This window comes from Anser cygnoides, chromosome 1 (genome assembly GCF_040182565.1).
Source record: "Anser cygnoides isolate HZ-2024a breed goose chromosome 1, Taihu_goose_T2T_genome, whole genome shotgun sequence".
NCBI lineage: Eukaryota > Metazoa > Chordata > Aves > Anseriformes > Anatidae > Anser > Anser cygnoides.
The window spans coordinates 7745473-7888583 of record NC_089873.1 but is presented as its reverse complement, the minus strand read 5'-3'; the positions used below and the strand labels follow the sequence as shown (position 1 = coordinate 7888583).

Below are 143111 nucleotides of genomic sequence, written 5' to 3'. Positions count from 1 at the left end.
TAGAGGTGGTTATGGTTACTTTCAAGCCTTGACTGTGTAGCTATGTCTATTTTTCCCCTGTGCCTTTCTGTTGCTTAGGTAAGTTGTTTGCTAGAGAATCTAGAGAGTGGATCCGACCCAATGAGTCTTGTTTTCAAGTCTTTGGAAGTGAACAGAGAGGTTGATGCAATATTGACTTACATTGAGTAAATTTTGGATCAGAACTGATCCGAGTGGCAAGATAATGATAACAGACTCCCAAATTCACAGACACAATTGCAGCTGTCTAGGAAATTGAAAAGAAATCTCATGAATATACCTTCACGTTTAGAAGAAGATAAATTTCTGTTATCATCCCCATTTTGTTCTGTGGATCTTCCTCTGGCCAATTTTGAGCTTTGGTTTATGCCTAAGAGGATCAAGTAATGTAGTGCATTGAGGATTCAGGAGCCTGAGGGTCCAACTGCTGAAGGGTGCATTTCAAGTGCACTCCCAAATTTTGTGAGTGGTTAAGTGCTTTGATGACTAGTTAGCAGCTAAAGATTAGCAGGAAATGAGCAGCAGTAGTTGGTGATCAGCGACTAGTTGATGCTATTTCCTTTGCTTACTTCTGTGAAGGCTTCCTTCCACCCTCCAGCAGAGAAGCATTACAGTCATTTTATCATGGGAGTTGCATGTGGACAGCCTTTTCTCCATTACAACAAGCAAAAACTCTACCTTTATTTGCTCCAAACTTGCTCTGGTGCAAATTTCCCCCAATTTAAGCAAATTAAATGCCGAGGGTGAATCCCATCCCTTTAAAGTGCTCAGTCTGGGCTCTCGGCTATGCACTCTGCTTGCCAGAGAAATGTTAACACCCTTGACTTCTCCAGTAGCTTAGCACCTCAAAAATGTTGCTATTTTTTTAAATGATGTTTATATTTTAACACTTTGGCAAATTCAGCTGGGAGTTTATGATCTTGGTTAGTTGGGCAGAGCTTCCATGGAACCTGAAAGAGTCCTTGGATAGGATTCAGTTTTTGTGACGCCGCTTTTTTGTGCTTTACCACCAAAACTTCTCTTAGCAGCACAGGCTACTGTAAAGTTTTCCCTGCATCTCTTCCTCTTAATCTTTATTCTTTAGCTGTGTGTGTGGGCTGGGAGGTCTTGACTCTGTATATAAACAACACCTAAATGAAACCAGACCTTCTCATTACAGTTCTGCTTTGCTTTCCACTCCCACATAAATACAGAGGTAATGGCACTGCACGGCACAGAGCCTTTCATCCTGACCAACGCACAACTCGATTACTTCCGTGGCCTGCACATAGACAAAACCCATCCTGCTAATAGAAGAAGCAAGTTCTGATCAAAGGGACCCTGGGCTGGTGTGCAGCAGTGCTGCTAGCACTTGGCTGGTACATCTCTGCACTGCCACCCCTCTCCTGCCCGCAGGATTCCCCATCCAGCCATCTCCCCTTTCATCTTTCGCATGAAATTGCTTTAGTTGATCCATAACTACTCCAGCTGTGACCCTGACCAAAATGGTGCCGTCTTCGATATGACAAGAAACTCTCTCCCTCTCTCTTTATTTCTTTCTCTACACCCAGCTCCTACCCCCTCGTTTCGCAGCTCCCATCAGCTGAGTTATTTTTGCAGAGGGGTCAGGCAGCTTTCAGCTGCTGTTCTGTGGCAGCTCCTGCACACCCGAGCGATGAGGGACAGCCCGAGAGCTTCTTTCATGCCCCCTCTCACCCTGAAACCTGTTCCAGCAGCTCTGGGTAGTAATGAGCCTCCCGTGTGCCAACAATAATAATAGAAATAGTAAAGCTTTCAGGGAGTTCTTGGAACTCATGAGAGCCTCATTTAAAGGGGATTAAGGAGGAGAATTTGTAAAGTTTCATGAAAACTGCTTCTGAAAACAAGGTAATGCAACATGAGCTCTTTGAAACCTCCATGTGGAAATTGGAGACCACGTGAAACTTGACAGGTTTTGGTTTTCATCACCGGCACAGAATAACCCAGGGTCACTGAAGGGTTCATACACCTTCTACTCTTCGGGTGAGCACGAGGGTCTTGGGATTCTGCGATGGGAGTAAATACTGGCATCCCATTAGCATCGTTTTTGCTTTTGCAGAGTTTAGCACCTGCAAAATTGGTGTTGTTCAGCCTTCGTAGGCTTTCATGCCCCACTTTCGTGTGCTCCATAGCCTTGCTGCGCACGCATCATGGATGTCATGTCAGCATTCTCTTTCTTCCTGCCTCTCGGTAAATGAAAGGGTATTAGCGGCTCTCGGAGGGGAGATAAGATGCAGTTTGAATCAACAGAGTAATTACAGAAGAATATGATACTAATGGAGCCGATTTGAATGCGTATCTAAGGATGAATGCCGTGGCTCTGTGCCCAGGTGGCGCACCCTTTCCTCACGATGAGTTATTTATGACTTGACACATCGTTGCTCGGCAGTTTTGTGGCTCAGCTCATGTCACTGATAAAGCAAACTCTGTCAATATTGTGCTTTTTTACTGATTCAGGCTTGGCTGCTGAGCAGCCTTCCCAACTGGTACGGCCACGGCCACCCCCTTCCTAGCAGCAAGAGATAAAGAGAAGGGCTGACGCTTTGGGGGGCACCTTTCCTTAATAAAGAAGAAGGGCTGAGCTCAGGATACCTAAAAGGACAGATGGCTTCCCAGGGACCTTCAGAGAGCTTGGGAATGTGCAAGTCTTGACTACTCTCCCAGCCAGAGACCTCAGGAAAGACAAACCCAGCCAGGGAAACTAGTGACATCCTTGACTTGCACAGGAGTCTGGGGGTCTAGCTCCAACTACAGGGCTCTTTTCTCCCTATCAGCTGTGTCTCCAGGTTCTTACAGCAGCTGAGCACAAGAAGATGATCAAGATCCTGGCTCCGTTTTGATTTTCTCTTGGGACTGATGTTTCCACTAAGGCTCTTCTGTGCTGTGTTGTTTTTGGGTTAGTTTCAGGAGCCAAAGAGGAGTTCTGCCCCTAAAGAGCCTGATCCAGCACCAAACTGATCATCAGCCCGTCAGGAAATCACTTTCCAGCCTGTAGGACCTCGGGAACTTTGCCTACGAACCAAGACCAAGCCTTCTATGAACACGGGTGTATAGCGCCTAGAGACACAGACCTCAACTAATTAATAGATTAATAGAGCATGTATTTATCTACTATGTGTATCATTAAAGATATGTCACTATATCCAGATGTAGTAGACTGTAATGTAGCCATTATGGACCCTTCAGAGACCATTCCCTGTGGCATCACACGCCTCTGGCATGAGTGTTTGCTTTCACTTCTGCTTTTCTTATTCATCCCATAGCCATAGGTTGCGGAATATAGTACTGAGAGATATTCCAATACTTAATACACTGGGGCTAAGTGGTAACAAAAACAGCTATCTGAAGGGCAGTAGCTTGACAGCAGCCCAGCTGTATGGAGATGCAAGCATTTGGCCTCTTCCCAACCAGCGTGCCTACACAGTGATGTTTAGAAAAGTCATGTCCTAAACCATAAGAAGAAAGTTCAGATTTCTTGATTGCTTTTAATGGAAGCACTGAAACCACAAAATAAGTGTGCCAACAGTGGCAAAAATAAAAATAAAAATCATCTGAGCCACTAGTTCCCCTAATGAAACAACTGGGCACAGCCAGACCTAAGTGTTTGATGTGGCGGGTCCTTCCCAAGAGGCATGATCATTGATTTCAGTGCCTGAGCAGCAGACACAAAATGCTGTTGTTTGAGCTTTGCAGGCCTCAGAAAGCCTCAGAATGTGCACAGGGAGCTTTATTTTGGGTAAGGATTATACCCAGAGACCAAAACCCCTCCAGGAATAATGGTAGGCTCCTGTAATTTGGGACCAACCATACATTTTGAATGTAGTCCTCCTTTGTCACCTTCCTTTCCATATGCTGGTGGTCACGGCTCTCCAGCTGCTCTGTTTAAACCAGTGCTTTTTTGTAGCTCTTTAATTAAGCACGAGAATGTCACAGCAATAGCAGAAGGGACCCTTAGCTTTGCTGCCCTGACACAAAGCAGACGTACCCTGGCTAACAAGACAATGCCTTCTCGGGGCACAAGATAGTCTTTTCACCTCTACACATTCATAGCTGCCTCTAGTCCTGCTGTTGTTCCAGCTCTGAGAAGAGAAGCTAAGCAAAGGTGTGTAGCAGACCCTACAAATAATTCAGAGGATAAAAGTTGTTGAATAATATTTAGACCCACATATCATAAAACACATGTTCCTTGCTCTTCAGTTTCAAATAATAATGGTGGGAATGGGTAAGAAGGGTCTCTTTCTTCTGACTGACCTGTTTGATCATGGAATTTGTGTCTGTCCTTTGGCATATTATGAAGAAATGTAATTGGATGCCAAAATATTCATTTTTAGATACCTAAACTGCAACTTGGACAGATTTTTATTGCTGTTGAGGAACGTTAGACCTACACTCAACATCTGTAGGAAGCAACACCAGGTAATCAAAATTGGCCATCCAAAACTAGTCATAGTAAAGGACCTTGTTGGCTGTTAACTTAACTCTTCTAAATTCTAATACAGAAATTAAGAATAAATAAAATACAAAATACAAAAATACGGAATTCAAGTTTACTTCTTCCTGTCTCTTCCATGGCTGAGAAGAGTGATTTAGATACTTCTAGGGAATAAACAAAAATAGTTGAATGCAGTGTGACTCTGCTGTCCAGGCTTCAGCTCAATGAGATTTCAAGCTGCTCCAATACAATTTCTTGCTGCCTGGTGTCTTCCCTGGGAAGAGCAATTGCTGAAGCACAGACTCAGACAGGCATTGGCACCCACATGGGATGAGGCCCATCTCCCACCACAGAGGGGTATTTTTCAGGCCAGAATTTACTTGTGTGAGCACAAACTTGCCCTCTTCCCCATCAGCAGTGAGCACAGCCATGCGTGCACCTGCATAACCCAGGGCTGGCAGTCGGAAGTATTCAGCTTTTCTGGCTGACTTTTTTTTCTTTCTTTCTTTTTCCTGTTCCAGTGACAAGCCCAACTTTTTCTCTGCTTCCACAAACCTGTCTGCATGCTCTTCTGACTGCTGCCAACTTCCCCTGTGCACCTGCGTCCCTTTATATGTCAAAACTTCTTGGTACCAGCTACCTCTTCTGTGGAGTTAGGTGGCCTCGAAAAAGTTAAAATCAATCAAAAGTCCTGTACCGAAAAAAAAAATAATCAATTCTGCTGCTCTCTACACAACTTCAAAACCTGAGTGTACTTCAGTCCCTCATGTTGCCTTTTCCTCCACTCTCTGGAGTACGTACGTAAGATTTTTTTCTTTTCCAATTTGTCTGCAATTATTCAATCAGATATGATCCACAGACATATGTCGTCTTTGACAGAAGCTTCTAATATTCATTATACTGTTACCACAGAGTTCCTCTTATTTACAGCCTCCACCCTTTGCAGCTTCTCTCAATCATGGCATTTGTAGATGAATAATTAAAAACACAATAAACCAACCAACCACCACCAACAAAACCAGCAACAACAACAAGACACACCAAGCAAAATGAAGAGATTTTTTTTTGTTTCAGGCAAATATGGTCATATGGAATGTCGCAATCTCACAGTTTTCAAGACAAGGCTGTTTCCATTGCACAAGAATTCTGCAGTCTGTCATCTGGTTTGTTCAGCAGAAAGGCGTATGAAATCAGCTCCTAAATCTTGAAATCCTCTGGTCTAAAATCATGTAAATTTCAGAAAGGAAACAGTGGCAGTCCCGTCTCTCGGGAAAGTCGAACAATAAGCTCAAGCTGTAAGTGAAAATTATTTATACTGAGCCGTCATCTACTGGCAGAAGATTAACGGTAGTTTCACGTGTAGGATTTGGGTCTTTTTGCATGTAACTCAGAATAGTGAGTGTTTAAAGTCCAAAAATGGTCACAGGGTGATACATGATGCATAGGTAAGGTAGGAGGGCAGGAGAAGAACATTTATGTATCCACAAAATCTGCTCTTAAAGCCATGATAAGTGCCGACATACATCTTGACATGACTCTTCCTTGCTGGAGATGGGTATTTCCGGGCATCTTTCTTTACCTTAGAGATGGTGTCACAAAACTGAGCAGTTTCACCTTGGAAGTCTTCTCCTGCCCTTGGTTCTCACCCTGCCAAGCTTTTGCTGGCCCAAACTCAACAGCAGAAGTCATCCAGCATCACAACATGTTGGGGCGTTTCTCAGACTCTTTTCAAATACAGCTGTGGCCTTTCTTGTCTCCCCGCTCAAATCAGATTGTTCCAGCTCACAGGAGCATGTTCTGAGTCCCCACGGATGCTGAGAAAAGCAGGAGCACCCCAGAGACACAGAAAGCAAATAAAATTAACGTTGTTTTAGTATGAAAGCAAATATTATTCTGAGCATGCCTGGCTTTTGATTTGAGCATCCCTGGAGTCGAGCACACGTGCACGCATGCAGAGAGCAGTGTTTGGAGGCCTCCTGGGAAGAGAACCCAGGTTGCATTTTGCCATCCTCAGCCTCTCAAGAAAGGGAGAGAAAACCCCCAGAGAGTGAAGGTGCCTGCTGTCCTGTTCCTAATGCTTCTCCAGGGACAGCATGGGCCAGACTCAGCTTTCCAGGCTCTGGCTGAAACTCATGGCCTTCAGCAACTGCCCACCAAGAGCCTGCTTTTATACATTTATTTTTTAGTGGGCTTTCCAGTTTCCAGAGGGATTTGTCTTCTCCACAGGAGGATTTTCCCAGTGGGCTTTGCTTGTACGTGTAGGAAGAAAAATGACACAAGCAGATTTTAATTAAACCATGCTTGCAGCTCCCCGGGCTAGCGTAATTTAATGTTTTCTCAGAGATAATATTAACACTTGCGTCATTTTTCATCATCACTAGTTCTGCTTGTGGAGTTGCACTGGAGAGAAACCCCCTGGATGCAAGCACTGGTTGAATCCCATTGTTTCGGTTTGTTTTCAGCCATTATTCCCCAGCCTGAGAACAAATGTTACCAGCAACAGGGAGGAGCTTGATTTTCCGACAGAATCAGCAGAATCACACATACACAGCACGGGCATAATTTCTCAGTAAGATCTGCCTGGTTAGGTCTTAAACCCCAGGAGGGAGAAATGCACGAATTCAGATGTAAAGGAGCATCTGGAGCCCAGCTTGCTTTAACGCTGATCCTAGGAGACTTACTCTGGGTGCTAGACGAAGCCATGTAGTTCCTACTGACGTTATGAAGCCGTGCCTCGCTCTGCCCATAGGGGTGTGTAACCAAAGGGGCTGTGCTGGAGCTCCTCTGTGTTACAGAAGGAAATTTGGGGGGGTTGGGGACGGCCCTGGGCTCACATTCCCCCTTCACACCCTTCCTGGAGAGGCTGGGGCAGCAGGAGCAGCTTGGATCCTTGTGTTTGGTTTCCATCTCCTCACCCTAAACTTATACCCTAAATTTCCTGATCGTGCCCCAACCTGCACCTGCCCTTGCTCCGCTGCAGCTGGGAGGGAGATATTTCAGACCAGGCAGTTTTAGCTCATCCTGAACACTCTCTGTAACCTGCAGGACCCGTGGAAATAATGCAGACTATTTAAAGAAATGAGGCAGTTTCCCTGGGCCGGCTGCTCAAGGTGGCCCTGCTTGAGCAGGGGGCTTGGAGCAGATGACCTCCAGCAGTCCCTTCCAACCTCAGTCATTCTGTGACTGTGGTTCTGGGATGCACCAGATTAAAAGAAAGAAGTCTATACAACCCAATATAATGAATTTCTTTTCTAATCTATAGCGTCACTAATTTAATTCTGCCTCTGCTCTCTTATCTCTTGCAGTAGGTGGATCTGGCCCCTTGGTGCTTTCCCACACGCCTTGCCTTCCCCTCCTCTGAGCCTGCCTTTCATCATTTATTTCTTCATGTTTCGCCCTTAAGCACACTTGTTTCACAAGTCATAAACCCTAACCTGGCAAAGCAGTGTAATATCCAACAAGAAATGCTGAGCAGGGTGTCTGGAGGGCTGGGACTCCTGGCGTGCTGGAAGCCTCCAGCTCTTCAGGGTGCAGCTCCTTGGGCTGCCACCAGCCCTGCTCATCCCCTCCAGAAGAGACCAAAAAAAAAAGTAGGTTTGGGGCTGATGAGCTCCAGGAGCTGCTTTTGCTCACAGCTTTAGAGCCAGTGGAGTTGGATCAAGCACAAGGGTGGAGGGTTTAGGTAGGAAGGGAAGGGCTGAGAGGTGAATGCAGGGGGGTGCGAGCTTCTTAAATCAGTGGTTAGGCAGAGATGGGAGGGAAAGAGAAACTCCCTTAGTGCTGAAACCTGGAAATGAGGCATGGTTTGGGAGGTTACCGAAACCGGTCCTAATCCTGCTTTCCCTCCTGTTCCTCCCAAAGACAACGTGGTTTGGGCAGGAGCAGCACGCAGACCTGAATATGGACTTTGCAGTTTCAGTTCTTTATTCATTTCCCCAAAGCACAAGCATACATCATGTCTGAAATGATTTCTGGTTTGAATAAAGAATTTCTTGTTTGCTTGTTCTTTTTGGCAAACAAAACCAAACAAAAAGCCAAGATGGAAAACTTCGATCAGCTCTGATAGGATTATTAATATTCACCATAGCAGGTACATCCAAACCCTCTAATTTCATAATACAGCTTCAAAAAGTATTGGTGTCTGAAACCAGCATGAATATTTCATCTCCCTTCCTACATTTCTTGGTTGTATCATAAAATGCAATGTGGCACCTGCTAACCTCGAGAAATACCCAACTGCAACGATGCTGGTGATTTTCTGTAAATGATTGGTTCAAAAGCTTTTAATGTGTTTTGGACCTCAGTCATTATGGATTTCTGGAGGTGGCAAAGGGTAAGAAGATAATGGATATGTATTTTCTGCTGCTGTGCTTTACTCGTAGTGCCAGCCTGCTCTGTGCAGGTGGAAATGGAGGGCACGTACCCAAAGCAGTTGTGTTCCACATCGGGTTTGTAAGTGGTATAATGAGGAGAGGCTTAGCAGAGCTACTGAACTGATGCAGGAATTTGGCATCACGGAGGCTTTCTTACCTAAGCAGAGTGTGGTGGTGTACATGTGCAACTGATGTTCTGGATCTTTCTGGAGATATGGGTAATTTAATATGGCATTTACATTTATTTTTTTCAGGAATAAGTTAGAGATGAGCTACTCTGCTTTCCTTTTTTATTTGTCATTGTCCCTCAGCTGGCTTGAAAACAGGCAGGGGATGTTTGGGAAGGAATCCCCCAGGTAAGCAGGATGCTGGGATTTATGAGGCTCTACAACCTCATGCGCTTCCAGGGCTGGCTTAGGAGCACTGGAAGTTTAGCTGTGATTTCAGAGGGAGATATTTAGCAAATAACCCTTTGCAGGCTGGCACAGGAACATGGAGGCGAGGCATCTCTCCGTGGAGGGACTGACAGTTTTCTCACCCTGCTCCTGAGCCCTCGGGTACAGAGTGAGCACCAATTTCTCCCCCATCTTTGGCCTGCAGATGGACACATGGCTCAATCTTGCACCTGTCTGCTCTGTCCTCTCGTCTGTTCTGCTCCCCGTGCCCCAGATTTCCTGGCACAGCATGGGACCGAGAAGGTCTGGGGCAGGTTTTGGTGAGGCAGGTCATGTCTTACTGCAGTAGTCCATAACCAGTTGTTGCTGGCATTGCAACAGAGCTCTGCTCCACCCTGTGCAAACACTGGGGTCACTGTGGTCATCGGTAGCTGCTATGAAATGCTACAGAAATAACAATATGCTACAGAAATAACAATTTGCTGTAGAAACAACATTAAGAAGATGCCCTAAAGCAACGTGGGGGCAAATGGCTTCCCTACCGAGTGGCATTATATTACTGGTGCAATAGGGATGAATCCCACCCACCTGGGAGGACTGGCCCATCATTTTATTTCTGCCTTCCCGCCTTAATCCAGGATATGCAGGTCCCGCAGATGGTCTCCAGACTCGGATGATCCTGTTGGCCTCAGTCCACAGCTCGCATAAACTCTGCCAGGAAGTCTGTCAATAATAAATCGCCAAGTAATGAATCTGTAGCGAGTCCCTTTGATCTCTCATAAGATACCTGAAATCAGAGCGCTGTTGGCTGTTAAAGGTTTGTCCACTTCATGTTCTTGGGAAAAGAACTGCCTTCCTTTACATCTTGCGTATCAGGAGCCCCTGATGTATGGCAATCCCGCATCCTTGTGGGGTAAAATTGCTCATTTCTGCTGGTGTGGCCACGTGAAATCCTCTGCAGAATTAGAAATCACTGCCTCTCTTTGGAATCTTGATGTAATAAATAGAGGCACTCTAAAAGAAATCCATATGACGAAGTGAATAGCCTTTAAGGGCAAAAGGAATCTTTACGCTCATCTAATCTAATCTCTCAAAGAGCAAAGCCATTGACAATTGCATAGTGATAACCCTACAAAGATCAACAAGAATATTCAGCACCATTTCAGCTTGGTTTTGAAAGAGATGTCCATTTTATTCTATTGGTTTTGAAAGGGGCATTGCTTAAAGCTAAGGATTTGATTCTGGTCTGGAAAAAAAAAAAAAAAAAGGAAGAAAGCAGAGGCAGCCTTCTTCTCACTGCTGATGACTTGAGTTTGCTTTTCTTCCTTATCCAAATTTTTCATTTTTTAGCCTCCTGTAGGCATTTTTGCTTGGTTAACTCCCAGGAATTGGTTCCTCGGTAATGACAGATATTTTTTTAGCAGCATCTTAACCAACACATTCCTGATGGGACTTTGAACTCATGGGAAGGTAACACCTTCATTTTCTGGAAAGCAATTCCCTTGAACTGCAAGGAGTTGAAGGTTATTTGTGTTTGGAAAGTAGAATACATTTGACAGGAATGCAACTGCTTGTTCCCAGCCAAAAATTGCACCTGTAAGCCTTTGATTCAGGGAATCCTATTGTGATGAAAAAGGATTTGTAAAATAGAAGCGCGGTCTCCCCCTGTGAAATAAAAGATTAAATCTTGATCACCCTGCTGTTGACTCAACTGTTAGCAGCTGAAATATTATTTGCTCAACACACTTAACTGGGTTATGATCTGCAGAAAGATGCTGTGGTTAGAGAGCCTCCAAAACACAATGAAGCCTCACAGCTTCCCCATTAAAAGAGAATTATTCATCTTTACCAAAGGGCAAAATTAAAAGCAGGTTTTCACGAGTAGTTCAAGCCAATCCAAGTCTGCCTGGCTGCCAAAAGGGGCGGTCCTGCTTCCCCTGCCCCATCCCACCCCACCCCACCCCTGGCTGTGCATTCCTGTCACCACCCCGTCCATGACACCACCCGGTGAGGCAGGTCAGCCCATTAATCTGCCTGAAAAATGACCCACCGAGCTGATCCGACTTGCTGCGTAGCTGCACGGCACAAGGGAGCGTTGTGTTGACACAAGGGAGCGGCCAGGAAGAGGTGGCCAGGACAAGGAGTAGGCAGGAGCACACCTTTTGGTGACAACGTGGCCTTAGGTTGACTTAAACTGGCTGTGAACTGGTGTAGCTGAGGGGACATACAGGTTTCGGTCCTGGTTCAGGACAGTGAGGTCCTGTCTTGCTCAGAGGGTTCATAAGCAGAGACCGAAACATCTCTTGACCAAGGTCATGAGAAGGGACAGTGTTGACTCCAACCATGGAGAACATGGGCTGAGCGTGGTGGGACCCAAACCCCGCAGCCTGGCCAACACCCCAGTGCAGGAGCACGTCACCAGCTCTGCACTGCCAAGGCTTGTCGTGGCCAGGAGCTGCTCGATAAAGCCCCGACCCTTTGCACTGACGTGGCCGTAAAGTTGTAAATCCCCTTGACAGAGGTGTTGGGGTCTCTCTCCCAGTGGTGTATGTGCAAGAAGGAACATGGGGAGTCCCCATCCCCTTTCTTCTCACGAACTGCCTGTATTTCTGCACGCAGACACCGAAGGTTGGGTTTCCTGGGGAAATAAATGAGGTGGCAACCCCTCTCCCCGTTACTACTACCCAGCATAACACGCATTTAATGAGTCGTGCAATGCTAATGACTCCGTTCCCGTTGCAGCTGTGTCCTCCCCCACCAAGCACACTACAGGGGCTGTTCCTGGCTCCCAGGCTTTAACACACCCTCAGCGTGGGGATGCCTTTCTCCAGATATCATTTCTGTGGTCTGCATTTTTGCACGCTCCGTGCTGTAACGCGTGCTGTGCTCAGCCCCCAGCTCTGTGGCTGGCGTACCGCAGCTCAGCACCCCACGTGCCACCTGCACAGGAGGGGGCTGGAGCAAAATGGGAACGAATTGCTGAGAACGAACGTGCCTGCAAACGGGGGACGTGACAAAGCCCGGCGCTAAGATGCCGTGAGGCTGTGCATGTTGTTTGCATCTTTTTGGATGGTATTTCTACCAACACATCTGACGATTAAAGATGAAGGAGTTTTTCAAGGACGTTTCCCTTGTGCACATGCCCTCAGGTTGTTCCCAAACCACCACTGGGGCTTTTCCACTGGGCAAATCCCAGCTGGAAGTATGGGAGCCCCCATTCTGGGCCATTCGGAGATGCAGGGACAGAGCCACAACGAAGCAAGGGAGCAGGCAGAGTGCTTGAGGCCAAGAAGCCATCCTTGAAGGCTCCCACCAGCATCAGGTCAAGATCGAATTTACTGTTGTAAATGGCACCAGGAGGGGCAGTCCATGCCCTCTCCACCTCTGTCTCCCCTTCATATCCCAACATTGTCTTTGTGCTGGGATGAAGTCAGTTGCATTTACACAGCGACCAGGAGCAGGGAACTCTTTTCTGGCACCGTCAGAGGGTTGCAAGGCTGCAAACAACAGCAGCAAGAGAAACCTTTCACTCTAACCCGATTCGCTCCCCTGAAGCTCATCCTGTGGCTTTTAGTACGGGAGGAAAAGAGCGCACCCATCCACCCTGAGCCTTCCCAGGCCCTCCCTGTTCCCCCCCAGGCTGTGTGATCGCTGCCCTGTGGTTCCCGATCCCCACGTGTGGGTCACGCAGGACCCAGATGTTGCCCGTGCCTCCTGCTGCGCTGCCTGGCCAGCGCTGGCACTGCTCTTGGCACGCCGCAGCAGCCCTGCTGAGAGGCCCGGCCACATTCACCACGCAGCCCTGGCTGCTCACGGGGATGAGCCGCAGTCTGAACAGCAGGCACACCGCCGCGGCCGGCTTCGGTGCTTTTATGCCGAAGGCTGCTTTGAAGGCTCCGCTTTTCCGCAGTGAAATTGCAGCAGCCCAAGTTCCTAGAAAGCAGGTTGAGACTTCTCCCACACCTCTTTTGGTATTGGTCTGAATCCAACCCCAAACTCCTCGTCAGCTTTCCCCTGTCCTATTCAGAAAGCTCGACTGTAAGCTCCCCATAGGATTTTTCTGCTAGACAATGCATTTACTGTTAGAAGCCTTAAAGCTGCTCTGCTGATAAAGATCTCACCCCTCCTCCCCGTGGAAGCTCTGCCAAGCTCCCACAGACACAAGAGCACCAAGACTGCTGCCATTTCGCTCCTGGCTGGCCCATCCCATGGTATGTAGTTGCAGAGGGTGGCTGGGGTGATGCCTTCATGGCTCAGGAGGGTCCTTCCAGCTGGGCACCACCACGTGCAGGGACTTGGTCCCTCTGCAGCCCACCTCTGATCAAGTGCACAAGATCACTGGCCTGCTCCTTCCAGCCTGGGGGAAGAAGTTCCTGCGGGGCTGACATCTCACCGCCCTTTCCATGACCGAGGCTGGGTCAGGCTCTGCAGAACCAGACCATCCTACCAAATGGAAAGAAGAGAAAACCTTGTTGCAGAAAGTACTCCGCAACATTAAAAACAAGTGCATCAAACCCTGGCTTCTCATCGCCATTTTCTTCTGGTAGCCTCCAGGAGCTCCCCCTGCCCAGGAGCCCTGGCCCATGTGTTTAGGCTCTGCTACCCACGGACCTCAGTCCATCTTCTGCACTTTGTCAGCAGCGGAGTGTGGGGACACTTACTGAAGAGTTTTTGGTTCGGTAGTGGCCCAACCTTCACAAGGAGAGAAGAGCAGATCAGAGAAGTTCCTATGCAGAAAACCATAACAGATTTAAAGCAAGTCATCCAGGGGACAAAATCACAGGGACCTCTACCTCGGTGACTAATTAAAAGCAAAGAACTTGTTTTACTAATTAATTTATTAACAGCTAAGTACCACTCATGGAAGAAAAATATTTGCCTTTCACCGACACGTACCCAAATCCTTTAAAGCTGAATGACTAATTTGCACTTTCGAGCAGACCAAATTGGACATTAATCCCGGCCCAGTTTATGGCACGCAGCACTTTTTCCACGGTGCGGTTCAACCCCAGTTTTTCAGCACTGTTAGACATTTATGATTGCAGGAGTGAAGTTGAAAAATAACCAGAGACTGCAGAACGCTCTTTACCCTGAGAGTTTGGTGACTTGTGCAGGCCAGACAGATTTATGTATTTCCCCTAGTGGAGGTCACGTATTTTTAGCCTACAGATGATTTGTGAGATGGAAAGGACCTGAATCCCTCGACTCTGAGACAAAAGTAACCGGAGACTTTTTAAGGTTGACTCTGGTGGCTACGGCTCTTGCTCTGTTTTCTTAATTATTCTCAGAGTAACACATCACTGGATGCATACCTTGCCTCTAGACCTTGAACACAAAAACAACGCAGCGTGGGCAAGGGCAAGCATTTCAGGAACTTGGCAGTGTGGTGATGGGAAGGCACATGCAGGGATCCCTTGCAGCTCATCTTTGGACCTTGGGAAGGTTCAAATGCATCTGACCCAACACAAAGCACCTGGAGATGCCCCCTTTGCCCTGGTCCATGGGCTGATGTCTCTGCCTGCCAGGCAAGGGGTAGTTGGGATTCGAGGTGTGTGCCACTTCTGGGGGTCTCCTCTCTTTCTAGGTCTTCTGGGGCATATGAAAATGACCCCGTTCCAAGAAGCCATTAGGAAAAAATGAGTCTGCCTCTTTTTATCTCCAAAAATACCTCCACTTAATACGCTGCGATGCCTTTTTCTTCAAATATGTTGGGCCGTGCGTGGTGGAGGGCATCAAGGCAGTAAGAGCCAAAGGGGAGAACAGTGGGGCCAAGAGAGCTGGAGGGCAGTGGGGAGGAGGAACACCTCGATGCCAGGGCATGTAGGTAGAGAAACCTGTTGAGGAATACATAGAAGAGACCCAGCGTGTCTCCAGGGCCAAAGGGGAGGTGTCTGCTGGGTGAAGGTTTGTTCTGGAGAAGGAGCCATTGAAAAAAGATAAGAGGAGAGGGAGGCAAAGATGACTGTGTTTTGAGTTTTATGGCCGATAACCCAGATGCTAACGCAGCACAGGTGGCGTGTGACTGCCACACTCACATCCAAATGTGTAATTATGGCTGGTTTGGACGAGCCTTTGGGCTCCTCTGATTTCCCTGGGGGCTGCAGTGACTTCTCACGAGCCATGGGCAATGCTGCCTGCACCTTCCCTCCGCGTGGACCCATGTCACTGGGGGACAGGACACGAGGGCACACTGCACCCAGCGGGACGTTAATCCCCCCTCCTGGCCCACCCTGGCGTGGAGGCTTCCCAGGCAAAGGGGCAGGTGAGGCTGGGCTGGTGCAGAGACCCAAATGCCCCAAGCCTCTCTGCCCCCCTGTGGCTCAGCTCACGGGACACACGCACGTATTCTCCTCTGCTATCCCCGAGCAGAGTTTCCACCGCTGTCACCTGATGGAGATCAGCTGAGTGTTACAAAGGGAAAAATGCAAAGAAAATCTCTCAGCTCTTCTCCCGATGCACAGGAGCACAATAACAACTGCAAACGGGTTTAGCTCCGACCTTCTGGAAAAGGGCTTAATGGGAAATGGTAAACATCCCCCCACATTTATAAAGCCGTCAGGAGGCAGTTAGGGGGAAGGGCAGTGCTGCAGACTTCAAGTTTTGTTTTTATAAACTGATTACCTGTGGGGTTTTGCTAGGAAAGAGAGCCAAAGCGCAGGACCTGCACGCCCTTGGCTAAGTCAGCCACCTCCACACCTTCATGCGGCCACTTGTCTTTGGGTGAGCTGCGGTCAGGAGGTCCTGTAAGATCTTAATTCCTGGATATGGGAAAGCAACTGGCTTGATTTATCTACCAAAAAAACATTTTTTGAAACAGTTCCCCTGCACTCACCTGTAAACCTCTGAAACCTCCAAGTCTTCCACCAAAAGGAGAAGTGAAACATTGCTCCCCCTCCACCCATTTCCTCCCCTTTTATAGCAACATGAAGGGCAGGAAGGAGAAGGGAGCCATTCGTTTGTTCTTAAAATAAACTCTAATTAAGAAATAAGAGAGAGAACTGCAGCTTTCTCACCACCTCTTCCCCAGAAACCCCCCACGCTTCCTGCATTGATTGATAAGCATGGGAGCATCGTGGTCGGACACAGAACCCATACCTCTCTTTTTCTCCACCTTTCATTTTCCTCTGCTTCTTCGGTGTGCCTAAAATGCTGGAATCTCTGTTTTGCAGCTAGTATGGGATCTGAGAACCTTGATTTTGCCTCTTGCAAAAGGGTATCAGCAAAAGGGGCTTTGTAGGGAAACCAGAGGTGGGACTGGGTCTGGGGTGGCCCCGAAGATCCGCAGGGCAGGGGGAAGCTCCCCAAAGGAGGGTAGATCTCTGCAAATTTGGAGAAGCTGTGCCAGGGTGTTAGAAGCCTGAAATTAGGCAGGTACAGCCCTGATGTTGGACCTTTTCTAGTCCTGGGTGTCGGGCAGTTGGGTTTAGCTACAGGAACCAGAAATTTCTACTTTCTCGATCTTTATTGCGAAGTCCTTTGCAGGATTGCACAACTTGGCCTCGCGGCTCAGTCATCTGGCAGCGTTGCTGCATGAAGTGCAGATATATAAAAGAGGATTTGATGAGGGTTTCCTTTCTTTCCCTCCTCTTCTTCTTCCCCTTTTGCTCTCAGCCCTGTCACTCGCTTTAAGCCAACTCGCTTGCCTGCCTTTGGTAGCTGTGGGAAATAGCGGTGTCCTTTAACACTGATACAGCCACAACCTGTCCTCCTTTACCATGATCTTCTGCTGTGATCGAGGCTGGATTTCATTTTGTGTTGGTGCCTAATTAAAGCACCAAATTAAAGCATTTCTGGAAGCTGCTTCTTGCCTGGAGCTCTCCCGACATGGTCAGTGTCCAAGTATCTGCAGCAAATCCAGATCCACGGGTGATATAAATCTTGGCACGAGCAGGACGCCAGTGCGGGAACAATTCCTTGTGCCTTGGCCCTTCCAGTGGAGATTACCTCAGCTACAAATATGTGAAGGATACAAACAGGGGGAGGCATCCAGCAGCATCTTCCCTGAGCACTGAGGCCGCATTCACACACAGCGAGGGTGAGAAGATGCAGGAAAATGTTTATTTGAGCAAATTATATTTGAGGATGTGCACCTTAAATGTCAAATCTCTCAAATAAAGGCACACATCGGTGGGATCACCAGAAGTGATGCGGGATGCAACAGAAGTTGAAGGAGACTATCCCCAAAAAACAAACATTGCAGGAAGATTTGGAGAGAAATTTGCTGAATCTTGATTCTGGGACACAAATAGAGAATAATGCAAGACAAAGGTTGTATAGAGCAGATAGATGTACTTACAAAATGCAACAGAAAACAAATAAACAAAAAATTACCCTCAATATTTTAGATTTTGCATTCTGAGAGTCGAAGAAATGCTATCAGGGAGCCAGCCCGCAGCAATCATTCATCATTCTCCAGAGATTAAAGATCTTCACCCAGCACAGGTAGGGAGCACCTTGGCCTTCGGGAAGCAGAGAGCACGACCTTCCTCTGCTGTCTGCTTCCTAAAGCAGCACCAACACCCATGCGGCAAGCAGCTGGGCCAGCTTCGCTATCTCATGGCCAAACACTGGTTAAACCACACCGGGCTGTTATCACTGAACAGTTTATTGCTTCCAAGATTTCTTGCCGAGGAGCACTTCCCTCGGTCTACGTCCTGTGACACCTTTTCTTGCTAATTTTGGCTCGTGCCTGAGGTAGGCTGTGGAGGCTCATCAAGTCCAACAAAGGTTCAGCAGAAGGAACATCCTGGGGTGCTCCTTTAGCACAGATGGGGACAAGATAATGTTTTCGAATTGGTCATTCATGTTCAAATGCTTCCCAATGCCCCCTGCTGTGTTACCTAAAAAGATTAATTTATGTTTCTAGCTTGAAATGGTGTTACGCTTCTGAGCTTGGAAGTGGGAAGAAGATCTGTGAGCTTTCTCCCCTCTTTCTGATTTGGGGACAATTCATTGCGGTGCTGTAAATGGCTTAGAAAAGGGATGCAAAGGGATTTCTCTTTTGCACAAAAATTAAGCAAGATTTTCTGTCGTAGCCTCCTGTCCCCTTAACTTCCCACATTAACAACACACAGCTTTAATCTCTCCAATTCCTTCTGCTCTCTTCACGGCTTTGGCCACTCAATCACTGTGAACAATTCGGCTCTTCCAGGCGGCTGTCAGTGAATTCTGTCCTTGGGGAACAGGATCGGCCCTCAGCCAGTTGTTTGTGTGTGTCTTTTTGCAAGCACTGAAGTAAATATTGCAGGAAAGGCGGAAACTATGAGAGTAAAAACCACAGAAATCAACGAGCTAAACCAGGGAATGTGCCATGTTGTAGCAGTGAGTTCATTGTAGGTGAGCTGTCTGAGAATCACAGCATTTCTAGTGGGTATTTTTTCCTCGAAAAACAGAAATAACCAAGAATTTGCTCCAAACTGGTCCAAAAGGAACAGCTCTCAAAATTTTCCATGAATGTCTTGACAGAAGCCAGTAATATTCCAGGTTCCCAGGAAAGTTTGGCTTTGGGGTAAGAAAAAAAGTGCATCTGGCATGAAATGGTGGATCCAGCCACCCCTCTGTGGTCGCCTTGGACCCCATTGAGGTGGTCGTGGATCCACTGCCCATGGGGCAGGGCTGCCAGCCAAGCCCCAGCAGGCTCCGTGGGGTGCCCAGGAGCTGAAGAGGGCTGGAGTTGAGGGCCAGGGCTGCTGTGGTTGTCCCTGGAGGTTTGGTGATAAGAAAAAGGGTTTGGAGGCTGCCCCAGGACCTGCTGGAAAACCCAGACTCCCCATTCCCATCCATGGCAGCTCCAGCTGGAGCGATGCCGTGTGAATCTGCCAAATCCTCCTCAAGGTACCCTGCTCCAACCCTTCAGCTTTAACAAATACCTCCTTACGAGCAATTCCCATGAGGTTACATCACACCTTTTTTAGGCACAAAAGTGGTGCAACTCTTAGGTACTGGCCCGAGGTCAACCTCAGAAGCTCACGGACTCGGGGTTCAGTTGCAGGAAACAACAACCCCGTGCCCAGCGTGCGTGTATTTGGTGGGGCACAGTGGGAAGGGGGGGACAAGAAAGTGCCCGTGTCTCCCACTTGGGACACTTCTGACTTCTCCCTGAAAGCAGCTCAGCTGCGTGTCTCCATCTTCCCACCACTTCTCTGCTTGTATGAGGACTACCAAGTCCGCTCCGTAGAGGTGCTGGTCGGTTCTGCTTCCGGATATATAAATATATTCCTCCATTCATTATAAAACCAGACATCTTTCCCCCTTCATTCAGTTTATATCTACAAACCCCTTCTCAATATAGAAATACCCCAAAATTGCAGACTCTGCCTACTCCCAAGGCCACCTTTGAGACCCGAAGGGTGGAAAACCAGGATTTACTCTTTGAATGTCTGCTCTGACGCAAAGGATGGAGACTGGAATATGATCCCAAGCTGAGACATTAGTGCTAAGTGTTTGAGAAGCCTTTTTTATCTTGAGGTGGAATTAAAATTTGTTGATGCATTCAGTGCATTTTAATACAATCAAGAGGCTTAGAGGCAGCCAAAGTGAGGCTTTTATTTCAACGGGAAAGTGGTTTCTGCCCAAAGAAATTGTGAGAAAATGCGTCTGTAAGGAGACAAAGAGGTTTTCCAGGCAGAAAGTACAAAAGCTGTTTATACGGGCTTGAGCATTTGATCACAAAGCCCAGGGCAAGGCTGGGGAGAGTGACAAAGCATTCTTGCTTGAGGAAAACCAGCGAGGGAGCAAACTGCAGGAAGAGATCAGGCAAATCCAGCCTGACCAGCCCTAACCCCCCTGAAAATGCCTTCCCTCTTTATAAAAAACCTTTCTATCATAAAGATGACACTTTACAATGCTGGCATTCCCGCTGACCTCGTAACTCTGCCAGCCAAAAAAATAAATGAGGTGAGGAGTGAACCCTCTCAGAATCAAAAAGCTTCCCCCACGTATAATTTTGAGATACATTGGATGTTTATATACGTGCATATGTATATTAAAAAGAAAGAGAAGTAAGCAAGAGGCCAGGAAATTCCCCAGTGACTTGCAATCAATTTTATGCAGAAAGAGCTCAGATCCCATAGCAGTGGGCAGCGTATGTACAACCCGTAACACATCTGGAAGCTTCTTCTGGAGCTGAAAACCCCAAGCCAAGAACAACCTCTGGCTTCCACATGCTTTGGGCTGTGTGACTTGCATTGTTTAAAGAAAAATGTGCCTTAGACCCGCACCCTAAATTAAACACAAGGGGAATCTCTGCTTCTCAAGGACCTCTGACCTGGGAGAGAGATGGATGGCTGTGTGGCCTAGGAACTGGCTTCTGATCTTGAGGTGAGGATGGGACTTTGGAAAGGACAGCAGGCGGGAGACAACACTGGTGGCAGACCACATCCATAACGCCTTCAGAACAGTTTGTCCCACCACGAGACTGCAGGGCTGGCAGTGTACAAAGGCTGAGCGCAAGGATCCAGATGGCCACGTGGGTTCCAGATGAAGGGGAAGAGCGTCCCTTAAAACCAGAGGTGTAAGGAGATGTCCACGCTGGCACCAACTGCTGCCGCAGCAAAGGTGAGGTCAGGCAATGCTTTGGTCCTTCTGCCACTTCGCAATGGATCGGAGACCTCCGAGAGGAGGAGGTGGGTGATGGTGTAGACCACCGCTCATTCTTGCTTAAACAGCTGCTGGCACTGGTGGTCCCTGACGGCTATCATGACAAATCAGGGTAAAGACCATTATTAATTACAGCAGGTTGCTTTTCGGATAGTTTTCAGCCTAGTCTCCCTTTTCTCCATAGGGGTGCAAAACCCTGCAAAGGTGCCTAATGTATAAGTGTACAGATGCTGTTAGCTTCTTACAAGCTAACAGGCAAAGTGACAGTCATGATGTCTCTCCTCTTAACTTTTGCCTCCCTCATTTCTACATGTCTTAGGTTTTTGTCAAACTCACTGGTCAAAGCTCATTGGTTTTCCTGATAAGAGGCCAAAGTGGAGAGCATTTCCTTAAAAAAAAAAAAATCAAGACTTTTATATTAAGGGAAAGAGATTTTTTTTTTTCCCCAGTTTATATCAAGTTTTAAATATGTAGAAATAAACTCAGTTATAACTAGATCAGTAAATCCAACTGCATTGCTCATCAGGCTGTGGACAGAGGTTATTGTGCACTGACGCCCATAACATACAGATGAAAATTCAGCTCTGATATGAGCTGGGCATGTCGTGTGGTTATGATGATATGCAGAGTAAATGTGTTAATAACCTTTCCTCAAAATGAACTGGACGTCTGATTTAGCCACCCTCAAGCCTACAAAGGCCAGTGTCTGGTCAACCAAACACAGCTCTATCGGGCACAGTCTGACTGTTCCTACACCTTTTAATAATCTGCAGCACGCCGAGCAGCACATTCGGAAAGGTTTATGGGCATTTCTTATTAGATGAGTAGGTTAAGCCCTTTTTGATGCTGGCCATTAAGAGCCTGAAGCCCAGCTATGGTGATACCAACTAGCAGTGAACTCCAGTGGGGCATTTTGGTGATCCGGTGGTTCCAGCAGTTCTGTTGCTGTCATGAAACCCAGCTCCAGACACACTGCTGAGCATTCACTACAGCATTCTCCAGGCTCTGAGTGATGCAGAGAATCCAGAAAGAAGCTGGATCTGGTTAGGTTGTCTCCCTGTCCATCTCTTCATCTTTGAATCTCTCATTCTCTGCGGAGAACTCTTCAGCCGCTGTGGCTGGTGCTGTGCCCCACCTCCTGGGTTAGGGAGCTCAGCTTGGCTTTTGACACCTTTTTCATTGTTCTTTTGGGGAAAATTCAAGCTTGCATAAGCAACTCACAGGCTATTCTGAATTATTTGGAGGTCAGCATGGTGAGGGTCCATGCTGTAAATAAGAATCCCCATTGCAGTGGCATCTTCCTGCCCCACCAAGGAGAGAAGCCATGAAGGGGACATGCAGAACACGTGTTGTCTTCAGGGGTTTTGGTCAGGATGAGCCAGAAAGTCCTTTCTCCCTAGCAGGAGTAATTATGGCAGCTCTCGGAGGAGGATGTGGACGTTTTGAGGGCAGCTACTAATCTCCAGGCGTTTGTGTGAAAAGGGCAGTGTGGTTCCTGGCTGGGATTTGCAAGAGCCTGGGAGCGGAAGCTGGGAAGTGTGGGTGGGTGTGATATCCCCTCGATGTCCCTTGTGGCCTGCCCAGGCTGAAGGAAACCAGCTGTCAGAGCAAGTGCTCCCTGCTGGCCTGGTGGGCAGTTAAAAGGAATGACAGCATGTATCTGAACAGCCATCCTCCAGCCTTTTTGTGCTTCCCAGTATCAACGAGTTTTTCAGGATGCCGCAGGTTTCTGCAAACTTTACTTCTATCCCTGAAGGCATGGTGGGTTTTGCATGTCAGCAACCAAAGAGTCTGTGTCAGAGAGAAAAGAAGGCAGATTTTACCAAGGGGATGCTGCTGTGGCCTGTCTCTGAGCAGTAGGAGCACCTCAGAAGGAGACGGGGATAGAAGCTGGAAGTCCAGTCAGAGCCGCAGTCCTCATATCCTCATACCCTCTCTCTGCTTCCCCTTGACCTGGGCTTGGAGAAGTGAATTAGGAAGCGTTAGGGATCATTCGTTCGAGCTCTGTGGATGGTTACTGATCTGCCACTTGACACATCCTCATGCTCCCTTCTCAATGTGTGTGACCGAGGTGTCCCTTGCTGTGCTGGACCACATCTCAAGACCACATACAGGATGGAGTCCTATGTCCATGGGCCACAAAGCAAAGGTGTGTGAGGAGCCCCTCTTTCCCTGTATTCAGGACAAGAGTAAAACATGCTGCTTTTGGGTCTCCCAGAGCGTGTAGCATCCCTGCCATCCATCTGTCCCAGCCTCCAGCCTGGCCCTGGGTGCTGCTCTCAGGTGACAAAAACCAGAGGTGCTTCCCCAGGGGGTTCCTGACCAGGAGCCACAGGCAAAGGAGAGGTGAAAGAACACCTGAAGCCACGCTGGGAATGGTCTGGCGTGGTTAAGAGAAAACCTAGAAATGCTGAAAATTCTGGTCTGGACATATGGTTCTGGCAGAGACTTGGGGGGTCTCTTGTATCCTACTGCATCCACATTGGGACTTCTCCATGAACAGCTGAAAGGGAGAAGGGAAGAAAGAGAGACTGTGGGGGAAGGTGCTGATGAAGGAAAAATCATTTGGGTTGGGGTTGTCTGCTTTGACCTCTAGGATAGGCCTAGGGCTTTAAAAAACAAACAAACAATTAAAATATCACTGCTCATTGTGCCTTAAAGGGTCTAGCACCTGTCCAGTGGGCCCTGCCAAGGACTAATTTCCTCCCAGGCAGGGCATGAGGTGTGATTGCGAGGCTGAATTTATCCAACCCCATCTTCCAGCCTCTGAATCTTATCAGGTCTTTGTCCTTGAAATTACACACCCAAACCTGAGCTGAGGAGAGGGGCGCAGCCCTCATCCAACTGGAGGAAGGGTGGACACTGTGATCACATCCCACGGGGCCATGAAGCTGCCCAAGGGAGCAGGGAATGACTCTGGGAAGGGAGATAAACCCCTCTCATCCTCCCCAGCCACTAAACCCTGTTCCCATGCATTTTCCTCTCTACCCTGTCTCCTCTCCTCCTTTATGTTTGGTTTTGTGGGGGTAATCTTATCCCAGTTTTGCACAGGCTCCAGCAGGTCTGAAATAGGAAAACCGAGGGAAGAATTATTTACCCTACAGCCTCGTACAGCTCCATGTACACACAGATACAATATACCCATCCTAATACACAGGGAAGAGGTCACCTAGCTCATGGCTGAGGCTCAAGTCTCAGATGAACTGTTGACAGCGAGGGAAAGGAAGCCCTGTGCCCATGTGTGATCCTGGGCATGGCACTGGAAGGTCTCCCTTGACTGTAGGTTTGGGTTTAAGCCACGGTTATGAGAGGCAGATGAAGATGCTTCCCCAGGCAGAGCACTTTTAGGCTCTGGCTCTCTGTGGGATCAGCTGGTGGGGGGGCAGAGGGCTCTGCTCCCAGGGGCTCTTGCCTTGCTTCAAATCTCTGCCCAAATTCCCAATGAGTCGCAGCTGCGGGATGGAGACGATGACTGCCTTTTGGATAGATCCCCAAATAACTCTCCTATGAGGAGGGTGCCACTGATGCGAGCTGGATTTAAACCCGGGCTGGTGGTGGGAAACCAGAGGTGATTTACCAGGGGAGGTGGGTCAGGAGAGGGCCTGGATGGACAAGTCCTGCTGTGACAGACGTGTGTCCTACTGCCGGAGCTGGGATCCAGCCCCATCCACGCAGTGCACAGGGAGGATGATCTCTCAGGGGGGTGGTACAGCTCGGCGAGCAGCAGGACCAGAGGATCAGCTGTAATTGTTACAGCCCACGTTACACAATGGAATAAGCTGATGGTGGAGCTTGTCTCTATGTCATAGTTGGCATGCAAACCAAATACATGCATTTCTAAGGCTTACGGGCCAGAAATGTAGCTATTATAAATCCTCTTATCTATCCCAGAAGGCCTATAAGAAAACCTTTTCTTTTTATCTCCGAAGTGCTGAAATATGTATGAAACATTCCCTGCCCCGTGCACCCATAAATATGGCTCTTGCCTATCACCACGCTTTCACTCAAGACATTATTTCATCCCCTTGGCATGTCATTAACTGTGTTGTCCCCTCCTTATCAGCCCTCTCCTGGCCGGGAGGAGCAGCCACGTTGTCTTTGTCTGACTTCATTTTCTGATCCGTTTGGGTAGTGGACATGTCCCCAGCCTCTCGCATCGGGGCAGAGGCAGGCGTGCATCCCACGGTCCTGCCACGCAGAGGGGCAGAGCCCAGCAGCTCCTGACTGGTGAGGCTGGGAAATCCGGGCTGCTCAGTCCCAGGGAGGCTTCACAGTATCTGTCTGGTTTCAGATACCGAGATGTGCACGAGGAAGGATTCATTCTTCTAGATGCTAAAGCTACACCTTTATGTATGTACAAAGGAAAGCACAGAGAGGCATTTCTTGCCTCACTTGCAAGTAACTTTTCTGGAGGATGGGATGAGCTGGAGGAGGTTTCTGACTATTCAGAAACCCTTGGCTGACTTCTCTCCTGGGTACTTGTCCAGCTGCCCCATTTGAGGCCACCCACCCTTTACGTCCTTCCAACTGCCCCTCTCTGAACATTTTCCAGTCCTGTTATAAATATATAACACAGAAATGTTCTTCAGTTCCCTCACAAAAAGGAAACGTTCCTTCAGATGAAGTCTGATTAAACTTTGCCAGGAGAAGGTGGTAAGCCTATTTAGTGGTAAGCCACGTTTTTCCAGATGCCTTGACATTGCACCTACCTCTGATACAAAATGTCACATCTTAGAACAACGAGAAATGCCTCCCTTACCAAAATGCTTGTATTTTGGTGTGCTACAGAGAAGATTCATGGAATATAGTTCCCTTATTTCTGATCCCACTGTGTCTTCCAGGATACCTGGAGTCTTTCACCCAGGGTGCTTCTCAGCCTGAAATTTTCACAGGCACTTCCAGCAGAAGATAAATGGTTTTGGAGATGGCGTGTAGCTTAGAGAGGAGAACAGAGCATTTATAGCATAACCCCCTCATTTATAAGCTCAAACCCAAACTAAACACCCATGAGGCATAGTGGCAACATTTCCAGATGAATACTGTTTATTTTTTTTTTAATTTTCACCAAACATTAAGGGTTTTCCATCAAAGATCTTTCCACGGGGAAAGTTCAAATTGCAGCAAGTTAATGGTGGTGTTATTGGGGTGGCCAGGCAGCAATCAGGCAGGGGATGAAAGAGGGGGTGGGTGACCCAGGGGGATGTGCGCTGGGTGCAAGACCTTTCTTTGCCTGCAGATTGCATGACTCCCTGCTTGTCATTGCACTGGACACCATCAGCTTTAGGCTATTAATGTCACCGTGGCCAAGAAATGTTGCACCAGGTGAAATACCAGTATGCTGGTATTTCAGTATGCAGATACAACAGTGGAAAGCCAGGGAGATACTGGAGAAAAGGTTTTCCTGGAGCTAAGCCTTCACCCAGTGTGTCCCAGCTGCGTCGCCGACTCTTCCTCTCTGTCATCGCTTTGGGCTTCTCCTCCCATTCACCCCCGCAATTTCCTCTCTCACGTCTCTCCCCTTCTTACTCTGCCTCACTAAACTGGGTTTCCCAAGAAAATGCGGGGCTTCTTTCTCATTCACAGCCATAATTCCCCACCGTGAGATGATAACCAAACCTCCAAGCAGACATGAATGCTCCTTCCTGGCCCCGTACACAGCTCCTTTGTGCAATTTCTGTCAAAACAGTGCTGAATAACAGCAAACTGTTCCCTGACTTGTCACTCGAGAGGTTGTCGTTGTCAACAGGTTCTCCGTAAGCACCTCATCCATCCTCCTGCTCCACTCGGTGGCTCGAGTGTGTGACAGGTTGACAATCCACGCTGCATTTTTCATAAGCCTCTCATGGATGTCAGAGGAGCCATTCTGAAAGCGAAGCTCAGCCCCTCTGACCCCTCTTCTCTCTTATATTTAATCTGGAAATACTACTCTGGAAGCTGAATATGATCTCCTGCTTGCTTTATGCTCTGGCAGCTCCTGCATGGTGTCGTTGCCGGGGCAGAGCCCTCACGGCTGGATCACTCACATTCGTGGCCAGCTCACCACCAAATATCCCACTGGAGGTGTAGACAGGGCTTACAGGCTGGCGTTATTTGCTTGTGGGTGGAAAACCGAGGCAGGGAGAGATGAAGTGGTTTGGCCTGGTGTCACGCAGGAAGCGTGTGAGGAAGAGGGGGGGAAACCCGGCCTGCAGGCTGACCGCTGGGCCACGCTGCGGTTTTGATGCTTGAGGTCAACTTGTCTGCGCCACGGGCTGTAATGAGGCAAAATAAAGCAAAAAATGTACTTATTTTAAATACAAGAAGGTGATTTACACCAGGGAAGGGCTGCAGGCTGCGTTGCCAAAGCTCCTCCGAGTTCCCCAGGGCAACATTCATCGGCAGAGGGGCACTAGGGAACCTGAAGCCTCCATCCAGATCTCTCGAATGTACACCTTCTTTCCCCCTATTAAATCACACGGACACTTCTGGCAGGGACCAAAGAGACTTGAAAGACCCAAAGAGACTTGAAAGTGAGGAGAGAGAAATCTCGATTTCTGCTAGCCTTCACTTGCACTTCGCTGAGGGAATTGCAAGCCGCATCGGCCTGCAGCCTTCAGGAGCTGCAAAGCTCCATCCACGCAGCACCCGCTGGGGGTTCGACACAGATTTATCTCATGGTGGAGAGCAGGGATCGCTGGCTGTGTCACCAAAGGCATCTGACAACTTTGCCTGGCCGATGACAGCCTCTGCTGTTCGTCTCAAACCACCTCCAGACTCACCCCACCCAGCGGAGGCCATCAGGTTACCCCACGGCTGACGTTTACCTGTTTATGGGAATTATGGGGTTCCTTCTCTCACCTAAGCTTTGGGACGTGTCAGAAGTTTAGCTGTGACCAGATTTTTCTTCTGAATGTGGCCGACAGTCACTCCCCAAGGGACAAAGTCTCAGAAGTAAAACACAATTGTTGCTTTTGCTTTGTTCTGCATTTGGCATCAATGAGTTTTTCAGATGACTGGAGTAAGTATTTAATAAGGAAAAGTTGAATAACTCTAGTAAAATTTTATTTCTTTTTCCGAAACGGACAGAGAAGCTTAATGTCTTCAGCTGGAGCACGAGACAGGCAATGTGGGGTTTTAATGTCAAGATTAAGTCTTGGATTTTCATCTCCAGCCAACATCCATTCAAATTCTGGGTGGGTTTTACAAAGTTTCACATGATTTCTGGGATTCAGACCCTCCATCTGCATTAGTGGCATCACGGAGAAGTGAAGTCTGCCATGGCTTGCTTTCATGTTAGTCACGAATTACAAAACTGTTTTGATGTAAGATGTTTTTGATGTAATTCATGTTTCCATTTGTTATTAGTACCATTCAAAGTTGTCTGTCTCTTTTTGACAAATGGTTTAATAACGTTTTTTTTTTCTTCTCTCCTTTTTTTCTGCTTTCTCTTGGGAAATGCAACCTAAAAGGAAGAAGAAGAGGAAGAGGAGGAGACGCAGAAGGAGCTGGATATGCCAGTCTTGGAGAATGAGCCCTTACCAGGTACATGTGATTTGTGGAGCTCTCCTGTCTGTGGTGCAAATTTAAACCTGTCTTTTTGTAAATTGAACCGAGCCACGTTGATAATGTGATGACATTCAGATCATGGCAAACAAAGTAGAGATATATCTGTGATAACAGCCCAGGGACTCGTTACATATCTATTATAGCCTGTCTAGGATGTTAGGATTTTTTTTCAGCTTGTTAACACAGTGGATCTGTGCCTGGATAACAACAAGACAGGCACTTGCAGCTCTCCTTGACCTCATCCCTTGCAAAAAGACAGTGACTATGGGCATGTGCAGTATTTGTTCTCTCCTGCAATCCTTGTACTGCAGAGGCATGTCCTTGCACGGGGAATGGGGAGGAATTTGTCCATCTCTGCCTTTAAAAACTTCATTCTCTGTTTTCTAATGAGAAACGATGGGCCACGAAATTTCTCTATAAAGTTTTGCATGTGAGTCACAGCCAGGCTGAAGGTTGTTCGCTCTGGCTTGGCAGAGCTGGCTGCGAAAATCATTGGCAGCTCCCAAAACGCCTGTTAAAAAGGTATCCAGCAGTGTCAGTTCCCTGCCACACCTTGCTTGTTTTGGTGGGGAGCTCCTCCTTTTCCTACCCTGGCCTGACCAGGCTTGTTTCTGGGAGTTGTGTGCACCTCCTGCTCCAGACATGCACTGCGGGCAGTGGACAAGAGATATTCCCTAAAAAAGAGACCTCGGGCCTTATAAGAGAGCATCCATCATAAACGTCAGCATCACTCATCAGGTCTGACTGCTGCTTCGTAGATTTGAAAAGCAGAGAGGTGATCGCTCCTGTCCTGTGAGTGATATGTGAGGCTGCATGTAACTTTGGGGTGGTTTGGTAAAACTGTATGAACTCTGTTAGTCAAGCTTGATGTAACAGCTCACCGAGTGGAAGGAAGTCCTCATCAAATGTGCTCATCCTTGGAGACGCAGACCCCATTTTTCAACAGCAAGAGGGATGAGATCCTACATAAAGGTGATCCCAGGTAAATATGGGTCTGAACGGATATTATTCTTGCACGGACACGTATAATTACAGCTTTCCATAATCTATACAAGTGCTGGGCACACGTTGCTGGCAGGGGAGCTCTGTCTGTGAGGTTGGACCCCAGAGAAACCCTTACAGCTTTCTAGAGAAGGCAGAACAAGAGGCCAGCACGTTTCAGCTGTGCATTGTTCCCTTCTCCTTTCCCTCCATGGTTTGCTATGAGTTTAGCACCAAAATAAGAAGTCCTCAGCAGCACCGGCTGAGCTGCTGCAAGGCATCCCAGGGCTGCCCATGGCTTGTCATTGCCGTGCAGCAGGGCAAAGCTGCAAAGGGAAGGCATTCGTGCTGATGCAGCAGTGGAAAAAGAGCAGGGGAAAAAGGCTATTTCTGTCTTCCCCACTCATGTCAGAGCTGAGTCTGCCCGGTTTGGACAGAAAGGGCTTCGTGTGCGGTGTCTGTACCATGTCCTGGAGGCAGCGTTGCAAGGCAGCGGTGATGAAATGAAATGTTTCTCCAATGTAATTTTTGCCTTTCATCGGTTAGAATCAGTCTCAAGGTCGCTTTAATTTTTTGTGGCAGACAAATGAAAGCAAACCTCCCGGGTCTCGCGTTTGCAATCTAACAGGCAAATTAATGAGCAGGGATGCTCTGAGAAGCACACGGCTCTGGGACTGGTGTGTGGAGGGTCAGCTGGAGATCAATACCGAGCTGAAGAGTTGCCCCCTGGACTGGGATTTGTCGAGATTTCACTGGAAAGAGAACCTAGGCAAAACTTAGTTAATTTTCTGGGCAGAAGAATAGCAAATCTTTTCCATCTGAAGTCTGAAAAGATCAGAAAATACATATATATATTTTGATGTTGCTGACAGGGATGTGTTGTTTTTGTAAAATGAAAATCTGCATATTTTCCTGCCTTAAAATCAGGATGGTGCCAAAAGACGTGAAATGAAAGCGGCCATCCTCATCTGCCTGCAGGTGGGTGCAGGGCAGAACAGCCTTTCCCCACCCAGATGTTGATGTGAATCTGGGGGGAGATGTGCTGGGCGGCTGCGTACATGTATATTGCCGTGGACCCTGCTGGTAATTCTTCTTCTTCTGTCCTCCCACCTTGCTGGAGGGCTGCTCCACCATCACCTGTGGGGTTAAAGCAGGCTGCCCACAGCTCCCCATCCTGCCCTCATTCACTCCGAGCCTCTGCTTAAAGGTCTGTGGCGTGGGGATCGGTGCCAATGGCTTTGGGATAAGCCCGTGTGATGCAAAGAGCAAGTTGCAGCAGCCTTCTCTGCCCTACTTTGCGATTGCATCTCCTTCACCGACCCCATTGCAACCCCTCCGGGCCCCGAGAGCGGGAGCAATGCCAAGCCATGCTGTCGGTGCCATGGGAAAGATAAACTCCACGGACCAGCCTCAAACCACCCATCCCGCCTCCGCGAAGCCTGAGAGCAGAGCCGGAGTAGGAAACTGAGGGAGAGGGAGAAAAAACAACGTGCTGGCTTCTTGCTAAAGAAAACCCACAGGGTGGCTCCTCTCTTCTTGCCGCCGTGGTGTGGCTGTGCGCTGCACCACAAGTGAGCTGGCTGCCCTCCAGGCAAAACAGAAAGCACGTTTCGGAGCTGAGATCAGAGTTCACAGGTAACTCACAGTGGACGTAGCTGCAGTGGTTTAAAATATTGCGTGGTCCAACTGGCCTGTCTGCACTGGGGTTGGAGAATGAGGATGCTTAAGTTAATTTTATCACTGTAGGTAGTGATAAAGAGGACAGGAATGCCAGCACTGTACGGGGAACTGGCCAGTAGGACGTGGGCATGTGGTTGTTTCTGCTGCCTTTTGGGCCAGTCTGCTGCTGGCAGCGCAGAAACAAACACACCACCGTGCCTTATAAAATAAAACTGAATGCCTGCACCATGCACGTTCCTAAGCGTTTCACAATGATTTTCCTTTAAATGCCTTCCTGATGTGCAGGATCGGGCCACAGGTATTTTAAACAAGTAATTTATATCCACACTGCTGTTTTCCTGGCGGCCACGGTTCGGCGTGTCTGTCTGTCTGTCTGTCCGTCCTCAGCTCACGGCTTGCAGGACTTCTCCATTAAGCCACAACTTCCTTCTTCAGCTACCGGGGAATGAAACATTTTGCCATCTGGGACTCCTTCCTTTTCTGAGGTAGCAGCTTACTGAAGGAGAGCCTGAACTGGCCAAGATGTTTATGTGCTTGGCAAAGAAAGAGCTGCTGTAGCAGAAGTGGAGCAGCAGGCTAACAAACGACACATGGAGCAGGGCCTCAGAGAGTATTTTGCCGAAGGAACCCACTGGTGCCAAACAGAGTTCAACCAGAGATGGATTTGGGTTGTGCAAACCAGAAGGTACTGCGTGGTTCAGATTTACCTCCCTTCTGCTTCCACCAAGCGCGTGTGAGGTTTTCTTTGTGTGTGCGAGGGGACGGTGAGAGCAGTGCAGCACCCACACCTTGTGTGTTTCTGCCTGCAACGCCGTGTACAGATTGAAAGCCGAAAATCACAAGAAGTGCTGGAAATCAAGGCAGACACAGGGCGCAGGGTGCAGGGATGTTTTATTAAAAGGAACTCCCTCAACATGGCTTACCACCCAGTAAGAAAATTTGAGTATTTTTTGCTCAAAGCACCACCATTGTCACAGATATGCTTCCAAACTATGACCCATGTGTTTATGTTGAGATAAAAATAAGAACCTCAGAGACCCTTCTTCTGCAGTGTATGCAAGCACACATTGCCCACCTTGAATGCTATTTAAAACAAACCACCATGATCCGAAATACAAATGCCATATAACGTGCCAGGGCTCATAAAGCAGATCCTTCCATATGATTTGCTAACTCCTATCCTGGCCATCCCGAGAGCACAAGCCTTTCCAATTGCTCATCTATTAGAAGGTGAATGGGCAGAGGAAGGGGTTTCCATGGTCCTTTGGGACCACTCCACCAACACAAGTGCTGCTGAGGAGCTGGGGACACCTCCTTTGTGGGGTTCCTTCTTCATCCATAGGTGTCATGGGGAGGGTGCAGGGCACAAAGTCACTGTCCAGCGCAAGAGGGAACTGCACTGGGTATCGCTTTTCAAGCAGTTTCCCTTCGGTGTGGCTGACAAGCAAGCAGATGTTGGGGGATTTATCAGTATTTCTTGAAAGGAACAAGTGGAGCTGGGAATCTTGAGGGATTTCTGGTATTTCCTACTTCCAGTCAGGCTAAATATACTCCAGGATGACCTTTATCTCAATATCTTAACCCTACCTCTTCTAATCGTGGTGTGAAAAACAAAGCAAAGAGATTACTGGAAATGGAAGTTAAAAAAAGAAAAGAAAAAGGTGCTGGTCCATCTTTTTTCCATCTCTGGAAAGGGAACGTGGTCATTAAGAGGTCTGGCAGTTCAGCCTGGTTATTATTTTATTCCATATAAATCCAGAGCTCTTTCATTGTGCTCAGCGAGGCTTTCTTCACCTCCTGCTTTTTTATAGAAAGTGGAGTAAATCACTTCTTTTAAAACTCCTCTTGGACCACCACAGATCCCTAGACATCAAAAACATCTTGCTGGAGAATCTGACACTCTCAGTTAAAACACCAGTATCCATGAAACCAAGTCGGCAAAACTTCTGACCATTTAAAAACTTTTGCTTTAATCTTAAAAGACATTTTCCAAGGCAAATTCCAGGGGAACAATCTGTTGTCAACATGGCCTTTAGGTAGCCTTGAACCTTTGGCAGACCTACTAGGAATCCTCTTCTGGAAGCTCCTCCAAGGAGTCTTCCTCCAGCCTTTCCTACCGCACAGATCTGTCCTCTCCAGAACTAGGTCTTCCTCTGTGCCCAGTGGGGAAATTGAACATTTTGCCCCTAAGGACTTTGTTGATCCAGTGTTTTATTTCTTCCCCTAGCAATCTGCTTTCTTTTAACACAAGACCATGAAGTACTATATAGTGAGGAGCTGAGGTTCATACAACATTCAGAGATCTCGAATTCTTGAGTCTTTAGTCCCTATTTTATTGGGAGATCAGGGCTTTTATGAAGCCATTTAGGGCAGAAGAGCCGTAAAAAGACCCAACTGAAGTATTTAAAGTTATCAGCACTTCTGGAAGAGAAATATAATCCTCATGGCTGAAGGTACATGCTTATCTGCTCGTGAAGTCACTTGTTTTGGCCTTAGTGGAGACTGGATACTGAGCTAACTGGACTTCAGATCAGATCAGATCAGATCAAGTTCAGTGATTCTCATGTTCCTTTTCTTTCCATTTGCATACCACTGGCTCTACGGGTAAACTTCCTGATGAGTCAGGTTTGTGCTTTCATCAGGTCTCGCACAGTGTCTCTGGTTTTAAAATTTTGGTCTTTAAATCATGTGTGTATGCAGCAGAATATATATCTAAATACTCTACGGAGGATGGGCTTTGCCATGTCCCTTTGGTGACCGAGGGTTCAAAGTCAAAGCCATTGCTCCTACAGCAAAGCCTCAGGCCCAGCTGGGGCTTCAGGGTGCTGCTGGAAAGCAAATTGCAATTACAAGGAGCTGTGTGCAAGACGTCCAAGGATTTGGCAGCTGTTCTCACCCAAATCAGGAGAAAAGAACATCGTTGCCTTCCAAACTTCGAATATTGCTTTTCCAGCTTAGTGGCGCTGTGTTTACCAGGCAGTGCTGGCGTTATTTGTGAAAGGGGAGCTGCAAACAAAGCTCCAGCCATCGCCTTTGGGAGGGAGGAAGGCTGGATTTCCTGCAGGGAGGAAACGGGGCAGGTGGTGAAAACCTTGTGGAAAGATTTGTTTTGCCAGCTGTGGTGCAGTGGGATACATCCCAAACACCCCACACCTCCCGCGCCTGCTGCTTGTCATGCAGCAAGAACAAACCCCAAAGCCTCTGCGGGTCTGCTCGGACTGGAAAACAGCTTCTTAGTGCCAAAAAGATCAGCGGAGTATTTCCTGCATCCACCCTGCAGAAAGTGTGGTGCTGCAGAGCGGCAGCACCCCTCTTCCCAGGGCCAAGAGGAGATGGAGAAAAACTCTGAGAAGTTGCAAAGGGGTCGGAGCAGGCAGGACCTCCGCGTGCAGGACTGCTGCCCTCGGGGGTTAGCTTGGCCAGGTTAAACAGAGATGTAAAAATGTTAAAAATGTTCATTTTTTTCCCCAACCTTCTGTCCAACTTCAGTGAGAGGATGGGAGTGATGCTGAGAGGTACCTGCATGTCACCAAACAGCACTGATGGAAGAGTAAGTAAAGAAGTAGGTGAACTTAGGTGCTCAGGCAGTGAATTACTATTTTTTTTTCTATTCTTTTTTTTCCCTTGACTGTCTACTGGAGAAAGGGCATTTCTTGCTGACATCTGGACCTGCATGAAGCCTCCCAGCCCCAGGTCCTGCCTGGAGTGGGGTAAATGAGATGCTCTGCAACATGCGGTCAGGTTTCAGGATCATATTGGCTAAATGTGCTTCTGAGGCAGCCGGGTCTTCTCCACGCTAGACTTTGCTGATGCGTTTAAAACAGCTCCTACGTTTCAGCAAAAGCTGCTTCCTGCTGTCGCTGAGGCCCCTCCAAGCTGTCTGAGGAGGGAGAAGCCTTCTCCCTGGAGTGGCATGTGAAATAAATCCTGGCTCTGCACTGATTTCCTTGGGAATACTGCTACACCTGGCAGTAACGCCCTAGACCAGTGGAAGCAAAGAGCTACGGCTGGGAGCATGGTCTGGGGATTAGAAGAGCCCCAAATCGGGTTTTGGTGTGCCACGGGCTCTCTGTACGAACCCAGAGGATCAAAAGGGCACGTGCAGAGGGACAGCAGCTTTTGTGCCCAAAAGATGTCCAAGCTTGGTGTTTGCAAAGCACCAGGCCATACACAGAAGGCAGATGGAGGTGAAGCCCAGCTTACCTGAGCCTCACCACCCCGTTCATGTCTCAGTGGCCCAGTGTTAAGATGAAAACACGCTGCTTCCAGTGCTTGCGAAGCAACACTGCCTCTCGCTAACTTCTGCTCGGGAAGCTCATGCGGAAGAAAGGTGTGATGTGATCTCTGAGTACCTCACTGTGGCCTTGCTCTGCTATGGCTATTAACTTGTACCTGGAGTACTGTGTCCAGTTCTGGGCTCCCCGGCACAAAAAAGACAGGGATCTCTTGGAAAGAGTCCAGCGGAGGGCCACAAAGATGATACGGGGCCTGGATCATCTCCCCTGTGAGGAAAGGCTGAGAGACCTGGGTCTGTTCAGCCTGGAGAAGAGAAGACTGAGAGGGGATCTCATCAATGTTTACAAATACCTGAGGTGTGGGAGACAGAGGGATTTGGCCAACCTCTTTTCAGTAGTCTCTGGGGACAGGACAAGGGGCAATGGCCACAAAATGGAGCCCAGGAAGTTCCGCACCAACATGCGAAAGAACTTCTTCACGGTGAGGGTGACGGAGCCCTGGGACAGGCTGCCCAGGGAGGTTGTGGAGTCTCCTTCTCTGGAGACATTCAAGGCCCGTCTGGACGCCTACCTGGGCAGCCTGCTCTAGGGAACCTGCTTTGGCAGGGAGGTTGGACCCGATGATCTCTGGAGGTCCCTTCCAACCCCTACAATTCTGTGATTCGATGATCTCTTGCACCTGCTTGCCTCATACCACAGCCACTTTTGGACATATCTGCCAGCACCACTGCCCAGAAGCAGGCATCTGCCCACGCTGTGTCTGCAGAAGGACACAGCACTGCCAAGAAGGCCTCAGAGGTCTCTCTGTATTCCTGAGCATCTTCAGGGCTGCCTTTGGCTCCTTTCTGGGTGCCGTCCAACACCACTTTCTTATTTTCTGCTTCAGGAAGCAGAAGTCTTTCAAAATTACCACCTCTTTCCCCTTTTGTCTCCTACCTCTTGCTGATGAGGGCAGTCGGCCTTCAGGAGGGACCCCAAAAGTCGTGCTGGGAGGCCGAAGCTGAAGAGCTGACCTCCGAAGTGACACCCCGACCTCCCTGAGATCAGCACTCTACAAGGTGCTACATAACAGGCAAGTTTTGTTTCGGGGCAGAGGAAACCTCGCTGGTCTTTTTGGCTCAACACAGGCTATTTTTAACCGAGTCTCAAGGGCTCAGCAGCATGCAAGTTTCAAGTTTTGGAAAGTGAAAATGAGCTGAAAGAAATCAGGAAGACAACTTATCTGGGTTTAGAGTAAGGGGAGGGGACGGATGCCTAGAGGTCAGTGGGGAAGGAGGTTTTAAGTGACAAGTGTTTGTCTTCGTTGCTCATAAGTGTTCCTTGTGAGGAGGGGATGGGTGAGGAATAACAACTTGTTTTTATACCCTCTGAAGCCTCGAAAAGAGAGAGACACCTTGTTACAGCAAATAAACGTGCAAGACTTGACAGCCATGTGCAGTGAGGAAGGATGGAGCTTTTTTCTTCTTTTTTCTTTTTCCTTTTTTTTTTTTTTTTTCATTTTCCTTTTTTCTTTCTTTTCTTTTTTCCTTTTTTTTTTTTACATTTTTCTTTTTTTTTCTTTTTTCTTTTTTTTTCTTTTTTCTTTTTTCTTTTTTCTTCCTTTCCTTTTTTCTTTCTTTTTCCCCTTTTTCCGTACTATACCCCAAGCAAACACCCTCTCCGCTCAGGCTCCTGCCCCGACGCAGCACGTTGGGCTGTTTCAATAGCAATCCGTGTTTTCAAAGCTGCAGAAGATGAAGTGCGAAGGACTTCCAGGCGTGCTCGCAGGCTGGCGCCCCGAAGGTTTGCGGCTGCTGTGCAGAGCGATGCTCTTCCTGCTCCACGGCTGCGAACACGGGACGAAAGGAGGAAACAGATGTGGAAATCCCCCCCAGACCAATACTCAAAAGCAGCCAAAAGCAGGTTCAGGCTCTTTTTCAATGTGGTGGCAGTGGCTGCTTCGTTTTGAGAACGGAAAAGGGCTGCAGATCCCGATAGTGGGGTTATCATGTAGCCACGCAAGCAAACAACGGAGGAGGAAAACGAATTTTGCTTTGTTCTCCTGCTGCTTGTGGCTTTCCATCAGTCAGGTGAAACGTTCACAGGGCACCTGGGTGGGTTTGTGAGGTGCAGTCAGTGAAGCGCTGCTCTCTGGTGCCACTGACAGTGGCTGGGATTTGCCTCCTGGCACCTTGTAATGCCAGAGCATGCGGTGGGGCTCAGCCAGCTGACGTGGGCAGGAGCTGGGTTTATCTCCAAGGGCAGTCAGCTCGCACTGTCAGCACCTCCGCTCACCAGAAGGGAACAAAGGCACCACTCCCGGGCACAGCCTGGGCACACCAATCCCGAAACACTCATTGAGGTTTCCTCTGAAAATGACGTTCGACAAGCTTCTTGCAAATGTTTTCTCTAAAGGAAGGGGTTGCATTCTGCACAGCTCTGAGCAGAGGTTTGCGCATGCTGTTCCTCTCGTCCTAACGTGTAACATTAGAGAAAAGCCATGATGGAAATACCTGGAATTATTAGCTATTCTCTTATAGCTAGTTGTGGTTTGTATTGGAGCGGGAGGAGAAGTCTGATAAGGTTTTGGGAAAGGGATTTACTTTCATCAAAGTATTTTATGAAGAGTATAAAGACATGAGGGGGTATATACAGATTTTTTGTTTGATATATTAGAAGGATGGTGGTGAAAATTACAGACACTCCTAAAGGGCTAGCCAGGATCCAAGCTCTGCTGTAGAGAAACCAACTGGGAGACGAGCCTGAAGATCCCACTGTCTAGTGAAAGGGAAGATCAACCAGCCCATTCCCCAATGGCAAATCTGGCTACAGAGAGACACTCAGGAACTGTAGCATTTCTTCCTGCAATGCCTGTAAGATACAAGAGCACCCTATATCTAAGGGAATAGGACCTGCAGCCTGGGCCAGCTGCTTTGCACAGCCACAAAAGTCCTTTTGAGGTAGCCAGGATCAATTTGGCCAAAAATTTCATTGGCCAAAAGCCTTGACATGTAGAAAAGTCTTCTGTGAGTCTCTAGGTTAAATATCTCTGCGTGATCCCGAAGCACTTGTGTAGCTCCTGCTTTTGGTGAATTTCCCCCAAAATCCCCGTTAGCTGGTGTAATCCTGCCCAAACACCTGGAACCCTAGAGTGCTCCCAGCGCAGCCACCTTCAATCCGAAAAATAATTGCAAAACTAAGTAAGCTCTGCTGTAGCCATCAAAACCACTGGAAATTTTATCTCTAGTGTCGCAGGAAGCTGGATGGGCCCCTTAATCTTCCTTATGCGGGGAGGAGTCGGGCTGGGAAAATACAGCTTTCGTTAAGGAAGAAAAAAAATGCTGCAGATAATATGTAGGGCTTTTGTCAGGTCCTTAATTGTAGTTGCCAAGGAAATGTATCCTCCTGGGTCAGGGGAGTGTAACGACAAAATGCAAACAGCTTGATTCATGTTTATAGAGGGACAGAGCCAAATTCATCCCTGGTGCAGCTCGGCCAAAACGTAGAGCTGGATTTGGCTTGTTATTTAGCTAGCAGTTCTGTATTAGTGTGCTCTCCCAGGCTATTTTACAAACAACACCTAATTTATTAAAAAGGAAAGTTTAGGAAATGTTATTTTCATGATTTATTGCTACTTGCCTGCCAGTTGTTCGAACAAGGACTCCGCCAGTCTGTTCTTTGCATTTTTATATGCTAAAACAAATGCTCTAGCTTTGGGATTTTGAATCTGCCTCAGAAAGCTTTTAAATCAACAGCAGTAATCCTTTCAGCCTTGATTATCACTTATTTCTACATATTTTTTTACAAGACAACATTTCTAAAGTAATCAACAAGTTATTAAGCTCCCATTTGCCATATTGCACTGGCTGTCTCAAGATAAGTAAATACTTTTACTACAAATTTACTAAGTATAAATTATCACTGTAGACCATGGCTATGTTTTTAAAGCAAGGGAGTGTAATTAAAATACTTATAAAGCTTTGTTGTGTATTAAGTCTTTTCTCAGTCCCACTCTTTCAGGCCCTCATCCTACATAATGAAGATCCACGTGAGCTGTGCTATGCATGTAGGATCACATGCACCCATCATGAAATAAGCTCCAGGTCTCTGGGTCTGCACAGGATCCTCTTTGACCTCAGTGCAGCCCCGGGCATGATTCAATCCTTGTTTTGTAATTTCTCTCTGCGCTCAATTCCTCTTCCTTTGCTACACGAAGAGGGAGAACAGGAGCACCCAGCTTGTAGGCACAAAGAGTTTGGGGATGCTCGGCTATTTGGCTTTCAGCAGAATTGAAGAGAAAAGGTGGGCTTGTCCAAAACCAAAATGTGTTTTTAGGGGAAATAGATTTTCCAAGAAACCTCTGATGTAAACGTCATTAAAAAATGAAAATGCTTCTAGGTTTGCAACACAAAGCTGAAACAGGTCAGATTGTCAACAGAAATGTTTTGATTCTTTGGGTTTACAGGGAGCCCCCAAAGATGCCTGTAGAGGAAACATTTAATGAACAGACTGGATTCTTGCAACCCATACTGAGTATTGATATGGAAAGTTCTGGGGAGACAAAACCTTTCTCTAAAATGCCAAAGATGAAGCAAGCTGAGAAAGAAGTCAGGGAGAGGTAGAAACAGATCATTCTTAATGAAGAGCTTTTAGCTGTGAAATGAGCTTGCAGTCCAGTTAGTGGGGAGCCTCCTGCTATCTTTAGAAACCAGGAAGCAGAGAAGATTAATCTTAATGTTCCAAAATGCCTTGCTAGCTCAGCAGAAAATGATAGAAACTGCTGCAAACTTGACATTCTTCACTCTAATTGCCACCAAAAGTGCCCACAATGTTCTTCTGAAAGGTACAACTGGAAACAAAACTACAAAAGTCTGGAAAATTAGTCAATGCATTATACAAAAAGAAGCTAAAAACTGTGAGAAGTTTGGTGAGGACTTCTACATCTGCTTTATATTTCACATGGAAGATGCCCACGTAGCACAGAATCTGATGGCAGGTGGAAATCATGAAAGACGGTGCAAGCACCACCAGCTCACCGAGGGCATCTGGGAGGGCAGCACAGGTGCTGTTTTACACAGTTTAAGGACGTGGAACATCACCATAACCTTTCTTACAGACGAAGGGTATTTATAAGCGAGGTGGAGATTTGCTGCTGACCTGTCCTTTGTAGATCTGCCCTTCATTTATTCTGCAAATTGCCTGTATAACTCTGGCGGTGTGTTTGTGTAAGCTGTTGTTCAGTTATCTGCTACACAAGAACACCGGGCAAACGTAATTCCAAGCACTTTGCAGTTTTCAGTAATTTGGATGCTCTGGAGAGATCTTATTTTAGTGGTTTTGTTTTCAGTTTCAAGATGACGTTACATTTTATAGACACATAATACCACATTTAAAAAAAAAAAAGACTGAGGGTCATATTAGGCTGGCCATGGGCAAACCTAACCAATTTTTTCTATTTTCTGTCAGACACACGGACTGTTCGATGCAGGAATTTGTGCTTTTCAGTCCATGTTTAATTTCATTTGCTGTCTGATTTCTATTTATAATGCACAGAGCAATATTATTTGCCAGTAATACTTTAAACAATGCCAGCAATACACTGCAACGTGAGCGGCACAGGAAAGAGGAGAAGGCATTCCTAAATAAGTTAACCAACTACATTTCTGTCTCGTTTGGATGCTCAGGGAACCACAGGAATGAATTAGAAGTATTCAGGGTTCACAGAGGAGCCTGATAATTCTGCATTGACAAGGGGCTGGGGAATAAAGATTCTGTGCATCACATGGTGGTGGGGGATGCCCCTTAAAAAGGGACCGTGTTCTCCTCAGTTTTTAATATTCCCATTGTCTGGGACTTTCATTAATTCTGTGCACAAATTTGAATTACAAACTGGGCTCAAACCAACCTCAGTCACAGTGTTTTTTATTTTTTTTTCTTCTTCTTTTTCCAGCCTACTGGCATCGCTATCTATTACTACACCTCTGCACACGTGCCTTCTCCAGACCTTTTCAAGACCACTCATTTTCCCTCTCTCAGCGTTGGTTTCCTCTCCTCTTGCAGTACATCCCTCTACCTTCTTTCATGTTTCTCCTCATTGTTTGAGCATCCAAACCTTTGTTGAGTGCTTCAGGTAAAAGCAGAGTTCCTGGACCACTGAGCTTACGACTGAACGTCCATGTCTTCAGCTGATTTCATCTCAGGCAGACCCTTCGAACACATCGGTGCTTTCCCCAAGGGGAGTCCAGCTTCGGGTTTGATGGCCAGCAGTCAGAGCTAATCAAGAAAAGGGACAGTTGGATCTCTGAGTCTGGTCTCAGGAATATAATTCTGTCAATTCAATTATGCTACAATCTGTGCTTAAAAGAAGAAAATCACCTAAATAATGTTTTAAGGTGTAGTAAGTGACAAACAGCACATACAAAACAAATGAAAGAAGAGAGCTCTTCACGCAAAGTTTGGTCAAGTAGTGGGACGTTTGTGCTGCCAGTGGTTTACGTGAGTTCATTAATGGACAAATTCATAAAAATCACTGAAATCACTAAAAGTTACTAAAATACAAAGACATCATCTGTGGCTCAGCACGTGCCATAACTTATTGAGGACTGGGGAAGCATTGCAGATTTGCTCTGCTCCTACAGTCTTCTGCATACCTTCACTGTTGGCTCTTGTTGGAGACATGCACTAGAAAACAACCATAATGAGACCAGTCTCATCTTTATGTGACACTTAAATGACAACTAAACACAAACTGCATAAAACAAAAAATGCTGCATGTTCCATACCCTCAGAAACGTGAGGTTAAACCAGCGGTGTCTTACGCAGGATGACCGTCCCTCTTCGGCTTTGCCGTGCCTTTAGGCCTGCTGTTCAATAACGTTATGGTAATTCGGAGCAGAGACGCTCACAGGCCAAAGCAATTAGCTCTGAGTCAGGAAGTTCCCCCCGTGTCACGAGCATAAATCTCCCAGCCCACGCAGAGCTTTGCATTCCTGGAGCACATGGGGCCCATTAACGCTCCCTGCAGCCCTTAGGAATGGCAGTGCCGGAGCAGCTCTGCTCCGGTGTCTTTCAGCTGCTGCTCCTGCCCTGCGTGCCCCTGCTCCCTTTGGGGCTACCTCTGATTTGGTTAGTGCACCAGATGCTGCCACGATGGCAGACTCCTCAGTAAAGCTCAGTAGATTTTCTGCTCTGACCCTGAGCCACTGCCACATGCTGCAGGAGGGGCTGGCAGCTCTCCTGCTCTGCTGGCTTTGAGGATGGTCCCGGTGGTGAATTGCTGAGCGGTGCCAGCAAACCCCATGATTTTGCCTCATTATGTTCTAATGAAGCAGGGCGTGATGGAGCTCCGATTCAGTGCTGTTCTTTTTCAGCAAGGCTGGTGGAGAAATGTCGTATTTTGCTAAGGGGTGGAGCTCAGAGGACGCAGCAGTGTCTGAACTTAGATTCATCCTGATCAGATTAGTTCTTTAGATGAAAACAGCTCTCACCATAAAGTCCCAGGATGGCTGAGGTGGGAAGGGACCTCTGGGTCCATCTGGTCCCACCCCTGCTCCAGCAGTGCCACCCCGAGCAGGGTGCCCAGCACCACGTCCAGGTGGGTCCACAATCTCCAAGGAGACCCCACAGCCTCTCTGGGCAGCCTGTGCCACTGCTCCGTCACCCCCACAGCACAGAAGTGCTGCCTGGTGGTCAGATGGATCCTCTTGTGTTCCAGTTTGTGCCCATTGCCTCTTGTCCTGGCACTCGGCACCACTGAAGAGAGCCTGGCTCTGTCCCCTTTGCATCATTCCTTCAGGTATTTATAGACATTGAGGCTCGATCCTCTGAGCCCCCTCTTCTCCTGGCTGAACAGTCCCAGCTCCCTCAGCCTCTCCTCATAGCAAGGTGCTCCAGTCCCTTGATCATTTTGTGGCTCTTCATTGGACTCTCTCCAGCATGTCCAGGTTCCTCTTGTACTGGGGAGCCCACTGGAACTGGACGCAGCACTCCAGGTGTGGCCTCACCAGTGCTGAGCAGACGAAGGATCACCTCTCTCAACCTCGAATCTAAGATAGAACCCTCACGGTCAAGAACCTGCATCAGCAAAACTGTATGGGAGCCATTGACCTACCTCATCCTCATCTTCACCCCTCAGCTGTGTTGCAGCACGGAAAAGGAACCCAAAACACCTGGGCAGGTGAAGGAGGGGCAGACACCTCTTCATATGGCTTTGCAGCCAGGGGCTTCCTTCAGCTCCAGCTGGCCAGGGCTGTCTGCTGGAGCCTCGAGCAGCTGGTTTCTTCTCACGTGGTTACGGTCTTCTAGGAAGAGGGAACTGGGCTGTAGAATATATTCACTGTTTTCTGACATGAAGAAAAATGCGTGCATATGTATCTTGCTACTGGAAAAAAGCAGGCAGGTATGGCCCACAGCACACCCATGGAGTACCTAGACCCACCTGGACTAAGACTGCCTGAATTTCAAAGTTATATGTGTTTACTGACAGGCGTTGAAGGAGCCAACACTAGCAAAGCTTTCTTTTGCTCTGCATCAAGAAGGTGGGATGCATGGGGTGATGCATAATGTGTTCAGTGCTTTTGAAGTTTTATACCATTTTCGTTTGAAGAATTTGCTCTGAAGTTGTGTATCTGGGCTTTGCCTGAAGATAATATATTTTTAGGCAAGTTCCCAAGCTGTAAAGCATATCGGGAGCTTCTTTGCTCAGTGTGAACCCCCCCAAAAGCCCTAAGCCAACTGTTGGAGGGAGGCAAGGACCTGGAAGCTCAACTCCATCATTTATGGCTTGTCAGAAAGGTTTGCACATGCACCATACAGGGTTTCACCCAGTCTAAATGAAGATCCAGAAGACCCTCAATCTTACAGACTATATATTATAAGATTTTATTATAAGATTTATATTATAAGACTATATTATAAGACTCAACGAGTCTTGTGTGTACTACGGTGGAGTCAGTCGGACTTTCTAGATTTGACCCATTATTTTAGATGAGACAATTTCAAAGACATTGGGAAAGAACCACGTAGAGCTTTGAAGGCAGAGCATGCACTGGAGATGTGAGACCTCAGAGTCAACTACTTGTTCTGAATTAGGCAAAGCCAGATTTTGTGTTGGCACCCACATCTTCCACAAAGACTGTTTGCCCAGAGGGGTTGTGGATGTTCAAGGCCAGGCTGGATGGGGCTTTGGACAACCTGCTCTAGTGGGAGGTGTCCCTGCCCATGGCAGGGGGGTTGGAACTGGGTGATCTTCAAGGTCCTTTCCAACCCAAACCATTCTATTATTCTATGATCTTAAGCAAATGCTCTAAATTCTAAGTTCTTGATATTCTGAGCTTTGAAAAGCTGATCACTGTGCTGTGTTTTCCCCAGAAATGCTGAAATGGGTGTGGACATTCCCTCAAAAAAACTCAGCTCAGGTACATCAGTTTTGTTGCCTTTGTTTCCCAGCAAAATGCAATCTCACTGGAAAATTCCCAATCTTGTCTAAGCATTATCCTTATAGTTTTCACCCACATATACATAATTGCAGGTGTGTTTTGTTCTCCAGAACTGGGCACAAAAGAAGCTATGCCTGCAGTTTTGTTAAGCCCTCCGAGAGGCACAAATTATACTCCTGTATAACTGATGACAGCAAATCACGCCCACAACCACTTGCAGGTGCAAAAAATAAAGATTTTTTTTAAAAGAGGAAGAAAGTCAATTTGAAACACCTTTGAAATTTAGGATCTCAGTGGTCCGACACACTGATTCGTCTCTGATTTCCACCAAGTCTGTTTTCCGCGAGGTGTCAATGTGCACAACGACTGGCCGCTTGGACCTGAGCTGTGGAGCATCAGCTCTGCTCAAACTGAAGCGTGAAGTCCTCTTCCCCAGGCCTTTATCAGCCTCTTCTACAAGGCCAATGTTTGTTTTGGCACATCGTGCCACTGCTGTACGGCAGGGCCAGCGCCTCGTGTCTTCCCACCATGCGTGCTCCCAGCTGAAGTTGCTGGGGCGTGGACCTGTGTCTGCCCGGTGTTCGGGGTGTGAAAGGGCACGGGGGAGTGAAAGACGAAGATGTGGGTGGGAAAGACAAGTAGCTTCGTCAGTATCATGAGGAATTTAATGGCATGACAGGAAAACAGAAAAACAGGAAAGCAAGCTGAGAAGATAAAACAGTGCGGGAGGCCGCATGCTGATTAATGAACTTCTTGTCCTTGACGTCTGCCACTGACCAAAAGACAGTCACAAGAACGTCCCGTAGCTGAGCATCTGTGCAAACAGCTGTTCAGTGTCTTTGTGAGTTTCTTTCACTCCACTAAAATTTCCATCCCTTTTAACTCCTAACATTTGTGACTTTGGGAAGCCCAGCTCCTGCTCGACTAGCAATGAATGCATGCTGTAGTCCAGGTAGGTGAGCAAGGGTGTGGGGTCTGACCTGACCTCTTCAGACCAAAATCAAGGTGGGGAGACCCATGATGGTGTCATTCACACATTCTTCCACACCTGTGCAAGTTTAAACAACTAGGACTCATTTTCTTTTCAGGTTAGTTACCCTGCGTGCAGGGCACCTCGCTCCAAATGGACTGAGGATGCAAGAAACGCCTGAATGCTCAGATTAATGGTTCACGTGCAGGTCTTCCTCCACCACCTTCTCCTGGTGGACAAGTGAATAACTTTGTCTTTGGACCTTACCCATGAGCCTTGAGAGGCTGCAAACCCTAGTCATGTCCCTCCTCAGCTGCCTTTTATCCAACCTGAAGAGTTATGACTGCCGCACAATCCTGCTTAGTACAATTTGGGTGCCGCGAATTATTTCTAATTCATAACGTAAACCAATTATTCCAATAATGAATAAATGTTTCCTTGTTTGTTTGTTTGCTTTAATTTTGCAATCTGTTCACGAACAGTTTGTGGACTTAATTTGTAAAAAAATCCATGGAAGAAAATATATCCTTGAAGTTGTTTTCTCAGCTTTATGTTGGTTGTGAGTTTCCTGCCCTTGTTTTAGCTGAGTTCTCATTGTAATTTCTTGAGTGTTTCTTGTTTTTAATTGCAGCCTTGTGAGAATCCCCTGGAAAGACCTTGCTTGCCCATTTCTAGCAAATAGATCATCTTGCAGCTGGGTTTCAGTAGAGTTGATGAGAAAAGCATTTCATTGTTTCAGTCTAACTACCCCCTTCTCTTTGTTTCCTTCCACTGTGAATCCTCTAGTTAGCAAAAGAGAGAGCCACGAGGCCTTTGGTAAGGCTCCAGCTGTGCTAGGGAAGCTGTTTTGCTGATGGACCCAAAGCTTCCAGCTCCACCTTTTTCCTCTGCCCTTTCTTCCAATCCCTTCAGCACGTTCCCGTGATCCCCAGGACCCAAGTGGATTTGCAGACCTAAGCCCTGTATCCTGTAGCGCGACAGAGCCATGCCAAGGGACTTCTGTTTCCATCAATCTCTTTAGGTGCTGGTTTATTAAGGAAGTTGGAACTATTGCATCACATCCGAAATATGCCAGCCTCCGAACCCGTAGGAGCAATTTATTCGGGATGGCTGAGATGAAAGAAAATGAAGTGACAATACGGATATTCATGCTCTGGAGGTCTGAATGATCTAAAATGTCAGAAGCATTGAAATTTAGTCTGCTTCTGTAGATCTAATAGCTCAGGATTGTTTTAATTGGGTTATGTATTTAGTTTAAATGAGCATGAGATGGCTCTAAGCAGTCATTGAATAACAAGATTAACAAAGGAGATGGATGGAAACCAGAACCATTTATCTAACTCTTCCCAGTCAGGGAGCTTTAATTACGTCCCAGTCATTCCCACTTTGGATTTTGCAAAATAAAACTCATCTGGCATAGATTGTCGTATGCAAACAGTGCTTCAGATGCAGTGCTTGGGCTGGTAAAACCACATTTGGAGGCAAGACTTGGCCTGGGAGAGCTGGTGAGGCATGGTAAGCTCCAGCGTGCCCTCTCTGATCCCTTGAGCTTGCAGTCTGTGAAATGAAATGTGCCATGAGACAAACTTTTGCTAGCCATTTTCCATTCCTTTTATTACTAAAAAAAATGTGTGTCTCGACTCTGGATGCTGTAAGACCAGGACAATGAAATCAGTGGACAAAACCAAAGTGCCATGACTAAACACTTCCCTCCCCAAAATCTGCCCCACAAGACACACGCACACAGAAACCCAAACATTGCTTTGCCATTCTGTCTCTTGTGGGAAGGTCATATGGAAAAACACTGCTCCTCACAGGGGATGAATGAAAGATCCCTCCACTGCCCATTAAATCCGGGGAGCACAGACAATGGGATGCACACAGGGGAGGGCTTGGTGTTAAAGGCAGGGGATATGCCACTTGTCTGGGGCTTAGTGCTCAGGGGGGCCCCATAAGCTGCCCGCAAGGAAAAAAGCAACGACAGTCTCCCACGTTATAGGGTCTGCCCAGGATCACTGCAATTCTAACATTAGCTTTTGGAGAAGAACTTGTATCTCCAAAAGAAGGTTGGTTTTTGTTTGGTTGCTTGTTTTGTTTGTTGTTGTTTTCCCATATATATATTTTTTAAAGATTAAAGTGAAATATTTGTCAACAGTTTTAGGAAGGCATGTGTTTTTTTTGTAATTGCATGAACAAACCTTGAAAAATGTTTGTTTTTAAACTGGATCAAAATTGTTTTCAAATATTTATTGAAACATTTTGCGAGAAAACACAAAATCTATGTCTAAACAGCTCCTTTCATCAGATCAGAGTCAGCTGGAGTATTGCATGTGCATCAATAAAGACATAAATTTGCAATTCAGTCCAACAGGGCAGAGGAGTTTATATAAACTACAGGCAAAAAGCGCCCTGTAACTATGAGTAAGGGCTAAGGACCAAGTGCTTTCTGCAGGGTTGTGATGAGAACCGAATATACTGGGAGAACTCCATCCGTTTCTAAAGGCAAGATGTTTGCTGTTTCCCTTCTGCGCCTGCATTTTTGTAAAGGTTCATTTCTGATGTTTTCCAACAACGCTTTATTATCACAGGACACTGAAGAAGAGAATTATTCCACTTCTGTGCTTCCAGGAAAAGCTAGCAGGAAGCTTTTTGTTTCCTTTTCTTCTTCTTTTGTGCTTATGGGGATTTATTTAATACAGCTGGGAGGCCAGGGCCCCCTGAGATCTATTTGTACGTAACGTTACAACTGACTTGCATTATAAAAGAATGCAAATGCAACACATATTGACTATATGGGCCACGTTTAGTTTGGGGAAACATTTATATTACCTATAAATACATCAATAACAGAGTCTTCTTCACTGAAATCTGCTGTACTTACAGGGCACCTCTGCCTTAGTTGACAGCACAACAGCAAATAGCTGATCAAAACCAGAATACAACCGGTATAAATTTGAGGGAATTAGAAGGAGATCATCCAGATTTAAATCCTTTGATAAAGAGGGCCGTAATTTAGCTAAACGTGAACTATAGCCATGCAAATGAGAACAGAGCTTTTCATTGGACCTGTTTGTTTCCATAATTGTTTCTAGCAGGGCAGCTCCGCTCACCATTCATCAGCGTTAATCCTTTCATCTTTCCTTAAGAAACTCTTTGTAGCTTTTTTTGAAACAAAATCAACATTTTGATGCATTCTGCTAGAAAACAAAGCAGCATTACGAAGCTAGAGCTGCACTGAAGGACAGTGGCTGCTTAGGGAAGGTTGAATCTCACTTTGACTAAGACAGCTTTGAAAGACACTATAAGTATTTTTATAAGTATTTTGAATCTTTTTTTTTCTTTTTTTTTTTTTTTTTTTTGAATTGTGGACCTAACTAAAATGAAGAATCTCTTAATGATAATCTCTTAATGATATTGAAGGGGCTTGGGTTAGACCATATTGTTGAGATCCAGAAGCAGAGAAGACTGTGAAGGTTGCCTTCCCTGATTGTAGGATCAGGCTTCCTATAAGATTTTACTAAGTGCTAGTGATTAACATTTACAAAACATATTTCGTACCGGTGGTAGCAGAGTATCCTCTTCCATGAGAAAAATAGCGAGCTTTTATACTGAGCTAACAAGGTATTGCTAAAATTTTCCATGAATTTAAGGGGAGGCTGGGCAGTTTCACTGGGAGAAGACCTGTTGAGAGTTACCGGACTGACAGAGACCTGCACCCAGCTCAGGAAGCTGCAGGCGGCTGGAGGCTGTGGGATTTCTGGGCTTTCATCTGTGTCCTGCTCTTGTTCCACTCCCTGGGCATCTGCATTTGTTCTCTGCCAAAGATGGGTCTGGGCAGATCTGCACTCTGAACAGTGCAGCTCCTCTTACAGCCTTGTTACTTCTTTATGCTAGGACCAACCAGAAGGAAATGCAAGAAAAGAGGTTTCTGAGAGGACAGACAGCTCTTCCTTGTGCTGGCAGCGGAGGCTATGGTTGAGAAAGGATGGTCTGTGTGTAGTTGCAACACATCCCCACAAGCACGCTCCTCTGTCTTTCATCTGGCATCCCAGTCTGGCTTGGTCTCCTTAGCACAAATTAATGATCTAATAAACAGCACACACAGATGATAGCAGCGATCAGACAACATGTTCGTTTCCCACCAGAGCTGGAAAAATCCACCCTGTATTTAGGGCTGGGTGAATAATCAACTTCCCTTAGGAAAAAAAAAAAATGCTGTGCAATAAACACAATTTGGGATTGTAATGCACAATTAGAGTAATTCATTAATGTTACATGGAGTCAAACTGCCTTATAACCTTGGCTTGGCTTCACTGCTTCCATTAATTTAGTTGCTAGATGCAAATTTCCCCTCGAATGAAACAAATCCTTCTGTTTCTTTCTGTTTATCCAGATGAAAATATGAAGCTGTAAATAAAAGTCATTTACTGCTGTTGAAACGTAACTTGTTAGATTTAAGACAACGTGCTGCTTGCTGCTATCTCCGGTGAAAGGGTGCTCCCCAAAGGAAAGCTGGAGCTCAGTAGGGCCCTGCAAAGCTGTCCTTCTGTGTTATTACATGTGTGGAAGGCCACGGACAGTGGTGGCGGTGTTTTTAGTGTCTGGAACTTGCAGCAGGTACTGATCCAAGGGGAGCACTGACAGGCCCCTTAACTCAGCAAGGTAGGATGCAGTTGCAGCACGAGGTACCTTTGTTCGTGGAGCCGTACACTGGGCTAACACATCTCCATCAGCACGGATGTGTTGAACTCATCCCCCAGTCCAGGGCATCATTCATCTGCCTAAAATAGCAAGATAAGCCTGTTCCTTTTCCATTTGCTTATGACATTCATCGATCTCACAAATGAAATGTCTTCCTGCATCTTGGCACGGAGGTGAAGCGTCTTCCAAGGCTTTGCATGGCAGATCGGAAAGTCTAAAGCAAGTGACTTATCCGGAACATTTACCGAGGTTATCACCTGAACTGTCACCTTGGGGACAGAAATACTTACAGAAATACTTCTACTGACAAGTGTAAGGACATCCGATTTTTAACTCATTTTTTTTTTTGGTGGTGAAATAGCAGCCGACATTAACAGGAACGGTGGTGTGTTATTCAGTTGGAAACCACATGGAAATCAGAAGGAGACTGGCCTGGAAATGCTTAGCTTCACTCTTGGGTATTCATGTTTACCCTACTTAGGAATGGTTTATCTCATTTCATGTTCACTGGGGAAGCCACTTCTTGAATTGTACTCTCCAATAATTGAAGAGACATGCAGGATTAGATCAGGTTTTATAATGAGGGGAGAGCAGCCCTGAGGCAGATGCTCTTAAGCAGAGCTATAATTTACTGGCAACCTTATCTAAGAAATGGTCAGTCAATAAGAAAGCCTCAGAGGACTTTGGGGTAGCCACAGCCTCAGTCAACCTGCTGATTTCTTTATAAGGAACACCAGCTGGTTGCTAAACCACAGGGGGTGGAAAAAAATAAGTAAGAATAATGAATTATTTCAAGTGGGAAAGCAGGAGAAACGTTGGCAACCTATTTCTGCTAATTGCTCACGTTCCTGTCATTACTTTTTATTATTCTTTGTATTAGAATTTGTGACTGGAGACTCAGCTAAGAACATAAGCTGATTAAGCTGAAATGGATCTATTGTGTTCACCGTTGGAGGCTCTGATACAACATTTCCCATGTTTTCCTTCTTGACCGTACACAGTACACTCTCACCTGACTTTGAAGCCATGGTTGGAAGTGCAGGTTATGGCCAAGGCTCTGCTATTCCCTTGGGATGCTAACTCATTTACTTTGTCTCATCTAGTTTTTCCTGTGTGTCTAGAGAACCAGACAAGTCTTCCCATGATTAATGACTCACCGAGAAAGAATCAGAGAGGCTTTGAACTCATTTTAGCACAACTTCCCCAGGAAGAATGACCCCAGAAGTCCTAGGAGCATGCAGTGCCAGAGATAATGCAGGCAGGAGGTCAGTGAGAGTGCCTAAGATGTGCCTCAAACTCAGTGGGTTGACTTGGGTGCCTCTGTCAACTCTACCTTGCCTCTAAGTCATCTGCCATCCTGTGGCTCTTGTACTCAACACCTGGAGATGGAAGTCTCTGCTTTTAAATATCAAACGTCAGGAGGCATTATTATTTTTTTTTTCTCCACTGTTTTTATTTTATTTTCAGATCTGGCGACTTCAACTAGAGGTGGCAATTCTGTGGAAATGAACATCTTCAGTCTCCTCATTTCTAAAATAGACGTGCTTATATTTTGATTGATTTCTGCTTGATTTCTGAGAGTGATAAGGTTTAACCAGCACTCTGAGATCCTGCGATGGAAGACGGTGTAGAAGCTCGATCCACATACATGTTTCTCTGCAAGAGTGTATGTGGTTCATGGAAGATCTTTGGAGTGCAATCATTACTGAATGAAAGATAGGAAAAAAACTACTTGCATGGACTTTGTGGTTCAGAGTGCGGAGGATATCTGTCTGTCTTTCCTTTCACGGAGGAAAAAAACACTATTATTTGCTTTTAGTGGGAAATGACATGAGATGGTCTCCTCCTATTGCTGTAAGGCCAACCTGAGTACAGGATGCTAGCAGCCTGTCATCTTCAGTAAATAAAACAGCCTGGAAAAAAAAAATAATTGCCCATCCTGTGCAAAAATCCAGATGTGTCCTAGCTGGAGATAGGGACAGACCTTCTCAGAGGCCGTGTCACGTTTTCCTGTCTCTCCAGCTATTACAGCTGTGTTTTTATAGACTTTTCTGTGTCATCCCTGGGAAGACAGCTGGGTCTGTCATTATTGGCCCAATCCAAGCAAAATTCCTTGTGATCTTCATGGGAGCAGGAGCAGCTCCCAAGCCTTCATCAGGCTTCGCTGCTTCATCTCATCTAGGAGGAAAGCAGAAAGGAGGGCTCAATCTAAACTCACCTGAGGGCAATTTTAGCAATGGCTTTAATTAGCTTCGGATAAGGTGTTTTGTGTCGGACCTGACTCTAGAGAAGTCAAACGGAGAGAAATTCTGGTATTATTAATCACCTCAAGGCTTTAACCCTATAGCAGATGTCGGGGACATGTTGTCTGAATCTGTTACATGTTCTACATCCCAACTCTGAGCCCAGCTATTGCCATATGTTTGAGGATCTCATTTCCCCAGAAAAGTGCAGCTGAGCACTATGAGCTGTGTATTTGTAATATATGGGATGCACATTATGTCCACAGAAAGACTGGGCCTTCAAGATCAAACTGACACACGGGCACGGAAATCTCGATGCCTGCTTCTCTTTATCAGGGCCAGTGATAAAATTTATGGCATTAGAGTATAGAATTAAAAATTATGGAATTAGAATATAAGTATATCGAGTGACCAAAAGTTCTACAATGGCATGAGAAGGCAAACAGACTCTATGGACAAAGAAGAACTGCAAGATGAGTTCAGAAGGAGCTCAGAAAACCATCAGCCGAGTGCACCTCTGATTTCCTGACCCAATCCTATGAAAGCTCTAGGTTCTAAAGGTCAGTATTTAATTTTGTCTAGAGGTGAACCTGTTGTTTAGTGTCTCCTACCTGCAAACTTCAAACTGTGTCAGCGAGCACTTATTTTTGTTGTTCTGCTAGATCAGAAACTGAGGGAAAATGACTTTTTTCAGGTTGCCCAGCCAGCCAGTAGCAGAGCCAGTACGAGAAGGTGCGTCTTAAGAGTCCTAGTTCAGGAAGAGCAGAAGACCTCTTCGGAGGCCAGGCTATAGGCAGGGAGACAATCAGTCTCCAAAAGAGCGATCAAACATAATTCTGCTGTTGGAAGGTAAATGAAATCCCCCTTTTTTCCTGCAGCCCGGGGAATGAGCATATTTTGGATCCAACTGTGCAACATTAATCACAATATGGAATATTTGAGCCAAAGGTCAGCCACAGGGGGCCAGCTATAAACATATGGGATTTATCTGTCTCCTTCTTCCATAAAGATGCAGCATGCTGGATAATTAAACTTCTGAGTGCCAGCGTGGAGTGTACTCTGTTTTTTTCCACTGCTCTTTGTGATTCGATCCAGAACCACTTCCTTTCATTTCCTTTCCTTTTCAGAAGGGGAGGAAACAAAGGTGGCATCCTGATCTTCATTATTAACATACAGGAAAACTTGGAGGAAATCCCTTTTATGCCCCTGGCTTTGTGTGAAGAAAACCCTGCAAACTGAAAAGTCATATTGTTCAGCTCCTATATATATTTATACATCTGTGTGCACAGCAGATGTTTCTTCAGATACTCAACTGACGTTTCTGCAGAATTATGGTATGGAAAAATCTTTATAGCAGCTTGCATTCCAGTTGATTTACTTTGATTAAATTAAAAAAGAAAATCTAGAAAAGGCATTTAAATGAATATAATTGAAGAAAGAAAACCGCTTTCTCATACAGTGTAAATCAATGCTTCTCCATGTTATCTGGAATAAAAATATTGGTATACAAGCAGCGCTCATCTCATGTTTATAAATGGAAGTAGGAAACGGGGAAATATTTTGCCACTTTGGGTAAAGGAATTACACTCAGTTAAAGAACTTATGAGGAAGGCATCTAGGTGAAGCTTGTCAGGCTGTTGCCTTTTATAACTAGCAGAGGCAATTCGAGAAGCAATTAATCCAAATCTAATACAGACACCTAAGGAGCCACGAATCTCCCTCTGGAGGTACCTACCTCTCCCCCACTCTGCCTGACCTGCTTAGACTAGACGTCTGTTTTCAGATAGCTGAAATTAAGAAGGGGAATCCCATAGCAGCCAACGCTCTAATCCACTTTGTTTCTGCCACACACACAAAAAAAGCTACTATTATTATTTCTGGTTATATTATAGTAACACTCAAAGGCCAGGTGTGGTGCAGGCATGGAGTAAATCTCAATCTCTACCCCAGAAAGAGATCAACTCGAGTAGTTAAAGGATGATTTTGCTTTTCATTCTGCACTTGGGCTGAAAAGAAATACAAACAGCAACAGGCAAATAAAATACATAATATAAAGATTTGATTCATAAGATGCCAAAAGGCCAAACCAGTCACATCCTATGACACTTATACAATAGAATGGCTATATACTTTTGGCTATAAAGTTAATGAAAAAGGGATTTATCTTAAGTATTTCCAGTGCATCATTCTGTCTGAGAGTTGTTCTAAAGTGCAGCGAATTCTTTCACGGTTTGGATTCCAATACACCACTTTTCATCTAAAATAAAATGGTAATGGCTTACATTTATATAGTGCTTTTCATCTAGAAAGATCCCTGAGGCTTTCTGAAGCACTTTTTGGAGTTTCAGTATCCACAGTGCTGGAGGAAGAAGGCTTGTCCTGAGTAAAATGCAGTTGTGGCCAAATTTCCTTACCATATCTATCATGCACTGCGATTTTCATGTGGTCAAGAGCCATGAGGCACACACTGTGTGCCTTAAAGAAGCAAGGGGAACTCCTGAACCTGAGCCGCTAGTGGCTGGGAAACAATACTGACTCCTCCTGAGACCCCATCCTCAGCTATGGGCTGGAGCTGAGCTGGGCTGGGTTGCTTTCTCCCCATCTAAGGCTTTGGAATACTGAGCAACTCTCGTGTCAAAGCCAGGCAAAGAGGTGACACAGGCCGACCCCTTAACTTGCTTGTGAGATGTTTGACTCGGAGTTATCATTTGACCACAGTTGTGTTTTCGGTAGCCTCAGCAACGTGTTAAATTCCATTTAAAGGCGTGGATATAAGGTAACTGCTGTGGAGATGGTACATATTGCAGCAAAATAGCTCTCTGAGCCCAGAAAGGGTTGGGAAACACTCATGTAAAGTGTCAGATTTCAGAGCAGGGACAACTGCCTGTGCAGTGTCTAAAGCAACGGTGATAAAACTTGATCAGGACTACAAAGCGCCTTTACAACATGAATGGTTAATGCTTACATGCGGAATGATACGGAGAGGTTGGTAAGGTCAAGAATGTAAAAGATAGGGAAATCCAGCATTCCAGCTGGCTTTGCAGTTCATTTTCTTCCTTTGCTGTTTGCATGTCTCCGGTCATACACCATTTCCTTTCTTGCTTGCTTCAAACAGAGTGCTGTTCACAGAACAGGGAACTATTCAATATTTATACTCCCTCACCCTTCAAGGCACATTATTTTACTGCATTTAATAAAAAATAATCAATTTTTATGAGGTTTTTCTCTGTGTAGTGTCCATGGGCTCTGCATACAGGAACAAATGTATCTCACACCAATCTTCAGTCCTGTGAAGAAATATGCACCTGGGGCATGAGGCAAGTCATAATCAGTGCTGAAGCTGCGAATGTGGACAGCACAAATGGGTGTCCCAACTTGTGGTGCTGCTAGTGACTTTTTGAGGAGCATGTTGGATTTCATAACATCTCATTCGTCCACAGCATAGCTCTGATTGCGTACGTTGGCACTTGGCAACAGACTTAGATTGAACCAGAACTGATAGTGGCCACCCACACTCTGGTTTTCATCCATTTGCTACGTTTCACACAGGCACTTTGCGGCTGCCTTTTTTTCCTAGTGAAAGAACAGCCACACACAAAGACCTGAGCAGACTTTTAATACATACCAGCACTCAGGATTCCAGCTTTTCCCCACAGAAAACAAATTTCTCCATACCCACTAACTCCCCAGGACAAGCTGGGGCAGTGGATTATTAGGACAGAGTCAGTGGAAATAGCACCACCTGCTGAGCACGCAATATCCTTCCTACAGAGACTTCTTGGGGCTGGGGCTTTTGGAGGACTCTCCAGAGCCCAAACTATGCTGAATGCTCAGCATTACTTGGCTCCTCAAGCCCCAGTCTGTTGGGCCCAGAAGCTTTCCATCCCTGGGACGATCCAAGATGCTTCTGTCACTTCGCCGTGATGCGAGTCATCTGCTCCGAAGAAACTCAGAATAATCCTGGTGATAAATATACAAAAGAAATTGATTTAATCCAAGTATGTACATCAATATATAAACATACATTTCATCCCCAAGGGTCATTTTTTGGTTCGTACCCAAAGTCTCCGCATGCTATGTTACGTTCCAGATTCTGTCATGCCTGTATCGTTTATTACTTGCTATGAAACAGATTTCGAGGCACGTCTCACCATTTCAGACTAACTGCTGTGATTGCTCGGCCTTTCTTCTGCCAGTGAATTGTGCTTGCACGGGTCCATACATGGAGTGGGGACCTTAATTCATATTTAGTGGGAATATCCACAGGGGACAAGGTTGAGTTTTAGGGGTTTGGGACAAGGAAGAGGGAGAAGAAATGAAGACAGGGAACTTGAAAAAAAGCAGCTGGAGGCTCCTGACGGAAGAAGTCACTCTTGCAGGTGAAGGAGACCACTGAGGGACCTCACCGCCTCGGCACGTGCCCTAAAACCACCACGGCTGCTGCCCATGGCGGGCCCGGCCCCTCTCCCCCCTCAGCGCGGGGGGCCAGGGGCAGCCTCATGCCGGGGCGGGGGGCCACCCCCTTTTATCCCCTCACTCTTTCAGGCTTTCCCCCTCGTCTCCCCCTCGCCCCGAGGGAGCCCGACAACAAAGGCGGCTCCGTGCTCGGGGCCGGAGGAGCCGCCTGGGCGCTGACTCAGCGCCGGGTCCGCCCCCGGCCCGCCCCCGGCCCCGCCGCTCCCCTCAGGCGAGGCCGGGCCGGCTCCGAGCGGGCAGCTGCCGCCTTCCCTCCGGCTCTGTGTCCCTCCTCCTTCCCTCCGGGTGTCCCTCTCTCCTCCTGCCGGTGCTCTCTCCCCGGCAGCTCCGGGAGAGCAGCCCCCGCCGAGGTAGGTTTTTTTTTTGTGGCCGGGGATCTCCCGCACACAAAGGCGCTGCGATGGCGGGGCGGGACAGCCCGGGCGGCGGGGTGAAGGCGGGGATCGGGGGAGATCCCCCCCGCAGGGTGCACTCCGATTTGCCTCAGGGTGCACCCCGTTTCTCCTCAGGGAGCACCCCGGATCCCTTCAGGGTGCACCCCGCTTCCCCTCAGGGTGCACCCCGGATCCCCTCAGGGCACACCCCGAAGCTCCCCGGGTGCCTGAGGGGGCTGAGGGGACCCGGGGGGGACATCTCCCTCTGCCCGATTTCTCTCGTTTTAGGATGGGAGACTTGAGGGGGTGAAATTTGAGGGTGCCCCGCTGTCCGGGCTGCTCTGGAGCATGGCTTTTGCCCGTGTTGGGTGGTTTTCCTCTCGCTTTTGGGGCTGGCGGAGGGGTTTTGCTCCGCAGAGTAACTTTTATTCTCCCCTGGGTTGGTTGTGGTGGCCGAGTGTCCGTGTGTGGTGCTGGATGTGAAGAGATGGAAAAACAATCACATCGCTTTGCGATGGCGGGATGGCTTCTTTTATCTCCTGCCCCGATAAAGGTGAGCTCAGAGCAGCGGCCGCAGCTGAACTTTGGCTGTGCAGAGTGGTCGTATCCCTACAAATACCCACTTTTTAGTAAAACTGCAAGCCTCAGAGGCTGGCTAACTCCCTCTGTGCTTCCACCTCTCTAACTGCGGCTCTGTCAAAAGTTTCCCTGAACTGCCTGGACGGTCCCAATGTCTCCATTTCCCTACGTGTTGGATTGAAAGGCTTCACGACTGGTTAGCTTGACTGCACAGATAAGTGTTTTCGGAGAATTTGAGCATCCACACAGGCAAGGCATGCAACATAGAAGGTCTGTGTGACTTACGTACGTGTTTCCTCCTTCTGTTTAATTTTCTTTAATAGTTTAAGGAGTACTGGCGTATGGCAGTGCCTTGGTGTCGGAGCAGAGTCCGGTTCTGCAAGTTCAGGGCACGCTTGAGAAGGAGCCAGGAACACGTGAACTTTTGCTTTTCATTGAGAATCTGCACAGTCAGACAAAAATGCAACAAAATGAGGAAAAAAAAACTCGTTTGAATGAGCGTAATGTGGTTGCTGTATGTGGATTGCGGTGGGGGTATTGTCGAGTAACTCCCTGGCAGCACTGTGGTACGTGGGTATGTGCGCTAAATCCTGCCGCTCCAACTGGGATGTTTAACTTTCGTTGACTTGGCAGTGAATTAGGAGCGTGGAAGAACATTGTTAAAATGGAAATAATTACTTGTGGATCTTGTGGGCAATTGGAGAAGCAGTCAGTCTTTAATCTCCTCGTGATTTGAACAGGACACTGAGAATCTTCTTCCTGTATTGACGGTTGTTTTCCTAAGCAATAAATGGACAGACAATGTGTACTGCAAATATGATAGCTGCTTGCTTATTGTCAGTGATATTTGCTTAGTAACAATAAGCAATTGTTTGCTAGGCTTTATTAAAAACAACCACAGATACCCTATTTCTCCTAAAACAAAGCCATTATTGTCTTAAAGCAACTGTGGGCCAATTTCATGGTCGGTGTAGTTCCACTGATGTCAGTGGAGTTTTGCCAGGGATGGTTTTGGCAGGTGAAGTGTCATTTGTGTTTTAAAGGTCTAAAATGCCCGAGAGTAATGTTGCTACTTTATATCCAGCACTGAAGTATTGTTAATTAAAATGTTATGCTCATGCTTCCTGAAGGTAAGGGGTAGAAGTGAGACAGTCTTCTAACCAGATCTTCTAAACACACTCCAACTTGCTTTCTCCTTTTTGCTCCATATCAGTTTGTGATCTTCCTTCTCTTTTCAGTCTTGAGATCTTTCAGGACTTCTCTTCAAAAGTCAGAAATTTCTGTGGCTCAAGTTGAGCACTTAAAGGTTTGGGGATTAGCAGCGTTGAACTGTCCTATAATAACACCGCACAGCTAGGTCAGTGAAGAACTGCACGGCAGCTGCAGTTTGGAGACCTTTCGCTTCTCACACATGCACAGGCCTCTTCTTTGCAAGCTGATTTGTGCGTGGTTATGGTCAGTGCACTTGCTGAAGTAGCAGATTATTTGAGAGAGTCGTGTTAGTGTAACAGCCAGGCTTGAGATGGGCTGAGAGAGCAGATCAGGGGGTGGTGTGGGGGGGAATTCACTGAACTTTTTACATAGTGCCTTGCTTGTGGTGTTGAGAAGCAGACCTGTTTTTGAGTAACGTCAAAACACCAGTCGTGTAACAGCATTAAAGAAAGAAAGATCATCTAAAGTGGGAGCAGAAGAAAATTGGTAAAGATATAAGCAAGCATTCTTGCTTATTAGCTGTGGGAAGAAGAGTGGAAATGTTTAACCAATAATTGGCCTTAACAGAACTTTGGCTTCATTACAGTTTTAAAAAAAGATTTTATTGAACAGAATTGTTACCTTTGTATGCAGTTGACAATATTAAATACATTTGGCCAGCGGTGAGGCTGTTCTGGCACTGTGGTAGCTTTAAAGAGAGCGAGTCCATGCTCAGCTTTCCAGAATCTTTGATGGACCATTTTTATATCTGGCGTTTTTGCACGGTACAACTTTGGATCCATCTGTTTGCATCTCCGAAGTACCCAAAAAGAGCATGTCAGACACAATTCCCAGCTGATACTGCTCTGATGTTTTTGGAAAAAGCAAGCACCAAGAGAACAAGTTCCACACACAGTCTTAACTTTGGAGGGAAAAAAACCCACACAAACATTATGCTTAATGCTTCTTCAGCTCAGTGACTAGTCAAAAGTTTATTCGGGTTTGGCCAGACCTGGCAAGTTCTGAAGTATAGTTTCAAGCTTAATATGTTGCGAAGAGCCTGAAACTCTTTTAACCTTTTTATTTATTTATTTATTTATTTACTTATTTAATTATTTTTATTTAAACTTACCCAAAGAGTGTGTAAGTCGAGGTTTTGATGTTTAATTCTAACACAAGCCAACATGAAGGTTAGGCTGTGGAAAGGTCACACAACAACCTGAACACAGAGGTGCAAATTTGCTAAGAAAGCGAGAAATGAAGTCCTGCCCAGGTAATTTATCTTCCTTTTTCCACATCTTTAATGCTCTTGTCAGACTTATCTCTGTGAGTGCATTCTCTGGTTGAATTAATCCTCTCAAAGCCATGCTGAAATGGAAAGGTGTTGTGTCTTTGCACTGCGGGGAAGACTCCTTCCCTTTGCAGATGGAGAATAAAAGCGCCAAAAAAGTAACTGGCTTTTCTGTGATTGCACAGGAAATGTGCGGTGGTGCAAGAGCTTGAACTCGGGTCTTTTGAACTGCTGGCTGGTGCTGGAACGAAAGAGCTTCCTTCCGCCTGCACAGAGCACGTGGAGTGAAGAGAAGAGGCACGGTCCAAAGTGGCTGAGCAGAGGGTTATGAAAAGCAGCCCGGTAACCTGCCTGAGGCGCGGTTAGTGCTCGGCTGCTTCTTCAAGCATCAACGCGCCTGCTGGCCTTTGTTAGGCGATGGAAAACGGGAGGTTTTTGTAGTTGTGTGTCCTTAAGCTAAGACGTTCAGCACACACAGGGGAGGGAGAAGGATAATAACATTTTTTCTTCCCCTTTCTACACCTGCCTCCACCTAGTGGGTGCTGCTTTCACAGATACGTCTGTGGCTGGACCTCTGGGGAGGCCCTTCAGCTGCCGGTGAGCGAGTGCTGGCAGAAGGGAAGCACAGGCTCTGCAGAGCCGGGAGGGTGCTGATGGGACCGTGGTGCCCCTCCGTGAGCCCTTTGGGGGGCAGATAATGTGCGAGTGCGGATCCCCAGCCCGAGAGAGGAGGCTCTGGGAGGATCTTCCTCAAGGGGTAGCCGCTCTTCCCCGCGTGCTGCTCTGCTCACCCTCCTGCTCTTCGCTTCAGGGACTCAGTGTGAAGGGCCACGCATGGCAGCGGGGAGCAGCACGGTCCTCCTGTGGCAGAAGTGCTACAAACAAGGAGCAATCTGTGAGAAATGAAGGCCGTGGTCAAACGGAGCCATCTCTTCCTCCTCCCGCGGGACCAGAAACCACAGGAGGGTGCCTGCTGCCTCTGTGCATGCTGGCGCTGGGGGGGAGCGCTGAAGTTTGAACTAGCGCTTGGTCGCGGTGCTGTTTGGTGACTGTGCCAGCTGCAAAGTCCCTTGTGGCCTTCAGTTTAATTTCAAACCATGTTTTGGGTCTACTTTCCGTGTTTGGGCCAACACCGGAATGTTTTGTGCAGTGAAGGCTAGGAAAATCCCAGGCGAGAGAGCAGCCTTTCCAAGTCTCCCTAATATTGTTAAATCACGTTTCAGCTCAGTAATTACTCTTTTAACCTGGGTCTAAAGCAGGGCTTGGTGCAGTTTGCATTCCGGTATAGATCTACTCCAGCTGAGCCAAAATTGAGCCTTTAGCAGGTCATCAGCCTGCTTGGATGGGACAGGGCTGCTAGCTTCATGGTGAGAGCTGGGAGTACAGATGCGATAGGGCTAAATAAAGCAAAGGTTATTTATCCTACAAACAAACCTCCTGGATTTGCTTGCATTTTTAAAATCTCTCTGGCAGCACGGAACCAGAAGATTGCCTTTGGTGCAGATACACGCCCTTCAAAGAGCGATGCAGTAAGTTAGGAACAGCGGAACAAACTCCTTTCTTTCAGCCGAGATCGGTTTCTTTCTTTATTTTACGTTTATACTGAAACTTCAGGCAGCGTGCCTGCAGGATAAACTGTTAAACCCCTGGTCTGTCCTCTAGCAAATCTCAGCCTGCCACATTTACAGCTGCATTAAGCATCTTATGGAGAACTGCCTTTAGGATGATCAAGCGTGGAACGTGCTCTTGCCTGGACAACAACGATCTTACGTGGAGCCAGGAGTTGGATTCGGTGGTCCTCGTGGGTCTCTTCCAACTCAGGATATTCTGTGATGGGTCTTGGTTTTATCCTCCACGCAGGAATTAAAGTCACCTGTAAGGTATAGAGCTAAAACCTACAAAAGCTTCTGAAGGAGAAAATGCCCTCGTGTTTGCCATGCCGTGGTCCTCTGCTTTGCAGCACAGTGTATTTTAGGGAGGGAAACCGAGTCCTGAAACTGCTTGTTATTGTGTGAAGGGAAGCTCATATTAAGTTACTTTTCTTACTTGAATACTGAGAGTTTTCTCCCATCCGTATCAGAAGGACGCTCAGTTCACCGTGCTTGTGCCAGCTGGTGCCAGCTGACTCGGGAGCCCAGCGGCATCTGCTCGGACGGGGAGCCCAGCACTGCTGGTCCAAGGTGTTCCTACAGGGCTGGCATTCAGTGGGTCTCCTGGTGGGCTGGCCAGAGGAGGAGGGTGATGGGAAACAACAGAATGATTCTTGTTGTTCCTTGCCTGCGCAGTGAATGGGCATTCATAAGGGCTCGTGGCTATGCACAGGCCTTTGTTCTAGAGCTAATGATGAAATGGAGTTCACAGCTCTGAGCGTTTCAGACGGTGTGACGAGAAGTGGGTCAAGACCGTTCGTGTGTGCATAAATGCTCTCCTGATGTAGGCCAGGGGCTGTGCCGGGTGCTGCTGAGCAGGCTAAAAAGGTTTCAGAGAGGCTGGAGTTTGCGCTCTCAGGTGGGTGAGGTGCAGGGTGCTTAGGGATGGGGATCGGAATGGACGGCCTTGAGTCGCTTTGCGTGTTAATACGACACAGAAGACAAGCTTTGTTGTTTGGTACCTCTGGAAAGCAAGGGGTTTAGCTGGAGCCGAAGGAAACTTTCTTCGCAGGGGCAGGGCGAGTTGCTGAGCAGCCCATTACACACGTGCAGCGCTCCGCTCTTTCAAATGGAAAGCATCTCCACTACCTCAGTTTCCTTATAGGTTTCACCAGGGAAAAAGATGACCTGGTGGGCATCCCGGAGTGCTGCCGGCGCCTCCTTCAGATTTCCTGCGGTAGCTGAGCTCCTCGCTGCCTTTCACGGAAGAGCGGATGAGGCTTCCCCTTCCTGGGCTCCCCCGGAGATGCACAGCTTGGTGCTTGGCTGTCGGCAGAGGAGGAAAGGCAGTTTTCACCTGAAGCTGCTGAGACACCAGGTGGTTATTTCTGGAGATGACATGGGGGAGTTTGATTGGGTTTTGATAGTCTCTGCATTATATTATGATTTTTTTTTTTCATCCTAGAGCTTTCCCAGGTGACTTGTCCTTGAAGATTAGCTATGTCGTGTAATGAGAGCTGTAATACGTGGTGTAATGTGAGCTGTAGCACGTGGGGTTTTACTTGCACAATGTCTCGGACATCACTGCTGCTCCCGGAAAGTATTCTTGCAAAAAACTGTAGTGAAGTTTGGGTCTCTTCAACGAATGGAGGAAAGGGTGGGCAAATAGTCACGATGGTTTCATTTTTTTGGGAGGCTGGGAGGCGGTGATTTTTGGCGTTTCTAAAAGTAAACCAACTTTCTCCCCCCGCCTTTCCAAGCCTCAGAAGTGCTTCTGCGCAGCGCAGAGAGCAAACCGGAGCGCCGTGCACTGTACCTCCAGGTGTGCCTTTTGTCAAAGTAAGCTGCACGAGGACGCGCTGACCAGAAACGCCCAGGCACGGGGAGTTTTGTTTATTCTGGAGAGAAGCCCTGGCAGTGCCTGGGGCTGCCCTTACAGTTCTGTTACCGCAGCTGCGGAGCCCTCCAAAGACAGCCTAGGCATGCCCATGGCTCTTCATTTACCCACGACACCTCTCAAGTTCAAGGAGACTGAACAAGTCATAAACTTCTTCCGTAAAATACAAACATATTATTATTTTTTTTTTCCCCAGGAAATAACTTAAAAAGCTAGCTTTAGGATTTAAGAAATGTTATGTCCCTGAAAAGCAGAAAGGATTCATCTCTTGGGCTGGTGCCATATTACGCCGAAAAGATGCACAAAAACGGCCCTGAGGTTCCAGCAACGAGAAAGCCAGCCTTGAAGCTTGTCATGAGGACTGTAGTTGTGGATGTCCATACTAGTCATTTCCTTTTAGTTTAAGGGGCTGAAACATGTTACAGATGTCCTTCTATCAAAGCATTCTCTCTTTCGAGAAAAATCAAATCCAAGTTTGTGAGCCTGTTGTGTTTCCTCTTTGGTTAGTGACTGAGTGAAAAGAGGGAGTTTTATGTGGCTGTTTTATGTGCTGCGTTCTTTTCCTAATCATGCTGAAGTGCCATACCTTCAAAGTTCCCTTTAAATCCACGTATTTACTGCATGTTCAGTGACTTTGATGTATCTTTTTTTAATCTAGTAAGCAAAATAAATCTCCTTGCTCAAGGATGCGAGGAAAAATTACTACCTCAAGTTAGCAAATAAATGTGCCGGCTATTGTTTTGTTTCCCAGGGGCCCGAGGGCCTTTCCTGCCTAGCACCGTCCTGCCACTTCCAGAGACTCTCTCTGCCCTGGGGAATTTACGATTGAAATAGGGAGGAGAGAGTGAGCGAATGGTGATCGGAAATGCAAAACGGTGATGTGTGGCATTTTTTGTGATGCTAACGTTGTGTTTTTGCAAACCTGGAGTCAAAATACTTCTTGCTTTTGCGATCAGTTTTGCGCTGAATGCAGCTGCTTTGCTGGACAGCCAGATTGTTACGGAAATGTCAAATTTTAGATAGATCTTTATGTATCTACATAAAAGTGCTTTTTCACTCATGCTCCTTGCATGACAAGAATAACTTTCACTCTGTGAGCTGTCTTACAGGAATCCGTATACTTTCCAGCCACTTAAGATCTTATTTTCTGTGTAGGAGTACCAAAAAGACATCTCTCCAACCTGCTGTCTGCATCCAGGGAACTCACAGGATTGACAGATCCAAGATCCAACGTGTGCCTTTAGTTAAAGGTAATCCATTTGCCAGCATCAGCCAAAAGCTGTTGCAAGGACATATAAGTGCCTATACACCTGTACAAGAGCACAGGCAGATAAAAGAAACCCACTTTTCTAAGAAAACAGGACTTCAAGAACCCCAGAGCAATACTTTTCACTGGAAAACTTCTGCAGTGGATGTCACTTTTGTTGTGAAATTTTCTAGCAGACCCCCCAAAGAAGAAGGGTCAGTTCTAGGGGCAGAGTCAGAGATTAGTGCGGTCAGTGAGGCTGGGATAGCTTCTTAAAGGACCTAGGTGACGAACTTGAGAAGTGAGGAAAGTATTTAAATCCTGGGAGACTTCTTGGATGCTCTAACAGTTGTATACGTAGCTAACTTTTCCTGTCCAAAGTGTAATTCAGGTGTCTGCCTGGTCTCTTCCTAATCCACTGCCATGGTTTCCTACAGCCAAGTAGTTCTTCATTTCCTTTCTTCAAAACTATCGCGCTGCTGCTGGCATGGCACAGCATGACTGCAGGCAGCATCAGCCACAGAAACTTCTGTTTCTTCCCATTTCTGTGGTGCTGAGCCTGTGGGCAGCTCTTTGGGATGCCCTCAGCTCTCCACCCAGAAGGATGCCTAAGTTTTAGAATACTGTGCTAATTAAGCTCTTAGTGTCTCCCACGTGAAATTCTTCATTACCGAAGCATCCCAGGACCAGCTTTCAATGAAACTGCTTTTACCTCCTTCAGAATTATGCAAGAAAAAAAGAGTCAAGCTGCTGAAGCTGTTTTACTTTTCTGTGTTTCTCTATATAAGAGTAAGACTTTGTTTATGTGCTTAATTCCTCTGACTTCCATCATCTGGTAGCATGAGGGGGAGGGCTGCGTTTGTAAGGAGCTGTTCTGTGCGCTGCAAGGCAAGGGTTTAGTCATGAACTTCGGGGTAGAGGAGCACGTGCTTCTGAAGAGCCTGTTACTGCCAGTATCGACTGAAAACCAATTAATGGCGAGTCCCATGGAATGGGACACAGATTGCTCTGATAAAACGGTGCTCTGTTAAATAACTGCTCTGAGGGGTCGTTCCAACGCCTCCCTCCCGTTTGTAACAGTGGATCTTAATATCTTTATTGCTAGTAACAGAAAGACTGGTAGAATTAAATATTAAAGTTTGAGTCATTGGTGAGTTCATTTAATATATATTTTTTTAACCTTTAATGGTGCAGAAGCCTCGAGTGATTCCCTGCTCAGATCTGATAGTCCACCAGACTTAAGATTCATCTTTATTTTATCTACAGAATCACACTTCATTCGAAGGTATTTTTTCTTTCTAATGGGAAGTTGATTAATTGATTGCTAAAACAACTACAGATGAAGTTAATTTACTACCCAAGATGTTTAGAGTGCCATGAAGTTGAGCTGGATTTAGAAAGCACCACATTACACATACTGGTCAACAAAACACTGAATATCAGAGAGAGCTCAGTACTGTAAAAGCAATGAAAGAAGGAGAACCTACTCCCATTCCTACTGGGCGTTTTCCTTCAGGAAGGGGACTGGAAAAATGTTTTTTTTTTTTAATACAGCCATTCGGATTATAAAGATTTATATAATTGGTGTATCATTTCTCTTCTTAAAAACTTCTCAGAGTTAAGATGCCTCAAACTCACCTTGGAGTACCATGGTTTGCAAAATGGGCAGCTTGAGATGTGTTGTAAGACACGGTTTCCTTCCAAACGAAGAGGAGGTGAAAGCTCAACAAGCCATTCACAGAAAATTATTCTGATTTTGTGTAGTGTAACTAAACGAGGTAATCCCCGCTTAGAATTTTATAGAATCGTTGTGTCCTTGAAAAACAAACTGTGTCAGGGCAAACAAATTGTTCCAATATGTATTTGAATAGATAAATATTTATTGTTGTCCTTTTTTTTGTTTGCTTTTTTGTTTTTTTTTTTTTAGCTGATGAGGAAACAAAGACTGAATCGTCTTGCCTCCAGCGATAACTAATTAGTGCAAGGCTAGAATTTTAACTCAGGACTTTGAAGCAAGAGGAAAACAAACAGGATGAGATGCTGCAAACAGAAACATAACAAACTGATAATATAAACACGTTAAACTTTGTATTTCAGGCAGAAACTCACTACCCTGAGATAGAAATCCTCTTCCCATGGAGGCCTTCAGGCAAGTAGGCAGCCTAAAAAGCTGCTGCCTCGCGAAAACAGGGTCTGGTTAGGCCGTGGTCATTTCCGTACGTGCCAGTTCTGTGCCTCTTACGTTACCCTGATTAAGCTCGTGGCTTCTGAGAAGATTCCTTAAGACAAATGGGAATTCAAATCAAATTTCCAAATAATTGAAGTTCAAATAAGGAGCACCAGGCAAATAGCGCTTCATTTTGCAAAGCTGCAGCAGAATCATGCCGGAGATTTTCTTTACTCATCTCCCAGATAGATAATTTGTGTGAGTCAGTCACCCGAAGCGGCTGTGCTAAATGTGGAAACGTAGCTGAGTCAAAGGCAAGTGATTGGCATTGTTTTATGGGATGCCACCAGCTACAGATGCATTAAATGGCAATTTTTCCTCTGTCCCGGCCAAATGTTAAATTTCATTAGGATTTGGACTGCGCATAGGATAAACATTGTGGTTTTTGGGGGTTTTGATGAGTCCTTTGGATCACAAGGGCCGTGACCTTAATGTGTTGTTTTTTATTTGTTTGTTTGCTTGTTTTTAATGCGAAAGAAGATTCATCTCAGCACAGTGCTCACTTGCTGGAGGGGTGGTAGCACTCCTGCAGTCACTGCGCGTGTCAGTATCTGAGTTGTGTGAGAGCAGTGTGGTCCTGGAACAGGGTTTGGGATTTTTTCCCCCTTTTCTAAAGAAGCATTTGGAAGGCCCGTGGTTCATGCCAGTACCTAGTGTTTGCATCACTGATGGAAACGAAGAGATGGGGAGTTTTTCGTGGTGTTTCTGTGCAGTAATTAGGGACTTTCTAACGAGCATTTCTTGTTTCTAAACATAGTCATTAAGAAACGAAGCAAACTTTTTGTAGTTTTCTGGACAGTTAAATGTTTTCTGTGCTGGATGCTGTCTGAACCAGCTCCCTTTGCCTTAACTGCCTTGTTTGCTCCGGTGCTTGTGGCTCATTTGAACGGGAACTCATCAGCACTTGGCTAATTTGAAAATCTAAGGTAAATAAGTGATAGGGCGTGCTAGGGGAATCAGGAGGTCCTGCAGTGAACCATGGTGCTGTTTGAAACGATTTAAAAATATTTCTGGAAACTAATTGTTGAATGAAGAATGAATGGCTGGAAGCTTAAGCTTGGAACAATTCAGGGCATTTAAAGCCTAGGCTGGGTTTAAGCCTGCTGAGTCTCTTTTAATGGGAGGCTTTAATTTAACTGTGCAGTTCTCCCCCTTCACCTGTGTGATTTTTGTTCGGAACATAAAACTTTTAATCCAGAGCCAGCTGTTCAGCAGCTTAAATCCTAACTTCAGAGCTGGCGGCCCTCGGCTGACATCCAACGAAGGTGCGCACGTACGGGCGCACTAAAAACCGGTATGGAAAAAATCTGCCTTGCAGCTGGTGCTGGTGGTGGCACCACGCTTTCTCTCCTCCCAGCCCCGCTCCAGACTCCCTGCGTTGCTTTTCACAGGCAGGGCGTAAAGCGGAGGGCAAAGCTGCGTGCTGGTGTGGTTTCCAGAGCCAGACGGCGTGATACTGGGCTGCAGCTGGATCCCTGCTGCTTCTGCTGCAGGCATGAACAAAAGAAGCAAGGAAGTAAAGGCAAAGCAGACAGCAGCTGGAGGAAAGGCTTTCAGTGACAAGACTTGTCCTTCGCTGACTGGCTGCATTTACTCTTGCTGCAGGAGAACCTTTTGCATTATCCAGCATAAGACAATTTATTACAGGTTTTTTAAGTGCAAGGTGCTTTGGAGTACAGGTGTCAGTTACGTAGCGGGCAGACACCAAAGTTTGTGAAAGGACCAAAAGTGCTTCTTGCGAGAACGTGGATGAAGGTAACCGGGGCAGTGCTCAGTGAGAGCAGAGAGAGGGTGGCAGTACAGCTCAATCACACCCAGCAGGCTGTTGTGCTTTTTGTAGAAGAGGTCTTTGTACTTAAAGCTCAAATCGTTTGGACTTTTTATGTGTTTCAAATCTGCCACAGAAGCCAGAGGTATCTTGCAAAATGCCTTCTTCCAGGTGGAGCGCAGGCAGGGTAAGAAGGTGAGTCAGATTATGGGACTAGCTTATTACATAAGCCCAGAAAGAAAAGGAAGTGAGAGAATTTAAAAATAATAATAATTCTTTGAGGTGTATCTGTTTGTACCGTATGCATTTTCGCTACAAGCTGAAGCTGTGAACTTTCAGGCTGATCTGCGGGAGATAAGCTTGCAGGAGTCCTTCACACCAGCATCACAAGCTTGAAGTCTCCTGCTCTGCACAACTAAATCCCTCCTGTCATCCCGTTCACCTGCAGATCCTCCAGTCTGGACTTTTGTTTTGGTTCCCTGCTGCTTCGTTTCCTCTTGATCCGAATTCTTCGAACAAAATTGTTTTTTTTTTTTTTTTTGTGTGTTAACCTGCTTCGAAAGGCTGCTGTGCACGCGTCCCATCCCACAGTGCCGGAACCAGCCCTGGCAGGTTTCCCTCCTGGGTGGAGCCTTTTTTGACTCAGCCACCAGCTTACAGGAAATCTGGGGGAGCTTCCTATCTTGAAGGCTTCAAAACCTTGACAAATTAGGCTGTAACCAGCCAAAATTTCAGAGGAGAGGCCTAAGAAAGTCATTTAACTTAACTACCTGACCCGATTCTTTATTTGCTTCATGGTTATGAACCAGTTTCTCTTTCTGTTTATGTTTTTGCTGCTTACCTTTCCATTAGGATTCCCCGTGGTGGCTGTTGTAGCCTGCCTTTTGCAGCCTGGTGTTGCTGATTTAACTAAAGCATTAACAGAACAGCACTCTAGGTTCTTCCTGCGTTGTGTCTAGCTGCTGTACGACATGGTTGCTACCTTTTTAAAAGGCTGTCGCGCAAGAAAACCGCGCTGATTTCCTCCAGCACAATCTAAACTGTCATTTTGTGGGCAGCTGCGATGGGAAATACTGGCTACGCTTTAATTCTTGCTAACTTTCTGACCAATGAACCGTAGGAAAACTTAGTGAGGCTGAACGGGGCGGGGGGGGGGGGGGGGGGAACCCAGGCATTTCTGCCCCCTCGTCCTGTTACCGCTGTAAAGATTTAATGCTCCTTTTTCGGTGCCTTCTGGAAGCCTTTGTAGCAGAGCGAGCGGTTCCTGTGATTCGGCGACACGTGCGCTGCAAAGCCTTGAGAAGCAGAACGGGTAGGAAACTTGTTATTTCAAACTGTTGTGTCTTTGTAAACCAACTCGAGGCCTTTGAGTTGAAAGACTTAGCAGTCGGGTTCGGCGTGCAGCTGGGTCGTATCACCGAAAAAAACAGAGCTTGCTTTTGCGTGAAATGGAAACTTAAACACACCAGTAGGAAACGCGGCGAGCCCACGGAAAATACATTGGCCGCGCGTTTTGCAGTCAGGGATCATATTGTAAAGCAATTTCTTTGGGTCGTGGACCTGTCGCATCACGCAGGATCAGTCTTTGCTAACTGGGAAGTGCTCGTTAAGGAGGGGCGGCTGCAGACCCGAGTGGGTCTCGTAGCTGTGTGCTCTCTGCTGGCCACTAACCATCTGTTTTGTCTGGTATTCTTCCCAGGGCGTGAACAAGCCTGGTGAGTAACACATGACAAACAAATACAACGAGGATTGATACATTTGGCCAATGCCTGGAGTATGAGGATCTTGTTGTTTTTTTCCTACCTCCTGCCTTTTACACCAAATTTTACCTTTTCCCCCTTAGCAACCTAGACAAGAAAGGTTCCTGCCCATTTTTCCTGCATTATTATTTTTTTTTTTAATTTTAGCAGCAGCTTTTTTATTTGGATCTTGCAAGGAGTCGCACAGGCTTTTATTTTTCTTAATTTTCTTTTTTATTAGTACATTAGAGGAAGGCTAAGGGCTATATTCTACTGGGAAAAAAAAAAAAGAAGGATATCAGAAACATGCTACTTGCTACTTTCAATAAAACTTTAATTAACTAAATGTTCTGTCTGGCCTCCTGCCCATGTAATAAATAAGGACTAGAAACACTCACCTAAGTCATTATTATCTGTTATCAAAAATACTGAAGTTTCCATTTCCATCCCACTGTGGAGCTGAGAAAAATGGCCAGCAAGTGTCTATATGCCAAGAAATCTTGATGACTCGGGTTATGCGGTTCCCTACATGTGTGTGTTTGCACTGTTGTCCTAAAGGGTCGCTGTTATCAAGCTGTTCCGTGTTTAAAGCTGCCTCTGTACATACAACGTATGAAATCTGTGCTAGGACTCCCGTTGACTTCACTTGTAAGGTCTGCCCAGTGTTGTCCTGGGTCGCTGCAAGATGTGGCTGCCCTCTGCAGAATTCCGTGGAGAGGGAAATTCCTGTTCAAGCCTGCTAAGTCAGGATTTACGCCACCGAGCTGGAGCTGGGCTGCCTGCAGCAGAAGCAGACAGCAGCTTGTGTTCCCCGGGAGGTACCAAGCCCCCCTGCTCCCACCTTGTGCGAGGTTTTCCTGGTTCTGCTCATGTTTATTTTATTTTTCTGGGGTCTGATGCTGGCCTGCCCCCCTCTGTAGAAGCGGCTGACCTGGTGTAAGGACTGTCTGTCCGTCAGGTGGTTTCCTTTGAGTGCAGTTGCAGTGAGGAATTAATGAGGAAGGAAATAAGAGCTGCTGTTGCCTTTGTTTACTCTTTTTGTTCCTGAATCTCCTGCTTCTTATCTCTAATCTTCAGCCTCAGCAAATGGGGTTTAACTGCAGATCCTCTCGTTAGGTGGAGACTGCAGACGAAATGTGAAGCTGTCAAAGGGGAGCCTGGCATTTAGGCCCTGGCTGCGTTGCCTGTGATGAAACATCATTTTGTTAGCTCCCCGTCAGGAAGCCACGCGTTGTGAGAGCAGCTTTGGTCCCAGAGCATCTCACCCTTCCAGAGCACCGCGTGCTGCAGCCGGAGCTACGAAGGCCAAGCGTTTACAACGCGAGCTGTGTCACCTTCAGGGAGATTCCCGGACGCGACCCCGCAGCGCACAAGGGAAGGGCACGATGGCAGCACCCTCTCCCTGTTGAAACGTGAGTTGAGACCTGGCTTCTGAAGGCTAAATCCAGCCTTTGCCCAGCTTGATGGCACTCTAAATATCTGCTCAGCGTGAGCCAGTGCACGCTGCCTCTCCTGGAGCCATCCTTTGGTGGGACAGTGATGTCCTGTGGTTGTGGTGGCCTTTTTCTAAGGGCCCCATGTCACCTGCTGCCCGGATGGGTGGCTTCATGCTCAGGTTGTCTTCTGGCAGCGCGTATGCTGATGGCCACAGCTGAACTCCAGGCAGCTGAGCTGGTCTGGCTGGCTTGAGCCTACTTCTCTGTTCCAGTAAGCTGCAGATGCTGTCAGAGTTTCCCAGCCCTGCTTTTTTGTTGGCATCGCTGCAGCAAGAAAGCATTTTAGGCGCTTCTTTTCTCTGTCAAAATTATTACTTTGCTATGAATCAGACCTGACTACTAAAAAGTGCGGATGCAGGATGATTCCCTAAACCGGAGTGACTCTTCTTGCCTCTTAAATGAACTGAAGTCTACTGCATTTGAGCTGTCCTGAGCTGCCCTACAGCTTTCTCCAGGCCTCAAAGAGGCATTCGTAGCAGCAGAGAGCAGCCCCTGGTGATGGCCAGCAAAGGGAGGGAAAGGAAACATCATCTTGAAATACCACTCCCTGCAGACGGAGAGCCCTGGCGACCGTTACGTGGGATTCTCTCTTGAGGGCAGGAACGTCCCGGCGCTGCTCCTTGGGGCACAGGAAAATCCATTATTTTTTCCAGCCCACTTCTTCATTTCCTGGTTCACCATTCAAGTAAAATTTCCTTTCGAGTGCCGTTTACGTTTGCATTTTTAAACAAGTGGGAAATGGTCTCCCGTGGCAGGCTGCAGTGTAATGCTAGTCGTTATTTCGGAGCTGGCCTCTGGGTTGCCTCTTGCCCCCTCAGCTGTCATCAGCTCGCTCTTAGGTTTTTCCTGAAATTTTTGCTTCGCTGCTGAGGTCCGCTGCTGATTGTGGCACGGCAAGAAGTGAGCTCATACAGGGCTCAAATTACTGTCGAACCAGCTCAGATCTCTTTAATGGAAACCTTCCTTCTTTCAACCATTCTGCACTCATTTTACTTCAAGTCATAAAACTTCTTCTGTTTGAACTTTTATGAAAACAAACCCAAACCCTCGTCTGTGTTAGTTACAGGACACTTTGGTTCCTTCCCCTGTTTTTGTTTCGTGTTTTGTATTTACTTAACTGCTGCTGGAGTAGCTTCTTGGGCTAAAAAGACACAGCTTCTTAGCTAAATGATTTAAATGTTTCATAAAGGGAGATGCATAACCAAACTCTTTGTGAAATGACTTAAACATCCACTCCAGCTCAAGCTTTAAATAGGAAGCATGGATCATTTCAAAAGCCAGGAAAGTTTGGACATAATAGAGTATGGATGTGATAATACTTTTTAGCAGCTGTGGAACTGAAGGAAAACGTCTGACTGTATCTGGCAAAAAACTTGCATGCGTTTGTAACTTGGGGTGCATACATAGGAGCTCATGAGGCAGAGCAGATTTTTGCAACTGCATGCAACACCAGCCCGTATTTACAAAATCCTGCAGAAAGTATCTTCTCTCTCTCTCATTTTCTTTTCTTTTTTTTTCTTTTTTTTTTTTTTTTTGTGAGGCTGAGATCTGCCAGGATCTGTTGTAAATTCCATCTTCTCCCGTGTTCTTGTTTTGCTTTTTGGCTTTCCGTGCTGCTGGCTGACCTGTTGGTGATGCTTAAGTTTAAGGAGACCTCAGTTGCACAGTCATTCACGTGGAAAAAAAAAATCGTATATGCTTCTGAGCTTTTCTCTGAACTCCTTACGTTTCCTGAGTGTTTTGAAATGGCACGGTATTGCCCAAATTATTTCAGCAGGTTGTGAAAAACGGTTTGAAATAGTAAGCCTGGTGTTTTGGCAGAAAAAGCTTTGGTGTCTTCTACCTTCACGTTTCCAGCAAACCTGTGGTCACCGCAGTCTGTGGGTTCTCTCCAGTTGTTGTGCTCGAATTTCTCAAGGTGCCGTACTTTTTTTTAAAGGCATTTTAGCCCTCCAGGCCCAGTGCTCTGTCCACGTTCAGTAAATGACTCATATGGAGATCAATGGTTTCCTGTGTTTTATTAGCACTCCAGTTTCAGCTGGTCCTGTAATCTCATGTTTCTTTTTATAACTATTTTATAAGGAGAAGGACCCAATTAAACCAGTTCGGGTTTCTCTGTTCCAGTGCTGTTACCCTGTCTCCTCGAACCAAACCTGCCTTGGCTGTCTGCAAGCCTCTGGCACGTTCCCCCTCACTTCTACGCGCACGCCGAAAGCTGCTGCAGCCATTTACACAGCCCTATCTGACCATCTCTGCCTCCTTTCATCCTGATGTTTGCACAGAAAGCACACGATCTCGTGTTTGGTTCGTATGTTTTGCAAACAGAGGCCTAGATTTGCTGGACACCGACATTTTTAAAAAGAGATTTCTGCGATGAAGGCTCCAGCAGCAACCTCTCCGTGCATCTCATCCTGCTCTGGGTGCCCAGCAAGTCAAGCAGCCCTGCTGCGGGCTTCACCGCCCTGCTGTTGGACTGGAAACGAAACGAGGTGTGAAAGCAGCCACTGCTGGTGCCTTCACGCTGCTGTGCGAGCATCCTGCTGGTGTGGTGATGCAGGAGCGAGTCTTGTCCAGGATCAGGCCAGGAGAGCAGACTGTAGGTCCTCTGCTGGGGAGATGAGGCGTAAACACTAACTGTAAATTCAGGTCTGGCACAGAGTCGTTCTAGGATGAATTTGCGTGTGGGGGAAGCTCTCTGGAATTGCATGGATCGAAACATTGAAGTTCAACTGGATTAGAAATACGTAAATATAATGAAGGGCAAAAAATATTGCTTACAAATATGTTTGCGGCTAAATTTCAGGTTTATTTCAATGAAATCTTCAAACTAAATTCCCTACCCCTGATCTGAGCAACATGGGGCTTCCCTCCCACCACGAACATCTGTAACCTGTTGGAATTTGCTGGTTAGAAGATTTGAACCAAATTTCGTGAGAACCAAGCAAAATTTGTCAGAAATCTTTCTTTTGAATTCAGGAAGAACATTGTCTTGATTTTCATTTCATTTAATGAATTCAGTAGCTAGTTCTTCCAATTCAATAGGTATTTCTAAACTCCTCACTTTCTCAGCTTAGAAAGCCAGGAACGTGGTTAAGACAGGGAAGGATAACTCTACGAATTTCCCAATCTGGAATAGTGACAACAATAATCGAGTTGTTAACTTTAGATAACTTCATTCGTTTTATAAATTTGATCTGTAAACAAAAAGTCTGTTACATTTCATGCCCAGTCTGCTTCAGGCGACTTTATTTAAGTAATTAAAATGTTTGGTGATAGAGATGTTGGGAACTTGCTCTGCCTTCGCTTACCTTAGTGCAACCTTGGTAGGAGAAACAGCTGAAAACGTGTTTGCTTTGAACATTAGAACCGAATCGTTTTCTCTGCTGTGATAACGAGTTTGAGTAGGTATTATGTGTGACCAATTAGTATGGGTTTTACCTGCCTGCTAAGCAAATAAAAGGCTCATTTTACAGCAACCTTCCTGCAGTACGGCTGAAATGTAGAAAGAGTGAGGAAGAGTGAGGAATATTTGACAGTCAAGATTTCGGCTGAAATCATTTCGATTTTAGCATCCGTTCAGCACTACGACACAAATCAACGCCAGTGTTTCCTCCCCTGGTACGTCGTCTTGAATCCTTTTAAGTGAAGTGGAAAATGGGGTTGTTTTGAGCCCGTGTGCACCTTGCTCTCGATGTAAACCGTTGAAACCAACAGGCTACAAGCTTCGAATATGCACAAGTCGCCCCGGCAATGCATGAATGTATTTAGGTGTGCAGGTTGTGAAGAACCTCTGTGGTCTTTCAAGGGTCTACCTTGGGTAAAAGCAGGTTTGAAAACCAAAGCTTGCTGTGCCTTCTTTCCTAGATCTAACAGATGCCTGGATAAAGGGAATTAGTCATAAGAAGGAAGTCTTAAAACTGGTTTGAGTTAGCTTTCGAAGGTGAGGGTTACGTTGGTGATTTAAAACTTGGGATTTCTCACCGCCACCAGAGCCAATAAATGGTAATCTGACATGAGCTTCTGGCAAGATACCGGCCGGTCTGCGAAGGGCTGCACGCGAGTTGAAACAGATGTGGTTTGGGATCAGCTGAAGCCTACTTCGCAGCCTTCCACTGTGCGTCTGAGGCTGGTGACGGAGGAGGAGAAGCGAAGAGATGACTTGTGCTCACCAGCACGGGTTTGTTGTAGGGCTGGCTGTAACGGACCTATTATTTGTGTGTGCTTTGGCTAGTCCTTCGACCTTCAAGGCTGAGCTGGAGAAAGAGCCTCACTGGGGCAGCTGAAGGACAGGTTTCTGAAAGACAGCAGCCGATCCCATCCCAGTGCCTCTCTCCAGTACCCTTTGGGCTTTCACAGCACCACTTGGAAGACTCCTGGACAAGCCCTTTCCTGGTTCCCTTCGGCTCTGAAGGCTGCAACCACAGAAGACGACACCACCGAGAGGAGCAGAAGGGAAACTTCTTCGGGTCTGTGCCTTCCCATCTCATTACCAGCATCCTGTGCTGCATATGAGACCAAGGAGCAGGAAGGGAGCGACTTCTGCACAGTTTTCTTTCCCAGTCCGTGTGACCCTCTCACGTGCCTCTTTGGCTCGCCGGAGGAGAGCACGTGCTTCCTCGCACGTTTGCTCAGTAAATAAAGGAAACGGGTATCGAGTGCCTTACGTCCTTCCAGGGCTCTCACGTTTTTTTCCCTCCCCTTAATATTCATCTGAACGCTTGATATTAACAAAACCGCAGTAGATTAAATAGCGTTTTCAGCCCCATCTGGATGTGATTGCTGTAATTGTTGCCAGGCAGCGTTTGAAGCCGTTTTTATCTCAAAAGAAAAGCCACCCAATGGCAGGGGGCGCGGAAGACAGGCTGCTAATGGGATTACGGCGTGCGACATCCACAAATGAAATCCTCCGCCGGGGAGGCTGCCGAAGGAGGAGAGCAAATGATGCAAGAGGAATGCGAAGAGGCCTGGGTTTGCATCTTAATTAAGGCTTAAAATTTATAGTTTCAGCAATGGGCCTTAATCTGCTAGCCGAATCGCGGCTTTATGGCTAACGTATGGGAAACAGTCTGAGTTGGGAAGAAGTGTTCAAAACGCAGATGTTGAAAGCATTTAAGCCAGATGCAGAAGGAGGAAGGGGGAGAGGTAGGAAGCAACTCGGGGCTCTCTTCATAAGGCGCTGATCAGGGCTTGTGCATTTCTGACTTTATTTATTTATTTCCCTCAGTCATTTGGATTATCGAACATTGGTTCTCTTTTAACCATCGTTTTAATCAAACAAAACACAGCATTTTATCTGAAGAGAAGCTTGTCCTATTTTTTAACTTCAGATTTTTAGATCCAAAGGGAGAAAGCTCACATTTTTAACGGACATTTTGTGTAAGAGAGTAAAATAAAAAAGCTCTGTCACTAAAACAATATTTCAAGACTTGCTTTGGATTTGTTTTCAACTTCGAATGAATCAAACAATTTCCTCAATACAGTTTGATTCTATATAGCGGTTCTTAAGTTAAAGCTGTGGTAGGGTTCCCTGCAACTTCAGGTGTCTGGACCGGGTGGGAGGAACTGCTGGGGACAGCACCTGCTGTTGGGTGAAGGTCCTCCAACAGCTTTGGACCGCGCTCTCCATTGCCCTTGGAGGACACAGAATGCACTTCTCCTTTTCTTCTTCTTCTTTGAAGGGTAGTTAATAATAAATATGACTTCTCTGAGAAGCCAGGGATCGCTGATAAGCCAGTTAACCAGGCTTATCAAACGAAAACGTTTTAATTTGCTTTGCAATTTAAAACAGCAGAACGCTTCAGCCTCCGTAGCACCTAGCTCCGATTGAATTGCGTCAGCATCAAAGGGCTCTCACTGGGGATAGGGTTTCTTTTTGTTCTACGTGGCCCACGTGTCACTTCGGTTCTTGAATTCTGCATACGTCTGTGTCCTGTGATGACCTTTTTCTATGGGACTTGCAGATATTTCTGCTGTTTTTCACACGCGTCCTTCTGTGCAGGCTCCCGGGGGGAGACTGAGGCCGTTTATGACTTGATAGAGGACTGTTTTTTTGTGTGTACTTCAGAATTAATCAGTCATTATTTTAGAAAACATTTGCACAGCGATGGCACCTGTTAAGCATAACATGCTTCTAGGATATCCACTGGAAAGAATATCCATGAATAAAAAATGAAGCACTTGAATCGATATTATTTCTTTTCATTCCCTGCCTTCTCAGTCTTGCCTGTTGCTTTCATGTTTCGTTCTTTTTATTAGCTTTTCATGATGGTGGAGTTTTCCCTTCAGAAGAGGCGACGTGGCCCTGTTTTTCTCCCTTGCTTTTTTCCATCCGCAGCGCACGCAGCGAAGTGATAGGGAAGTTGGGAGTTATAATTTCAGAACTGGGCATGCAAATAGTTTCTTTAAAACATCCCTTTTTTCCTCTTCTTGTTTTGCTTGGTTTTCTCGGGGTCTTATTTTTTGCCACATTAGCTCTTTCCCGTTACCTGCTTTTATTATTTTGTTTTATGGTCTGTTGTACACACTGTGCAAACACAGTGTAAATCAGAGGCTGTTACAGCGCACTTCCAATCAGGTGAGGTCTCCTGGCCCTTGCTCATAAAAATCTTAAACAGCACAGAGTGCTTTAGTTGTAAGTACAGTTTTAATAAGACGACTTAACCCTGTGCTAATTTCCCGGAGATCTCTGTCCTTGTAACAGCAGTCCTCATCAGGGCTGTTAACATGGGGTTATAACTTTCTGATGTTCACTAAGGCCAAGTTTTCTTTCCAGTGTTCTTCTACTGATTTAGGAAAATCGCAGTTGTATCTTCACCACATCTGGGTTTGTCTCCTGTGTGCCCGGAGTAGTGCACTTACTGACTGTCTTAATTTCCAAATTTTATGTTCAATTCGTTGGCTCATGTTCACTGAAGCTATCAGCCTTCTCCAGTCGAGGGTTCGTTTGGTAACGACATAGAAATGAGGATGGGGATGTGATTCACTGGTTTGGAGAAGTGGGTATTAATTATAGGCAAAGAATAACTGAGCATGCAATGGACAGGTGGTGAGAGTAACCTTCCTGCACTTCCTTCTACTCACTCTGGTTTTGTTCCCTCTTTCTTTTCATGATCACAAAACTAGATTAGCATAGATGGTTTTTCTTCCCCTTCTACTTCTTTGTCAGCATGGAGATGGACACAGCCCTGACAGTGATGGGCCCATGGGCTGTCCAAAGGCAGGTGAGACAGTAGTTTGTTGCCAGTGTGCTGAACCTTACTTAATTGATTTTTTTCTTTTTTTTTGAGGGTATGCAGCAGTACAGTGTGCCTTTTGTGATGCTGACAGAGCCTGTGAAGTTTTAAACACACTTTCTTTCCAGAAGCATGGCAGTGTTCTGCACCCTGGTGCTGCTCACGGTTACATCACCGTTTCCATTATAAAGCCCTTGTTTCCAGTACCGGTGCTGTGGGCAGTGCTGTTAGACAGAGCTCTGTGGGAAAAGGTTTTGTTGAGAGTAAGAAAGGAAAATCTTCCTGCCTTTTCTAGTGTTGCTTTCACCAAAAACATTACAAGGGAAGAAAACTTCCACGTACATTGTTACAATGGGCTTAGATGTAGTTTTGGGTGCTTGGAATGAGAAGCACGTGCTTGTTGTGCTGTGGGAATGTAGGGAAGGTTCAGGGTACAGTGGGGTGGCATTTTGCAGGACCTGAGGACCGGTAAGTTCCTAGAATCAGAGAATCCCAGCATGGTTTGGGTTGGAAGGGACCTCAAAGTGCACCCAGTGCCACCCCCTGCCATGGGCAAGGACACCTCCCACCAGCCCAGGCTGCCCAAAGCGGGGTCTCCCCGGAGCCTTCTCTTCTCCAGGCTGAACACCCCCAGCTCCCTCAGCCTGGCTCCACAGCAGAGGGGCTGCAGCCTCTGATCATCCTTGTGGCCTCCTCTGGACTCGCTCTGATACATCCCTGTCCTTGTGCTGGGCCCCAGAGCTGAACGCAGGCTCCAGGCGGGGTCTGACGAGAGCAGAGCAGAGGGGGACAATCCCCTCCCTGCCCTGCTGCCCACGCTGTGTTGGTGCAGCCCAGCACACGGTTGGCTTTCTGGGCTGCAGGCGCACATTGCTGGCTCGTGTTGGGCTTCTCATCCACCACCACCTCCGGGGCCTTCTCCTCAGGGCTGCTCTCCATCTGTTCTCCACCCAGCCTGGATTTGTGCTTGGGATTGCCCCGACCCAGCTGCAGGACCTTGCACTTGGCCATGTTGAACCTCACGAGGCTCGCACAGGCCCACCTCTCAGGCCTGCCCAGGTCCCTCTGGATGCCATCCCTTCCCTCCAGCCTGTCGACTGCACCACACAGCTTGGTGTAGGCAAACTTGCTTGGGGGGGCACCTGATCCCACTGTCCGTGTCACCAACAGAGGTGTTAAACAGTGCCAGTCCCCGTACTGCCCCTGAGGAACACCACTGGTCCCTGATCTCCACCTGGGCACAGAGCTGCTGACCACAACCCTTTGAGTGCGACCGTGCAGCCAGTTCCTTACCCACCGAGTGGTCAAATCCACGTCTCTCCGATTTAGAGACAAGGATGTTGTGTGGGACAGTGCCAAAGAAGCTCTGTCTTTGCTTGACTTCTAAATTGTCTGTATTCATTCTCAATTTCCTGGTTTTAGTGCAGATTAAATGAACGGTTGAGTTAGGGCTAATAGAGCAAATAGTAGGTCACATTTTAGAGTGAGAGAGGATCTTTTAGTACTAATGCTAAACAGGCTTAAGTCTTATTTAGCCAACAACTTTAGTCTGCCGTTCAGACTTGTATTTCCCACATATTTTGTTAATGGCTTGCACATTTGGGAAATTACTTCTAAACAAGACTTACTGTAAAAAGAAATCAAATAGCGGTGATTTATTAAAAGCTGTTCCAATTATTAACACAGGCTATACACATATACAGATACAAATGAACATGTATGTATGTTTATTTCTGTGTTTTAAAACAGCAGGCTGCAGGCTTTAACCGCATGTAGAATGGGCTCACATTGTTTTTGCTTGGCCACAAACATCTTGGGCTTGAAAGGAGAATAAATAGATGTACGCAAGAGGGATGCTTGGCATTGTAAAGTTGAGTCTTCCCTCCCTGAGTTAGGGTCATCTCTTTCCAGTGATGGAAAATTCGATCTCTCTTCTGTGAGAAAGAGGAAAATAGGCAGGATTGAAAATTTAATAGGCAGGATTTAAATTGCTGCACATCCTGAGGTGTACCAGATGGTCAAATGCAGAAGGGCTAACCGTTATGGAGCTCAGCTGAGACTCTCAGGATCTGCCTTTAGTTTCCTAAGTTCTGACAGAGTTTGCATTTCTTTCTTTGCGGTCCACATCTTCGTGTGCCCTGCGGTGTGCCACGAATTAAAGCTGGGAAACGTTCAGCGGACGAACGCAGGCTTCTGCTCTGCACTTCAGCCCTGGTCTAGCTTTACGGGCAGTCAGGTGGAGAGAAACATCTCGAGGAGGTGATTCCGTATTTAAATGAGCCAGGGCACGTGAGCTGCCTGGGAGCCGTGCTGCTTTCCAGCTTTCTTCACTTTATTTTTGTCTGGTGGGGTGGCTGCTCTACGCTGGGTGCCCGGGTGTGCAGAGAGGGACTGCACTGGGTGCAGCACCGCGTGTCCTTGCTCCTGCATTGCATTTCTGATCCCGACACCGTGTTTAAAGCTAAACCAGCTATATTGGGGTCTGTGAGCCGTGGGACATGTTTGTCACTCGCTGTGTGTGGGGCACAAAGTGCTCAGCAGCACCGCAGCCTCTTCGAAGAGATTCACTGCTGCACGGTGTTGCCGCTGCTGTTGGCAGCAGTAGTTGGCCCAAGGCACGACCTCGTGCTCTGTGTTACACTGCAGCCTGCTGCACAGGCAGGGTCCAAATAGCAAATAGGGGCTCCTGCAAAGAAATCTTGATCTTGACCTTTCAGATGTGTTTTTTCTTTCTTTTAAAAGTGGCTCACGGGGCACGAGCTTCCTTCCAAGCAGCCAGGGAGGCAGTGAGCCAGGCTGGCCCCAGCGCTCGCTCCACGTGGGCTCCTCTGCGCTCCTCCTGTCGGCTCTGCTCCTGCACTTTGTTCCTGCAAGTCACAGAACCATTAGGGTTGGAAAAGCCCTCCAAAATCATCTGGTCCAACTACCCCCCTACCACCAGCGTCACCCCCTAAACCATGTCCCTAAGCACCACGTCCAGCCTTTCCTTGAACACCCCGGTGGAAGATAGATGCACTCACATGAAGGGCATCTTTCGCAGCATTTTGTGAGCTGGAGGCTGATTTAGCACGTTCCTGTAGCGCTACCAGCTATAACAACAAACTAAATCCTTTTCTGAACCTGCGTTCTCGATGTGCGTGCACGTGTGGGTTTGTCAAGGGGAGCCATCCTGCTGCTACCCGCACAAGTACGTGCTCCTGAGCATGGAGTGTGAAGCAATTCAAAAAAGCTCTTAAAATTTGGGGGGGGGAAGCTGGTGTCTAATGAGAAGTCTTATGCTGATTTAAGCGTGCATATGATTTGAATTTATTTAAATAACTGTGAGAACACGTACTAGCAGAGCCGCTTTTCTCAAGACCTAATTGCTTTTAAGTCGCGAAAAACTCATCGTGTGCGTGCACGTCTGCAGCTCCAAACATCTCTGAGAGAAATGTGGATTAATGAAGCGTCTTGAGAGTGCTTGCCTGTACACGCATTTAACCTAAACCCGTGGTGAACTGAACGTATGAATGCTTCATTACAGAGACAGAGGCGAGCCTAAAGTTTTTAATTTAAATGAAGGAAGCCGGGGCCGACTTTCATATGTGTCCAAATCGTGCTCGCATGTCTCCTCGCGAGGAGTCTGTCACGCATTGACAGGCTGATCTCATTCTTCTCCGGCGGGCGCAGATGGGGATTCTTGAACTGGGATCAAATTCCTCGAAAGTTGCCGCGCTGACATCTTGTGAAGGTGTGAGAGGAGTGGGAATTTGGATGGCAGAGGGTGCAGCAGCAGAGGATGCAACGAGGCAGAAGCAGCGACACTTCCCTTTGCTTTATTCAACACCGCGGTGATGACTGTGAATATAAAGCATCTCACAGGGGCGGAATAAACGCTTCTCTCTCTTGCCATCTAGGTTCAGTATCACACAGATCCTCAGCTTGATTTCCCGTGCCCTCGTGTAATTAGCTCAGAATTACAACTCTCAACACCACTTTCTTTATGAACGTCCCAAAATGCGAGTCTTTTCCCCTCCAGTTCGTATTTGCGTGGGAATCTTGGCTACCTTGCAGCTGTTTTGACAAGACCTATGAAAACCACGGGTCCGAGAGACACACGTAGGTATTTCCTCTACCTCCCCTGCACGTGCGGGCACCTCTCCCAGGGCTGCAGTGTTGCTGCTTCCTTTATTCCTGGGAATAAAGTGCTCAAAGCCACCCGTGGGTGCCATCAGCCGGGCACCGAAGTGTTAAGAAGTTTGAGCCAGAGGTGACTTTGCTCTGCCTGTTGGTATCAAACGGAACAAGCAGAGGTGTGCGTTTGGATTATTGTAAAAGAAAGGGGGAAAAGCAGGGGGAAACACAAACCACCGGGATGTTAGATGTAGTCGTAACAAATCAAAGAATTTTCCAGATGGCGATGTGCTCCTGCCCTTTCTGACAGACTCTTCTCACTTCCCCGTCAGGCTGGTAATCCTGTTTGTCCACAGCTTTTCTGATTGAGCTCCTCTGGCTCTGTCGGAGAGGCTCGAGGTCTTGTGAGCAGGCTTGCGAGTCGGTTAACCCTAATTTAAAACATGCGGCGTTTGAGAGCACAGCGTGTGCTGCCGAGGGAAGAGCTGCGCAACACTGAATTCTCGCGCTTCTCTCTGAACGTTAAAGATTCACACCGGAGGGGGTCCGGTGGCTTTCCTTCAAAACGTGTGGCTGCAGCCACAATGCCAGCAAGATTTTGGGTTGAAGTTGCAGAATTGTATCAGACCCCAGTTGGCTGTTATATTTATTAGATACCTGCTTGCTTGATGGGCTTTTCAGAGGAAAGTTAGGTGCTTTTTTTTCTAGGTAGGATTAGTTTAATACGTGCAAAAACTGTGTGTGTGCGTGTGAAGTCCTACTAAGCTGAGTCACTGCTTTGGCAACAGTTTTTAGTTTTAGTCAATGTTCTTTTTTTTCTTTTCTAAAGTCGCAGTTTATCAGCTATCTCGTTCCACTCTTCCAGCAAAAAGCAAATATCGCTGCCTTATTTTTCAAGTCTCGTGGATCTGATGAGGCTGCACAGCAGAAGATTGAAGCAGGGAAGGGAATTGCGGCTGGTGGGCGACTGGCTGTAGGCGGGTGTTCGGTATCCAGCAAGAAAACTGGCAGACGTGTAGGCTGCAGACGTATTTATATAACGCAGACTGCTGGAGTTCTTGTCTGTGATGCCCAGCTCTGAGTGGCGTTGGCTAGTTGTGCACTCACACCCGCTTGCTGCTCCCGTGAACGCACAGGTTTGTGTGTCTTCTTGGCATTTCTTTACAGCGGAGGAGTGGGAATAGGCTGGCCAGGAAACATCCCATTGCCTTGCCCATTGTAACCGGCACTGAAAACAGCTCGAGGACGTGACCTTGTGTACTGAGCCTCATCCTGACAAGTTCTCAGCAGCTTCCAGAGGCTCTGGCATCGCCACGGCGCCGTGGGCTCCGCTTCTGCGTGCCATATAAGCCACGTGCAGTTTTTGCCAGGCGCTAATTCAGCCTGAAGGCACTCCGGTCCTGTCTGAAACGCCCTGCGTTTGGCACTGCTGCGTCAGCAAAGCCGTTTGGCTACAAGGCACACCAAAGGAAAGGAGGGGAAGAAATAGTCGGCCTTTCAAGCCAAATGCTCGAGCAGCTGCTTCGGAGCAGCAAGCGTGGCGCTTTCCACAGGACTCGTTCCCTGCGCGCAGTAGGTAACACAGTCCCTCGCTGTTCAGTCTCCTTCCTAGTAAAGAGCAGACCTCACTGGTAATTTCTGAGGCTTTTTACTGCTGTTTTCAGGCCCTCACATGTGTTTGTAGCATGGTTTTCTTTTAAACCGTACGATACAGTTCCTATTATGAGTCTTAATTTAATTCTTGTCTGACAAAGCTCCGCCTGTCTGTTTTACACAAAGCACATGCTGACATCTACTCCGTTCCTTTCATCAAGTTTTTGGCAACATAGCGATGTGGGACGAGTTGTTCAGGCCACGCTGACTTGTACCTGCTGAGAGGTCTGCCTCCTGGTTTGTCTGTGTTGGTGGGTTTTGATTTACTCAGGAAGATACCTGCAAATGTTTGTGGGGAAATGATGTTACCACCAGATCTCAGCGTCTGCACTGGGTCCTGTACTTCACTTCAAACTTTCAGGATTGTGTTTAGTTTGGTAATACGGAAATAAAGGCGATCTCCATCCATATTTGTGGACTGAGAAGGACAGCAAAATGTTTCATGTGCAAAAGGAAAGTTCAGGAATTCTGGGTTTTGGCAGCTGCGAGGTTAGTGGTGCACGACTGAACGCTTAAAATTGCTTTCTGTTTTGGAGGAACTGGGCCTCAAGGGAACCACTCGGATACAGGAGGGTCTTTGGGTCCTGCCTGCCCTGTTACTTTGTTCAGTGGCAAGTCAGGACCTAAGAAGAGATCCCCTGGTATTGTTTTGGCCTCTTGTTACCAGGGTTTTACTTAGCTGATGAGCTATGAGGCTGTCCAGAGGCTGCCCTGGAAATCCCCCGTCTTTTGCAGCAATGGGAGTTTCTCCCATCAGTAACCTGTTCGGTGCTTGTCCGAGCTTTGCACATCTCCATGACCCCGTTTCCCCGCCGTTAACATGGATGCAGGGGGTTTTACGGAAAAGATGCGACACCTGATCGAGGCTGACAGCTGGGCCGAGTGGCCGGGCTGTTGGTTTTCCCTGGTGCATCTTTGCTCTAGTTGTGGCCTCTGCTTCGGAGTCAGCATCGGATGGGTCAGGATCTCGAGGGGGAGCCCTCCAGGTTGGTACGACACCGAGGAGTAGCTGGGAAGAGCTCAGTGTCACTCCACCTTCTGGGTCTTTTTGTTTGGCTTTTGCTTTTCCCAGCTGTTTTATTTTCTAAGCGAGCGGCAGACACACCGAGCGAGCAAACCCAACGCGCGGGGATGCGCTCCCAGGGGAGACGCAAGGCGACACTTCTGTAGCCAAGACGACTTCTGTAGCCAAGACGACTTCCGTAACGAAGATAGTTTCTGTAGCCAGGATGGAGAAACGTCACCGTTCGCCACTTGCACGGGCTGGGGCAGCAGCTGCCATTCCTGGGGGCAGCGGAGCAGATGTCCTCGCTGCAGCTGCCGGGGTTCGAGCAGTGAGACCTCCGGGCCGGCGCGGCTGAGGCAGGCACCTCCTGCCTCGCTGGGACAGCCTCTGCTGCCTCTCGGAGACCAGGGTGGGCGTGCTGGAGGAGAGCAGGAAGGTGCCATGGGCGGGCAGCTGGGAGAGTTTGCTCGTGGGGAATTCGAGCCCTGGGCTGGAAAGCGGCCAGCGTGACTCCCGCGCCCCAGTGATGAGTACAGCATCCCCGGGGGCACCGAGGGGCTCTCGTACTTCTCCCCGGGGATGCCTCGCATGCCAGCTGTACAAAAGGAACGGAGCCACTAGAAATACTCCTCGCTTCGTACTTCTGAAGATTTTTAACCCGGGGAACCAAATTGCTCCATTTTAGTTTTGATTTTGTGTGTGACTGCTTCTAAGAAAGCGCTTCGCAGGGCTCCGTCTCATTAGCGCCTCCATTCAGAGCGATGATCCAAGCAGGAGGACTAATAATAGAACTTAACACTGCTGCTTTTGATTTGAGAACTGCATAAAGAGCGATGTCAAATTAAAATACTTGGTGTTTTGTGTGTTGCCTTTTGTAGTCGGAGCCCTTTTTGTGACAAGCGACATTAATTTTCTTACAATTCTGGAAGAAAGAAATCGGATATCTATTTCTAATTGCTAGTGCTTAGGAATATGATACGTGCGTAAGGCAGGAGAGATTGATTAGACTCATTATGACATGAAAGGAAAATGTCAGCCTGCAAAAATAAGCAATAGAGTTGTTGCATTTTTTATTACACTTTCGCCTTGGGTTCTGTATAACTGGAAAAGGAACGCGCACGAAATAAAAAACGCCACCAAAAAACCCTTGCCCTGAAAAACGGAGCAGCAGAGGAAGGGAAAAAGCCTTAATTATTGGGAAAAAATTGAGTCCCGGGAGATTGAAGGGTGTGACTTGCTTGAATAATTGCTTGCAAATAAATATATAGAGGGGGAAAAAAAAAGGAGAAATACGTATTCTGGCTTGGAATTACCAAGAGGCTGGGTACATGCACGAGATTGTGCTCGGGACTGGCGGAAGCAACAGAAACATTTCCAAACAGGCCCAAGCGGTGCCGTGCCAGGGAGATGTGGGCCAGTGCAGGGCTGGTGAGTTCTCCTCCTGTGCCATCACACGGGGACTTTGAGAGGAGCTTTTAAGGGCCAGGGGATGGAAGATAGGCTCGAACAGAGCGGGACCATGGGGACAAAGTTGCCTCTGCTCTGTCCTTCGTGCATCCTGCCTTTGCCACCCGTCTCTGCAGAGGACGGCCTCCATGGGAGCGCTCATCGAGCGAGCGGGTTTGCTCGTGTCCTCTGTGCTCTTCTCCGGATGTGCCAAAAAGATTCTCCTGCAAGGAAAATCTGTTGAACAGATTTATATTTTTCTTACTTCTGGTGCGTTTGACTCTTGCTTTAAAAAATAATGACTCCTCCCTGTTTATATCTCCCATCCCCAAGTTAGCAGAGGCGCAGCTCTGCAGGCACTGCTGCTTAGGAGCTAGCCAGCTACTTGGATGCTTTGTATATTTGTTAGCATTAAAGGCCAAGCACCTGGAGCTTAAAACAAGCTTAAAAACCAGCTTTTTGGACCGAGATCAAGAATGAAGCGTTTTGGCAGAGGAAGTCGTGAGGACAGAGATGTCAGGAGCAGTTAGGTGCTGCCACAGCTCGCCGCGGGGCAGAGAAGGGCCGGACGACCTCTTGAAGTTCCCTCCAGCCCGATTTTCTACGATTCTGCAAAAAAATGGGATTACAATGCTTGTTAGCTGGGCAAATTGCTGTAGAGAAGCTGCTTTCAGCAGCTCACATGTGCTTTACGGCTGTTTTCCTGACTTCAGTCAACGCACTCGGGTGGGAGAAGCGGGCCGGGTGCGCAGGTCTCCAGCATCGCGCTGCTGCACGTGAAGGTCATCCGAGGCCGCTGCCCTTCCTGCCAGCACTTCTGCAGATGTAAGTCCCCAGGGAACTGTGATATTAATAATTGTGCTCGGTCCATCGGCGTGGCAGATAAGCCGAGGAAGATTAATTGAGTTTGGGAGACTGGCTCCAGCTCGTGCCAGCTGAGGGTCTAACCTTACGTTATTTATAGTAGGTCTTCATCTAATTGTGTAATCTCGGTGTGAAAACGTGGAATTTCTGCAACGTGTGGCTCTCCTTCAAGCAGACCTGTGATTTCTGAGCTCCTCAGTCCTTGGTACCAAGCTAAGCTTCAGGTAATGTGGCCTCCATTTAAGGGAGCAGATGCTTTGGTGTATTAAAAAACAAACACAAAACCATCCTGCCCAAACAAAAGCAAGAAAAAAAAGCCTCCTAAATAAACCCCACATCTAGACTTGAAGAATATCAGCTCTGGAAACAGAGCAGTGTAAAACGCTGCCTTCAAATTTTCCACCTATTTAATCCTGGGAACTATCTGTTCCAATGTATTTTTAAACAAGTGCTCTGGGAATGGCAGTGAAAACGTCTCGAGTATTTCCATGCAGCCCCGTTTTGGTCGCATTTATTCTGAAACTCATCTTTGTTGAAAAACATCTCGGGGCCAGATTTATCCCCAGAGTAATTTGCCTTGATTTTAATAGCGTTGCAGGAAGGGTGATTTTGGCTCGTGGTTTAATTTATAGCACAGGAAATATGTATAGCTACAGCCCGTCTTTGCCCAGGGTATGGTACACGAGGGGAAAACAAGCCTGATTCTATCAGTACTTTGTTAATTTAATTATAACAACAGATGCAGCATTTAATCTGTTTGTCTTTGTTGTTGAGTTACCAAATCCTACTCAAAGAATATTTTTATTTTCCCCAGCTCCAGCACTGAGTAATAAGCCTCACAGCTTCTTGAAATGTTAAGCAGCTTTGCAACTTCCTCTCTCTCTCTCTCCCTGCATCAATAATCTCGTATTTTAGCTGATAGCACTTTGTTTTGAAACCAGGAGATGTAAATCTGTCTTCCTTTCTGCTCGTACCTACACCTATTTCCTCCTTTGTTCGCAGAAAGAAAAATGCCACAGAAGAAACCTTCTTCCTCTTTTCCTCTTTTTTCTTTCTTTTTTTTTTTTTCTCCTTTGAAGCTAGAAAACACTGAAGTTAATTTAAAAACACAGCTCTCTGCGCCACAGTTTTGGCACATCTGTGCTCAGTGGCATTTGGTACGTGTTCAGGAAAGCACTTCTATCCGAGGCGTTTCTCGAGTTGAAAACCAGCGCAGTAAACGAGTAAGTGCTCCTCGTGTTTAGCGGCCTGGAAATAACAGAAATATTTCCATCGGCATTTCCAGCCGTGCAGTTCCTGCTGCCTGCAAACAGCCATCTCTGCCTGCTGGTTAATCGGGACGGGACGATGGGACACGTCCGGCTGCTGGTGGTAGGTGCCCACGGTTTCTTTTAGGGGAGCTGCCTTCAGGGGCTGGCAGAGGTGCGAGGGTTCAGGGGGGCTCCTTCTGCTCGCCTTGGGCACCCCTCAGCGTCGGGCTGCTTTTGGCAGTCAGTACAAACGCTCTCGAAACCACGCTTCTCCGATCCTGAGATAAGTGGGGTGAGTCACTTCCTGGAGGTGCTGTGTTTTTTCTCCTACAGAAGAAGCGTAGATTGGCGCAGAGCAGCCCGAAGCACCAGCTTAGCCCGGGTATTCTGGCTTTTAGTCGGTGGGGGATGAAGTGGGTCACAGCCGATGACTTTTCTGGGGTGTTTTTACCCCCATCTTCTGTGCCCTGCTCCCAGTATCTGACTGGCTCCCTCTGTGCGAGGAGCTGAGCGTTTCACAGGATCACAGAATATCCCGAGCTGGAAGGGACCACAAGGATCATCGTGTCCAACTCCTGGCTCCACACAGGACCGCCCAAAAATCAGGCCATGTGTCTGAGAGCGGTGTCCAAACACTTCTTGAACTCCAGCAGGCTCAGGGCCATGCCCGTTGCCCTGGGGAGCCTGTCCCAGTGCCCGACCACCCCTGGGTGCAGAACCTTTCCCTAACCCCCAGCCTGACCCTCCCCTGTCCCGGCTTCTGGCCAGGTGTGGGTCTGGGAAGAAGCAGCAGGTACATCCTGTTACTGGTGGTACTGGGGAGCCACCGGGCTCAGCACCATTGATGGTGTGACACAACTTTTCGGGATTCTGCGTAAAGGACTGAAAAAAAATTGTTTTCACCGTTCTTACTGCCTGGTAATTTCACGTAGTGATTAATGAGGTGCTCGGGCTCCTTGCTGCATTTCAGACGAAGAGAAACGAGATGTGTTACACTTGGTGACCTTTCCTTCCCCTCGGTTGAACAGTTTGTTTTCCAGGCATGAAAGCCCTTTCCTCTCTCCTCTTTTCCCAATCACGGGGACTTTCCACGGTTGCATAAAGGTTTAATTACCTTCCTGCACGGGGACGAAGGGGATTTTGTCACCCGTGTGCAGCAGGTGGGAAGGGTTCTTCCTCGCTTCGGCTTCTCCTTAATGCAGCAGATCGCAGGAGCACATCGCTCTAGGGCTTCAGATGACTCCTTCAGCCTGACAGCTCGACTGCTAGCTGCAGTCATGTTGTTATCTGGGTAATTAATCCACAAGGTATTGTGGACAATGCGCTCAATAATACAGGAAATGATTAAACTGAATAATTTCCACAGTTTTCTGTTGGAGAGTGTGAGAAGCTGGAAATAGCCGGCATGCTGGAGATATGATAGGAAGCAGTGACAAGCTGGATTTGTTCTGTATTATTGTAATTTATGAAATTTGGGGTGAAATTTCTCACTATTTGGATATTTTTGGAAGGCACTTTTCCCACTACTGATAAATATCAGGTCTGGGAGTCTGTCCACGCTCCCTGGACTTCCCTAACCCCCCTGGAGGAAGGTGAGTGTCTGGGAGCTGATTGACAGCGCTGATATTTGACATTAGCACTCAGCATAGCTGCTTTGGTTTGCCCTCTGGATAACCATGCTTATGCTCTAAGGAGCTTGCTTTCCTATTTTAGCTACAGCAGTTGAAGGCCTGAAGGTAGGTGACATGAATGCTTCTATAAATATGGATAGTTTTAATCAAGCCTTTGTTTATATTTGGGTAATATCATAATGGTGTAAGCAAGGGAGAGAGTGGGATGTATAAAAGGTGTTGGGCAAGACAGTGACGAGTGATGGATGTCTTCAATTTTTAGCTGAAGTCTTGAGTGAGATTAATGGAAGGTGTCTGCGGCTGCACCACACCAAGCCATCTGAAGTATTTCTTGCACTGATGGAAAGAAGGGGAGGGTGAGACGTGAGAATTTGAAGGAAATTCCTGTTGCCTTGGTCTTGCATGTGTCTGCCTTATTCATTTAGCTTGCTGTCTCCTCCTGTCTGTCAAAACATTTGTTGGAGTAACGCAGCTGTCCCACGGCAGATTTTGGGGAAGGGATTTTTTTTTTTCCCTTTAAAATGGATGACACCACCCTCTGGCCACGGAAATAACCCTCAGCTGTGATTAAAGGATTCTGAAACGTTGCATAAATCTCTTTTCCCTGATAAGAGCCTGTGCTCCAGCCTCTACAAACTTCTCATTTTTGACCATGTGGGAAACAGCTAGCAAATGTGCTCATCTCCCTGGTAGTGGGTCTGGGACTTCTGGTGGTGGACATACCCTCTAGTAAACCCACTGCTGCTGACTTTCAAAATTCATCCATTTACTGTCATTTCTATCACTGTGTGAATTTATAAACACAGTTTTCCTTTTTTTTTTTCAGAGGTAGTGTTCGTGTTGAGTAGAAGCCGTAGGAAAGCACCGAGCACAGTAGGATGTGAATGAAAATTAATTTGCAGACATACACTTCCCGTCTCAAAATGCGGACCGCTGGAGAACCACAGAGATTTATAGTTTGTTCTGCGGGCCCTGAGGTGCAGGTGGGGTTAGGTGTGCTTGTGAAGGGGGAAATGGCTCTTGAAAGAAGGTGCTGAGCCTGGAACGGAGGAGTTATCACCAAGTGATGCTGTGTTAGCGGGCTGTGCTGGCAGGAGGAGGTTTGGGGATGAAGGTGTCGACTGACATCTTTTTTTCACTGGGAAATCTGAACTAAACAGTTAGCTAAAGCGGGAGTGGGATGGTGCCTTGGTGTGAAAGACAAGCTGAGGTTGTCTTTCAACCTAAGAGGTCTAAGAGGTTTTCCCTCTTAGGTTCTGATCACTTGTAAAATCCATTTGTGGCATGAGGTCTAACAAAACTTAAGCAATAATAGAACTATTGTCATTCCAATCAGCCTTCTGTAACCCCTTCCTCATCCCTGAATAAATCACGAGAGATGAAGGAGCTGGAATATTAAATTTCTTTCCCGATGATGTCATTAGTAGAGAGATTTCGTTTTTCCACCTACACTTCCTAGTCTGATCTCCGCTGTTACAGGAATTCTACCCTTTTCCTACAAACCGTACTGCTTTGTCTGCTGTGTTGAAATAACACAATTCCCCGTGATAGCTGGCCGTGTTTGTGCTGGCACAGCTGTTCCCAGTCTGGAATAACTTTGATAGTGCTACAAGTAGACCCGTGTGCCGATTTTCATTCCGGTGTTGCGCTGGTAGAAGTTGCACAATCCCAGCTGACGGCGCCTCTTTGTTCTGGGGGTTTTGCTTCCTTGCAGGGCCTGGGCGCAGCACGAGCTGATCGCCAAGATAACGTTTCTCAGATTTGGGACTGGAGCAAGCTGTTGTCTGCGGTTAAAGATCTTTAAGACATGTCAGCTTGAGCTACACCCAGTTCACACCACGTCCACTGTGCTCAAACATTTCCCAGTTTGGTTTAGTGCATTCAGTGCCTGTCATGTTGCCCTTGGCAGCCCAGGTGAGACAAGAAGAAGAAGAATTAAAGACAAATGCGTGCAGGGGAAGGCTCCTGGGTGACTTCTGGTAGCCTGCTTGCTTTCATAGCTAATGCATTGCAAAACCGTTGGTGGATCCTTTGCTGTCTGGCAGTAAACATGCTGTTTTTTTGTGTTTCTACACCTCTTTTCAGATACCTTTGTTTGGATAATATTAAAGCAGGTGGGACAGCATCCCCTGTGCAGACAGGCTGCTGGATTAAATGGAGTGGGTAGGAGATCTGTGTGTACAACATTGTATATAAAGGAGATAAAGAATGAAAAATAAAATAAATTAAGGCTGACTTCATAGCATTCACTTTCCAGGATGGTTATTAACATGCCTGTGATGAAATGGGACTTAACTGTAGCAAATGTTAACAGGAATCTTAGACGCTACCGTAGAAAGCAAACTTGTATTGATGTAGTGTCTGAAGATGCAAAATTTGCACCCTGCTGAGCCCTGAGATTGCTGAAGAGTGCATGCTGTTTTGAAGAGGACAGATTTTGATAAATGAGTCTCTGTCTTATTACTGACATGCTTGAGAAGAAAGTGCTGTGTTCACCAGTGGGGTAGGAAAGCCCTCGGGCTCCCAGCTCTGATTCCTGCCTTTCACTGTGGCCCTTCATCCTGGAGATGTTCCTGAGAACATATTTACTAGTGCAGCGTAGAAAAAAACATGTCTTTTATGTGACTGCGGCTGTTTACATGGTAAATCGATAGACACATAACAACAACAACAACAAAGAAAATTAAGAAGAAAAAGCCGGAGACTGCTAATAACTCGGGAAGGAAGAAATTCATAAAAATAGATGCAGAGTGAAAATGTCAGCATTGGTCCTTCAGGCACAAGAGCCATAAATCCCTGGCATTTCTTTTGTAACACCAAGAAAAACCTTCACAGCCTGTGTGTTATTAACTCTAATCTCTTTCTTTAACTTTTTAGCTTATTTTAAACATCATCAGTTTCATTTTCTAAACTCCATTCAGCGTGTTACCTACTTGGATTATGCCTTTCGATTCTAAAACAAGCATTTGTTCCAGCATAAAAAAAAAAAGGAAGAAAAATGAGTGCTTAACATGAAACGGCTCCAAAACTTTTGACAAAATGCTGCCTATAATAGAACAAAGCATAGCATTGTCCTAATTTATGATGTTTCTTACTGCTCCGCTCACCCAAAAAAAGCCTGTTTTGTGCTCTCAGCATTTGGTATCCGACATGTCTTGTGCTGACAACCGCAGCCTGTTCCAGATTAATTTAGGCCCAAGCGGCTCGCTCGGCATCATGAATCCAATTTTTGGTGGAGCTGAAAATAGAGTCTCTCTCTTCTGTCGTGACTCGGTCCCTCGCTGTAATTACGGGGCAGCCTTTCTTCTGAGCGACGGAGCTGCTGTTGTGACCAAGCCCTTTGTAATGAACAGGTCCCACTTGATTTTCCGATGAATTCCCCTTGCTCAGCGGTTCTTTTGCACTTTTAAAACGCATTTCCTCAGTGAAACTTGGTAAAAAATGATCGTCTAATCTAAAAAAAAAAATCTAAAAAAAAAAGGAAATGTTAAATTTCCGCTTTAACGATATTTGTTAAGCAAGCAGGTTGAGAAAGTGATTATGTTGTAAGGAAATGGACAAGCTCTGGTAGGTGTAGGAACTTGAGCAACCTGGGTTGAAGTGTTTACCCTGATTTACGGGACTAGTAACAGGTCAAGAATTTACAGTAAAGTAAAAAAGCTTCCACCTCCCTTTATTGATAAAATAATGCTGTATTTGTAGACTACCTTTCTTGTAAAGAAGCACAACTCAGCCTTGAGAAGAGAAGACTGAGAGGGGATCTCATCAATGTTTACAAATACCTGAGGTGTGGGAGACAGAGGGATTTGGCCAACCTCTTTTCAGCGGTCTGTAGGGACAGGACAAGGGGCAATGGCGGCAAGATGGAGCCCAGGAAGTTCCGCCCCAACATGCGAAAGAACTTCTTCACGGTGAGGGTGACGGAGCCCTGGGACAGGCTGCCCAGGGAGGTTGTGGGGTCTCCTTCTCTGGAGATATTCAAGGCCCGTCTGGACGCCTACCTGGGCAGCCTGCTCTGGGGAACCTGCTTTGGCAGGGGGGTTGGACCCGATGATCTCTGGAGGTCCCTTCCAACCCCTACAATTCTGTGAGTCTGTGAACTCAAGAAATCAAGAACCTTCCAGATGCCTACCCCTGACGTGACCAAGCACGATGTGTTCACTGAAGTGCTCCGAGTATTTACTGGTGACTGTTGTAGTCTCTTCTGCTTCCAAAATGGAGGCACGTGTTTAAAAAACATGGTCATACAGGCTCGTTGGAATCTTAATTGCAGCTTTTTTGTATTTGTGTTTTAAAAAAACCCTTTTAGCTATTGAAGGAGAGCAGGAAGAGGACCACAGAAACACTCCTTGACTCTTCTTCCTTTATTCTCCAAATATCTCAGACAGTAAAGTGATGTCCTGCTGGGGACACAGTCTGGTGACATTTTTAAGGAATCCTACCATGCAGTTTATTGCCAGCATATAGTTTGCTGGCCTGAAAGTTTCCCTGTTGGTTGCGGGCCCAGCGTGTGCTGCGAGCCCAAGTCCTCCGTTCAGCAGGGGAACAAAGACTGGCTCCAGGCCTGGAGAGGTGCAGCTGGCAGTGGGCAGTTATCAATAGGTATTCATCCTATTAATTAATTCTTGTTAAAGAATTTTTTTTGTTTCTGTTCTTGTTAAAACTGGAGTTAGGGGACAGCTTTTCAGTCAGCCTGGGTAAAAGAAGCCGAGTGACCTGCTAATCCGAGGGCTGTAGGGCCTGTGAGAAGGCCTCCTTCGAATCCTTTTCAGGCCGTCGGAGAGCTGGCGGCGCACAGACCCGGCTGCCTGGCTGTGTGCGGATGACAAATGGCATTCTGCTCTCTGAAACCTCTCTGCACTGCTTCCTCAGACCTTGACTAGCAAGAGCCAAGCCGTGACCTAATACTGGTTTTGTTCTCCAGCCACGGTCTGTTGAGGCAATGGGCCTCTAATGCCAAGGACTTTCAGCCCCTTTCTTGGCTCTCTGGGAGTGTTGTTGTGCAGACCTTTGCATTTTTAATCTTCATTTTTATTTTATTTTCTCACGTGAGCAAGAAGAGGCAGGAACACGCCCGTTTTATGTTCCTTTATCAGACATTTGTAAGCTAGCGTGTGACTTTTAGGAACGCAGGTAGTTTGTTTTGACAGTATGCTGGAGATCCTTGCAGTGCCTCTTAGGACTACTGAGGTTTTTTGTTTGCGTTTTGCTCTGTTTATATATTTGGGAGTTCTCCCAGATCAGGTTTCATCCCAGTTCCATTCCACTAGCACGTGGAGCGAGCGAGCCGTCCTCTTGAAGCCCCCAGGGAACGATGCAAGGGGCAGAGCTGAAGGGTCCTTCTGAGGCTGGTGGCACGGCTGGCCCCTTGCTGGGGGATGGCAGCCCGGGACTTTCCTCAGGTGGTCTGTCAAGCAGCAAGGTAACAACAATTGTAGGAAATTCCTTTCCTGCCACCAGCTCTCAAGCTCAACAAACAATCCCTTTGCGGAGAGACTGGGGTCATCCCTCTGGTTTCTTAGTTTTCTTCATTAACTCTTTGGAATTTGTTGAGCAGTTCCTTTTGGGAGGGATTAGGGAGTGGTGGTTTCTTTCTCCCTTCCTGAACCTCCTCAGGCCTTTCTAAGGAACTGAGAAAGATATTTATGTTCTAGAAACCATCCTTGAAACAGTCCAGCGTCACCATACTACTGCCAGAGTATGAGCTGAAATCTCACCAGCGTACTTGCTGATCTGGTGCGACTGCTTTGGGTTTAGATGTTGACATTCTGGGTTCTTCATTCGAGCGAGGCTAAAGGCCAAAGCAGCTCAGTTCGGCGAGGAGCACGTCAATACGCTGCTCAGATGGGGGCATGCTGCTTTTAGAAAACAACGTCCTGCCCCTCTCCTTTCCCTTGCTGCATACCAACTGATGCTCAGCCCTGCCCCGCTGTCAGAGCTTCCTGATTTATGGGCTTGCATTGGAAGCTGCTGATTGTAGCTGCTCATAAAGACCGTGTAAAAAGTCACCAGCTTTGATAGATGTGGCCCAGTGTCACCATTTATTTTTATTTCTTTTACAGTTCTAGTTTTCTCCAAGTTCTTGTTTTCCAGGACTCTCACTCCTGCCATCAAACAGTGAAAAGGTGATGCTCCAATAAACGCACCGTGGCATGTCATGTTCTCTGCGGGTCTCCTGTTAATCACCACTGCAGTTTAATAACTTCACGTGTATCTAACTTGGCCGTCCTAAAGCTGTGTGATGTATGCCTTGGCTCCTGCATCAGACATTTTCCAAAGGCTTGTTCTGACTGACATACATTCTTCCACCCACTGTTTCCCTGTAAATCCATTAGGGAATTATGGTACCTTTGGTTAAGGTCACGAGTAGGGTGTGAAGCAGCCTACTCTTTAATTTCTCGCTCTGCCTCCCTTTAGGAAGATCAGGTCATGAGTTTTAGTGGTCTCATTTTGGCCTTTCCTTTCAGGTCTTTTCTTCCTTGCCTTTGTAGTGGTGCCCTTTCCGTCTGAGTCGCAGTGAGGAGCCTTATACCCAAAATACATCTCTAAGAGCTGAGAGCAGACAAAAACAGGTCTGGGCAAGGAAGGGTGTCTCTTTGTGGACACGCTGCAGACTGGAATGTGGATGTAGTTGCCAGAGCCAAGACTAACTTGCAGAGGTGAAGGCTTTATTTCTTTCCTGTGAGTAAGCTGGGAGTGTATTAGCTTGGAGTAACGAGATGTGTAAGAAAAGTGTTCCTTTTTGTTTCCTTTTCTCTGTGTCTAAGAAAGGATATTCCTTGTGTTAAGCAATCGAAATAGAAGCTGGATGCCATTTGGAGCTGCTTGCCAGCACAGAGAGAAGAACTTGGAAAAAGCAATTTTACTAGTGCACATTTTCTTTATTAATTTATTTCTTTTAGCTAGGGAAGGGGTTTCTTCCTAGAAAATGAAGGGAACTGGAGTGGTTGAGCTGGCAAGTAATCAATTCATATCTGCCTGATCTGAAGAAGTACTTAGGCTTTACATAAGTACCTACGAATACGCTTGGGGAACTGGCATGCTGCAGTGGACTGTGTGTTTTTCATTATGTCAGTTTTTTAAAAATTTGGTGAAAACAGCCGTCTTTTCTGGGTGGTGGAATTTCTTTTCGGTTGTCATTCAGAAGCGGCGTAGGGCCATTATTAACGAGGGGAGGCGTGACAGCTCAGCAGATCGTGCCGGGCAGTGTGCTGGTGTGCCCCCAAGACCAGCACGTGGCACGGAGCAAGATCTGGAGGTGCACCAACCCCATGACGCTTCAACAGGCAAGACCTGGAGATTTACAGCTTTAACTGAAGCAGCATGTGAAATACTTAGCTCACTCGGTCTTGTTCTTGCTGCTGCTCCCACTTAATTCATAACTACCTGATTAATGCGGAGATTTTCATTTTCAGCTTCCATTTCAGATGCTTATTAATTGCATTCATAGATTTATAATTTGTAAGACTAGAAGAGATAATTATGATCTTGTAATTTGCTCTCTTCATGCAATTGAACTGCTTCTGACTTCTTACCATAAGTCTTTCAGTAACTTCAGCATTTGATTTCCGTCCATGTGTGCCTTCTTTTAGGAAAGTGTGTGCCTTCTTTTAGGAATGAGTATTCTAGTCCCCATCTCCTCTCATTGAAATGCATCAAACCATTGTTGGGTGTGTTGCTTGTAGGATAATCACAGCTGGTCTTAATCTTCCCATTTTTTAAACTGAGTGGACTGAGCTCTTTTGACTGTGTCAATACACAGCGTGTTCTCCAGTTCTTAGATGTTGCGGCTCTCCAGTTTTCTTTTTAACATCCTATTTGTTTTGTACATAGCAAAGCTGTGCTTGCTGTGCCGATCATGTTTACAGGGGTGCCAAGTAACCTGCCTTCTCTTATATATATATATTTACATATATATCAAATATCATTTCACCTTTTAGCTGTCATACGCTTTGGTTTAGGTAAATATTTACCAGGTCTCTTGGTCATCCTCACTGTTGTCATCGTCGTAGCATCCAGAAGAGGATTTCCCCCTAGGCAGCATGACCCACGTTCCTGTGCTCCTGGCCCTTGCTTGGCCTCCCTGAGACGTGCGTTACTCCCTCACCTCGCTCACCAGATCGTGGTGCACAAAACAGAACAAATGCAGAAACAACCACCGCCAGCATATTGCTCTCCTGTGTGGAAGAATCTTGCTGAAATCTTGTGAACTAGGTTTGAAGAGCGTTCAAGATTCACCAGGCTCCTTTTGGCACCCCATGTCAGATGTTTGAAGTGTTTCCGCCCTCCATATTAATAAGATGCTGCTGGCTGCTCTGTTTTATTTTTATTTTATTTTTTTTTATTTTTTCTTCCAGACCAGAAATACCTCTCTTTAGTGTTAAACCTTTCAACAGAGGAATGACTGGCCTGTAAAGCTGCTGTACTCGCGAACAGAATGTCTTAAAAGTAAGAGAGACCTTCTGCAAAAAGCTGTGAGATTTTTGTTTATTTGCCCAGAAGTCTAACAGCTTTGTACAAAAACATTGATTTTAGTCCCTCTCTCCCCCCCTGCCTTCTCTGTGGCAATAGCTTCTGTTCCTGTCTGTAGGAAGCCCTTTACCACTGGGTGACACTGTTTGATAGTTCTTAACATTTGCAACAGCAACGTCCTGAAGAAACTGTCCTCTGACTCTTTGAACTTCCGATTTTGAATTAATACTTTGTTTTCGTATGAAATCCCATGTTTTAATTTAGCTAAACTTCATTCGACCAAATCTGACCCGGTATTAAATTTGGTGATCCAGACTGACTGGTCTGGAACGTCGATGATGTGCTGTAGCTTCAGGGTGTAAGAGCTGATCTTATTCGCCTTTTGAAATTTGAATTTTCTTGGAAAAAAATGGTCATTTCAGAATTGCATCTGTATTACTCTTGACCTGCGTGTAAGCAAATCGCTGGTTACCTTTTGGGGTGAATCTAGCTGGGAACTATGGAGTGGAGTTTGTTTCCTAGGAGGCGTAATTTCGATGACCTACTTCTCCTGAGCGTCATGTTTAGTGCGGTGCGCAGTGATTACCTGTGCAGCGTGCTGGGGGAAGCCACATGTATGCGTTCAGTTGCATGCCTCTACTAGTCATGATTTATCCCTGCCAGATGAACGACAGAGATGGAAGGGAGGGCGCGTGTGCGTGGCATGCTGCTGTGCTGCAGGAAGAAGGCAATACACCAAGGCGGGAGGCGCAGGAAATGCAGCATCCTTTCCTTGCCATCAAAACAGCTTTCCACACCCCCACTGAATCCAGGGATTTCAGTAAGCACAGGGACCTTGATTATAAATTGGTATGGAGAATATAAATCCTCAATAAACAGGCAGGGCTTTGGGGGACCAGAAGTGATACCAGGTGCACAGTGTGCTTTATTTGCTGTTAATTCATGGTGTGCCGGTGGGTTGGGCATGGACTGGCATTTAGGGTGCCCTTCGCAGCCTGCTAGTCTTTATCCTGTATCTTTCTGTCCCGCCTGCACTCTGTTAAAAATCAGATGCTAAGTAGTTTCACAGGGGAAGTCCCTATCTGAGTATTGCCTATCTGGCAAAAAGGGCACCGGAGGGGGCGAACAAGTCTACGTTTCCTTCTTCCCTCCCTGTGCTCTCCCAGCCACCTGTGCATGGAGATCTGCGAGAGGCACTTCCTTCTTCAGCCTCTAATTACACAGCTTCCTTGGTACCTCTCCAGCCTTTTAACTGAGCAAGAGAAGAAACGCGACCGTGCAGAGCTGCTGGCACGTTCACTCAGCTGGTTTCAAAGCTGCTGACAGAGAGCTTCATCGCAGAGCTTGCAGCTGTAGGGAGAACTCTTGTGGATCACCGTAACTTCCTGTCCGTTGGTTCGTGTGGTTTCAGCAGGTGAAAACATTCTTAAAGTTGCTTGCCTCTCTTTCTGCATCTCTTTTCCAGGTAGACTGGAGACCAAGAGAGACGAGCAGTTCTGCATTACCAGCAGTGCTCTTTGTCCCTCAGCCTCAGTGGGGATGGAGGCTGTCCCCTCAGCACCCAAACTTGGCTGAACTTCAAAGCACAGAACCAGAGGTTGCTGGTGGTGTTCAAACCCAGTGAGAGCCACAGGCGGTGCTTTGCACTGAGAGAATTGTGACAGCACGGGGCACTGCCCCAAATCTTGCATTGTCTTTCGTTTTCTGTCTCGGTGACAACGCAAACATCTTTAAAATGACCTTCTGGTTTGTCATCCAGTGGATGTTTTCTCTGTGAGTTGTTGACATTGCATTCTCAGTAGATCATAAGGGAAGAAACTGAATGTTAACTGGGTATCCTTGAGGTCTGGAGTGCCGCAGTTCATTTTCATATCCTCTAAAGTGACGATAGGAACAGTTTCAGTAGCCGGTGAGCCCTGCTTTTCTCCGTATTCTTGACATCACTGAGATTGCTTTGTGCCACCCTGGTCAAGTGAGCAGGAGCAGCAGCAGAAGTCTTTGTGGTCTTTCAGTCTCTTGGCAGCTGTGTAAGTAACGAAGCTGTTCACTGCTGATACCATCACCTTGCTCCCTAGGTTTGAGGCTGGAGCCCGGTTGACCCTGTTCACTGCCATTCTAATCAAGAAAATGTTCGGAGATAATGTGATTGTGTTTATGTGGGCCTAATTGCAATGTCATCTATCGGGCTCATGCTTTTTTTTTTTTATTAGGAACGCTGCTGTAAAACCTGTCGTCAGACTGCAGTGAATTAAAGGAGGAGGGTAAAAAATACTTTTAAGAAATTAACCATTTCTCTCTGTGTTTAATAAGATTGGGAGGTCTCTCTACTGGCGCCTTCCAGTGAAGTCATCCTGGTGTTACTGCAAAGGAGAGAAGTTGGGTGTCTTCAGAGAGCCCATGAATTTCGCAGTGTGAGGAAGGTGCTCTTAGTTAAAGTATTCTGGCATTGTATGGATAAAAAAAAATTCAAGCTTGCTACTTCATTTTGTCTGCTGGAATCTGGAGATTTTAAAGCGCATGATAAAGAGCAGCGAGATTGGTCTTGAAAGGAGCTCACAGTGGTTACTACAAATCTTTTTTTGTAGAGGAAAGAGCTGGGGCGTGAGGGTGAAATAACTTGCCCAGGACCAGGGAGGCAAGGCCAGAGCCAGAAACGAGAGCAGCCAAAGGATTAAAAAGTCTGCCAGTCTTCGTTTTGTCGGCAGAATGGTAATACAGCAAGTGATGGGCAGCAGGAGGGTACGGAATGAGTGATCCCTACGGCACAGTAGGTGCACACAGCCCTTTACGTGTTCAGTTTGCAGCAGGTTAATGCACTCTTCGGATCTGGAAGCAAATTTCTTGCTCTTGGAAGGCAGTTTGAACGAAGCATGAAGGGCTGGGAGGAATTGAAACCTCCAGCCCACCCCTCCTGTCCTTCCCTCTCCCCCAGGGGCAGGCTGTGCCCGTGTTTTGTCACGACCCAAACCTCTCCAGCCCTTTTACCTGCCAAAGACCGGGCGGATGAAAACCAACCTGTTGGGACAGCGGCTGGCTGTAGCATCCTGGCAGGAAAGAGTGTTTTGCGTTCTGTTTTCAGCAGCTCTCACTTTGAATTAAAGGGTGAACCGTGGGAAGTTATTAATGATGTCTGTAATCATGGATTAATCAAGTAAATCTCTCTAGTCAAGTGCCTCTCGCTGCACCGAGAGCATATAGATGAAGATGATAGTGGTGGTGAGCTTTCATGTACAAGCAGGGCTGAGAAGGTGACTGGGAAGTGCAACGTGGATCGAAGTGGCCCTTTTCCTTTCCACCCAGGGCAGAGCTAGCTGTGTTTGAGCGGAGACACGCCGAAAACTTTTTATTCCGATTCCTCTCAAAATCAGAAGGGGGGAGAGTAAAACCCTCTTGCTTTCCAAAGAATGCCTTTGGGTTGCTTGTAACAAACCGCAAGTCTACGCAGTAGTTTAAAGATCTAAAAATGTAAGCCTTAAAAAATGGTGTTTGATGGCTTGCAGTACAGCGCGGAACAGATGTTCAGGCTTCTTCAAGAATAAAATCTTTCTTCAGGAGGTATTCAGTGTGTGAGCTAATGCTTCTGTGGAAGATATTAATTCAAGAATTTATTAAGACAAAAAGGAAATGGCATGAATTTAGCTTTAATGTAATTTTTGGACCCGGACTAGTCTATTATTTTGATGTTCATCTGTATGCTTAGGCATTTATTTATCTGCTTTTTAAGGGGCCTCAAGCCTACCTCTGCTTTCACAGCTGGAAATAATTGTGGGAACCATTTGAAGGGTGAAAATGCCACGTATAAGTATAATAATAGAAATACGTGGTGTCTCCCAGGAATTTTTATATTCAGATTCCATATGTGGAGGGCGATTTCTGGGATGAGGAATACCAGAGAGCAAATAAATGCGATTCCCTGGATGCCACATAAACACTGGGGTTTTCTTGGCGTGAGCTTGCCTCTCGTTGTGAAGCCATACGAGCTCTGTTGTAGCAAAAGCTCTGGCAGCTGCAGGAACCTTAACCCGGTGTTGTTAAGAGCTACTCTGGATCTGCTAAAAATTCTGGGGGCTGCCTGCAGCTCTCTTTGCATGCGTCTTGCAGTGTTGCTATCACTTTGGGACTTTTGCTGAAAAAAAACATCTCTTTAGATAGAATAAAAAACAAAGAACATCAGAAGCAGACGTGCTTGTTGGAGATGTTCCCCCACGTGGAACTTGCATTCTTCTGGCACACCCCAGTTCATTGCATTCTTTCAGTATTATCAATTTGAAGGGTCTCTGCTGCTCTCACAGAGCTTACTTGCAATTATTTCCTGTATTTTCCTTGGAAAGCAAGTATGTGATGGCTTGGTCCTGGCTTTCCATGGCTAAGGTGTCACTATGGTTCTTCTTCGTTGCTCTGAAAGCATCTTGGCATCTGAAAACATTACATTTCTACCTGGGAGGATACTCGAGGTGATTTTTATATGGGGCCATTTTCTTTGTCTGGTGGGATATTGAAGTTGTTTTGTGGTTCTGTTTGAGGATTCGAAATTCCCAAATCCAAAAAATTTCAAAATTCAAAATCCAGGATCCCTAGTTAATTATTTCTGGATTAAAAAATAAATAAAAATCCTCATCTCCAAGAAGTCGGGGACAAAGTCTGAGCGAGTTACTCAGGCAGGACGAGACACTGCAGATGAATGCTTTTGTGCTGCTTGTGCAGCAACAGCTGATTCAGAACATGCACCGAGGAAGTGCCTGCCAAATTAGTGGGCGTGTTAAACTGGAAACAAGCTCAGCTAAAACATACCCGAATCCACATCTCTTTCCTCGTGCTCTGGAGTAAGGTAGCCGTGAGTCACCGGAATGGGTTGCGCCTTCTCGGTCGGTGTGTAGATGAGTGAAAGGAGCCTCTCACGTGCTTTTAAAGCAGCATATTCCCGCTCTGTGATTCTTTGGGTTAAGGTATGGGGAAATATAAAATTCTTTGTCTAGATTTACGAGGCAGAATTGCTACAGAGCCACTCCAGTAATGCTGGTAGCAGGGGGCAGTGCTTCGTGTCGCACTGTGATGCTCTGAGAGCAGCTCTATGGGTGGTGGCTTTTGTAGGGATGAGCAGCAGAGACGTATTATATACTTACACATATAAATTTCTACTGTCTGAACATTTATTAAACTTTGTTTTAGGACTTTAAGGCATTCTGTCACGGAGCTGGACTGCTCTGCTGATGTGAGGGCTGAACCTCAGAACGAAACGCGGAGGTGCCGCTTCCAGCCCAGCTCCTGTCTCCTGTTGTGCACTGAGTCCTTGGTGCCTCAGTTTCCCTTTCTGTGAAACTTAACGTGCTTTCGTAGATGTTTGCTGTGAAGGGCTGTGGGCTGAAATCACACTATTTCAATTGCATTGCGTGCGTATCACGTTGCAGAGTGACTACGGGGCTGCGACGGTGGCCTCCAGCCAGGCTAAGGTTTGCAAAGGGTGTGAGGGGATTCACCGAGTGGGAGCCGGGTGCCCTATTTCGCTGGCTTCGTTTGGAAATCCTAGCTGAAATCATTTACAGCCTAATCACATGTGGAAAGCGTCTCCAGTCCTCCAGGGAGCTTTATTCATTCACATTTGCTGCTAGTAGAGTTCATGTTACGTTAGGAAACCGCGGTTCCTGACCTCAGAGCTGAATACATGTTTTTAAAAATAGGGATGGGACAGAAGAAAGGAGAATAAATAGGCTTCGTTTTAAGTCATTGCCAAAAGCAAATCTACAGGCTGCAAAATATGACATCAGGCTTTCTGAGAAATGATTGAATCCAATTTTTTTTGTTGGGGGCTCGTGTTAGAGGACCAGTACGTTGGCTATGACAGTTGTGGGTGATTCTGTTTTCCATCTAAGCAAAGGGAAGACTTGTGTGAAAGAAGCAACAGGTCATTTCCCGGTGTGCTTTTATGGAGAATCGTGGATGATGATGAATGCCTGCTGGGAGAGTCACAGTTCCTTCAGTGCAAGAGAATTGAGAGAGGAGCACAGGGAAACCCAAGTTTATATCCAAAACAAACCTGCACTCTGAATACCTGATCTCTTTTAGTTGGGAAAAGCCTGACGTGAACACCAAGGAAATTTGAACTGCTGCATCCTTATTTCAAAAAGTGAAATAAATAAAGTTTATTTAGAGTCGCTGATGGATAGACTTGCACACGCTTGCTCATGGCATGGAGCTAAGTGATGTACATTGAAATGTGGGCTGTGTTTCGGGTGCTTTTTGGCTTTTTTTATATGACATGCAATTAAACAGCGTGGGATTTGAGACAGTTCATTGGATGGCCACCATGTTGGGCTGGGGCTGGAGCAGCTGAGGGTGCTGGGCTTGTTCAGGGGGGCAGCCTCGGGGACCTAACTTTTAGACCTAAATTAGATTTAATGGAAATCTTCCAAGTTTCTTCAGGCAAGAATTTTCCAATGATTCTGTATATTTGGCCTTTGTGCAGATAGGTGCTTGCTTGAGATAAGCAAGAAAGACTCCGAAGGGCATCCCATTGATTCGTCCCTGTAAAACCCACATGCTGTGAGATTTATTTATTTATTTTGTCCTATCGAAGGACCGGTGTTTGTTTCATCAAACTGCTAACTGCAGCATGCTGGATTCTGCACGCTGGTGTCCGTGACAGCAAATGGAGAAGAAGTGCTCTGAATGTGTTTTGTTTCAGGTGCTGAACGTTTTGTGGCTGAGGCTCTTTAATGCAAGGGGGGACGAATGGTCATGTATAAATTACTTGAAAGCTATAAATTACTTGAAAGCTATAGTTTACTTGTCATCTGTTGCTTAAAAGTGCTGCGACTTGGTGTTTATGTTTTCTATGCTAGGATAGGAAAATGCCAGATTGGGAAATGATATAAATCATCTGGGTTTTATTGGCTTCACATCAGTGGACTTCTTTGGACTTTCACTGGGTGAAATATGGCCTTAAGAAACATCCAACTTTTTCTCCCCAACCTTTCTGCTCAAAAACTCCCAGCCCCCATCCCAGCAATGGCAGATTCGGCAATTTTCACCCGGAAACTTTTGCTTAGTTTGGTACTGCTCAGGGCTAACCAGCATGAGATATTTTCCCATAGCTGGCATGAGACTGATGGCAGAAAACGAGAATCTGTAAGGTTTTGATACGCATCCGTGGTATTTGATATAGTCACTATTTAAAACATCTTTTGGATCTTAGCATTGCTGATATAAAAATGTTTCATCTGGTGGACTTATTAAAATCAGCCGCGCTCTTTGCATGCTTAACCTCGAGTATTTCTAGTTCTCAGGATGGGAGGAATCTGCGCATCCAATCAAGGGATGAAGGTTTTCAAAGATAACTTATGAAATTGCCATCAGTTTTAAAAGATGTTTGCTCTGAGCACCTTCACTTACTACAGACAAACTCTGTGTAGAAAAGCATAAATGTTATCAGTGTGCAATGCTGCCTTGATGTGTTTTAAGACAGCTTTAAAAGGCCTTTCAGTGTAGATTTACCATAGTTCTTCCCTTCCCCCTGTTTTGCAGATACTGTGAGTAAGGACACCGAACCCAAAGATCCGTATCCCACTCCAAGAAAGATTATGGCTGAACCAGACTACATAGATGATGACAATCCTGAATTAATTAGACCTCAGAAATTAATTAATCCTGTGAAGTCATCCCGGAATCATCAAGATCTCCACAGAGAGCTGCTTATGAATCAGAAAAGGTAAAAGCCTAAAACTCACATGTACCGTCCCTTGACCCCAGAAACACAGCTTGAGTTTTAGTTTCATCAAAATGGCATTTTACCCCAAACCAAGCAGATGCATTTTGTTGATTCAAATCTTGTAGAAGAAAAGACTCTGATTCTTAACCATGGTATTTGCTTGAATTTTATTAAATTGGTCTAGTCCTTCTTTCTGTGATAATTTTACCTTCTTGTCTTTATTTAATTGTTAATTTAAATTAACAATTTAAATGTTAATTTTATTTTCAAACAGCTTCGCTCTCATTGTAATATTGGATAATTATTTTCAATATAAAAGCTTTGCCCATGTTGCCTGCTGATTGTTTGTTTCCTGTTGCACAATCGGTGGTGCCTGCACCAGCCTCAGGTGGGGTACTTGCAGACTCACAACCAAACCTGCGTAGATCAAACAAATCCAAAAAATGGTAGAATAACAGTTGTGTAAGAAAGCTGTAGGCTGCCCCACTGTTTTATCTAAGTGTTGATCCAGCTGTAGGCCTTCCATGTTTGGTCCACCACCAGACTACGTAGAGGATATTGAACACAAGATCAGCTGTTGATAGGTGAAGCTCTGTAAAAGCTTCTTGTAAAAGACTTTTCACTTTGTTTTTGTGAATACTCACTAAGGGTTGGCTTCGTGAGGAAGCAGTTCAGTTCTCCCCTGTCACATTTTGTATCTGGGGCACTGTAATTTGTCTTGAACTCTTATCAAATATCTGTCAAAATTCAGTTGTTACCAACAAGATCATCAAATCCACAAGTTTTCACCATTCCCAGTACACGCTGAGTTTATGGGGCCACTTTTTAGTTGAAGAAATCCTAAATTTTATTTCAGATGAAGTTGTTCTCTGATTACTTGATCTTTCTTACAATGCAGTGTGGTAGTCTGGGGCCTGCTCTGCTGCCGCACAAGTGTTTCTTTGTATATTATGCAAATTGTGCTTCCTCCTTTCTGGGGTGGGATGCACAGCTGTTGCATTATATATTGCTTGTGAAGAAGTAAAGAGCTGGAACCTGATTTCATCAACTTCTGAGATGCAGGGATTTGGCCTCGAGGTAGCTGAGGGTTTGTTACTAAATCTCTTCAACAATGGAGGACTCATTTAAAAAAACATACTATGAAAACAAGCACCTGACTACACAAAGGAGAAAAAAGCCTCCAGGCCCGTGAGACTCCTCCATTTAAACAAACAGACACTAACATCTATAAAAATTAGTGATATGGCCAAGGTACCAATTGTTATCTTGGTGTCAAAAGCATAATCCTGCATGGCCATCCTAGCAGGAATAAGGGAAGACTTGGTGTCTTCCTCCCTATTCTGGCAGATGAATTAGAATTTACAATTCAGGAATCTTGTTTATTAATCCATTAATAACATACATAATTTGAGTCCTAATCTAGACCGTGGAACTCATGTTCCTTGGCCAGTTGCATCCAGTGTAAGAACAGATCATTTAATGACCATTTTCACGTCTCTTCTGATAATTCAAATGGTCCAGGGGATTACGGCTGTTGCTTTGGCTACTCCACCACAGCTGGATTTGTGTGTTTGGCAGAGAAGTCTCATTCTGAAAATTTCTCTTTTTTTCCCTTTCGGCATGGTGGTATTTTGAGAAAAGTTTTTTTTTCCTATGTGTAATAGCAAAATCCTCACAATTGCTAGGCGTAGGTACTTAATTCTAAATGAACAGCATTTCTTTAGTGTTGAAGAAGTAGAGATGTTTTACGGAATATCAACTGAATTGGAAAAAAGTGGCCTAAATAGGTGTTCGACCTATTTTTTTTTTTTGTTAATGGGATTAAACATCAAAGTCAGTTCCTAGCACCACGAAGTTTATAGGCATGGAAAGAAAAAAAGGTAAAGTTCCCCAAATTACGATCTTGCTCTGAATGATGTGGAGGCCGCACTAAATTAAGTCTGTGGTGTTGTCTTTTTTTCCTTTTAAAGTGTATGAAAATATAAAGCGCTTGTAAACTGTGGAGCTTTTTTCTTCTAGAAGAATATCCTATTACACAGAACAGTTGTGCTGCCCTCGGTATCTGCTCTTCTTTTATTGTGATTTTGATGAGCTGCAGCTGTTAATTTTAGACTTGTATTTATTGGTGCAGAAATGAAATACTCTGAGGGTTTCGCCAGCAGAAAAAAAAAAAAGATAGTTTTGAAAAGAGGGTTAGGCTTCTGTGCTTTATGCCATGTACCACCTCTGATAGGAGGCTTTTCAGTAATGTAGCTGCGTGTTCTGCTTTGTTACAGCAAATTGCCATGCGCATGGAAGAATTTTAGTGCCCTGATAGAAGCCCGCTTCACCATATTTGATTGTGAAGACTCAGGGTAGGCACTGAGAGCTTTCATTTTTGACCAGGCAGTTCTTAGCAGCATTTTTTAATGGCAGAAGGAATTTCCCCATGCCTACATGTCTTCTCCATGCCTACTGTAAGCAGTGTCTGTTGGATCTTGAGCTGATGTAGCTGATGAATCCCATCAGCTCTAACTTGTGGTATAGCACAGTATGCTTACTCTAGACTAAACTTTTAGGATTTTTTGTTTAACCAGAAAAATCATGAAGAGGTGATTCAAGATTCCCAGTTAATCTAGTAGCAGCCTATTTTTTGCTTTTCCCTCCTAAATATGGGAGTGAAAGCAAGTTCAGATATCTTTTACAGATCAGACTGCCGAACCCATTTGATCAGACTGAGGGGTCTTCTGCCGGTGTTTATCATAGCTAGAGCACACCTAAATCAGGAAAAAGTAATGTTAATTAGCAGCTTGCGTCTGCTTCGTGGCTATCTTTATTGCCAATCACCAGCCTGGAAGTTCCCATTGATCCAGCTCTCACTTACCCAGTAGTAATAATAATGGTAATAATAAAATTGCTCCAACTTTTCTCTGCCTGACTTATTTTAATTATAATTTAGCCCTTAAAAAAGTAACATGAAACATAAAATATTAACACAATCCTGTAGCTTCTGTTGTGTTCAGGCAATGAGATCTATTATGAGAAATATGGAGCAGCATTTGGTGTTGCTAAATATTTGATTTTGCTGCCAGGATCTGTACAGTGATAGAGTGTCACATAATATATGGAGTCATTCATAGATGGCACCATAAAATGGCATTTGAATATATAATTAAACATGCAGTCAGATACACGTTATGGAAGAATTAGGCACCCACATATTAAGTAGGGAAGGGTACAAATGTTTTTTTGAAAGCTTATGCAGATTATTGAATTTCTTGAAGTTGAAGTTAAAATGGTTGATGTTAAACTTAATGCCAGGTGTATTCGTATAATAGTCTTCACGGGGAAGATGACGAGAACAGGTACGGTTTGGGTCTTTTTGCTCCAACAAGTCCTGCTAATAGCTGAATAATGGGGATAGCTCGGAATCTTATAACAAATATTTCGAACTTCATAGCACAACAGAGACAAAAGTCACCAAAATAAGTAGGAGTGAGTGAGTGTGTGTGTACACACCCAAGCCTGTATAAAGAAAATTAAGCACGTTCCCAAAGAGGAAGCTTTCTCATTTCGAAGTAGTTGGCTTGGAAAATATTTTGTGCTGAACGGACTCGAAGCTGAAATCTCATGAGAGGAAGGATCCTCCGTCCTTTGTCTGGTCTCCAAGGTGACCGCGACTTTTTTTTATTTGGGGTTTTTGTTGTCTTAGCCTCTTTCTGTGTGATTTTCAGTGTAGCCTGGGAGCTCTCGCTGTTCTCAACGGAAATAACTTGGCAGCCAGGCATGGCTAAAGCTCTCGTATTTCCAAGGAAGGACAGAATTCATGATTTCCAGGAACAATGTGACAAAATCCAGAGGGACACTGTGTTTTAGCTCTGCCCATGCAGTCTTCTCTGCACATAGTACCCTGTGTAGGACTGTCTGAACACAATCTCTCTGAATTATCACCCAGCACGGGAAGTGTTGTTTTTTTTTCTTGCTGTTGTGTCTTTTTTTTTTTTTTAACCCTCCAAAATCAGTTTCCAGCTCTGCTAGAGTCTTGGTTTTTGATGTTTTTTTTTTTAAATCTGTTTTTCTGGAATGGAGAGAGCAGAAGGAAGACTGAATATGAAAGCCATAACAGTGAATTATCCAGGAGAAATACTAGCATGCATGTTGAAGGGAAATATTCTCAGTAATAATATAGCTTAAACTTCAGCTTAGGGTGTAGGTTAGAAACCAATAAAATTTCTGCCCATTTTTTTCCTTTTAATTAATTATTTGTATTTCAAAGTACCTAAATAGGCAGCCAGTTGACTTGAGAAAACTTACCTACAGTTTTGTGTGAATTTATGCATATTAAAAGTGATCTTTCTCCCTTGTTTCCCCTGCCCTTCTACTCCTCTTACTTAAGGGGTCTTGCACCTCAGAACAAACCAGAGTTACAAAAGGTGATGGAGAAAAGAAAACGAGATCAAGTTATTAAACAGCAAAAAGAAGAGGAGGCGCAGAAGAAGAAGTCCGACCTGGAAATAGAGCTACTGAAACGGCAGCAGAAGCTGGAGCAGGTAAGTTGGGAAACAACACTAGCTTTACACATCTCCTTCTGAGCTCATCACCCAATGCTCCCTTTGTAGACAGGAGAGAAGCAGCAGCAGATTTTTGACACGGTTCCTCTGATTGAATGCAGGCACCTCTTTTACAGTGACTCAAATCACACTCTACAATTACCTCTTTGTTTTCACGTATTATATAGGAACTCCGTGTAGATCTCTGCCTTTGGTCAAATGAATCCTGTTTTGAACAACAGGAACGTGTGTGGAGCACTGGCCACATGTAACCACTGAAGCTGTGGTGAATTGGTCAACTTCTGTAGCCTTTGTATTAAGAGTTGATCACTAAGAATGGATGTTAGACTCTAGTGCATCAAAACGGGATGCTTGATGAATAAAACATCGAATGTTTCTTTCTCCTGGGTTGTGTACAAAAACTAGGTGACTTTTTAAGGCTGCAAAAGCTCTTTTGAATGAGTGAGTCTATTGGCTTTTCCAAATGAAGGAAAACATTCTCGGACCCCAAGTAGAGAGATCATTATGGAGTTGCAACCCTTTGCTGGGAAGCTTACTGCTAAGCACAGGGCCAGCCAAAGGTCTCTGTGCCTCTTAAGGCACTTTGCGTACTTGAGAGGCAAAATTTTTTCAGTGAAACACCTCATCAGACAAGTCAGCGTGCATAAAACATTGCATTTACCTTTAAATAAATGAACGCTTTAGAACAGTCTCTCCAATTTTTCTCGACAGAAATCAATTAAATCGAGTAACTCTATTGAGAATGAGGTGTAGTCAAATCAATGTTTAGGTTTAGTGTTTTTTATTATAGTTTTTAACTAGGCATAGAAATATTTTTGGAGGGAGAAAGCTATTGTAATTTGAAGTATATCGTCCTGTCACTTCTCCTTTCTGCTCTTAGAAAGATAAGGCCAGCTTCAAAAGATGCCTGATTTGGAACTGAGCCACCCAAGGACATATGTAGAATAGAGAATTCTCTTAGAAGAGGAAAAGCCTGTCCCCTGCAAACAATGTTGTGACTTTGTAAGCACTATGGGAATGTCATTAATTAACGTGACACATGGAGGAATGTTGTCATGAGCATGTCATGAGCATGTCATGTAACAGAGCATGTTCTTTGTCCGCGAACCAGAGACAAAGGAGAGATTATTTAAAAGAGCTAAACAGAACCAACAACATGGTCCCCGTTAATCAGGGAGACCTTGGTTTGTTCTAAGAAAAAGCTCCTTTCAGGAGCTTTTGTTAGTTTTCTGAAGGGTTATTTCTTCCTTTCTGGTGACCTGACCTGTCTGCCTTCACTGAGGATTGCTAAGCAATCCTTACTCTGTGCAGCGTGTAATGCTCTGTACTGGCACTACGTAGCTTTGCCCTGTAGTGCAGAGAGTCTGACCTCACAGGGTAACTTTGAGAGTCTGCATAGATGAGAGCTTCATCTGGGTCAAAAATGTCAGTGAATGGACTTTAAAAAATGAAAACCTAAGGGCCAAGGAGGAGCCTTAATTTTTGTACTGATCTCTGTGATAGAGAAAGCAGATCTACCAAAAGATGGTCAAGTTAGATACAGAAATCCATACCTAGGCACTCAGAAATAAATTCTGCAAGTGTGCTCAGTAGTAGCTGTTCACACGTGTTCTCCCACAAGGCACATTTGGTTTTGTCCTGTTCTAAAAGCCAGAGAAGGGAATTATTGTTGTTTTTTTAATGAAGATGTCCAAGAACTTCTTCAAAAATGCTTCATCTTATGCTCTTACTGGACTAGCAGATTTTTTGTCCATCTGGCAAAGGCATTTGCAGGCCTGCTGGAAAGAGCTAGAGACAAGGATTTGAAAAGACTGATGTTTTATGAGAACAGATACTCCCAAAGAAATACAACTTTACCTTTTCCATGAAAGAAAGAAAGGAAGCAGTTTAAATTGTTACGCATGGCCAGTTATTGAAGCCGTCTTTTGTCTTTTATGTCAATGATCTATTTTATACGCTTTTTAACATGAGAATCCCTTTTCAGCTGGAACTGGAGCAACAGAAGATACAGGAAGAGCAGGAAAATGCACCTGAATTTGTCAAAGTCAAGGGCAACTTGAGGAGGACGGTCCAGGAAGCAACAGAAGCACCAGACTCCTAGAGCCAGCACCTGCTAAGACTTCCAGCTTTCCTGCGGTGGCTGCAGAGAGGCTTTTGCAAGTTGTCTCAGATTTCCTTGTCAAGAGGGAGAAGAACAGCATCCAGCCGACACTTACTGAAGATGAGATTTTTAATTCCTGGGAAGCGTGGATTAAAAAGACTGTTAACAGAAACAGATCGACTTGCCAAATGCAGTCCTGAGATTGACGGATAAGGAGTCTGTTTGTCAGTTCAGTGTCACGGACCGGTCTGAAGTGTTCACTCAGAGATTTTAACCAGGGATACTAGGGAAGTTTCTTCAGCGTTGCACTGCTTTATCTCTTGTGATCCTAGTTTAGTGGAGATACACAGATTATATTTTGCTTTAAAACAAAACAAAAGTCCTCCTGTGGTATCTTAATGAAACTTTACTGTGCAGGTAAATTTCCTCCATCTAGACCTACACCGTGTGTGCATATCACAATAATTTGTGTTCGGTTGGAATTCTTAGCAAGTTTCCGAGGAGATGAGGTATGATGATCGCTGCTGCCCGTCCCCAGGGGGATAGGCAGATGTAGGCCAGATGGGAATGCTTAAAATTCACCAGCAGTGAACTGTTGAGCAGCCTTAAAGCCCAGTTCTCCCTGTTGAACGTGCAGAATATGGGCTATGAAAGAGCAGAAATCTGTTGATCCTCTCACCAGAGAGAATCCAGAAGCTGATTTATCTTTAAACTTCTCCCCTGAAATGTTGTGTGAAGGTCTGTGCAGTGCTACCTGTGTATTTACCTCTCTTATCTCTCAATGCAAAACGACCTGTCTTCTACCTTTGTGTTTTGAAATCCTACCTACTTCGCTGTCGTGGCCTTTCTCCTCCAAGAACATGCTGGCCTGAATGCAGTGTTAGCACATTACTTGCCGAAACGTCTTCAACTGAAATGAGGAGTCTGGTCTGCCCTCAGTTCCTGCTCAGTTGTTGCAGGAACTCGTTGCAATTGCTGCAACAGAGCTGTGCTGAAACCAGACCAAACTGATCGTTGCAATCTACCAAAATGGAAAAAAAATCCCTAAAGTGAGGCATAAAGTGAACCTCATTTTATCCCGTCCATCCTCTAGCCTCAAGGAAGAGGGGAAATGTGTTACCACTGAGCCTTCGGGTCCAGTTCTGTCACCGTCTGCCTTTCCGCGAGTTGCCCCTGTGACTTGCCGTTAAATAAATGCTACTCAGCTTGCATAGGGATGGCAGAATCTGATCCTTCATGCTTATGACTACTAGTTACCCAGGGAAGCCTGGGGTGAGGAGGGGGGAACAGGTGACTCACGTAGGATTATAGGACTGGATTCTCACCTGGTGTGGCTGGGTGCAGATATTCTATCTTCAGAAGCTGAGGAAAAATCCTCCTCTTCTTTGACCGGCGTATTCCTAGCTCTCACTGAGGCTGTGCTCGTCCATATCAGCTGGGGATCTAATCGTGGTCTTTGCCTTAGGATGCTAAACAAAATAATTTCTACTTTGTAATTACATTGGACATAACTGAGAACACTTTTTTCCTGATATCAACAGTGGCGTGTTTGTGTTGTAAAGGTGGTGGGGGAGGGTTTGTTGGTTTGTTTTTTACTTTCTTTTGCCTTTCCTGTAAGTATTGGATGTTTTAAATACAATTTCAGTGCAGCACTTGGGACAAAATGGTCATAATTAGCAATGTTTCCTAGTTACAGGCTTCGATTTGTCAAGATCCAGGCATTTATTATGAGGGCATAATCAGATCAAGAGTAAATTGAATTGTGATAAGTGTATTGCCATTGATTTAGATTTGCAGTGTGACTCACGTCTAGAAGATTAAACGTGAAGATGGTCTACCAGACCGTTCTGATTATGGGCATGCAGCAGACAAAGGCCGAATGTAAGACTTTTCCATGTATTTTCTCAACAGAGGAACACCCGGAGTGCTGCAGACGCTTCCCTCCCTCCCTCCCTTCCTTCCTCTGTTAGGAGAGGATCTTCCTCTCTGGGCAGCACGTTATTCAAATGCTTGCACTGACGGAGTTTGTTTCGTACTGCTGATTGCTGAGGCAGTGCTATCTGCTGGATTTCCATGCCACGCTCACCTTTATCGTAACCATCCCCAGCCTACCAAACTTCACGTCTCTTGGCTTCCGCTCTGCAGTTGACCTCCTGCTCAGCATGGAAGTGTCTCGAAATCGGTGAGGAAACCCTCCTCTGGCTCGAGAAGACCATTTCTTCTCAGCCGTTTGGCCTCGGTGACCGTGGCAATCCTCCTGTGCAGGTACAGCAACAGGGATGAAGGTGGGTGCAATCCACATGCCACCGGAGTCGGTGGGGACGCCGGCTGCTCCTTGACTTCGGTGAGCGCTGGGTTCGAGGCTGAAAGTCTGTTGCTTTCTCTCCGCATCACCTTGTGGTTCAGGCGGAGTTTCTCTTTCTGAAACACAGAGGAGGCCAGAGAACTCCCTTGTACATACAGCGTGAAGCAGATTTGGTGTTGTTTGTTTTCACTTGGAGTTAATTCTGTGTACAACCACAACATCCACGTGTCTGTTACGGCATCTCTGAACCCTGCTGACCTCGTAGTGTAGGAATCAAGCCACCCGTGTCATTTTGACAAGCAAAAGCTTGTCTTTAAAGTCAGGATTGGGCGAGAAAGGGCGACCCTACGTGGGTGGCCAGCTAGTCACACCACGAGTGTCCTGTGCAGCTAGTCAAGAAACCCCTTGCCAGTAAGCGATTCCCAGCCTGCCCTTTAGCTCTATGGGATTTGTAGCAATCCTGCAAATACTTCAGTGATTTGAAAATGGCTCACTTTTACCACTTTTGCCTCTAATAAGGCAGAACTTTTTAAAAATTCTTGCTTTTGATAGTACAGTAGTAAATTTTTAGATTTTTTTTTTTGTGGCTTTAACCTTCTGTTAATATCTGCACTTGTTTGAGTGTACATATATAAATATATATAAATATAAAAAGGGAGCCTTAATGGATTTGTTTTCATAATTTAATATTTTTTGTATTTGCTCTTGTATAATTGTTTTTAACTAAAAGTATTACAGAAACGAGGAACACTTAGAACCAAAGCTATGCTTAATAAAATCTACTACATGCTTGGAGAGTGCAGTGGTGTCTGTCACGTCCTGCTGAACCCAAAACCTCAGGGACCACCCTGAAATACCCAGCTTCGTTAAAATCACGAAATGCAGGCAGGAGCATCAAGATCATGGTGGCTTCTGGGTCCTTACAACTGTGTTTGTACATGCAAAATTATTGCTAAAATCAGTTGGCAGAAGTTTGCTCTGTCTCCTAGGCATGAATATTGAATATTTTGGACATAATTTTAAAAGGACGTAATTTTAAAGGACATGTGAAAGAAAGTGCACACCCAGGTGATTTGCTGGTTTAAGGTCAGGTTGTTCGGTGCCTTTACAGAGAGCTAGATCTTACGGGAAGAGCAGCAGGAGAAAAGTAGCAGGGGATGGAAACAGGGCTGGAAAAGACAGGGGTGATCAGATCAGCCCAAGGAACCTCGGCTCGTCCTGGTGAGCCCCGATCAGCCGGGGCCAGGTGTCGGTGGCTGGGGAGGCAGGGAGGAGAGCAGGGTGAGCTGGGGCGGGAGGAGGAGCGCGGTGAATTGGGAGCAGATGTCAGGAAGGGCTTTTTTCCTTCAGAAACTGCTCCGCGTGTGGAAGGGGTTCTGGCAGGAGTGCTGATGCAACCCTTCTGGACCCGCTCCAGGAGCTGTCGGATGTGGGGGAGGTACGAAAGGAGGCCGAGTTAGGAAGGACTGGGTTTCTGGGGCCTGGTGGAGAGACTGTCTTCTGCTCTCCTACCTCGGGCACAGCCAAATGTGTTTTGAATTATCCTTCCATATTTCACTCCAGCTCCAGAGAGAAAACGGAGTGGAGGACGTTTAATCTGCTGTAGCCGCAAGTCCGGGGGAAAAGATGGTCTTCCTTCTGCACGCTTTTTCAGATCGTGTTGAGCCAAAACATCTTGTCACGGGGCTTTGTAAGCACAGGTCTGCTGCCCGGGGGCCTTGAGGGGCCCCTCGGTTGCTGTTGCAGGAGCCACAGGTGTCATTTCATAGCTCAGAAGGGCAGGTGGCACTTGGGCGACCAGTGATAAAGAACTGAGCAAGGTGGCTGGGGATGGGACAGCTTCGGTGGTGCCATTTCTGTAGGGTCAGAACTGACATCTTCAGGGTGTGTGTAGGGGAATCGGCTGCTCAGCACCCAGCGATGGGAAGAACACCCACAGTTGATGAGATCTGGAGGAGTGGAGCTACAAGACAGCTTTTTGCCCCACCCCACCTCTTTAAGCTGTCTTTGATCTGGCAGAGTACGGTTTGTGGTGCCCTTGTAGACGTCAGTGACGGCTCTCCATGGTGGAAGCCATGACCAGAGGAAGAGTTTCGTGGTGGTAAGAGAGCACAGATATTCTGACTTCCACTCCTTGCTTGTCTTCCATGGTCTACCATCTGGCAATGCTGTAGACATTGCTAAAGGCTGCCTTCCGTCCAGCTCAGTCGCTTGCTGCCTTCGCTGTCTCTCCAAGACAATAACTTTTTCTAATAATCTTTAACTGGCTACTCAGGTTCATTTTGCTGAACATCAGGTGGGTACACCTGAGCTAACCACCTGGATTTGATGTGTGTTCCTGCAGAGAAACCGGCCCCTTTCCTTTGCTTTGAGTATAAGGGCACCTGCAGCACCCGACTTGGCGAGAACATCTTCACTGCGAGGACTCTGAAGCCGGGTGATTTGGATGCTGCCCCTGAACACCCGCTCGCTCATGGAATTTTTTTCCCTGGTTAAAAAAAAAAAAAAAATCAGGTGCTGTGGCCTCTGTAAGGGGCTGGGGACAAGGGACCTGCCCCAGGTCAAACACCAGGCAGCAAGAGGGGAGGTGGCATCTCCACGGCGGTGGCAAGGGAAGAGGGGGGGAGATAAAACACCTGAGAGGGGGCTCCCGGAGCCAGAATCCCTCACTACAGCTCCAGCACTTAATTACCTGAGTAATCATGTTCCGAATTAACTTCTATCACGTACCCAAGTCCACTCTCTCTGGTGGATGGCACGAGCGATTTAGCACAGATTGAGGTTGGCACGGGGAAGCTTCAGCCTGATTAGGTGGGAAGAAGAAATGTCCTTCTTGCCCCCTCTTCAGCTGCTGTGAAACCGCTTTCATAATGGAATTGAAATGCCAGCTCTGCTTTGTCGTGCCTGAAAATTAAAGGGCAGCCAGCAAGCCTAAGCCCCTTTCCGAGGGCTCATCGGCAGCGGGGACCACGGGTACGAAGGGGCAGAGGGTGCTCGGCTGAACCCCACTCGCTCTGGACTCGGAGCTCGGCAGCCCAGCGCACCCCAAACCATCTCTGCAAAAGGGGATTGCTTTGTCTGGGGGCGTGGGGGGCTTTTCGGTGTTCCGTCCAGCAGGATGTCTGCCTTTGAACTCCTCTTTGGCAAACGGAGCCTAAAGGATTCTCTGATGAAAGGCTGATCAGGAATTTGCTTTTCATCAGTAGCAGCAGGGAAAGAGAGAGGCTCTTTACACTTCAGCTGTCAAGCCTTCATCACGGAAGTCGCGGACCGTAATGAGTAATTTTCCCTGATGTAGAATTTCAGCACTTGCCTACAGCCAGCTTATTTCTGGGCTCGTGGTTCGGGTGAATCGTCTCCTCTGTGCATTTCAGGGTACCGCTCTCACAAAGCTGAGCCAAGGCTCTGCTTTTGGAAACGTGCTCATCCGAGCAGTACCTGTGCTTCAAGACCTCTGCTTCATTAGAGAAATTATCTGTGACCGTGATGAACTAAGTCACTAAATACAAAGGAGTAAAGCCTCTTCAAAACACAGATTATTATTTTTTTTTGGTAATTTTCTCGTTCCAAGGGAGCGCCTTCTGATTTCCACCGCGAACTCCCAGCACATGCCAGGCAGTCGTGCTCCTGCCCAGGCCAGAGGTGAAGTGCAAGCTACCTACGGCATCCCAAGGCCCCTGCTGACAGAGAAGAGCAGGGCTTGCTGCGTGGGGACAGGAAGGTGCTTGCTCTTTGGGGACAGGACTGTCCCCAGGCTGCTCAGCAGGACTGGCCACTCGCAAGGTGATGAAGATTTTCACCCTGTACCCAAGGTTAGACACCAAGCCTGTCTCAAAAGCTGAGGGCAGAACACAGCCCCGCGTTCCTGTGTTCAAACCTAATGCACCATGTGGTTTTTCTGGTTTTTTTTTCTTTTTTTTTTTCTTTTTCTTTTTCTTTTCTTCTCCTCCCCCTGCAGCCTCATTGTGCTTTTCATTCCTTCCCCGTTGTTCCCTTTCACCCAAGCTCTTACTGCCCATTCAGGCCTCCCTGCCCTTGGATAATTTCCCAGGGTTTGTAATGAAAAGCGTTTAATTGGTGAGGAATTTTGGGGATGGATCCGGAGCTGATGGATCGGAGCGAGGGGAGCCCAGCCCCAACCCTGGGCATGTGTGAGCGTGGGGAGGGAAAATGGGTCCTACTGGCTATGCGGGGGCAAAGAGCAGACAGGACTGAGAAAAAAAAGAGGGAAAGACAGAGAAAATTCAGATCTGATGTCTGACAAAGCATAAATGAGCAACCAGGTCACTTGTAACTACATTTTGGGTCTCAGAGCCCCACTAAAACCCGAGCGCCGTGATGATAAAAACCCGGCAGAGGTGAGAAGGTGGCTGTAAGAAGCACACCGCGTGATAAAAGCCTCAAATACACAGCACCAGTCTCGGGGCAAGCTCGAAATATCCCGTCGGAAGCACCAAAACACCTCCCTAAATAACGTATTTAGCAGCCAGGTGAGGGATGTGCCCTTCACAGGGGCTGCAGAGCTCGCACACGCTGCTGCCATCTCCTGGGCACATGGGGGGGGAGCCGGGAGGCTTTTCTTCCTTCCTCCTCCAAAGTTTTCCTCCTAAAATACCCCCCTGCCGAGCCCTGGAGGCTTGCTGTACCATAAACCGGTGCTTTCTTGGGGAAAGGCAGGGTTATTTAGTGGTTTCGTCAGGCCAGTGTCGTTGCAATCCCTTTGCACTAAGCACGCTAAAGAGCCTTGAATGCATTTCAAGATTTCGGTAATTCAGGGTCTGGCTTTGCAAATAGATATATATTTATAAATATATACATATCCATTTACAAATATATACATTGCAGTTCTGGTAAATGCTCAGTCTGGGCCAGAGGGGCTGGTTGGCCATGGAGAGGGCTGTGATGGCCCTTGTGGGGTTTCCAGGGCTGTTTCGCACTGGCAGACCACTGCAGAGACCTGAGATGTGACCAGGAGGGGCGATAAACCCACCTGGGCTGGGCCACCCACCTTCATCCCCCATCCTTCTCCCCCAGCAGCACCTTCCCCTCGGGGCCTTCCAGCCCAAAGGGGCTCAGTGGGACCCCATAAAAACACAGGGCTCCTGTCCATCCCTCTGCAGTTCCCCCCCCCCCCGGCCTCCAGCCCTTCGGCGTCCCCCGTTCCAGCTCCCTCCTTCGCTTTCTAAAACAATTTCCCCCTTCCCCATCCTCTCTGCTGCCAGCGGGCTCCTCCAGCTGCTATAACAACGAGCAGCAGCCCGGCCAAATCGGCCAGAGCCCGCCACACGTCCCTGCCTGCACCAAAACCACCTCCCCGTGTGCGAAAACGCTCCCTTCCTCCTCCGGCCTCCGCCATCGGCCTACCAGGGGGACACTGCTCCCTTCGGGGCCCCGCCGGCCCTCGGCACCCGCCGTGGTCCCATTTTGCCTCCTGTACGGCCCTGCCTGTCCCTACTGGTGTGGCTGCCCACCCCACCACACCGGCAGCGGGGTCAGGGCATGCAGGTGACAAGCACGGTGCGGGGCTGAGGCCTGGTGATGGTTGGGGGAAGCCCATAAAATCCACGATGAAAACAAATGGGAGAATTGCCTGAAATATGGTGAAAAAAATAAATGTATGGCCTGAGCTGTCTCCTGGTCTGAAAGCTGGCGTTTCAAAGAAGGTCGTGTCTAACGCATAAGCAAAAAAAACCAAACAGAATCCAAAACAGGAACAAAACCCCAAAAATCATCCTCCAAAGCAATGGCTTTTCAAAGCAAATCGAGGGGTTACACAGCACAAACTTTAAAGCAGGCATTTTCCTCCATGAGACCCAGGGGCTGCTCTCCTCCTGCGTCGTGTGCAAGGAGCAACGAGCCTGGGCACAGCCAGAGACCCGCTGAGGTTTCGTTCCCCCAAAGTACTCCCGTGCGTGTTTTTAACTTCTCCAGCCCCTTGGCATTTGTGTCTGATGCTCACTGCCTAACTGACATGAAATCACTTCAAAACCAAATAATTAAAAAGCAAGCTTGGAATACTTATGGCAATTTCTGTCGCTTGTAGCAATGAACTGTTTTCGCAGTCTTGCCTGCAGCTGGAACTGAATATCAGCTACTGATATTTTTGGTGCTTTTGCACCGTCGACCTCAATATAACATTATTTTTTTTTATATATGTAGCTTTTGATTAAAAAAAAAAAAAAAAGTTCTTTCAGTTCAGCTTCGATTGCTGGATTCAAAAGCTCCCTTACTCCAAAACTACTGATCTTTTTTTTTTTTTTTTTTAAAAGCATCTTCTAGGTACAAAATGCTTTTGGCTGAGTGTACAGATGGGCTTTTCACACAGCCTGGTTTTGATAATTGGGAAAGGGCTCAAGACAAATTTGAGACGCTGCTACCACTCTTACATCGGGAGGCAGCGTATGTTCTTCGTGCAACACCGGGGTCGGTGCCCCTTTGTGCTGAGTTTGTCATCTGTAAAGGAACAAGTGAGGGTATCTTTAACGAAGCCAGTAGGCACTACGGGTTCTCTTGCCAGACAGAGATTTGCTCCTGTAAGTAGTGAGCCTTGGCTGGTTTTTTTTTTTTGGTACTGCCTCAGAGGTGTGCTCTGTGCCTCCCTGCAGGCTCAGCTGGAGCCATGGCAGATGGGGGCTGCAGCTTCCTGACAGCAGCGAGCTGGCTGAGGTTCTCGTCCTCACTTCGGTTGGAAGGGACCTCAAAGCCCCCCAGTGCCACCCCCTGCCATGGGCAGGGACACCTCCCCCCAGCCCAGGCTGCCCAAAGCCCCATCCAGCCTGGCCTTGGGCACTGCCAGGGATGGGGCAGCCACAGCTCCTCTGGGCAGCCTGGGCCAGGGCCTCACCGCCCTCTGAGGGAAGAATTTCTTCCTTATAGCTAATTGAAATCTCGCCTCTTTTAGTTTAAAGCCACTCCTCTTGTCCTACCACCACACCCCCTGACACAGAGTCCCTCCCCAGCTCTCCTGCAGCCCCTTCAGGCCCTGGCAGGCCGCTGGGAGGTCTCCCCGGAGCCTTCTCTTCTCCAGGCTGAACACCCCCAGCTCCCTCAGCCTGGCTCCACAGCAGAGGGGCTCCAGCCTCTGATCATCCTCGTGGCCTCCTCTGGACTCGCTCTGATACATCCCTGTCCTTGTGCTGGGCCCCAGAGCTGAACGCAGGCTCCAGGCGGGGTCTGACGAGAGCAGAGCAGAGGGGGACAATCCCCTCCCTGCCCTGCTGCCCACGCTGTGTTGGTGCAGCCCAGCACACGGTTGGCTTTCTGGGCTGCAAGCACACATTGCCGGCTCACATTGAGTTTCTCATCCACCACCACCCCCAGGTCCTTCTCCTCGGGGCTGCTCTCCGTCCATTCTCTGCCCAGCCTGGGCAGATTTGGGCTTGAGATTTCAGGCCCAGTAGTGCCAATGAGAGATACGGTGTGCTGCAGAAAAGATAGCCTTCGACCCAAGTTCCCTTACCCAGTGAAATGGAAGAAATCCCTGCAGCAGGTCACCTTGGCACCAGTAATCCTGCGTCACCCGTTTTCTCTGGAGAAGGTATCGTACTTTCTTTGGACCCATCCAAATAGGTTTGTATGATAGTTGCTGGCTTTCCACCTACCATTTCAAGGGTCTTTGCAGGAAAATGGCACTTTCTAAAACATCCTTATTTCCCCATAGCCGAGGCTCTTTGCTCCTGACTAGCTTTAGGAGTGCCTGTCTGATCCCAGAACAAAGTGTCTGAGTGTCACCTCTCCCTGTAGATGAAGTGTTTGTATTCCCATACACTGTCTCCTGTAAGGATTTAATCCCACATAGATGCTTGCTACGCTTCTTGATTATAGGGATCTTGGGCTTCCTATTCTACCAACACACGACCTATTTTTCTGTCTGTCCATGATTTATTCCTCTGTCAGTCCCTGGTTTCTTCTAAAGCTTTCATTCCACCCCCAGTCAGATGAAGCTGAACATACTGGCAGTGGATGGTGCATTATTTCAGTCTGGACATTAGCACATTTGCCTCCACATTTGCCTCACTTTTCAGGAAGAATCAGACAGAATCTGCCTCCAGCCAGAGACTACCCAAATGAGTTTCATGCTATTTAATACCCCAGATCACAAAACAAGGATGCTTCCAATAAAGCCAAGTGACATTTAGCTGTGGCATTGTGGGGCTGTGTATTTTTTCCGTTTACAGCATTTTACTCGTCATGATGAGTAGAGCCACTGCTAGGAAAATAAAAGGGTGATAAGCCTCAATAGCTCACACGCCTGTTTAGTCCTCTCACTGCAAGCTTTAAGGTCTGAGCAATGCTTCAGGAAAGCTGCTTTATAGGCCCTTATTAGCTAAGATGTGTCAAAGAAGACCTCCCAAATCTGCTTGTTCTCACCTCAAGAGGAATCTGTGCAATTAAGTGTTCACAAAAAGAGAAGGTTTTTTATCAAATTATTCTAATTCCTTAGGATCTTAACAATCTACTGCATTTTGTTCTGAATTCTGAGTTTGTAGTTGGGTTTTGTTACCACTGAGTGTACCAATGGTGGCATCCCCGTGTGTAGACTAATTTAAAACTGAAGATATTTGGAATGTCTAAGCTTCCAAATAAGAGGAAAGCATCTAAGAAAATGCCTGCACAGTTAAGTGATGCTTTTCAGTGAAGACATTTTTAATGAAGCACTCCTTGAAAGCAGCTGTCTTCATATAGGCCAGGATTCAGCCAAGCAAGCTCCAAAAGTCACTCATTCTCTTGCAAATGTCATGATTATCCCAAACATAGTAAGAATGGGACTAGAAGACATTCATAATTCTTCTTCCAGCCATGACTGGTCGTGGTGTTTCATCTCTTGTGAGGCAGTGGTTAGCTGATGGAGAGGTCCCTGCAACCAGGTCAGAAATACCCCAGTTCAGGGCAGGCAGAGCAAACATCAGTGTTTTTCAGAAGGTGCCAGCAGCACAGCTGGAGATGTTTGTGGCCAGTACTCCCAGCACATGCAGCTCCAGCACTCTCCATTGTGTTTAAATGTGGCCTGAATCCACTGCAGTACAACCACGGCTCAGGCAGGGCAGGATTTTGTGTGCGTGCCAGGGGAAAAGTGCCTTAAGAAAAACAAAAGTGGAGAGGGATGTTTGGTTCTTTTTACATTTGTAGTTTCTTCTTTTCCTTTCTGTTAAAAAAATGCTTCAGTGAGTGGCTTTGTATCGTGAATGGCCACTTTAACAGTTTCTTCAGTACAAAATGTGATGTTCTTTTTCAAGTATTTGAAAAATATCTATTTCAGAAGGGGGGTTCGGTAGCATTGAAGGAAATTAAGCCTCATGCAAAGTTGTTTATGTTCCTGCGAATCCTACAAATACCACACTCTCAGAAGTCCAATGTTTTGATCACACATTGCTGTACAAAATAATATTGTGACCTATGTATTTCTTTATTTTTAGATAATAACTTTCGACCCTGTTCTTTGTGCAGCTCCATTTTATTATTTTTTACAATTAACTGTGTTCAGATTTGGTTACCTCTGTCTCCTCAGATATTTTCTCTGCAGCTTACCTGCAGCATCATTCACTGTGAATGCAAAGATGCTCTGACCGTCTCCAAATAACACACAAAGAGTTGGGGAGCAGCCTGCAACTATCATCTCTTGCTTTCCCTTTTACATGAAATCAACAGAGAGAAGGCCTGGTTCTGTGGTCTGAATGGGGAAAAAGAGACGAAAAGCTCCTGGGTTGTATTCTTGGCACTTTTTCTAACTTGTTGTGTGGTCTTGGCCTCCTCCTTTCTGCTCCGATTCAGCCAGACATTGCAGCTCCTGACTCCTGTGTAGGCTCTCTACAGCCTGCTCATTTCAGTGGGACGCCCAGAGTCCGAGTGCTTCTGTCTTTGTGCCTTCATCTTCAGGTGCCAGGAGTTCTGGTGTTAGTACGACAAAAATATCATGTACCTGGACCAAAAAAAAAAATGAATAAGAATGAGAAATGAAGACGAATATACTTGTATCTGGGTTTCTTGTTGTTATTTGTGATAGTTCAGAATGCAAAAAATAGTGATTTGCAATTAAAACAAAAGCACAGCTTTTGTGTGTGAAAAAAACTTGCGAGAACACAAGTCCAGAACATCAGTTAAGCTGACGTCTCGTCTGCAGCAATGAAAAAAATAGATGTTGTTTTGGCTGACGTATTGTTTATTTATGTAGGGTCCTGCTGCACTACTTCACCCTAAGTTAAAAAGCCAAAGAAACTCTGGTGTTTCACGGAGTGCGTACTTCAGGCCACGGGAGACAAATACAGGCCCAGAAGAGGATGTGGGACTGGGGACACAGGTTGTAGCCATTTCTGGGATCTTTCCTACACACGTACAAAGAAAGTGGGTTCCTTAAGCAAGAGCTTCAGGGTTGTTCCTGCTCCCAGAGCTTTTTGTCCTCTGCCTGGACAGAAAAATGAGCTGCCTTCAGGTCTTAGTTTTAAATTGGTCATGGTGATGTAGGGATGTAAATGCTGGTACTTTTTAACATGGTTCGTCTGCCTCTAAGTGCCACTTTGAAGATGTATCCCCCAGTGATTAAATTGATTAGGTAGTCTAGAAGAGGGAAAATGGTATTTGATAGTCTCTACTTTCTGATTTTTGGAAGGTTGCCTGGAAATATTTCTAAATTGCAGTAGCCTTCTGTGAAAAATATGTAAAATTGGAAAGCGAAAGGAGAGTTCAAGTGACATTAATTATTCCTGTGCCTAGCTAACGAAAAATCACATAAATACACTTGTTCTTCAGCTGTGGTTCCTCTCTGTAAAATCAAACCATAACATGCCACTGGGTGGGATGCACGTAATTCCCTCCCCAGGTGATGGTGGGGCCAGAACAGTCTCACAGTAGGCCTGTAGGCCTCGCCTCAACTTTTCCTAGCTGTGGATGCCTCAGGCAATCTTAACGACTTGCTTTTGTCTGCTCAGCTTCTCACATTTACATTTCGGTCGCTGGTCACTGCTCCTTGCTGCTGACCACCTCCTCTGCCCTTTCTGGAGTTTTGTTTTCAGTTCCTACCTGGCAATATGGACCCTGTGGCCTTTCTTTACCTCAGGAGAGGTCGCTCATGGCCTAATCCAGGTGAGTTTTGGATATCTCCAAGGTGGAGATTTCACAGCCTCTCGAGGCAGCCCGCTCCAGGGCCTCATCGTGTTCTTTGTTCGGTACCTCGCTTGCTTTTCCGTATTCCCCTTTTGGGCTTTTTTAGGTAAAGAACTTGGGGACTTAAAATTGACTGAACATTGGTATTCAGTCCTGTTTCAGTGGGGAACCCACTTAACCTTCAGGAGGCCATTTTGGTCATCACTGGGGCTGGCAGATGTGACACAGGGCATGGGTGAAACCTGCACCTTTTAAGGTTGACAGATGTTGTCTGGTGACTTACGTGGGGGCCCTGAAGTAGCAGGAGGCAGCAACACAAAGACACCTGAACTCCATCTGCTGACTCCTGCCCAACTGCCTGCACCATGACAGAGTGTCCCCGATAACGCCGCGCTTGGCGAAGTCACCTGTGGTCCTGACTTTGAGAAAAAGGTTCTGGAAATGGTTTTGGACAGGGGAGGCAGGTGAAGGGATGAGGCCCGGGGGCATGGTCTGAGGAGCAACAGCAGCAGGAGGCAGCGCGGTCTTCAAAGGAAAAGGTAACTCAAAAGTGTCTCCTGCTGGTGGGTACTGGTGTCGTGGCATCACAGAGATGTTTAAGGCACGCAATGGGAGAGCATGGCCACAAAATCTTGTGGCCAGACATGGAGTCAAAATGATATTGCATCCTCTCTGTCTACAGCCAGGTCAAAATGTCAGTGGCCTCACAGCTTTCCAGCCTCCCCATGCCCAGCAAGGATCGAGCATCCTTCCGCTGGCTATGAGACAATTGACATTGTCTTTTTAACTAGTTAAAGATCTGGTTCATTGTTGCAGGAGTAGCACGTAACTCCTGGAGCTACAGTCTGAGCAGGACATGACAAAATCTCTTTGCGAGGAGCTCTAGAGATTTAATATACACCGTAGATAAAAATTTCTTATGTCAGTAATAAAATAATATATATACATTTAATGTTTAATGTTAAATTTATGACATGAGCAAGAGTTTATCCTCTGATAGATGACATCCTCAGCTGTATGGAGGACTGAGGGTATGCAGCATGATGAATAGTCAAATGAGCTGCAGGGTACAACCACAGGCAGGCAAGCCATAAATTTAAGCTCTTTATTGTCCGCTGAATCCAACCTGCAGTGATTATACACTTATACAGTGATATAGGTGCATTCTCCACCTGAAAAGGAGCGGCTGACAACATGAAGATTTCCCTGCACAGAGCCTCTGTCCCTGCTGCAGGTGGATTGCCACAGACGCAAACATTATCATTTTCTGCTTCATAAGGCAATTGCAGGATGGGGAATTTTTCACCCAATAACATGAAAATAAAAATGTCTGGTGGAGGCACAATTTGATTGGTGTGTATCAATAATCAAAGGCACCAGCCTGCATCTGAGGCTTACAAACGACTGTAGCATGCTGAAGTTTTTCTAAACAGCCTCCTTGAAGTTTGAATTCTTAAGCTTTCAGATTTTTCAAGGCCCAGAGGCACTAAAGAAAAAAAGATGTAAAAACAGAATTTTAAATAAAGGTCTCTCCAGAAAGAAAAATGAAAAAAAAAAATAAGGCTTTGCTCCTGTGAGGGAGAAAAAGAGCTGAACACACGGGTCCTTTGTTGCGTTAGACCCTTGAGCTCACCTACCAGATGTCACTTCCAGTGTCTTTGACCTGGGATGGCTAACACCAAGAAAAACAACGCACAACTTCATCAGCCAGCTTTAGTTGGAGGGAGGCTTCCAGAAGCTGAACTGTAACGGTTTTATTTTCGTGAAGAAACAAAACAAAGTCTGGAGGAAGGACTCCCCATGGAGTCAGTCAGTGGAACAGCTCGTTCCATGCTAGCACAGCCTGCGTGTTTGGCACAGGACAGGAGACCCAACGCAAAGAGTTGACAGGCTGCTCGAATTCAGAAACAATTAGAACATTGGAAACGTGTTGTACATTTCGACACCAACGCTCTTTCTTCATTATGTAAATCTCAGTCCTGGTGCGTGCAATTTGTTTGTGACCATGGCCTAGGCCTTAAATTTGTGTTGAAATCACCAAGACATGAGTATACATTTAACACCACCATCTAGAAGGACACCTAACCATGGATGAGACCACCATGGGTGAGATCACTTGCCTTCAGAGAGATCCAATCAAGTATATCTCCTCAGTTGGGTTTAATGCTTGGAAATCTTTGAAAACACCTTTCTCTTACAACTGATTATGAAAGAATTATGGATATTTTATGAAGAAGTATGGATATTTTAAGGGGATTTTTCATGCGGAGTATCCAGTTTCAGGAGTCTGGTGCCTGCTCAGCATTTCTGGATGGAGAATTTAAGGATGTAATAAAGGTTGAGGAACTTCAATGGAAACGTAGCACCCATTTCTGAATAATCCTGCACTGCAGAGTCTAGGTAGGATGGAGCTCATTGCAAGAGACTACATGCAAACTATGAGCGGGGAGAAATCCAAGGTTCCTATGAAGGCAAAGCTCATCCACAACAAGAAGTCACAGTCAATCAGCTGGAGCCTAGGTGAATTTCGCAGAAAAACTGACTTCTTTCAGCACAATAAGACATCAAACAACCAGTTAAAGATTTTTCCCGTCTTCTGGCACTGTGAAGTTTTGACAAATGGGCAAAAAGAATATTAAGAAAAAAAAAAAGAAGGGCAGAGAATAAAAAGCTGCTGTTGCCTCAAAGTGATTTAGGATTAAACAGCTCCTTATGCATCTTCATGTAAGCATTTTGATCCCTGACAAATTAAGGATCACATGCCCTTGGAAAAAACGTATGGAATTATTTTATGGGAAAACTCTTCAGGATGATTTGCATACTAGAGGGAGGAAGTAATCTCTGCTGTGCAATTCCTTTGGTATTTCAAAATGACTTGGGATGTACCTGTGCTCTAATGGCTCCCAGGATTATAAAGCAGAGTGAGGGGGATAAGGCGTAAGCCTGAGGCCATTCCTCTGGGAAATTCATTGTCCTGTGCTAAGCAAGAAGACTTTAACCTCAGCAAATGCAGATCGTGGCTGTGAAAAATATTCCCTGCGCAGTAGTTCTTGTGTGGGAGCTAGCAATAAAATGGGACCATATTGCACCCCACATCATTAGGAACAACTGCTGTAATTGTTGCTGAATGTAATTTCCTTCCTGCCTGGCATTAGAAATGACTTACATCTGATCCCCCAGTGTTGGTGGGGAGATGCCAGTGATTTTTTTATACTTCTCTTTCTGTGTCTTTTGTCAAAGGGAGAAAGGCAGAGCTGGCCAGTGCCCTTCTGCTGTCCTTACCTGAGGTTTCTCTTGGCAGGTCATTGCAGGTGTTGCTGGGGTAGAGCAGGCGCCAGAGACCATCTCTTCCTAATTCTCCTCCCAGAGACAGCTGTGTCAAGGACCCAAAGTTATTGATCCCAAACACTCAAAGCAAACAAGAATTAGGAAACTTGTGAAACAAGTCTTAAAAATAGAGCTTTAAAAACGCCCAGTGAGAATACGTTATTTTCCACTTACAGTTTGTCTGCAGATCTGGGAGCCAAAAGGTTATGTTTTAAAGTGATACGTGTGCTCTCCATGCAGTCATGAAAGGTCACGAGACAGGTTTATTGATAAATATGCCAAATCTTTCTAAATACCAAAGTATTTGGATAAACCAAAGTATTTATTATACCTCTTATTTACCCACAGCCCTCTAATTTGTTGTTCTGTTGGTGAAAAGTAGGGAGAAGCAAATCTGGAAAGTCTTTCTCCACAGTGCTCATTTCCAAAGAGCTCCTGATATTGCATTCCTTTCTGCCTCACCTTGGTGGTATCTGAACAACTTCTCGTTGAGCCTCAAGCACATGAGTAATATCTGTCAAAACTGATTACGGCTTTACTGCTGCTAAGACACTGTAATGTCAATTCTTTTTACATTTAGCTTCTGAATAGCTCCACTCTGAATTCAGATGTTTGGTGTAATTTAATAAAATACTCTAACAAATATATTTGTGTCAAGCAGAAGTGTCCTCAGTGGTAAGTAATAAAACACTTAATCCAGCTGCAGAAGCATGAAGCGTAATATTTCCTGTAATCATTTCTTTATTCTGTGTAGCGAGATGACCTTAAAATCTCACACAACTCATCAAGCTCCAGTACCAGAACAGTTGTGATTCACCTTTCATCACCTAATGGGGATTTTTTTCTTCTCTGGTCTCGAGGCTGAAAGGAGAAGATATAAAAGAAAGCCATTGTGTCTATTGCAACACGAAATGATCTCAGCTACATATGGCTTAGTTTAAGGAATTAAGTACCCTCTTTTTCCTTTAAAAAATTTTTTTAAATGCCCCAAAATCTGTAAAGGCAGGTTAAAATTTACTCTCATTTGAATATAATGTATTTTGCTTTGAATTTTAATTCTTTCAGGCATTAAATATAATCTTATGCAATAGGGCAGGAATCTCTTCCCTCCTACTGCTTTTACTTATTTTTTCTTGCTTCTTTTTCTTCTGTCCCAAATAATTGCAGAATATCCACTAACTGCCACGAGTCCGGATTCTCAGGAACTTGTTGGAAGAGCTCTTTATGTTTTGCCCTACAGCTAGTGAGAAAGACTAGAAGGGGCTTAGGTGGCTTCCCTGAATTTTGGATCAGTAGCAAGTAGGAGAGTTTTCCTTCTGTGAAGTTCCCTCCCTGTGGCCTTCGAACATGAGGACGATTTCAATTAGGAGCTGCAATTAGTAAGTAGAGCAGGATATGGTTGGGTGCACCACAGAGGTGTGACCATCCAAAGAGTACCCCTCGAGCTCGTTATTATTAATGACTGCTCTGAGAGAAACAGCCATGCAACATAATCTTAAGGTTTGATTCTTCCTTTTATTACTTTATTTACACAATCATTTAATATATAAGTATATATATATATTTTTTTTTTTAAAAAAAGGGCATAAGGCAAAGAAAGAGGGACTCGCTAGCTAAATTTCAAAGCCATTCCTTTCCTGCTGCACATTTATTAGTCCTGAAATGCCCGTGTTTCATTTAACTTGCTGCCATGAGCACAGCATGACCTTCACATGCATATTCTGGGTGGAACCAAGAAGCTGCATTTCAAGGAAGCACAACGGGAGCCTGCGTGCTGCTTGGCCCTTCCCAGGACGCAGACTTAGCCCACCACAGAGGTAACCCACCCGGGAAGCAGCAGTGACTTGGTAGGTCCATGCCGTGTGGAGGTGTTTGCACCAAGGAAGAGAAGTCCTTTCCCAGCTGGCCCCTTCTCTTGCCACCGAGATGCTGGAGATGTCACAGGATCCCAGAATAGCCCAGGTTGGAAGGGAGGAGGCCACCTGGTTCGACCCCTGCTCCAGCAGGTGTCAAGACATAGTGAGGCTGACCACTGGATTTCAGGCAAGCAGGAAAGAAGATAAAAATGGAGGGATGGTGGGGATCAACCTCTACTGTTTTTATAGCTATCACACATCGAATCACATTCAGCAACAGTACGTTGTAGGTTCAGCAACAGATGAAGGAGATGGTGGAGTCCCTGATTTCTCCCAAAGCTGCATGCTCTGCGTGTTTGATGTATCACCCGTCTGGCTGAAGTTGGCTCCTAGGGGCCAGAATTTGAGTAGGGTCAGCACTTGGACCAGTGAGAACAAGGGAGCTGGCAAGGAGTAAAGGAGGTTTATGCTGGATGTCTGTGGGGGCTCTCAGAAAGGCATCACAACATTATAAAACACAGGAACCTGACTCTGAGGCAGATGTTTGTGGTCTGCAGAGTAGCAGTAACATCTCTAATGGACGATGGGTCTACTTACGAAAGCAGAGTTCAATGCACCTTAAAACTCAGACAGAAAATCCTGAGACCGTGTTCCCAAACAAACACAACGCGTGTCATTGCACTTTGGGCACGTAACTGATACACAGGATAAAGGGCAGGGCTGGGTCTCCCCTGACTTAGTGCTTACAGCCAGTTCTACAGCACTGCTTGGGCACCTGATTGTAATTTCCAGTGATTTGATCTTGGCTTTAAATTTGGTGAGAGGAAGAGGTCCTGGCACTGCCAGACTTTCAGATAATGTAAGTAGAGGGCTGATAGCCAGCCGTAAGATGATTCTCTGGAGTGTGAAAGAGCCACGTGCTGCTCCCCCCATTGTTGGAGGCCCATTGTTGAAAATTTGCAATGACCTCGAGGCTTCTGCCTCCGCTGGGACCCACCTAGGTCTGGAGCACGTAGAGATGTCACAAGCTGGATCTGCTCTTGCTGGCATTTAGCCACTTTCTACGATAACTGAGATGATGGGAGAAAAGAGAAAATAAATGAGAAAGCTTGGGAGGGGCTACAAATGGAATGTATTATCTAATTTTTACATGTATTTTAAACGGTGCAAATGATCTAAAGGCCCGATAATATAAATCCGGGTAATAATATGCCCTCAAGTATTCTCAGAGAAAATTCAGGGCTAGATTTTCCATTGATGTAGTCTATTTTGTTGCCAAAATTTTTAAGGTAATTATGCAGATCATCACTTTGTGAAGAATGGGTTGGCAGAGTGACACCAGCTGAAGCTTTAAGGCTGAGCTTATTGTTCGAGCCACAGTTTTCTGGTATCTGTAGAGGTTCAGGTTAAAACCCAATTTTGTGGTTCTTGCTTTGGGTTTCTGGTGGCTGGGTAGTGTGGTCAGCACGAGCAGCAGCTGGTTTACTGTCAGGTAGCTTCAAAGGTTTTAGCTTAACTAGATTGCTGTGTATCAGCAGAAGATCTCGGCCATGATATTCAGCTTTTTTTCTCTCATTTTTTCCTGCTCCCATGAGATTTGGAGAGACATCAGTCCCCTGCATGTAAGGCACTTTTTCTTAAAATATTGGAATAATTCATCAGAATTCAACTGAGTCCAGTGCAATTTCAATTGCAGCATCTAAGTAGAATTTGATCCGTCGATATGTTTAATTCTCTGCTAAGATTAAATAGACACATCAGCACATCTCTATTCCCAGCCACAGACTCCTCTGAGTTTATTCTTCAGAAATGTTAATTACCCCAGTGCTCCATCCTGGGAAGACCCTTTCTCGTTTCCCACAAATCGCTCTTCCTCTCCTCGGTGCCCATTAAATCGAGCGGCGTGGTGGGACGCGGGATGAACTACTGGGAAAGCTGCACGTCCCTGGAAACATCTGGGAAGGGAACGGTGCTCCTCTGCTGGTTTATCACCCTTACTGCTTCGAGGAGCAGACTGGGAGAAAAATCAAATAAACAGACAAGGAGACAGCCGGCAATAAAGCCCTTCACTCCTTGGATAGGTCCCTGCAATATATCACTCGAAAATGAAGCACAGATTTAATTGGCGCTGAGGCTTGGGAAATAATTTGTCTTTCCTGAATCTGACGACACGAAATGATGTATAACTACCTCCAGTCTTCTGATGCTGCTATCAATTCAGATAAACCTACTTAGTTGGATAAAGGTAAGTATTATATCAAATATCACAATATTTGCTTATTTCAGCATTTTTCCAGGGCAAAAATGGGTGAAATATAAAGAGCATGTGCACTGCCTCTTTTCCAGATGTACACACAGACATGCAAAACCATTCTCGTGTGCTCCTTTTGGGGACAGCCCATTAGGAAATATCATGCAGAATTTTTTATATAACATACAAAGCTACCATTGGAGCCTGATTTATGACCCCACAGTCTTTGGTGAAGTAGGAAAGTTCTAGCTACATTATCTACAACACAGCTCAATTCTCAGGATAATCGGTGTCCTCTCATTTGGATTGTTGCGTAGGGTTTGGATCCAGAGCTGCTGGTTCCACAGTGGTGAACACCGAGCATTGGATGCAGGGTCCCGAAGAGCAGCTGCCCCAAATCACAAAACACTGGACACTTACAGCAGACTTCTGACCTCCAGATCAAAATGCACAAAAAGCACCAGCAGAGACCAAGCGGAAGGAAGGGGTCTGGAATTTTTGGATACACTCGTTTTTAAGTAGCCCAATTTGAAACCTGTTTTACAGTTGCCAAGAAAAATGAAAAATAAGAAAAAACATTTTTTCACACTACCTTTCCAATAAAAAAAAAAAGAAACAGAAAAATTATGATGTTAAGCAATGTGAAATTTGAAGTACTATTCAAAGTCAATAGCTTTTGCCTCCTTTTCTCGTATAGAACAAACGTATCTTTGAATCCACTCAATGGAAAAAAATCTCAATACCTTCCAGTTGTAACAGCACGTGCAGACTGGGAACTGAGCTGGTGACCACAGCTGTGAGTGCAGCCAACACCGAGTCACAGCCTTCAGCTGGGAGCTGGGGTCCCCAGCTCCAAATTCCTGTTTGAAAAGAGAGGATGTTTGTGATGGGAGACAAAAGCAATGGGCTATTGCCCTGCTTCAACAAAACGATATGTTATTTGAATTATTTGGCAGGATTTAACACGGAGCCTTCACCTTTCTCACAAACTTCTGAGCTGTTGAGTTCGACGTTTTCCTGCGTTTATGTAAAGAAGACAGAGATTTTTAAAGGGCTTGGGAAACATGATTAATATTATAAAATATGATTTCCGCCTGGCTTGTTGTCCTGGCTACCAAGGGGATGGTGCATACATCCAGGCTGGAGCGGGACAGCTTCTAGCTCCATTGCCCCAGGTGTAATGTCAAATCGAGGGGGGGTGAGAAGTGTAGATATGGCTCTCCCAAAAGAGCCTTTCTGTATTTTACATCCCTCTTTGACCACTGGAGCAGCAGAAAAGGGCTGTGCTGTAGCTAAGATTAGCCCGTGGTTGGAATTAGGAAAAAACCTTGAGTAGGGTTGGGAGCTTGTCTTTAATATAGCGGCACATAGCATCCAGGGTGTTCTGAAGGCAGGAAAATAAAGCCTAAAGATGTCATCTACCTCTGGCAGGCAAAGTCCCCTCTCTCCTGTCAAGGTAATTGCAGGATTTTATAGCGGGCTCTCATGATCCCATACAAGCCTACCTCCATGCATCGCCCCGCTCTCTGTTCCCCCAGGGCCCCCCTTGTGATCAGCCATTCAGACACGCACAGCCTGCTCTGCCAAAGGAGAAACGTCGGGGCAGGAGGAAGAGAAAAAAGCCCTAATTGACAGGAGTGGGAAAACCCAATTACAGAGATGAAAGAGGCAGGCCAGGCATATGTTTCTCGGCTTTGGATCATCAGACCTGCCAGTTCTCATTATTTTCTAGCAAGCCTCACTCTCTCCCAAGAAGGGGCTCTGGCGGTAGATGGTTTTTGGAGAAACACCCTGCCTGCCCGGCTCACCTGAGCCTGGGTCAGCAGAACTCCTGGTGGCAGAAGCACCAGTGAAGATGCAATGCTGCTAGACAGGAAAAAAAAATGGATTAATGGTAGACCAGAGAAAGAAGGAGGAAATAAGAAGGTAAGGGAAAAAAAAAAAAAAAAAAAGCATGTCCCAGGAGAATGAGCTAATCAAAACCGTGGCATTAAATAAAACAAAGCATCTCCCATTAATAATTGAGGAAGCACGCCAGTGTGCCGCGTGCACCGTGGGCATCTCATTTGTCTGAAGAATGGAAAGAGCAAAAGCAGGTATGAAAGGCATCATTTCCCCGTGCCTCTAATGAGCAGCGCCGGTTCCTTCTTTCCCCAACACCTCCTCCCCCATTACGCTCCCTTTTTCCCTCCCCTATTTGTCATCTCCAAACATCTTACTCTTAAGAGGACACCGGCATTGCATCGGGTCTGAAGGAGGCAGCCCGAATCTGTCCTTGGGAGCCAGGCAGACAGGTGTGCACGTAGATAGCTCCTGCATACAGCAAGTAAAATACACCTCTGAAATATTAGGTGGGAGAAATCAGGCATCTGCCTTTAGGATAGGGCAGAATTAGCATAATAACAAACCTGATCAGCACGCTTGCAGATACAATGCTTTCTTTTGGGGAGAGTTGGGCTGGGTTGCAGGGATGCTCTGCTGCCGGCACCTCGCCCTACTTGCTTATGGCGATTGCAAAGGCAGTGAGTAACTGGGGTCTCGTCCTGCACCAGTGATGCTGGATATTGCCTTGCAGAGCTGGCTCCTGCCCCTGCCTGTTTCCCGTGTGTCCCCAGGGCAGCTGCCACGCTGGGGGCTTCTCTGTGGATGGTGGCACACACATCCCTCACTCCTAGGGAAGTGCTCCCCGCTGCTCTACGGAGTCTTTTTTTGGTGCACCTGTGTTTTATCAGTTATAGCAACCACCAGAGCTCGCGTGAGAGACAGGTTAATCGTGTTAGAGCCTGGCCCTTTAGAGCTGGCCTTTCTGTTAGCACATTCCCAAATATCAGCACCAGGCAGAGGCAGCAGCAGGAGTGCCGTCCCGCTGGGCAAGAGCTTCTCTGACAGAGGGGCAGCCATGGGCTCTCCTCCCCGGTAGGGCAACAGGTTTATCTCCTAGCCACAAACTGGTGTATCCTCGGGAAAATGGCAATTTAATTCCTTAATTCCTAATTTAATTCCTTTAATTTAATAAGTGCTACACAGAGCAATTCTTTATTTAGCCAAAGCAAGCTGCTCCTAAGAGACGTGGACAAAGCTGTCTTCTCCATCATTATAGCAACACGTGGTCTGTGCTTCCAAACTGAGCCTGAATGTGAAGGACCTGACGGTGTCCCGTTGCTTTCTGAGTGTCTCTGGGATGTTGTATGGCCACTGCGATGGTACCTCCTGGAAATCTCCAGAGGTCGGTGGCATAAATCCTGCAGGCAGATGCGTTGTTCTCTGCCAGCCTCGTGGCCCTGCTACTCAGGTGGGACACGCAGTGCTGAGCTGTGGCCACCTAATGGAAGAGATCCCTGGTTATATGCGCCGGTAGCACCCCAGCTCAACCACTGTGGCCTGGGAGAGGGCCAGGGAGTATCCCTGTGGGTTTCTGCTGCATAGCCTTGCCTGAGAAATACCTTGTGAAGGATCTTAGGCCATGCAACCAACGTGGCTTCTCTTCATACAGTAATAAGGAATGAGCTGCAAATGTATTTTGACCGAGCTTAGTTTGTTTTAGAGATTTCTGTGGTGGGCCTGACCCTATACCCATTGAGGTCAATGCAAAAGTTCCTCCTCCTCCTATGGAGCTTTGGGCTGGATGCAATAGTCCCAAACTATCCTTCCGTTGGTGCAGGTCGGGAGTACCTCCAAGGAGATCGCCGAGTTTGTACGGATTTGGAGGAGCAAAATTTGGAGGAGCAAAATCTGTATGGATTTGGAGGAGCTGATTTGTCCTGTTGCAGTGCTCTGGAGGAGGTTATCCCTGTATTACCGTGTGTCTGCTCTGCTCTGACTGATCTAGAGGTCCTAACCAAGAAGGCAGTCCATGCTGAACTCAGCACTACATATAGGCATCCCCCTCTGATGAGACAAAAGAGATCCAAAACAGCCCATCTGCGTTCAGGTTCCTGCTTGGATTTCCAGAGTCTGACAGCTGATCAGTCGCTGCCTGGTAAAAGAAGAGAAACAGGAACCTCCTGACATCTCCCAGGCAGGGGGACTCAGCCTGCCCCATGGTGCGAGCCGACCTCTCCTATTTCAGGAAATTTTCATGCTCTTACTATTTCAGGTTACATAAATAGAAGCAAAACCAGGGCTGTACATTACTAGTGAAGGGCAGCTTGGCATTTTGAAGACAGCAATTTGTACCAAGGATCAGGGCCTTGCTTTGATAAGATACAGACTTCAAAAATCTTGTAGCTGCATCTGTGATAGCCAACTAGTTCAGAGCCTTGGTGAGGCTTTGAAACAAACCCCCCAGCAGCCCCCATGCAGAATTTGGGTTGGGTTTGGTGTGCATCGATTAAATTCGTTCTGCAAGACACTCGGGCTCTGCTACTGCTCTCCATCCCCTCATGGGGACGTATGGCTCCGGTAAGACAAATGATCACCCTTCAGACATTCTGCGTGGTGGGAACATTCAGTGCAAGGCAAAAAACTAAATCAAACTCCCCTGAAATGCCTATAGTATGGCTGCAGGGCCTTCAGCTTACATCTCGGGACCTGCGGCCACCATGCTGAATTATTTGTCATTAAAGAGGAAGACTTAAAAAAAACCCCATACTTTTCAGTGGGTCTCAGGTTCTTGATTTGCAGTCCCTCTGACGGATTTTTGGGTGGAAGCAAGCCAAGGGAGGTTTTCAATTTAAAGGAACTCAGAGAGTAAATTGCTAAACTACCTGCACTGGTGTGTAACCTATTGCTGGAATCAATTGCACTAGCAGAGAACAAACAGTTCTGCATTAAAAAGGACTCTGGGGAGCCACGGAAATATTACTTGGGCTGAAAGAGTTATTTACCGTACCTGTGTAAGTATGTCAGCTTGCTAGAGTGCCTGATGACTCTGTTTGACTTCCACACCGGGAAAATTTGCTGCAACTGTAATATAAAATAATCAGCGGACACATGAATAAATATATTGGGGAAATATACGTGACTTTATGTAGACAGAAATCGTGCATAGCAGGTGTGTCGGAGCCCTTCAAGGTTCGCAGAGAGGATGTGTAGAATAACTGAGCAGTCCTGGCTGGAAAAGAGGTGTCTGGGGAGCTGAGGGTAGAGCAAAGCTGCAGGAGAAGGTGCCTAAGGTCCAGCGTCCAGCTCCTCTAGTTTTTGCTATCAAGAATTGCACGAAAACAAACCCACAAGTACCAGGCTTTAAAAAAAAAAAAAAAAAAAGCTAAAAACTTACGAACAGCTGTACCGTGAGAGTGCACAGCAGTGAGAGTGCTGCTTTTTCACACAACATAGACCCGAAATTATGGAAAATTACGGGACTCCTTACCACACCACAGGATAGTCTTGAAAATTTGCAAGGCTTCAAAGAGAAATTGGACAAGTTGATGGAAGAAAACCCATTAAAGATGATTAAATACAAAGACACTGAGTCTGAGTCAGGGAGCCTTTCAGCTGCAGATTTCAGGGGTGCAGCACAACCCTCACAGTGTCCTACCCTTGTTTTCTTTCATGAAAACTCTTCTTGGTCACTGTCAGAGAGCACCAGGCTGGGCCCTTTGTTCTTGACCCACATATCCATCCTTACGCTTCTATTGCGCAGTGCTGAGGAGCCGTCTTCAAAATGACTTTTAGCAGTACATTTTAAATAAGCAATGGCAATAGGTTTTCTCATAACACCAGTGAAAATCTGGCTGTCCTTGTAACAAGTTACCAGAGTAAAGATGGGTTTGAAGAGGGGCAGGAAAAATTCACAGCAAATGTATCCACCCTGGACTATTAAACCTGTCACCTGCATGTGACTTGGAAGTGATTAGAAACTCCGTGGAAGTGCCAAGGCTAAGGGTCACCCCGTTTCTTATCTCCTCTCAAAAACTTATCTCCAAAACTAGGTCAGACAAACTTTGGTCCAAACTATTAGGGCTGTTCAAATATCCCATGTCCATTTCAACAGACCACATTAGAGGATGTTATTTTAAACTGCACGAGCCCATCAAGATAGTTGCTGTGACGACCGTCTTGTGAAACCCTCCTTTTAACAACCCCAAGCTTTTATCATGCTGGGGAATTTTACTCCAGCCTAAATAAGCTGGGAGGTGAATGATGTTTTGACATAGGTGCAGCCACGCTAGTGATTACGGACTGTCTGAATGTGGTATGGCTGGTGCGAGAGCAGTCTGAGCCTCCAGTTTAAGCTAAAATGCTAAATTATCAGCTTTTTGGCAGACCCAGAGCCGGCCTCCTGCAGACAGCTTGTCTCTTCGAGTGCCCAGCCTTCTCTGGGAAGGAAGAACCAAAATTCCCACAAAGGGAATTTTGCTCAAACTGAGCCCGGAACACCGAGTACAATTTTATTTTCCCTTAGCAAACCATAGGCATTTCTGCAAGCGGCACAGAAATCTGTAATCGCCAGACACAAAAAGAGTTCTCGTTATGAAGGAAGCCTGTTTTAAAAATGCCTTGCCTTTCTGAAGAAAGTACTGTGTTATAAACCCAAAATATTCAGCATTTCTCTGAAAACATTTTTCCATCAGGCAATCGTTTTTCCACCCTTTCTCTCCAGCTTTTCTCCCTGCACCCTCAGCTTCCCTAATTTTTGAGGAGGTGTCAATATATATATATTTTTTTCTGTAGGAAATCTTTGAATCACTGAGTTTTAAGAAAAAGTGCTTTTATTTCAATGAAAAGCAGATGGTAAATTTGCTAAAAAACCTTTATTTTCCTAGACAAAAGGATAGGGGATCTGCTGAGAGGTGAGCTCTCTGGAAAACAGCAGTATGAAAATGGAAACAGAAGGTTTTATTGTTTTCATATTTGCAGCACTGCAAACCTCATTCCTGTAGTGAAATAATGCAAATTTCTAATCAAATTGGGCCTTATACAAACTACTGGAATTGGGAGGAAATTAAATGTGTGTTTAACTGTTCTTTTTAATATTTAAAAGGCTTGCAAGGAAACATGTGGGGTTCTCTTTTCTTATGACTGACATTTCTAAAAAGGATGCCGGGATTCCTATGAGAGCAAGGTACCTTCAGTCTCTATAGCAAGTGTCAGAAGTGTATGTCTCGGTCCTGATATATTTTTGATTCCAAAACCATGTATTCATAATATGTCAGACATGCTAAGAAGTTGCTGAAAAACGTGTTGACAGAAGAAATATGAGTTGAACTCCTGTAGACCCCCTCCAGAATACCAATGAATAAACTGATCCATCAGAAATATCTGCAAAGACTTGATGTATTTAAAAAAAAGCAACCCTGTTGCTGCAAGTTTTATGATTAACATATCTGTCTGATTCAGGTCTTTATCTCTCTCCCTTTCTAAAATCATAGTTTAAAACATAGATTTTTTTTTGCAGTCGTCTGCCTCCAAAAGGCAATCCAATAATATTATACACTCTAGAAGTAGCTTCAGTTGGAAGAGCTCAAAGCACCTTACAAATAATCCCCAGGCACTGGATGAAATCAATAGACCTACTCCGAGGCGGATGAGAATGACTTAGGATTGAAGTCCAAAGACGCACAGCAATTTCACAGCAAGGCTGCTGACTTCCAGGTTCCTGTCTCCTGCTTTCCCTCTTAACAGGGGAGCAATCAGGGAACATGAACACCAGCAAAGCAGACAAGACGTGATGCAGTTGTCTTCTGTGCCTCAGTGGTGGCATTCTGCAGTAGTGTAATTCACAGAGAAAGAAATTATCCAGGATTTTTTTCCCACCCTTTGCTTCCCTCTGTGTGTGAAAAAAAGATCTGGAAATTCTTTTGTCTTGTTTGTCTTCAAAAAGATGCCT

General features: G+C 46.2%; 1 protein-coding gene across 6 annotated transcripts; it reads left to right on the top strand.

Moving 5' to 3' along the window:
- The first annotated feature begins 57296 nt into the window (after positions 1-57296).
- Positions 57297-117601, top strand: FAM107B (family with sequence similarity 107 member B). 6 transcript variants are annotated; one of them, XM_048062543.2, is made up of 5 exons: positions 57299-57431; positions 65158-65252; positions 107667-107850; positions 112226-112379; positions 114385-117601. In XM_048062543.2, the coding sequence occupies exons 3-5, from the start codon at positions 107723-107725 to the stop codon at positions 114499-114501; spliced, it is 399 nt and encodes a 132-aa protein (XP_047918500.1). In that variant the 5' UTR covers positions 57299-57431; positions 65158-65252; positions 107667-107722; the 3' UTR covers positions 114502-117601. The 6 variants fall into 6 exon arrangements, with proteins under 6 accessions (XP_047918499.1, XP_047918500.1, XP_013052530.1 ...); XM_048062542.2 differs by lacking the exon at positions 65158-65252 and having other exon boundaries at positions 57297-57431; XM_013197076.3 differs by lacking the exons at positions 57299-57431; positions 65158-65252 and adding an exon at positions 57865-58008.
- Positions 117602-143111: the final 25510 nt, after the last annotated feature.

Excerpts from the sequence above, each read along its gene's own strand:
- FAM107B (XM_013197075.3), top strand. The coding sequence starts at position 70,456 with ATGCTCCTTTTTCGGTGCCTTCTGGAAGCCTTTGTAGCAGAGCGAGCG. Across the intron at positions 107,851-112,225 it reads CTGCTTATGAATCAGAAAAG|GGGTCTTGCACCTCAGAACA; the intron begins GTAAAAGCCTAA and ends CTCTTACTTAAG. Across the intron at positions 112,380-114,384 it reads GGCAGCAGAAGCTGGAGCAG|CTGGAACTGGAGCAACAGAA; the intron begins GTAAGTTGGGAA and ends ATCCCTTTTCAG.